Source organism: Bufo gargarizans, chromosome 2 (assembly GCF_014858855.1).
Source record: "Bufo gargarizans isolate SCDJY-AF-19 chromosome 2, ASM1485885v1, whole genome shotgun sequence".
NCBI classification, from domain to species: Eukaryota; Metazoa; Chordata; class Amphibia; order Anura; family Bufonidae; genus Bufo; species Bufo gargarizans.
Genome location: NC_058081.1, coordinates 78,608,857 through 78,720,151, shown reverse-complemented (window position 1 = coordinate 78,720,151; position 111,295 = coordinate 78,608,857). Strand labels below are relative to the sequence as shown.

General features: G+C 48.7%; 1 protein-coding gene across 1 annotated transcript; it reads left to right on the top strand.

Annotated features, from left to right (window-relative positions):
• The first annotated feature begins 35,831 nt into the window (after nt 1-35,831).
• Nucleotides 35,832-104,043, top strand: NCAPH (non-SMC condensin I complex subunit H). The gene is made up of 18 exons (XM_044279244.1): nt 35,832-35,950; nt 39,185-39,428; nt 49,091-49,181; nt 49,301-49,393; nt 49,474-49,612; nt 55,077-55,192; nt 55,748-55,937; nt 56,173-56,264; nt 56,684-56,871; nt 57,323-57,471; nt 58,551-58,654; nt 86,055-86,177; nt 86,279-86,386; nt 98,653-98,784; nt 98,862-98,972; nt 101,498-101,580; nt 101,674-101,749; nt 103,785-104,043. Exons 2-18 carry the CDS (start codon nt 39,193-39,195, stop codon nt 103,842-103,844), a joined length of 2,091 nt encoding a protein of 696 aa, XP_044135179.1. The 5' UTR covers nt 35,832-35,950; nt 39,185-39,192; the 3' UTR covers nt 103,845-104,043.
• Nucleotides 104,044-111,295: the final 7,252 nt, after the last annotated feature.

The following is a 111,295-nucleotide window of genomic DNA, read 5'->3' as shown; positions in this document are numbered from 1 at the left end:
TGCAGTGCGGGCAGCACTCGCTCACTGACGTCATGCTCCTGCTCCTCCCACTAGGCGGCGCAGGCGCGTGACGTCAGTGAGTGAGCGCCGCCCCGCACTGCCTGTTACTGGAGCTGAGTGTGTAAGATAGTAATGATATGAGCGCTGATTTAAAGTTCAGTTACTGCAGGATACGGATTACTGAGGGGATGATCTGTGGGGTAGCCCAGGCGGCTAGGCCCTTCACAGTAGTTATTAACCCCTTTCAGCAGTCCTCCCTTCACTGAAGGGAGGACTGCTGAAAGTGGTTAATAACTACTGTGAAGGCCCATGGGGGTGTGGCTTCATTGGGTGGGGGTGTGGCTTCACATGGGCGTGATACAATGGGCTTGTGCCCCGGATGTTTTCAGACCCTAGCAACGCCCCTGCCCCACACAGTAATTTCCCCCACACTGCCCCCACACAGTAATTTCCCCCACACTGCCCCCACACAGTAATTTCCCCCACACTGCTCCCACACAGTAATTTCCCCCACACTGCCCCCACACAGTAATTTCCCCCACACTGCTCCCACACAGTAATTTCCCCCACACTGCTCCCACACAGTAATTTCCCCCACACTGCTCCCACACAGTAATTTCCCCCACACTGCTCCCACACAGTAATTTCCCCCACACTGCTCCCACACAGTAATTTCCCCCACACTGCTCCCACACAGTAATTTCCCCCACACAGTAATTTCCCCCACACAGTAATTTCCCCCACACTGCTCCCACACAGTAATTTCCCCCACACAGTAATTTCCCCCACACAGTAATTTCCCCCACACAGTAATTTCCCCCACACTGCTCCCACACAGTAATTTCCCCCACACAGCCCCCACACAGTAATTTCCCCCACACTGCCCCCACACAGTAATTTCCCCCACACTGCCCCCACACAGTAATTTCCCCCACACTGCCCCCACACAGTAATTTCCCCCACACTGCCCCCACACAGTAATTTCCCCCACACTGCCCCCACACAGTAATTTCCCCCCCACTGCCCCCACACAGTAATTTCCCCCACACTGCCCCCACACAGTAATTTCCCCCACACTGCCCCCACACAGTAATTTCCCCCACACTGCCCCCACACAGTAATTTCCCCCCACACTGCCCCCACACAGTAATTTCCCCGCACACTGCCCCCACACAGTAATTTCCCCCCACACTGCCCCCACACAGTAATTTCCCCCCACACTGCCCCCACACAGTAATTTCCCCCCACACTGCCCCCACACAGTATTTTCCCCCACACTGCCCCATATAGTAATTTGCCCCCACATAGTAATCCCTCCCATAACAATTTTCCCCCACACAGTAATCCCACCATGTCCTCCTGTATGCCCCCCCCCATGTCTCCCATGTCTCCCAAAGTTGGCACATAAAAACAAAAAAACTTAAAAGCTAAATACTCACCTATGTCCAGGCGCGCAATAGCAGGCACGCACACATCACTGTGCTGCGTCCGGGCACAGGGGCGCACGATGACGTCATCACGCTCGCCTGCGCCTGGATTTCACTACCACATAGGTCTCAGGCCTACTAGGCCTACTATGTGGTCACATGCCTCGCCGCTGTATGTGGGCGTTCGAGTCAGCGTTGGGCCCCCCCAGCGATGCTGGGCCCGGGGCTGCCGAACCGAATGCTCCTATTCTAATCCGCCATTGGTCCCCTGTTATTAACACTTTCATCACTGTATAGGGATCTGGACTTCACTGCAGGGTCCACCAGGCTGCTACCTCTAGGTGTAGGCTCGCTTCAGAGACTGCTGACCCAGGCTATGTTTTCAACACTTAAGGCCTCATGCACACGACCGTTGTGTGCATCCGTGGCCGTTGTGCCGTTTTCCTTTTTTTTTCGCGGACCCATTGACTTTCAATGGGTCCGTGGAAAAATCGGAAAATGCACCGTTTTGCAGCCGAAGCCGTGATCCGTGTATCCTGTCCGTCAAAAAAATATGACCTGTCCTATTTTTTTGACGGACAACGGTTCACGGACCCATTCAAGTCAATGGGTCCGTGAAAGAACACGGATGCACACAAGATTGGCATCCGTGTCCGTGATCCGTGGCCGTAGGTTGCTTTCATACAGACGGATCCGAAGATCCGTCTGCATAAAAGCTTTTTCAGATCTAAGTCTTCACTTCGTGAAAACTCATATCCGACAGTATATTCTAACACAGAGGCGTTCCCATGGTGATGGGGACGCTTCTAGTTAGAATACACTACAAACTTTGTACAAGACTGCCCCCTGCTGCCTGGCAGCACCCGATCTCTTACAGGGGGATATGATAGCACAATTAACCCCTTCAGGTGCGGCACCTGAAGGGGTTAATTGTACTATCATATCCCCTGTAAGAGATCAGGGCTGCCAGGCAGCAGGGGGCAGACCCCCCCTCCCCCGTTTGAATATCGTTGGTGGCACAGTGTGCGCCCCCCATCGGGCCCCCCTTCCTCCCTCTAGTGTAATAAATCGTTGGTGGCACAGTGTGCGCCCCCCATCGGGCCCCCCCTTCCTCCCTCTATTGTTATAAATCGTTGGTGGCACAGTGTGCACCCCCCATCGGCCCCCCTCCCTCTATAGCAGTAACAACATTGGTGGCAGTGTGCGGCCTCCCATCTCCCCCCCCCCGATCATTGGTGGCAGCGGAGTTCCGATCGGAGTCCCAGTTTAATCGCTGGGGCTCTGATCGGTAACCATGGCAACCAGGAATCTACTGCAGCCCTGGTTGCCATGGTTACTTAGCAATAGTACAACAGTAGAAGATTCATACTTACCTGCTTGCTGCTGCGATGTCTGTGACCGGCCGGGAGCTCCTCCTACTGGTAAGTGACAGTTCTTTAGCAATGCGCCGCACAGACCTGTCACTTACCAGTAGGTGGAGCTCCCGGCCGGACACAGACATCGCAGCAGCAAGCAGGTAACTATGAATCTTCTACTATTGTACTATTGCTAAGTAACCATGGCAACCAGGACTGCAGTAGCGTCCTGGTTGCCATGGTTACCGATCGGAGCCCCAGCGATTAAACTGGGACTCCGATCGGAACTCCGCTGCCACCAATGATCGGGGGGGGGGGGGGGAGATGGGAGGCCGCACACTGGCCACCAATGTTGTTACTGCTATAGAGGGAGGGGGGCCGATGGGGGGCGCACACTGTGCCACCAACGATTTATTACACTAGAGGGAGGAAGGGGGTCCGATGGGGGGTGCACACTGTGCCACCAACGATTTATAACAATAGAGGGAGGAAGGGGGGGCCCGATGGGGGGCGCACACTGTGCCACCAACGATTTATTACACTAGAGGGAGGAAGGGGGGCCCGAGGGGGGGCGCACACTGTGCCACCAACGATATTCAAAATGGGGAGGGGGGGGGGTCTGCCCCCTGCTGCCTGGCAGCCCTGATCTCTTACAGGGGGATATGATAGTACAATTAACCCCTTCAGGTGCCGCACCTGAAGGGGTTAATTGTGCTATCATATCCCCCTGTAAGAGATCGGGTGCTGCCAGGCAGCAGGGGGCAGTCTTGTACAAAGTTTGTAGTGTATTCTAACTAGAAGCGTCCCCATCACCATGGGAACGCCTCTGTGTTAGAATATACTGTCGGATATGAGTTTCACGAAGTAGCTCATATCCGACAGTATATTCTAACATAGAGGCGTTCCCATGGTGATGGGGACGCTTCAAGTTAAAATATACAATCGGATTGGAGAAAACTCCAATCCGATGGTATAAAAGAACTCCAGACTTTACATTGAAAGTCAATGGGGACGGATCCGTTTGAAATGGCACCATATTGTGTCAACGTCAAACGGATCCGTCCCCATTGACTTGCATTGTAATTCAGGACGGATCCGTTTGGCTCCGCACGGCCAGGCGGACACCAAAACGACTTTTTTTTCATGTCCGTGGATCCTCCAAAAATCAAGGAAGGCCCACGGACGAAAAAACGGTCACGGAACACGGACCTACGGACCCCGTTTTTGCGGACCGTGAAAATAAACTGTCGTGTGCATGAGGCCTTAGAGTGACAAACGGGCTAAATGCTCAAAATAAACCATAAGGGGGAGGGGGGGGGGGCAGGCTAGCTAGTTTGTTGGTAAACAGGTATAGTGAATTTCTACTTAGTAAAGATAGCATTGGCCACATGGCTAGCGGTGCTGGATAGTCAAGTGGGGGTGATTGGGGGACAATAGGCGGCTGATTCGGCAGTAAGATAGGTGTTAGAAGTAGCTAGATGATAGTCTAGTAGAGGAGGTTAGAGAACAATTGCAGGCTAGTGAGTGGTATAAAGGTGACGGAAATAATTGGTGGGGGGATTACTAGAGGAGTAGACCGGGGGGAACGTGTCACCCCAATTTGTTTTCTGCCAGTTAAAACCAGATAGAGACACATATCCTTTTTTCTAATCTGTTTTAGGTTTCTGACTGGCCATCTTGCCTGATATGTTCTTAACAGCATTTAGAAGGCATTTTAATAATTGCTTTACAGCAGCCCCATGGGCCATAGACACAATGGTCTGGAGCTGACCTCATTGACTTCTATGGGAGAGTTTTTTAGGCATCCTCTGTGACTTGTGCAGAGGTCAGGAGGGAGTAGATAAGCTTTGACACTCACTTATTGTGAATGGTGGATCCTATGTTATCTATTCACAGAGGTGCTATCTGTCAATCTAAACCTGCCTGTAATGATAAGGAGATAACTGCAGTAAACTGGTGCCTATTATTAGGCCTAGTGGCCAGCGAAAACTGCAGGATTTTATGGTTTCTTTTCAAATATAAATGTTGACATGGAAAATTTAAAATATGTTTTAAATCTATAAAGAATTATTTGATGCAGTTGATATGGGTCTTTAATTTGTTGGGATACGGTGGGAGAGGGTTTAGCATTTTGGGTGTTATTTTGGAAATTAAAACCTGAGTGCAAGATATTGCTGTCATGGTCTTACCTTCTTGCCGTCCTCCTTCGTTTGAAATGTGCTGGCGGCCATCTTGGTTTCTGGGTTTCTTGTAGCCTCCCACCCTGCGGCTTCTCCTTCCCACTGGGAGGAGCTGGATGCCTAGCTCATATATATAGGAGGTCTGTGGCTTGCTTGGTCCTCCTGTGTTCACATGCTTCTAAGACTGCTGCTGCTTCTGGTTCCTGATCCTGGCCTCGTCTGACTACCCCGCTGGTTCCTGATCCTGGCTTCGTCTGACTACCCTTCTGGTTCCTGACCTCTGGCTACGCAAGACCCTGCTTCGGTTTAGCCATCCGTTTGGACTTTTGCTTACAGCTTGATTTTCAATAAAGCCTTCTTATTTCCACTTATCTCTTGTTGTACGTCTGGTTCATGGTTCCATGACATTAGGACCAAGCCATGAATTCTGACGGTACAGGGCCATCCTCGCTACCTACGCTGGTTGCCAGACTTGATCAGCAGGATCACCTGTTGGGTCGGTTCGCTGTGGCGTTGCAAACCCTGCTTGAACGCACGGCTCATTTCGCTTCCGTTGCCGATGGGTCGGTTGTCGCTCCTGGGCCCGCTCCTACTGCCGCTCCGGTTGTTGCGCCAGAGTCTACCCTGACACCTGTTGCTGCGCCTGCGGTGTCTCGGGGTATGACCGGTTCTGCCCCCCTTCCACAGCGCTTTGGGGGAGAGCCAACTCAGTGCCGAGGTTTCCTTAACCAGGTGGGCATTTATTTCGAGTTGCTGCCACATGCCTTTCCTACTGAGAGATCAAAGGTGGGCTTCTTGATCTCGCTGCTCTCGGACAAGGCCTTGGCCTGGGCCAGCCCTTTATGGGAGAACAACAATCCGGTGGTTGCCGAGTTTTCCGGTTTTGTTGCTTCTCTTCGGAAGGTATTCGATGTGCCGGCTCGTGCTGCCTCTGCTGCGAAGCTCCTTATGTCCATCAGACAGGGTTCACGATCCGTAGCTGAATACGCCATTGAGTTTCGTACCCTGGCAGCAGAGGTGGGCTGGAATAATGAGGCTCTGGTCGCTGCTTTCTCTCATGGTCTCTCGGATGCCTTGAAGGATGAGGTTGCAGCTAAGGACCTACCAGTGGAGCTCGAGTCTCTTATTTCTTTCCTGATTTTGATTGACACCAGACTCAGGGAGAGACCTTCCTTTAAGGAGAGCCTGCGGAGGTCTTCTAACAGATTGGCGCCTACGTTTGCTGTCCCACCCGTGCCTCCCTCTCCTCCCACGCCTCCTGGGGATGACTTGTCTGGGGGTGAACCCATGCAGCTGGGGTTTGCTCGCCTGTCCGAGGGGGAGAGGGTACTCCGGAGACGCGAGGGCCGATGCATGTACTGTGGTCTCGGTGGGCATTTTCGGTTGGCATGTCCGAACCGTCCGGGAAACGCTCGCACCTGAGATCCTGTCGGGGGCAGATCTTGGGTGGAGTCTCCTCGTCCCCGGTTTCCCGTGTTGACAAACCACTGATCACTGTTGTCCTCTCCTGGGTCGGGGGCTCGGTGACGACCCAGGCGTTGGTGGACTTTGGTGCTGGTGGTTTGTTCATTGATAGTGTGTTCGCTGCCGCCAATTCCATTCCTCTGCAGCCTCGAGGTTCCCCACTGGCTCTTGAGGCGATAGACGGCAGACCCCTTCTGCCGCCACACGTGACTCATGAGACCCTTCCAGTGGGGATAGCCATTGGTGCCGTTCACAGAGAGTCGGTCTGTCTCCAGGTTATTTCGTCTCCACACTACTCGGTGGTCTTGGGGTACCCCTGGCTCCAGAAGCATAATCCGACTTTCGATTGGAGATCGGCCGAGATCCTCTCGTGGTCACCGCAGTGTGGGGCTAGTTGCATCCATGGGCCTGTCAAGTTGCTGTGTACTTCCTCGGACTCTCTGTTGCCTCCTGAATACGAAGAGTACCGGGATGTATTCGATAAGGTGCGCGCGGTTGCCCTACCTCCGCACCGCCCATACGATTGTGCCATAGAGTTACAATCTGGTGCCGTTCCTCCTCGTGGCAAAGTCTATCCACTGTCGGTAGCGGAGAATGAGGCCATGGAGGAGTACGTGAGGGAGGCGCTTTCACGCGGACACATTCGCAAATCCTCGTCCCCGGCAGGGGCTGGATTTTTCTTTGTGAAAAAGAAGGGCGGTGAGTTGAGGCCTTGCATCGATTACAGGGGTCTCAATCGCATCACGATCAAGAACGCTTACCCGATACCCTTGATTTCCGAGCTGTTCGATCGCCTCAAAGGGGCCACGGTCTTTACCAAACTCGACCTGAGGGCGGCATATAACCTGGTAAGGATCAAGGCGGGCGATGAGTGGAAGACCGCGTTTAACACCAGGACCGGTCATTATGAATCCTTGGTTATGCCCTTTGGGTTGTGCAATGCGCCCGCAGTATTCCAGGAATTCATCAACTATGTTTTCCGTGACCTGTTGCAGCAGTGTGTGGTGGTCTATTTGGATGACATCTTGGTATATTCTGAATCCATGGAGGCCCACATTATGGATGTCAGACGAGTGTTGCAACGGTTACGAGAGAACAGGCTGTTCGGTAAGCTTGAGAAATGCGAATTTCACCGATCCCAGGTAACCTTCTTAGGTTACATCATTTCCGCTGAGGGGTTCTCCATGGATCCTGAGAAGGTTTCGGCTGTCTTACAGTGGCCCCAGCCCAGTGGTCTCCGTGCCCTGCAGCGCTTTTTGGGCTTCGCCAATTATTATCGGAAGTTCATCAGGGACTTTTCCATGCTAGCCAAGCCTCTCACGGATCTGACCAGGAAGGGCAGTAATTTCCAGGTCTGGCCGCTCGAGGCCATCCGAGCTTTTGAGGCTCTAAAATCCGCCTTTGTGTCGGCTCCGATTCTGTCGCATCCCAACCCTGGGTTGCCCTTTGTCCTCGAGGTGGACGCGTCTGAGACGGGAGTAGGCGCCCTTCTGTCTCAGCATAGAACACCAGAGGGTCCTCTGCTTCCTTGTGGGTTTTACTCCCGGAGACTGTCTTCCGCGGAGTGCAACTATCAGATTGGTGACAGGGAGTTATTGGCCATCGTGCAGGCCCTTAAAGAATGGAGGCACTTGCTCGAGGGTTCGGTGGTTCCGGTTCTCATCCTGACGGACCACAAGAATCTGACCTACCTTTCTGAGGCCAAGAGATTGACACCACGTCAGGCCAGATGGGCTCTGTTCTTGTCACGTTTTAATTACGTGGTCTCCTACCTACCCGGTTCCAAGAACATCAGAGCGGATGCCTTATCACGGCAGTACTCCGAGCTGTCCGGGGAGGAGTCGATTCCGACTTCGGTCATACCTCCGAATCAGATCCTGGCCGCCATTCGCACCAGCCTGACCTCTCCCCTGGGTGAGCAGATTTTGGCGGCTCAATCTGGTGCTCCCTCTGGGAGACCCAACGGCAGATGTTTTGTGCCTGAGGAGTTGCGCACTCGGTTGTTGCGAACCTACCATAACTCCAAGGCCGCGGGGCATCCTGGAAAGAATCAGCTGTCCTGGGCTGTTTCACGTCTGTTCTGGTGGCCTTCTCTACATTCCGACATCGCCGCATATGTAGCGGCATGCTCCGTTTGTGCCCAGAGTAAGTCCCCTCGGCACCTTCCGTTGGGTCTTTTGCAACCCATAGCCACCGGGGAGCGCCCATGGTCACACCTGGGGATGGATTTCATTGTGGACCTCCCTGCATCCCTAGGCCATACGGTCATTCTCATGATTGTGGATCGGTTTTCCAAAATGTGCCACTGTGTTCCTCTCAAGAAGTTACCCTCTGCACAAGAGTTGGCCACGATTTTCGCCAGGGAGGTCTTCCGGTTGCACGGTTTGCCCAAGGAGATTGTGTCGGATCGGGGGAGTCAGTTTGTGTCCAGGTTCTGGCGCGCCTTTTGTTCCCAGTTGGGGATTCATCTCTCTTTCTCCTCGGCCTACCACCCTCAGTCCAATGGGGCCGCAGAACGATCCAATCAGGCCTTGGAGCAATTCCTTCGTTGCTATGTCTCCGATCACCAAGACAATTGGGTTGACCTCCTGCCTTGGGCTGAGTTTGCCAGGAACACGGCGGTGAACTCTTCCTCTGGGACGTCTCCCTTCATGGCCAATTATGGGTTCCAACCTGCCGTGTTACCGGAGGTATTCTCTCCCCAGGATATTCCGGCTGTGGAGGATCACCTTTCCGTCCTACGTGCTTCTTGGGTACAGATCCAGAGGTCCCTTGAGGTCTCTGCGCAGCGCCAGAGACTCCAGGCTGATCGCAGACGAGCGCCCGCTCCTTCCTACCAGGTCGGAGACCGTGTATGGTTGTCCACCCGCAACCTCAACCTTCGAGTGCCCACTCCCAAGTTGGCGCCTCACTTTGTTGGTCCCTTCCGAGTGCTTCGCAGGGTAAACCCAGTAGCCTATGCCCTTGCGCTTCCTCCTGGCATGCGGATCTCCAACGTGTTTCATGTCTCCCTGTTGAAGCCATTGGTGTGTAATCGTTTCACTTCCTCGGTTCCTCGGCCTCGTCCGGTCCAAGTGGGCAATCGTGAGGAGTATGAGGTGAGCAATATCCTGGACTCACGCCTGGTCCGCGGTGGGTTGCAGTTTTTGGTCCATTGGCGTGGTTATGGTCCAGAGGAGCGTTCCTGGGTTCCCTCCGCAGATGTCCATGCTCCTGCTTTGCTCCGAGCCTTCCACGCACGCTTCCCTCAGAAACCGTTCCTTACTCCGCGGTGGAGGGGCCCTTGAGGGGGAGGTACTGTCATGGTCTTACCTTCTTGCCGTCCTCCTTCGTTTGACATGTGCTGGCGGCCATCTTGGTTTCTGGGTTTCTTGTAGCCTCCCACCCTGCGGCTTCTCCTTCCCACTGGGAGGAGCTGGATGCCTAGCTCATATATATAGGAGGTCTGTGGCTTCAGTTCCTTGCTTGGTCCTCCTGTGTTCACATGCTTCTAAGACTGCTGCTGCTTCTGGTTCCTGATCCTGGCCTCGTCTGACTACCCCGCTGGTTCCTGATCCTGGCTTCGTCTGACTACCCTGCTGGTTCCTGATCCAGGCTTCGTCTGACTACCCTTCTGGTTCCTGACCTCTGGCTACGCAAGACCCTGCTTCGGTTTAGCCATCCGTTTGGACTTTTGCTTACAGCTTGATTTCAATAAAGCCTTCTTATTTCCACTTATCTCTTGTTGTACGTCTGGTTCATGGTTCCATGACAATTGCCTCCTTTGCTGGCTGGATTCATTTTTTCATCACATTATACACTGCTAGTCTTTTTAACAGGGCTGGGGACCTTGTGGTACATCTGAGGTTCATCTGAGGTTCCACTTCAGTTGGGTTGTGCCAAAGTGACCATAATAAGTGTCGATTTTCTAAATGTGAAACCATGCTTCCAACCCCATCCACCCTCAAACTGGGCCAACTACGGCAGTGGTCATGATGATGGCTCCCTATACCACCATACACACTGTAGCTGGGCCACCTATGGCTTAGGTCATGATGATGCGCCTCTATACCACTATACACTCTGTAGATGGGCCACCTATGGCTTAGGTCATGATGATGGCTCTCTATACCACTATACACTCTGTAGATGGGCCACCTATGGCTTAGGTCATGATGATGGCTCCCTATACCACCATACACTCTGTAGCTGGGCCACCTTTGGCTTAGGTCATGATGATGTCTCTCTATACCACCATACACTCTGTAGCTGGGCCACCTATGGCTTAGGTCATGATGATGTCTCTCTATACCACTATACACTCTGTAGCTGGGCCACCTATGGCTTAGGTCACGATGATGTCTCTCTATACCACTATACACTCTGTAGCTGGGCCACCTATGGCTTAGGTCATGATGATGTCTCTCTATACCACTATACACTCTGTAGATGGGCCACCTATGGCTTAGGTCATGATGATGCGTCTCTATACCACTATACACTCTGTAGATGGGCCACCTATGGCTTAGGTCATGATGATGGCTCTCTATACCACTATACACTCTGTAGATGGGCCACCTATGGCTTAGGTCATGATGATGGCTCTCTATACCACTATAAACTCTGTAGATGGGCCACCTATGGCTTAGGTCATGATGATGGCTCCCTATACCACCATACACTCTGTAGCTGGGCCACCTATGGCTTAGGTCATGATGATGGCTCCCTATACCACCATACACTCTGTAGCTGGGTCACTGTCAGATATATTGAGTAGAAAAGAAATCAATATTATGAAAGCCTTTATACAGATTACATTTCCTGCAGAAGTGGTAGCTGCAAATACAGTTCCTGCAGAAGTGGTAGCTGCAGAATAGCTGCAGAAGTGGCAGCTGCAAATACAGTGGAGGAGTTTAAGCATGCATGGGATAGGCATAAGGCCATCCTTCATATAAGATAGGGCCAGGGGCTATTCATAGTATTTAGTATATTGGGCAGACTAGATGGGCCGAATGGTTCTTATCTGCTGACACATTCTATGTTTCTATGTTTCTATTTAAAGATGGGTATATGGACATTCTGGTAGCCATCTTGTCTGTTTTCTAAAAGGGCAGTGTGAGCTTTCTCAAGACAGAGAATTACTGACTAAAAAGTTAGAAATGCTTGCCTAAACAATTCCCAGGTCGTAAATTGAATGGGAGAGGTAGAGACGTACCATAAAACATGCCGGCCCCTGCAAAACAATGGTCTAATGTTTTTTTTTTGTTTGTTTCCCATCCCAATTAATAGAAGGAGATCATTGTTATATTCATTGTATGGAGTATATAGCTATAAAGTGATTGTATTGTGTGTTATCTATTTTATACTATATATTATGTTCTAAGAAACTGAAATCAATTAGAATTCATTATTGATAATCAAAATATATTCATGGTGTATAGAATTAGATGAGATTTCCAATCTAGTCTTGTTATGTGTGTGAACAAGAATGGTTGACGTTAATTACCACATGTCTGAAGAATGCACAGATAAGGAGATCAGTGTCCTGTGAAAAAGTTTTTCAAATCGTATATCGTTCTAGTAGACTTGATGTCTGACAGTAGTAAGTCTAAATGCCATTCTTATCTACAGGGTGGGCCATTTATATGGATACACCTTAATAAAATGGGAATGATTGGTGATATTAACTTCCTGTTTGTGGCACATTAGTATATGTGAGGGGGGAAACTTTTCAAGATGGGTGGTGACCAGTTAATACCACCAACCATTCCCATTTTATTAAGGTGTATCCATATAAATGGCCCACCCTGTATATTTATAACATGGTCCTAGTTTTAGTTCCGAGGTTATCTTTTACAAAATTGAAGATTTGATTTGTAATTACACCAACTCTTACATAGAACGCTAGCGCCCTCTTGTGGTGGTAATAAGTAAGAAACAGTATTGAAAAACAAAATACAGATGATGTCAGTGGTCACGTGAAAATTCAGGTCAAGCGCCTTTCGGGCTTGTACCTGCAGCATCAATGGTGTATTTTCAATCTAGGGAGATCAATCTATACAATTGTGTGATCTCCAGAGAAGAGAACTAGTTGTAGTTCTAGTCAGATGGTCTAATTGAATGGATATATATTATATAACATGGTGACAACCTTACTTTATTTTAAAACAGGAAAATCTGTTCGCTGTGAGAAATCAAGTGTCAATCTCAAGTTTTCTTTTGTGTCAGTTATTATCAAGATACAAGTTTGATTATTGATTATATCTATACCCTATAGGTTATTTTGTCTCCTTGATTGCATATCATTGATTATTTTTTAATTGCCACCAATTTTATATCGTCATATTTATTTAATTATTTATTTTTATTGGACTGAATATTATTAATAAATATATATATATATATTTTGTATACAACTGTCTTCCTTTTGTCATCAACTTAGCACAAATCACAAGCTTTTGTTGGCTTTTTATTTGTGGAAAACAAGTGGGAATCTCCTCCATTATGGATCCTAACTTTTTTTTACATAAATAAATTAAACAGTTTATCAGAGCAGTATAAATATTCTGACACCACCTATGGCTTAGGTCAGTGGTGGGCAAACTTTTTTGTCAACTGAGCCAAATATCGCCAAAACCACGGTTGATTTTTTTTTCGAGAGACACATTTTTAAAACCTAAAATATTGCGTCAACAGTACCAGTGAGGACTATTAGAGCTCATGCACACGACCGTGTGCCCGCCGTTGCCATATTGCAGGCCGCATACGGCGGGTCCGCAATACACGGGCACTGGCCGTGTGCAGCCCGCATCAAGGACCCATTCACTTCAATGGGTCCAGGATCCGGGATATGAGTGCTACAGTGTGCTTCCGTGGTGCTTCTGGCTGTGCCTCCGCACCGCAAAAAAGTAGTGCATGCACTACTTTTTTGTGTGCAGCCCGCATCATGGACCCATTCACTTCAGCATGCGCTACTTTTTTGCGGTGCGTGTAGTCGGATGCGGATCGCGAACCCCATTCAAGTGAATGGGTCCGCGATCCTCATGCAGCTGCCCCATGGTCTGTGTCCGTGCATTGCGGACCGCTATTTGCGGTCCGCAGCACAGGCACAGCGCCCTTACATTCGTGGGCATGAGCCCAGAGTGTGTTTTTACATACTGTACTGTACTTTATTTTATTTGGATTTTGATTATTATTTCATTTTATCTTTATCATTTTTTACTTTTATTAAACTTGTCTGCAGATGTGGATGTAATGTGGATGACGGACTTATGGGGGATATCTGTGGATGACGGACTTATGGGGGATATCTGTGGATGACGCACTTATGGGGGATATCTGTGGATGACGCACTTATAGGAGAAATCTGTGGCTGACGCACTTATGGGGGATATCTGTGGATGACGGACTTATGGGGGATATCTGTGGATGACGCACTTATGGGGGATATCTGTGGATGACGCACTTATGGGGGATATCTGTGGATGACGCACTTATGGGGGATATCTGTGGATGACGCACTTATGGGGGATATCTGTGGATGACGCACTTATGGGGGATATCTGTGGATGACGCACTTATGGGGGATATCTGTGGATGACGCACTTATGGGGGATATCTGTGGAGGGCACTTATGGGGGATATCTGTGGAGGGCACTTATGGGGGATATCTGTGGAGGGCACTTATGGGGGATATCTGTGGATGACACATATATAGCATAAGATGCTATATATGTGTCATCCACAGATATCCCCCATAAGTGCCCTCCACAGATATCCCCCATAAGTGCTCTCCACAGATATCCCCCATAAGTGCCTTCTAGTAAGTAAAGTAATGTATTAGTGGGGGGAAGGGAGGAGGCAGGGACACTTGCGGCGGGGCCGGTGCAGTGCCCGGCGCTGTGCACACACCTGGGTCAGTTCCTACCTTTCTGCTGCAGGACATTTCGCTCCTCCTGAGTGGCGGCCTCTTCACCATCCCTCCAGCGCCGCTGCCCGCCCTTCTGCTGCTGTGCGCAGCGTGACATCTCTGCCTCCGTCATGCGCCTCCTGCCCCGCCTGCCTGCTTCATTCATAAAGTGGAAGGAGCAGACAGACGGGGCAGGAGGCGCATGACAAACATTTTGCAAGCAGCTTGAGCGGCACGATATGGCTGCGCGACCGCCCACCCGCCAGCCCGCATCAAAGAGCCGCAGTGAAGGTTGTAAAGAGCCGCTTGTGGCTCGCAAGCCGCACTTTGCCGACCACTGGCTTAGGTCATGGTGATGGCTTCCTGTACCACCATACACTCTGTAGCTGGGCCATCTATGTCTTAGGTCATGGTGATGGCTTCCTGCACCACCATACACTCTCTAGCTGGACCTCCTATAGCAGTGGCCATGGTGACGGCTCCCTGCCGTACCATACACTCTCTAGCTGGACCTCCTATAGCAGTAGTCATGGTGACGCCTCCCTGCACCACCATACACTCTCTAGCTGGACCTCCTATAGCAGTGGCCATGGTGACGGCTCTGTGCACCACCATACACTCTCTAGCTGGACCTTCCATAGCAGTGGCCATGGTGACGGCTCCGTGCACCACCATACACTCTCTAGCTGGACTTCATATAGCAGTGGCCATGGTGACGCCTCCCTGCACCACCATACACTCTCTAGCTGGACCTCCTATAGCAGTGGTCATGGTGATGGCTCCCTGCACCACCATACACTATGTAGCTGGACCTCCTATAGCAGTGGCCATGGTGGCGGCTCCCTGCACCACCATACACTCTCTAGCTGGACCTCCCATAGCAGTGGCCATGGTGATGGCTCACTGCAACACCATAGAATTGAAAATGGACACACTGAGACATGTGGCAGGCCCCCCGATCCAGGACTGTCCTGCTAGCTCCAGGTTTGTTGGTAGATATACCTTCTTTTAATTCCTTTGCTGCAATCTCATGATCTCCAACGGTTGCAGCTCTACAAGTCCCAGCATGCTGATGGTTGTAGTCGCCACAGCTTGTGATCTCTGCAGTCACCTCCTCCCCCACTGTGCAGGAGTCAGAGTTGTTGGCTCTGCAGTACTGACCATCAGAATGGAAGTGAACTGGGGCAGACAAAACCGAGCAGGAGGATGGAGCGGGGGGGCTGCATGGTGCCCAGTATTGCTCCTGCTGTGCCCACGGCAACTAGTACACACAGCAACAAGCGCTGTGCCTATTGGTCACCTGACATAACTGTAACTACCTGTGCGCTGCAAGCTCCATAGAGGGACAGCCACTTAATGGTACTGCAGTGCAGGCTGGCACATCATCACGTCTGCCTGCGCTGAGCCTAGGACGGCAGGGATCATGGAGGAAATGATGGAGCAGGAAGTTGATGGCTCCCCTTATTCAACTTCATATGTGTTCTCAGGATTCATCTGTAAGTATATCTGAAAGGTTGCTACAGCGGAAATAATTGGTTTTACAGAATATACCCGAATCTTAAAAGAGACCTTTAAATCACAAAATCCAGCACTTGTGGAGTTATTTATCAAACTGGTGTAAAGTAGAACCGGCTTAGTTGCTAGTTTTCACAGCTCCTTTGAATAATGACAGGTGGAATCTGATTGGTTGCTATGGGCAACCAAGCCAGTTCTACTTTACACCAATTTGATAAATGGCCCCATTGATTTGTGCAAATCATAAAGCTGTGACAGCCAGAGCTTCTGTCATTGGCTGATAAATTACAGTGACTTACTTCAGCTTTTCTCCATGTCACTCAGCCCTCCCACCAATCCCATCAATTACAGCTAAAGGGGTTGGCCAATTTCTAATATTAAAGCTACGTACACCTTTGGGGGCAAATTTTGGACACAACGGACCTGCTGAAAAGACTAGATGGAATCAGCATGGAACCAAATAGCTGGTTTGCCTCAATCGATGTAGAGGCACTCTATACATCAATTCCCCATGACAAGGGTTTGAAAGCGGTTAAACACTTTCTTGACTCCCGGTCCAGGAACATGATTCATCATAATAACTTTGTTCTGGAACTACTGAAGTTTGTTCTTACACATAACTATTTTATTTTTGAGTAGCCCTTGTGCACCGACTTATGCTAATTTGCTCCTGGGCTGGTGGGAAGACATGATCGTCTTCTCAGAAACCATGATGGAATGGACCAAGCATATATCCCTTTGGTCCAGATTCATCGACGATGTTCTGCTTCTATGGTCTGGAACCGAGAAGGAGTTCCATCTATTCATGGATAAACTGAACTCCAACCATATTGGCCTCTACTTCACGTCAGAAATCCATTGCAATACAATAACGTTTCTAGACGTAGCTCTAGAACGAGATACAAATAATTACATCAAAATCACGCTATTTAGAAAAAAGACTTCTATGAACAGCCTGCTACGATGGGAGAGTTTTCATCCCAGGTCTCTCAAAAAAGGCATCCCCAAAGGCCAGTTCCTAAGGGTACGACGAAATTGTTCGGACCCTGAGACCTTTACAAGGGAGGCCTCTAAATTATTTTACCATTTCAAAGAAAGAGGATATCCCGATCAGTGTCTCCATGAGGCCTGGAACTGGGCGAAATCGAGGGACCGATCTTCCCTTTTGCAAACCAAAAGAGAAATGACAACAGCTCAAGGGCCAATTAGGATAATTGGCACTTTTGACTCTAAGTCCAAACAGATCCGAGACATTCTAAGTCGCTACTGGTCTTTAATTAAAACAGACCCAGATCTGACGCGAGTTTTGCCTGAAAACCCATCCATTACTTTTAGACGAGGCCGCAGTATAGGGGACACGCTGGTTCATAGCCATCTTGATCCACCGGAAACCAGCACCTGGCTGACTAACAGACAAGTAGGCACTTTCAAATGCGGCAAGTGCAAGGCTTGCAGTTTCATTTCCCCAGGTAGTACATTTAAAAACAGCTCTGACGATAAAACTTTCTACGTCCGCAGTTTTGCTAACTGCAATACTACCGGTTTGGTGTATTTGGCCACTTGCATTTGTGGCTTGAAATACGTAGGAAAGACAAAGAGGATGTTAAAAAAAAATAAAAAGAATTTTTGAACATATTGGGGACATCCGTAATAGACGTGACAAACCCATCTCCTGCCACATTTGGGCGAACCACACTAGGGCCGTGGAGTTAGTTCGATTCTCTACAATTGAGGTACTTAAACCTACGACTAGAAAAGGGGACATAGCTAAGCTTCTGAGATAAAAAGAGTCCAAATGGATATTTAGGCTTAACACCACAATACCGGCTGGACTAAATGAACATATTGACTTTGCGTGCTTTCTTTAAAGAGGTCATAAATATCTTAAAAAACTGGGGATGTATATACCAGTGGTATTATGCCAGTTAATTATATAGGGATAATTTTTCCCTATAACTATCGCTATAGTGTAAATTAATTGTTTGGACCCAATATAGGGATTGTTTAGACATGCTATTAGGGACTAGCCATTGTCAGCAACATCACTAAGAAATTGCGGTGAACACACTAGACTGCACCATGATATTTGATGTCCATAATTCATCCAATCATGCCCGTAAATTCAGTCCAATTTATGTAAATATAAAAAAAATATATAAATAAATATAATCATGTATTGATATAACCACCTTAATAAATATAAATAAACTATGAATAAATTTATAAATATCATCAAAATCAAATCATAATTGAATAAATATAAATAAAAATAGAAAATATAAATAACAAAAATATTTAACAAAAACAATAAATAAATAACCAAATTAAATAAAATAAAAATATATATATAATAGTCTTGAAGTATAATTATTACAATATGGAATAGCTAATAAGAAGCATACCATTCATTTATATAATATTGCTGTCTATAACTACATTAATGTTCCATTATATCCATTATCATTAGGAATAGAGCCAGGCAGTAATTTCACATCAGGAATAATTGTCCCCTATATTCAACTTTAAATTTGGTTATATTTGGTTCATCTAGTGAGTAGCTGGGCTTTGCTATGCTGGCTCCGATGTGCCTTTTTGGTTCTAAATATGCAGCGGTGCGGAAGGGGTGTATACCCTGAAACGCGTCTTGGCCAGTTGGGACAGTTAACCGTTCCCCAATAAATCAGGAGTCACCTAGAGGAAAACACTACGGTCGGGGTGATTTTCGCATTTGGATTATTACCTTAATCACTGAAAAAATTGCACCAAACAGATATGTCACTGACTATACTAGCTGGTCATACAAGCAGATATTAAAAGCTGAGACTTTTGCCAATATATTCCTGTCAGGAAGATATCGGAGCCCATCATGCACCACGTCACGGTCACTCAGCATGGCAAGGGGTCCTACCACTGCGCTAACTCTGGTGCACTAACTATGGTGTGAACACGGTCTGAAGGTGATGAAATCCAGCTCACAGCCAAGCTTCCACACAACCGCATAGCAGGACAACAAATGCAATGTGAACAAAGCAAGACTGTGAGCCACACCCATATCAGACCATGTGATGGAGGTCTCCAGGTCCAAAAGAATGCACACATTAAATACATATAAACAAAACTATAGTGGCCAATATGGGGGAACCGCCCCAGCCCCAAACACTGTAGCGTGTTTCTCATTGGGCGAGCAGTCCCACCACATATGGACCACAGAAATACAGTGGCAAGTATGGGGGAGCTGCTCAAACCCCAAACACTGTAGCGTGTTTATCATTGGGGGAGCAATCCCACCGCATGTGGACCGCAGCAAACGACCATCCCGAGCAAATAATGCATACAAAGGAGGACGCCAGCGCGGTCCACATGCACCACAAAAGCATCCTACACAGACCAGAGCATTGTGCGGATGAAAATACAATTATATAAATCACTGAAAAAATTGCACCAAACAGATATGTCACTGACTATACTAGCTAGTCATACAAGCAGATATTAAAAGCTGAGACTTTTGCCAATATATTCCTGTCAGGAAGATATCGGAGCCCATCATGCACCACGTCACGGTCACTCAGCATGGCAAGGGTCCTACCACTGCGCTAACTCTGGTGCACTAACTATGGTGTGAACACGGTCTGAAGGTAATGAAATGATGGGCTCCGATATCTTCCTGACAGTGACGGAACAGGGTAAGAGATCCCCTTCACGATCATTGATATATTGGATTACCCGAATGAACCGGAGGATTTAATTCGGACAGTACGCAGTACGATATTTCTGACATAGTTAGATCGTGCATGCAAATTATTTGGAGCCTGACACAGGCTGGAGTTAACAACGAACTCTCCAAGTGTATGAATATCCGCTGCGATTACTCATATTGTGGGGACTGCCGATTATTCACGAATACGAATTTTTTAATTTTTACGATTGTCTGGCGAATTTTCAGGGCCCTTTTTTCATTGAGTATTTATTTTATTGCATTTTATTGTATTACATTGTATGGATGTTTTTAATGTTGTTATTGTTTGATGCATTGGCTTTTTATGATACATCGGATTAAATAATATTTAGCCATTATCCATTTGCTGTCTCTATTCCCATATACGGAGTGCTCCTCACTTATCGACAATTCTCCTTGGTCGATTCGTGCGGTCTGGGTGGACCGAGAGGTAAGCACCCTTATCCATCCGGTCTATAGGTCGAGTCGCTGGTTTCCATTGTTTTTACTATGATGTGTGGCGGTGTCAGCATGGCGGTGAGAGAGACTACACGTTCTTTTCCTCACCCCGTCAATCTTACTCGAGGATTGACTTCTTTTTAGTCAACAAAATTTCACTCCTTCAAGCAGGTTCCACTAGTATTAAAACTATCACTTGGTCCGACCACGCTCCGATAACTCTCACTGTACTAGAGCAGTTCTCATCCCCCTTACCATCTCAATGGCACCTAAACGACTCGATACTGAACCACCCAGACTATAAGGACAAACTGAGGAATGACTTGTCCTCATACTTTGACCTGAATAACACCCCGGATATAGATCCACAAACTTTGTGGAATGCTCACAAGGCGGTTATGAGTGGCATTTTTATTCAATGCTGCGCTCACGCAAAAAAGAAACGCAATAAAGAGGTTACAGATTTAATCTTAGCTATCCAGAATCTAGAATCTCAAAATAAAAATACCGTCACACCCACACAATCCATAGCTCTGGGTGAACTCAGACGTCGGCTACAAACACTATTAGCAACCCAACACGAATCTTTTTCTTAAGAGATTCAAACTACAATGTTACACGCAAAATAATAAAGCGGGTGCCTTTTGAGCCAAAAGACTCAAGCAACTCACAGCTGCCTCGCGCATAGGGCATCTATTAGATAAGAATGTCAACAAAATAATTGACCCTAGACAGATTGCGAACCAATTCAAAATGTATTATGAATCCCTTTACAACTTGAAGGATGATAACCAAACTCCACACCCCACTAAAGAGTCCATAATTTATTTCCTTACCTCTATCCATTTGCCCAAATTATCACAAGAACAACTGAAGCTTTTATCATCACCTATCACGGATATAGAATTAGCAATGAAATCACTCCCATTGAATAAAGCACCAGGCCCGGATGGATACACTAACACATACTATAAACACTTTTCCCCTATCCTTGTACCGACACTAGCTAAGGTTTTTAATAAGGCAACAACTGATGGTAAATTTCCATCAGAAATGCTCTTGACTGTTGTCACCCTACCTAAACCTGGTAAAGAACCAACTTGCCCAGCGAATTTCCGCCCTATTTCACTTCTGAATACCGATGTAAAAATGTATGCAAAGTTACTATCGACACGTTTATTTAATTTTATCCCACTACTAATCCATCCTGATCAAGTGGGTTTCGTCGCAGGCAGACAGGCACCCGATGGCACGAGAAGGTTTATTAATTTGATTCAGATGGTCAAAAAATCCCGAACACCTTCTTTGTTCTTGGCCTTAGAAGCAGAGAAGGCGTTTGATCGAGTATACTGGAGCTACTTGGCAGCCACCCTAGATAAATTCGGCTTTCAAGGTTTTATCAAATCGGCCATTCTCGCCCTCTACTCATCTCCGTCAGCCCAAGTGTACACATCTGGCTTTTTATTGGATAGATGCTCCATATCCAATGGAACCAGACAAGGATGTCCCCTTTCCCCCATTATCTTTGCCCTGGTGATGGAGCCCTTTGCAGAAACCATACGCCGCTCATCTATTATCTCAGGCATCACAGTAGAAGGGACCTCCCATACTCTGGGACTCTATGCTGACGACGTCATACTGTCGATCTCCAGGCCAGAGATCTTTCTCCCAGGGGTACAAAAGGTGATTCATGTGTTCCAAAATGTTTCTTACTACAAACTTAACCTGTCGAAAACTCAGGCGTTTACAGTGGGCATGGATCCTGCGATAAGGGCTAAATTAATCTCCCAATACCCATTTAGCTGGCAAGAGAAAGGCTAAACTTATTTGGGGATAACCCTAACCAGCTCCAGTAAAGACCTTTACTCAGCAAATTATCAACCCTTACTGACAAAAATTTCCTCCATGATAGGACGGTTCTCTCAACCACTTATCTCTTGGGCATGTAGAGTAGCTATTATTAAAATCATGATGCTCCCGGTGTAATAGGGAAATGGGTACCCATGCACACATTTGGTGGTCCTGCGACCAAGTAGTGCCCTTTTGGAAAGCAGTGTGTGGAGTTTTATCAAAAGTGAGTGGGACGCATGTCCCTGTGACCCCAAAACTTTGCCTGTTTGGCTTGTATAATGACATAAAGGGTCCAAAGAACATTAGAATTTTGTGTGCGGCTCTGCTGGCGTCTGCTAGACTTCTTATCGCAACATGCTGGAAACAACAAGACATACCTCCGATCCAGAAATGGTTTGTCAAATGTGATCAAATATGTAGACTTGAGCAGATGGTACATTGGGACCAGGGATCCACACTTAAATTTGAAGCTATTTGGAACCCCTGGAGATCTTACAGACAATTTATACTAAATTGATAATCTGGATGGGTTGTTACTGAACATACTTGAATGTCGGCCCTTGCATGGAGGTGAGCAGTTCTGGTTCATGTGGATGAGACTTACTAAAGGCAGGATTATAACATCTGAGTGTTCTAGATTTGGCGAGGTTTCGAGGTTAATGACAATACCTTATGCACCAACAACTGGTTTTACCCCCCCCCCCCATCCCCACTACTTTTTCCTTTTACTTTCCTTAACCCAATTACCTGTGTCTACCCACTGTTAAATGTTGTATTTGTGGATGTTCACGTAATATTCTGATTATATTTGTTGAACTACCTCATGCACTTGGACATGTTGCTGACCTATAAGAGAATGTCATTGTTATTATTGATATGTCTTATGACAACATGTATCTGTGTCTCAGATTTCTATTTTTTATGCCCAAGTGTCAATGAGTATATATTTATTGCTGAGAAAACAATAAAAAGAGTTTTAAAACAAAATCATGATGCTCCCAATTATCTTATATGTTTTTCGTACAGTAGTAATCCCAGTTCCGGTATCATACTTCCAGTCACTACAGAGGTGGCTCGCTGACTTTGTATGGGCAGGGAAAAAACCCAGAATTCGTTTCTCCACAATGTCTAGACCCTGGGCTAAGGGAATGGGCATACCAGACATGAGGAAATACTATTGGGCGACTATACTCACACAAATGAAAGATTGGTGGTTAAACACCAAAGACAAAAGATGGGTGCACCTAGAACTAATTGCCTATGGACGCCCCCTCATTACGGGATGTGATATGGACCCTAAGAGTGTGACAAGAATCCCGTCACCTTTGCTGAGTGTGAAAGCCTCACTTATAGCGTGGAAAAACACGCTCCCATATGCGTCTAAGGGCATTTCTTTCTTTTATAGCATATTATCCTCCCCAGATATAACGGAGAAACCTCCATTTGTGCTCAATTGGGAATGGGGATTGGGAACATCACACTCTGTAGATGACTGGTACGCTGCTTTTCCTATAATGAAACAAGTGTCAAAGCGAGCTGCTCATTGGGAGACAGCCTTTAAGATTCTTCTACTCTGGTATCTAACACCAGCACATATGCACAAAATCAGCCCTTTATACTCACCTCAATGTTGGAGAAATTGCGGGCACGTTGGTACATACAACCATGTGTGGTGGGACTGCCCTGTGGTATCCACCTTCTGGAAAGCTGTTTTTCTCCTCCTCCGCTCTCTTACTGGGAGTGAAATCCTTATGGTACCGTCATTGGCTTTATGCTTTGTAGGACTAGCTGACCTGCCTCCGCATATGAGGTTAGTATGTGGTCAAGTTGTACTAGCAACCAGAGCAAGGATTGCAAAGTCTTGGAAATCCAGCCGGCCTCTGACGATACGTGAACTGATCTCTACTGTTAATGCAGCCTTTGACTTAGAGAAAATATTTGCAGTTAGAACATACTCGTGGGATAAATTAGCCCCAAAATGGGACATATGGGTTAAATTTTCAGACTCGCATGCATCCTCCAGATGAGATAACATACTCTATGCTCCGACCGTGTAGTCATGATAACATAAGTGCTGTGGATTATGCAATAAGCCTCACTTTGAATTGCCTGATTTAGTTTTTATGTTATTCTTACCTTGAACATGTTGTTATCTTGTAGTTACTGAAATAATACAACAGTAGACTCAAATACTCGTTTTTTTAATATTTTTTTTTCTAATTACTTTTAATTACATATAATTATATATATTTATCTTTGAAGATCCCTGCGTGGATCTTAGGCCCCTTTCACACTTGCGGCAGGACGGATCCGTCAGGCTGGTCTCCCTGTCGGATCGTTCCTGCCGCAAGTGTGAAAGGGGCCTTAAAAGTTCTTGCATATACTATGTAATCTTGTTTTACTGTTATATTAATGCGCCTATCAATAAAACTTATTTGCTAAAAAAATAAAAAAATAAAAAATAATGTATTATGAAGTCACACTGACTTCATAAGCAAGGTGCTATGATGTTATTATGTCATAATTTAATATAAAAATATCTGTTGATGTCATAATCATATACTTTAATGTATTTCAATGTCATAATTATTGTTTTATGTCACAATGTCTTATAATCATATTGCATGGTATCCTAACAATTTATTATCATGTCATAGTCCATATCCACTAATAGCGTCATGATACTTTATAATGTCATAATCATTATTCATAATGTTACATTTATGATGATGTCATAATGTATTACGATGTCATAGGACGTTACAGATAATGGAATACAATGTCATACTGATTTATCATGTCATATTAACATTGTAACATAGTATATAAGGCCGAAAAAAGACATCTGTCCATCCAGTTCGGCCTGTTATCCTGCAAGTTGATCCAGAGGAAGGCAAAAAAAAAACAACTGTGAGGTTGAAGCCAATTTTCCTCACTTTAGGGGAATAAAAAATTCCTTCCCGACTCCAATCAGGCAATTAGACTAACTCCCTGGATCAACGACCCCTCTCTAGTAGCTATAGCCTGTAATATTATTACACTCCAGAAATACATCCAGGCCCCTCTTGAATTCCTTTATTGTACTCACCATCACCACCTCCTCAGGCAGAGAGTTCCATAGTCTCACCTGCTCTTACCGTAAAGAATCCTCTTCTATGTTTGTATACAAACCTTCTTTCCTCCAGACGCAGAGGATGTCCCCTCGTCACAGTCACCGTCCTGGGGATAAATGCACTGAACAAAAATATAAACACAACACTTTCAGTTTTGCTCCCATTTTGCATGAGCTGAACTCAAAGATCTGAAACATTTTCTACATACACAAAAGACCTATTACTCTCAAATATTGTTCACAAATCTGTCTAAGGCTACATGCACACGACCGGGCCGTTTTTTGAAGTCCGCAAACCGCGGATCTGCAAAAAACGAAAGCCGTCCGTGTGCCTTCCGCAATTTGCAGAACGGGCAGCCATTGATATAACTGCCTATTCTTGTCCGTTTTGCGGACAAGAATAGGACATGTTATATTTTTTGGGCGGAGCCAAACAACGGCTGTGTGCATGAGGCCCAAATCTGTGTTAGGGAGCACTTCTCCTTTGCCGAGATAATCCATCCCACCTCACAGGTGTGGCATATCAAGGTGCTGATTAGACAGCATGAATATTGCCCAGGTGTGCCTTAGACTGTCCACAATAAAAGGCCACTCTGAAATGTGCACAGTTTTGCCTTACTGGGGGGGGTCAGAAAACCAGTCAGTATCTGGTATGGCCACCATTTGCCTCACGCAGTGCAACACATCTCCGTCACATAGAGTTGATCAGGTTGTTGATTGTGGCCTGTGGAATGTTGGTCCACTCCTCTTCAATAGCTGTGCGAAGTTGCAGAATATTGGAAGGAACTGGAACACGCTGTCGTATACGCCAATCCAGAGCATCCCAAACATGCTCAATGGGTGGCATGTCCAGTGAGTGTGCTGGCCATGCAAGAACTGGGATATTTTCAGCTTCCAGGAATTGTGTACAGATCCTTACAATATGGGGTCGTGCATTATCATGCTGAAACATGAGGTGATGGTCGTGGATGAATGGCACAACAATGGGCCTCGGGATTCAAAATGCCATCAATAAAATGCACCTGTGTTCGTTGTCCATAACATACGCCTGCCCATACCATAACCCCACCACCACCATGGGCCACTCGATCCACAACGTTGACATCAGCAAACCACTCACCCACACAACGCTACACATGCTGTCTGCCATCTGCCCTGAACAGTGAAAACCGGGACTCATCACGCTTCTCCAACGTGCCAGACGCCATCGAATGTAAGCATTTGCCCACTCAAGTCGGTTACTACGACGAACTGCAGTCAGGTCCAGACCCCGATGAGGACAACGAGCATGCAGATGAGCTTCCCTAAGACGGTTTCTGACAGTTTGTGCAGAAATTCTTTGGTTATGCTAACCGATTTCTGCTGCAGCTGTCCGGGTGGTTGGTCTCAGACGATCACGGTGGTGAACATGTTGGATGTGGAGGTCCTGGGCTGGTGTGGTTACACGTGGTCTGCGGTTGCGAGGCCAGTTGGATGTACTGCCAAATTCTCTGAAACACCTTTGGAGATGGCTTATGGTAGAGAAATGAACATTCATTGCACGGACAACAGCTCTGGTAGACATTCCTGTAGTCAGCATGCCAATTGCACGCTCCCTCAAACGTTGCGACATCTGTGGCATTGTGCTGTGTGATCAAACTGCACATATCAGAGTGGTCTTTTATTGTGGGCAGTCTAAGGCACACATGTGCAATATTCATGCTGTCTAATCAGCACCTTGATATGCCACAGCTGTGAGGTGGGATGGATTATCTCGGCAAAGGAGAAGTGCTCCCTAACACAGATTTAGACAGATTTGTGAATAATATTGGAGAGTAATGGGTCTTTTGTGTATGTAGAAAGTGTTTCAGATCTTTGAGTTCAGCTCATGCAAAATAGGAGCAAAACCGAAAGTGTTGTGTTTATATTTTTTCTCATTCAAAATGTTTATTGTTTTCAGAAAAAGTATTGACAAGATTACAGAGCGAATACAAAATCCTTATTAGTGAATGTAGAATACATAAGGCAACAATAGTTTTTCAATACAATAGGGAGCAAATCCCAATAACAGTAATAACCGCAAAAGAGGAGTAGTACCAAAAAGAAAAAAAATTCAACAATTACAAGGGACAAAAAAACAAGACACGGACAAGAGAGAGAGAAACGACAAGGGAGAAAGGAGGGGAGGAAAGGCGGGAACCCTATACGGAGACTTGCTACAGACACGCTTCCCGGAATTCGTCAGAAGTGCGAAACAGCTCCCAGGGGCTCCATACTTTAGTAAAACGAGCAACATCTGGAGGGGCAACACAGATCAGGTCCTCCATTCTTTGGTGAAGAGCAATTTCCTCAAACCACTCCTTGAGTAGAGGGGGGGGGGGGGGGAAGATGACTTCCAATGACGAGGGATGACCGTTCTAGCGGCTTGAAGCATATATTTCAGGAGGGAGGCTTTGTAGGCCGGGATAGTCAGGTCAAATATGGACAGTAAGAGGGATTCAGGCGTATTGGGAATAGGGATCCCTGTCACGCTCCGCATGATTTTATGCACTGAGTCCCAAAAGCGTTTATATTTTTGTTCAGTGTAGATGATGGGAGAGATCTCTGTACTGACCCCTGATATATTTATACATAGTTATTAGATCTCCCCTTGTCTTTTTTCTAAAGTGAATAACCCTAATGTTCATAATCTTTCAGGGTACTGTAGTATCCCCATTCCAGTTATTACTTTAGTTGCCCACCTCTGAACCCTCTTCAGCTCTGCTATGTCTGCCTCACAGGAGCCCAGAACTGTACACAGTCCTCCATGTGTGGTCTGAATAGTGATTTGTAAAGTGGTAGGACTATGTTCTCATCACGGGCATCTCTACCCCTTTTGATGCAACCTATTATCTTATTGGCCTTGGCAGCTGCTGCCTGACACTGGTTTCTACAGCTTAGTTTGCTGTTCGCAAAAATTCCTAGATCCTTTTCCATGTCAGGGTTACCCAGTGTTTTACCATTTAGTATGTACAGATGACTTGCATTATTCCTTCCCATGTGCATAACTTTACATTTGTCAGTGTTAAACCTCATCTGCCACTTCTCTGACCAAGCCTCCAATCTATCCAGATCCATCTGTAGCAGTGTACTGTCCTCTTCTGTGTTAATTACTTTACATAGTTTAGAGTCATCTGCAAAAATGTATATTTTACTGTGCAAGCCTTCTACAGGATCATTAATAAATATATTGAAGAGAATAGGGCCAAATACTGACCCCTGAGGTACTCCACTAGTGACAGTGACCCAATCTGAGTGTGTACCATTAATAACCACCCTCTGTTTTCTATCACTGAGCCAGTTACTTACCCACATACAGACATTTTCTCCCACTCGCATTCTCATTTTATATACTAACCTTTTATGTGGTACAGTGTCAAATGCTTTGGAGAAGTCCAGATATACGACATCCATTGATTCGTCGCTGTCAAGTCTAGAACTTAACTCCTCATAGAAACTGATTAAATTAGTTTGACATGATCGATCCCTCATGAAGCCATGCTGATATGGCGTTATTGGCTTATTTTCATTGAGGTACTCCAAGATAGCATCTCTTAGAAAACCTTCAAACAGTTTACCTACAACAGATGTTAAACTTACCGACCTATAGTTTCCGGGCTCTGTTTTTGGACCCTTTTTGAATTTTGGCACCACGTTTGCTATGCTCCAATCCTGTGGAACACTCCCTGTCAGTATAGAGTACTTAAATATCAGAAATAAGGGTCTGGCTATGACATTACTTAATTTTCTTAGGATACGGGGGTGTATGCCATCTGGTCCCGGTGATTTGTCTATTTTAATCTTTTTAAAGGGAACCTGTCACCGGGATTTTGGGTATAGAGCTGAGGACATGGGCTGCTAGATGGCCGCTAGCACATCTGCAATATCCAGTCCCCATAGTTCTGTGTGCTTTCATTGTGTAAAAAACAGACTTGATACATATGCAAATTAACCTGAGATGAGTCCTGTCCCTGGCTCATCTCACCTACAGGACTCATCTCAGGTAATTTGCATATGTATCAAATCTTTTTTTTTTACACAATAAAAGCACACAGAGCTATGGGGACTGGGTATTGCGGATGTGCTAGCAGCCATCTAGCAGCCCATGTCCTCAGCTCTATACACAAAATCCCGGTGACAGGTTCCCTTTAAGGTGCCGCTGTACTTCTTCCTGGGTCAGACAACGCACCTTTAATGGGGAATTTACAATCTGCATTTCATCTGACAGTTTATTTTCCTCAGTGAATACAGTGGAGAAAAAAATATTTAATAGCTTTGCTTTCTCCTAATCGCTCTCTACAACTCCCCCCTCATTACTCTGTAGAGGGCCGACACCTTCAGATTTATACTTTTTACCATTTATATAATTGAAGAACATTTTAGGGTTAGTTGTGCTCTCTTTGGCAATTAATCTCTCGTTCTCTAGTTCGGCTGCTTTTATTTGTTTTTTAAATATTCTATTTTTTTCCTTATAGTTTTTCAGTGCCTCGTCGCTACACTCCTGTTTTATGGATTTAAATGCTTTCTTTTTGTCATTTATTGCTTTCTTTACATTTCTATTTATCCACATTGGTTTCTTCTTGTTCCTTAACCTTTTATTCCCATAAGGTATGTACCTCTCACAATTAGATTTTAGGATGCTTTTAAAAATATCCCATTTTGCGGCTGTATTTTTATTTTTGAGTACTTTGTCCCAGTTCGTTAGGCCTATGGCCTCTCTTAGTTGGCTAAATTTAGCTTTTTTGAAGTTTAGTATTTTTGTTCCTCCCTGAAGAAACACTCTTTTGAATGACAACTGGAAGATTGTTACTTTAAAGTCACTATTTTCCAGGTGTCCCCAGACCTGCACGTCTGTTGTTCTGTCAGATCCATTGGTTAATACTAAGTCCAGTATGGCCGTCCCTCTAGTCGGGTCCTGAACCAGTTGGGAGAGGTAATTGTCTTTGGTTATTGCCAAGAAGCTGTTTCCTTTATGAGATATACAGGTTTCAGTTTCCCAGTCTATATCTGGGTAGTTGAAGTCCCCCATAATAACCACCTCATTATGATTTGCCGTCTCGTCTATCTCGTTTAGTAGTAGATTTTCTGTGGACTCTGGTATATTAGGTGGTTTATAGTAAACTCCTATTAGCAATTTATTGTTGTTTTTAGCGCCATGTATCTCTACCCACAGTGACTCCACATGTTAATGCCCCTCACATATATCTTCCTGGAGTGTGGGCTTTAGACAGGACTTTACATAAAGGCAGGGCCGGTGCAGGGATTTTTGCCGCCCTAGGCAAAGATCCATTTTGCCGCCCCCTCATGTCACTCACTCACTGACAGACACATACACACACTGACAGACAGACACGCACTTAGACACTCACTGAATGACATACACAGAAACTCACTGACAGACAGACATACACTCACTGACAGACACACACTCACTCACTGACAGACATACACCTACCCACTGAAACACACACACAGAAACTCACTGACAGACACTCACTCACTGACAAACATACACATACATATACTCACTGACATATACACACAGACACTCAATGACAGACACACATACATTTACTGACAGAAAGACATACATACATACACTCACTCACTGACATAAATACACAGGCAGACACTCACTCAGTCAAACATACACACACATATACTCACTGACAAACACACAGACACTTACTGACCGACAGACATCCACACTCACTGACATATACACACAGACACTCAATGACAGACACACATACATTTACTGACAGAAAGACAGACATACATACACTCACTGACATAAATACACAGGCAGACACTCACTCAGTCAAACACTTAAACACTCACCTCCCTGGGGTCCAGTGCCAGTGTGGTGCAGCTCCTCAGTCCTCCAGCGCTCCGTTTAGTATGCCGGGGCCTGAATGACGTCATATTCCGGCATCACAGAGGGCACATGAGGGAGGAGTGGGGAGCCGCTCGCTCGCGGGCTGCAGCCCCAGTCAGGTAGAGCCCACCAGGGCGCCCCCAGCAGGTCGGCGCCCTAGGCGAATGCCTAGTTCGCCTATATGGTTGCACCGGCCCTGCATAAAGGCAAACCCCTCCCCTCTCCGGTTTTGGCGATCCTTTGTAAAAAGACTGTAACCCTGTACATTAACTGCCCAGTCATAGCTATCATCCAGCCATGTCTCAGTTATTCCCACTATGTCATAGTCTTCCTCACACATCACTAATTCCAGTTCACCAGTTTTATTAGTCAGGCTTCTGGCATCAGTATACATACAATTAAGAGGTATTCATATCTTATTATGTCAAAAATAATGTTACAATATCGTAAAGATTTTATTTGATGTCAGTATCCCTTTTGCAGTCCGTAAATCAAGGATCCACAAAATACGGATGCAGTCCGTGCGCATCCCACACTTTTTGCGAGCCCCACTGTAAAAATGCCTGTTCTTGTCTGCAAAACGGACAAGAACAGGACATGTTCTATAGTTTGCGGAACGTCCACACGGATACAGACAACATCCGTGTTTAGTCTGCATTTTTTTGTGGCTCCATAGAAATGAATAGGTCCGTAAATACGATGGTATGAATTAGCATAAGGCTACCTGAAAATGGGTGCGGGCTGTCTATCAGACGGATTTGATGCAGTTCTGCCGCAGATCTCACCTTTGCATTAAAAAGGGTAAAATCCGCACAATTTTAAGTTCCGCACTCAGCAGGTCAGTTTCTGCACAGAATGAAAAAGCACACAAGAATCCGCAACGAGTGCAGGTAAGTAGCCTTAGGGGCCGTCACATGTGGCAAATATTGGTGTAGAAACTTTCTGCGACTGAAAATCAGCTCCATTTGTCTGAATGGGGCTGCAGAAATCTATGTGCTTCCCGCCAAAACAGCCCCACATTCAGGAGAATGGAACTGATTTTCAGTCGTAGAAATTTTCTGCAATAAAATCCCCTATCCACAGCACAGGAGCTAACTATTAGATAAGTCGGGGTCCTACCACATCACTGGGCCCCGATACTCCTTGAAATGAAAGGAGCGGCAGGTCTGACATGCAAAAACTGCCATAGAAAATGATACCTGAGACGGGCCAGCTGGCCGACCCTCTTTCCCGCCCCCCTTTATTAGAACTGACGTACGTGGCGTGGAGGGAGTCGCAGATTCAGCCACAAATCCCCTTTGCCACAGAACCTGAGGCAGATATACGCCAAAAAGTGGCATATATCTATTTATAAATGACCCCCTTTCGTTTCCAGATTTCCAGTACATTATGTGCAATGGTAAACAGTGCCATTAGAAAGTACAACTTATCAAGCAAAAAAACAAGCGCTCATACGGCTATGTGAACAGAAAAATAAAAAAGTTATGGCTCCGGGAAGCCAAGGAGAAAAAAATAAAAGCGCAGAAACAGAAAATCACCCTGGGCTAAAGGGGTTAATACTTGGCCATGTTGGGTAGTAGGAGCAGCACCTGCTCTTCTGATAGAGCGCCTCTCCAGTCTGGGACATCGAGGGAAGTCCAGATCCGGAGACCCCCCTCCAGTAATGCACACACAAGGGTATCAGCCCTTTATCAGGGTTCCCTCCAGATATATATCCCCACCAAATGCACTTTTGGGACGTCTGACAATTTCTGGGAGCCCCCTCTTCTTATATTCAGAGCACTTTTACAATATGAGGGTACAGTCATGGCCGTATGTCTTCCATGTCCTGTTCTTGGCTGCAACTGCAGATCACGGACCCATGGAAGTCAATGGGTCCACATTAAAACAGATGCAAAATGGACGTCATCCCTATTCTGCAGGTCTGCGTTTTGTGATCGTGTGACTGCCACCTTAGGGTCCATTCAGACGTCCGTAGTGCATTGCGGATCCGCAATACACCCGGCCGGCACCCCCATAGAAATGCCTATTCTTGTCCACAATTACGGGGGCGCGCTCCAGAAATGCGGATGAGGGGAGCACATAGTGTGCTCTCTGCATCCATTCCGTCCCCATGCAGAACGGATGTGGACTCATTATACGGACGTGTGAATGGAGCCTAAGGTCCGAATGCACACGGCCGTGAGCGGTCCGTGGCATCCCGGCCTGGCATCCTGCTGAGAGCAGGAGCGCACGGCGTGTATTACTGTACAGCAGCGGCGGCATGAAGCGAACGGCGTCACAGCAAGCAATGACGCCGTGCGCTCCTGCTCTCAGCAGGATGCCAGGCCGGGATACCACGGACCGCTCACAGCCGTGTGCATTCGGCCTTAGGCCTCATGCACACGACCGTTGTGTGCATCCGTAGCCGTTGTGCCGTTTTTTTGACTTTGACTTTCAATGGGTTCGTGAAAAAATCGGAAAATGCACCGTTTTGCAGCCGCATCCGTGATCCGTGTATCCTGTCCGTCCAAAAAATAGGACCTGTCCTATTTTTTTGACGGACAACGATTCACGGACCCATTTAAGTCAATGGGTCCGTGAAAAAACACGGATGCCAATCCATGATCCATGGCCGTAGGTTACTTTCATACAGACGGATCCGAAGATCCGTCTGCATAAAAGCTTTTTCTTCGTGAAAACTCAGATCCGACAGTATATTCTAACACAGAGGCGTTCCCATGGTAATGGGGACGCTTCTAGTTAGAATATACTACGAACTGTGTACATGACTGCCCCCTGCTGCCTGGCAGCACCTGATCTCTTACAGGGGGCTGTGATCCGTACAGTTTACCCCTCAGGTGCCGCACCTGAAGGGGTTAATTGTGTGTATCATAGCCCCCTGTAAGAGATCCTGGGCTGCCAGGCAGCAGGGGGCAGACCCCCCCTCCCTCCCCAGTTTCAATTTCATTGGTGGCCAGTGCGGCCCCCCCTCCCTCCCTCTATTGAATTTAACTCATTGGTGGCACAGTGTGCGGCCCCCCCCTCCCTCTATTGTATTTAACTCATTGGTGGCACAGTGTGCGGCCTCCCCCCCTCCGATCATTGGTGGCAGCGGAGAAGCATCATACTTACCTGCTGGCTGCTGCGATGTCTGTGACCGGCCGGGAGCTCCTCCTACTGGTAAGTGACAGATCATTAAGCAATGCGCCGCACAGACCTGTCATTTACCAGTAGGAGGAGCTCCCGGCCGGTCACAGACAGAGCAGCAGCCAGCAGGTAAGTATGATGCTTCTAATATTGCTAAATAACCATGGCAACCAGGACTGCTGTAGCATCCTGGTTGCCATGGTTACCGATCGGAGCCCCAGCGATTAAACTGGGACTCCGATCGGAACTCTCCGCTACCAATGAGTTAAATACAATAGAGGGAGGGAAGGGGGGCGCACACTGTGCCACCAATGAGTTAAATACAATAGAGGGAGGGAGGGGGGGTGCACACTGTGCCACCAATGAGTTAAATACAATAGAGGGAGGGAGGGGGGCGCACACTGTGCCACTAATGATAATACAATAGAGGGAGGGAGGGGGGGGGGCCGCACTGGCCACCAATGATATTCAAACTGGGGAGGGAGGGGGGTCTGCCCCCTGCTGCCTGGCAGCCCCTGATCTCTTACAGGGGGATATGATACGCACAATTAACCCCTTCAGGTGCGGCACCTGAGGGGTTAATTGTGCGTATCATAGCCCCCTGTAAGAAATCGGGTGCTGCCAGGCAGCAGGGGGCAGTCATGTACACAGTTTGTAGTATATTCTAACTAGAAGCGTCCCCATCACCATGGGAACGCCTCTGTGTTAGAATATACTGTCGGAAATGAGTTTTCACAATGTAACTCAAATCCGATGGTATATTCTAACATTCTAAAATATACCATCGGATTGGAGAAAACTCAGATCCGATGGTATTAAAGGGACTCCTGACTTTACATTGAAAGTCAATGGGGGACGGATCCGTTTGCAATTGCACCATATTGTGTCAACGTCAAAAGGATCCGTCCCCATTGACTTGCATTGTAATTCAGGACGGATCCGTTTGGCTCCGCACGGCCAGGCGGACACCAAAACGACTTTTTTTTCATGTCTGTGGATCCTCCAAAAATCAAGGAAGACCCACGGACGAAAAAACGGTCACAGATCACGGACCAACGGAACCCCGTTTTGCGGACTGTGAAAAAATACTGTCGTGTGCATGAGGCCTCAGGCTGAGTTCACACTTCAGTCATTTGGATCAGTTACGCCTCTTTCACACGAACGTAAGGGCTTCGTGCCCATGCCGTGGACCACATATAGCGGTTCCGCAATACACGGGTCACCAGCCGTGTGCATTCCGCATCATGGATTTGGACCCATTCACTTGATTGGGTCCGCAAATCTGGAGATGCGGAGTGCTTCTGTGGTGTTCCGTTCCACAAAAAGATAGAACCTGTTCTATCTTTTTGCGGAATGGACGGATCGCGGACCATTCAAGTAAATGAGTCTGCGATCCGCATGCGGCTTCCCCGCGGTCGGTGCCCGTGCATTTGAGGGCAAGAGGCCTTATTCTGAACCACAACCCAGTGCACCTCAAATACACAGAACAGGGGGGATCTTTCCATTATACCTGAGCTCTGTGGAGGCTCACAGTCACTGATGGAAATAACTGACGTGTGAACACGGTCTTATTTACAATCTATCTGACATTATAGACGATACAATGACAGGCAGCTGGTGGAGCACTGAGGATTCGCTCATCACAGTACCCGACGGTGCTGAGGTCACATGCTTTTGTCATGTGACTTCCCGCTTTTTTTTTTTTTTTTATCTCACTGGGTATCCTCTCGGGCCCCATTCAGGGGCCCCATGACTCCCTATCTCTGTGTCACAGCGCAGCTCAATGGCGCAAAGCAACTCAAACTCCGCCCACACGGCCGAAGTTTTTTTATATCACGTGCCCCGCCCACTCAGCCGCACATTCGGCCGCCCTCAGCCGTTACCCTATGACGTCACCACGTTAGACGAAGGCGCGGAATTTTTGAAAGCGCAGCAAGCCGGAAGCCGTGAGGCGGAGAGGTACGGGGTGTTCTCTGCTCCTGTGTGCGGGGGCTTGTTGTGTCTGCTGGCTGGGAGTAGTAGTCCGCCGCGGGGGTCTTGTATGTGTATAGAACAGCCTTCCTGTGGAGGTGTCATAGCCATTTGTTATGTCCATCCAGTCATGTAGTCTGGTGACGGGGAGTATAACCCCCAGTCAGTGCACCAAGCTGTAGTCCCTCCTGTCCTCAAAGGAGTGAGGGAATATATGCAAGAAGTACCTTCTGAATACTGGTGTCCCAGTGGAACTACAACTCCCATCATGCCTTTACAACCTGTAGTTGTAGGAACATGATGGGGGTTGTAGCTGTGCAGAGTCTGGAAAGCGCTGTATATTCTACATATGTGATTGCCATCATGCCTGCTTTGTGACTGGCACCAGTTATTGGGGTATTGTTCTGCGCTTGGTGATGTTTTAGGGTAGGTACCTGCTGGTGTCCTATGGGGGTGATTACTCCGGCAGATGTTAGAGGGTCTCTCACCTCCCCCTATGTGTCTGTTATAATTCCCGGTTCATCGTCTCTTTGAATTCAGCTGTTCCCCTGTTATTCCTCCTGGAATTTTCTGAATAAATTGACACAAGTGTTGTCAGTCGGGCTGCACTGCCTATACATTGTCAGTGTCCATTCACTGCTGGACGTCCCAGGCTCTCTGAGGAATGCAGTTGTAATGTTCCTTAAGGGCTCTTTCACACTTGCGTTGTCCGGATCCGGCATAGAGTTCCGTCGTCTGGGCTCTATGCCGGAAGAATCCTGATCAGGATTATCCTAATGCATTCTGAATGGAGTGAAATCCGTTCAGGATGCATCAGGATGTCTTCAGTTCCGTACCGGAATGTTTTTTGGCCGGAGAAAATACCGCAGCATGCTGCGCTTTTTGCTCCGGCCAAAAATCCTGAAGACTTGCCGCAAGGCCGGATCCGGAATTAATGCCCATTGAAAGGCATTGATCCGGCCTTAAGCTAAACGTCGTTTCGGCACATTGCCGGATACGACGTTTAGCTTTTTCTCAATGGTTACCATGGCTGCCGGGACGCTAAAGTTCTGGCAGCCATGGTAAAGTGTAGCGAGGAGCGGGGGAGCAGCATACTTACCGTCCGTGCGGCTCCCCGGGCGCTCAAGAGTGACGTCAGGGCGCCCCAAGCGCATGGATGACGTGATCACATGGAACACGTCATCCATGCGCATGGGCGCTCTGACGTCATTCTGGAGCGCCCCGGGAGCCGCGCGGACTGTAAGTATACCGCTCCCCCGCTCCTACTATGGCAACCAGGACATTAATAGCGTCCTGGGTGCCATAGTAACACTGAACGCATTTTGAAGACGTCTTCAAATGCTTTCAGTACACTTGCGTTTTTCCGGATCCGGCGTGTAATTCCGGCAAGTGGAGTACACGCCGGATCCGGACAACGCAAGTGTGAAAGAGGCCTTATTTATACGTTTCTAGGAGGAATAACATTGGGCAGACTAGATGGGCCAAATGGATCTTATCTGCCAACACATTCTATCTTTCTATAACAGTATGTCTACACTGGGCTGGAAATGCAGCCTTTTGGGGAACACTCGCATTGGATGGACTTTACTGCACTTTTCACTTCTACATTGCAAAAGGAGAAATCTGCTGGGGAGTTAAAGGGATCAGACAGTTTCTGATATAATGGCTATTAGATCGTCGGGGGTCTAACACCCAGCACCCCTGCCCATCAGCTGTATGAAGAGAAGGCGGGCACCTCCTGCTCGACATAGCAGCGGCGAGCAGGAAGAGAGGAGACGGCGCACGCCTTCTCTTCATACAGCCGATCAGTGGTAGGTCCTGGGAGTCAGACCCCCGCTGATCTAATATTGATGACCTGTTCTGAGGATGGGTCATCAATCGTAAAAGCCCGGAAAACCCCTTTAAGGCGCCATGTCACTTCAGCAAGTGGCATTTATCATGTAGAGAAAGTTAATACAAGGCACTTACTAATGTACTGTAATTGTCCATATTGTCTCCTTTGCTGGCTGGATTCATTTTTCCATCACATTATACACGGCTGGTTTCCATGGTTACGACCACCCTGCAATCCAGTAATGTTGGTTGTGTTTGCACACTATAGGAAAAAGTACTGACCTCTCTGGTGGCCGGGACTATGGGACCACACAGAGGCTTGTGCTTTTTCTTGTAGTGTGCAAGCACGACCACCACTGATGGATTGCAGGGTGGTCTGTAACCATGGATATGAGCAGTGTATAATGTGATGGGCAAATGAATCCAGCCGGCAAAGGAAGCAATATGGGTAATAATACATTAGTAAGTGCCTTGTATTAACTTTCTCTACATGATAAATGCCAATCCCTGAAGTGACACAACCTTTATAACCCCCTTCACACCGGGGCACCCCCTGGCCAGTCGTTGCTCTGGAACCCTGAATCCCGCAGTGGACATTACAGCCACCATGGATTCTACTGGAAGAGACTTGAGACAGATAAGAGATTGAAGATGGCGGCCATAACTCCCATCCTTGCCATATCTGGGAAGAATTGCACTGGGTACAGTTTGAACCATGTTGGATGTACTACAACTCCTATTTTGCACTTCAGTAAAGAGACATTTATTCTGCTACATTTGACCTGGTTTGACTTGGGCTTACTGCTGAGCCGGCTGCATTTTAATTATTTGTCTTTACATTTTCCTTCTACCTGCAGTAATTATAATGGAGAATCATAATACATTAAAGGGGTTGTACCAAGGTATCCCTGGTTGGTAGCGGGCTGACCACTGGGATCCCCACCTATGCCGAAAATGGGTGTCCCTTTCCAAATTCACTTGTGACCATGGCATCTGAGCGTCTAGTTACTGGGAGTGGGGTGCTCTTGGTGACCAAACAGTTCGGTTTGGTCTAATCACAATCTGCTGCCTGAATACAGTGATTCAGTATGGGGAAGAGCGATGACATGATGATTGTTCCTCCCTATACTGAGGAGGAGATCGCCACGTGTAATAGCAGCGGCGTCCTCCACCAGCGAGCATGCAGTTGCCAGGAAGGAACGCTTCCCTCCCAATCATCTACAGAATTGGGCTGTCAAATAAACCGTTTAGCATGAGAGGGGGTCTGACTACTGGGTCCCCATTAGTCACTAGACAAGCAGTCCATTGGTGTAGCCTCCAGCATCGTGCAATAAACTGAACAAATACATGTTATTTTCCAGCAATAATTATGTCAATGTTTTTCTTTAGCAGGCATCATGAACACATCAACTCCTCAGTCAGGGGGGCGGCAGAAGCCCCTGTCCCCGGCAGGTGTATACCTCTCTCCAGCCACTAGATCACAGCCCATCAGTGCCGCGGGGACACCCACTTTACAGAACTTCACCAGCAATGATGATGAACTGGAAAGGAGACAGAGGCGGAAGTCCAGGGTGATCGACTTACAGCTTAGCAATGCGGATTCCCCTGCATCTGTTATCTCCCCCGCACAGAGGTGAGTGCACCTAGAAAGAGTCTGTTCACATGCTGCAGAATTCTGCAATAACCAGACTGGTTGATTTAATTGATTTGTCATATAATTAGATGATTGTTGTTTAACCCCTTAAGGACCGAGGACGTACCGGTACGCCCTATTTCCCGAGTCCTTAAGGACCGAGGACGTACCGGTACGTCCTGACTTAAAATCTGCATTCCGGCGCCGCAGGGGTTAATCGGAACGGGACGCCGGCTGAAATCATTCAGCCGGCATCCCGTAACAACGCAGGGGGGGGTCATTGGACCCCCCCGTATCGGCGATCGCAGAAAACCGCAGGTCAATTCAGACCTGCGGTTTTCTGCGTTTCCGGTCCATTCGGGTGTCCTGTGACCCGATGAACCGGAAAAAGACTGCGATCGGTGGCGTAATTTTACACCACCAATCGCAGTCCGAGGATTTGCAGAGGCGGAGCTGGCCCTGGTGCTGAATGCCGCTGTCCAGGGTGCTGATTGGTGCAGGGGAGAGAGGCGCGAGATTCAAACTTCCTGCGCTCCTCTCTCCCCTCCTCTTCCTGTCCAGCACCCTGACCGTGCAGCATCGTCCAGCACCAGCTCCTGTGTCCCCCTAAATCGGCATCCATCACCCTCCTGCACCCATCGCCACCCAGGTAGGTTAGGGTCAGTGAGGGAGAGGCACCGTTAGGCAGGAAAAGAAGGGAAAAGTTAGAAAAAAAAAGCACATTTATTCCAAACTTTTTTTTTTCAACTTTCAGACCCCAGACCCCCCCCTGCCACTTGCCCCCCCCGCATCCCCCCCACCACCAGCCCCCCCCCCACCCACCAACCCCCTCCCCCCACCACCAGACCCTTCCCCCACCACCACATTTTTTTTTTTTCTGCGTGCGCTGACTGGCCGGCACTTTTTAGCGTCCGTCCACTGTTAGCGCATCGCCCGCCCGCCCCACCACCCCACCGACCGCTGATCAGCGTTGAACCGCAGATCAGCAAGTTTGAACTTTTTTTTTTTTCCTAACACTTGCCCATTTTTTTTGCCTGGACTTTTTAGTACGTGAACACCCGTGCCCCCACACACACGCACATAGAATAAAGGTTTACACGCACGCACATACACACGCACACACACACACCCATGGCCCGCCGGGTGTTCTCAGCCGAGGAGGCATATGCCCAGATTGCCTCCGACTCGGAGAGCCCCAGTGAGGATGAGGATGACCCCACGTTCCTTTTGTCATCCGCATCCTCCTCATTATCATCGGATGACGATGAGCCACCAAGGCAGCGGAGACGCCGCCAGGCGGAGCCAGGGGCCACACATGCTAGGGATCCTGTGGCCCACCCTAGTACGAGCCGCCCTGGGGTTCGTACTGGTTTCCCGGCCCACCAAATAAGTTCACCGGAGCCCCCTGCCGATGAACTTAGCTGGTGTCCCCCAGTGGACTTTGAGCCTGAGATTCCGGATTTCGCTGGCAATCCTGGAATCCAGATTCCCACAGTGGGGTTTACTGAAATAGACTTTTTTAGTTTTTTTTTCAGTAACCCACTGGTGAATTTGATGGTGGAGCAGACGAATCTGTACGCCCAACAGTTCGTCGCTCAAAACCCAGGCTCAGTTTTGGCTAGACCCGGTGGCTGGACGCCGGTCAGTGCAGCCGAGATGAGGACATTTTGGGGCCTCGTGCTGCATATGGGTCTAGTCCAAAAACCCAGTGTCAGGCAATACTGGAGTGGGGACGTCCTGTACCAGACCCCACTGTACAGTATGGTCATGACACGTCACCGGTTTGAGGCCATCCGGAAATGTCTGCATTATTCCGATAATGCAGCATGTCCCCCCCGAGGTGATCCTGCCTATGACCGGCTGTACAAGATACGGCCGGTCATCGATCACTTTGGGGCCACATTTCAGCAGGCCTACGTACCTGGAAGGGAGGTCGCGGTTGATGAGTCTCTCGTTGCGTTCAAGGGGAGACTCAGTTTCCGCCAATACATTCCCACAAAGCGGGCGAGGTATGGCGTGAAGCTATACAAAATTTGTGAGAGTACCTCAGGGTACACTTACAAATTTCGTGTGTACGAGGGGCGAGATTCCCGGATTCAACCACCAGAATGTCCCCCCACTCTGGGTGTTACCGGGAAACTCGTGTGGGACCTTATGTACCCACTGCTGGATAAGGGTTACCACTTGTACGTGGACAACTTTTATACCAGCATTCCCTTGTTCAGGTCCCTTGCCGCCAGATCCACGTTCGCTTGTGGGACCGTGCGGAAAAATCAACGCGGCCTCCCTGCCTACCCCCTCCAGGTACCTATCCCCAGGGGTGAGACCTGTGCACTTACCAGTGGAAACCTGTTGCTGGTCAGGTATAAGGACAAGAGGGATGTCCTTATGCTGTCCACAATCCACGGTAACAGCACCACCCCAGTCCCTGTGCGAGGTACCGCGGCAACGGTCCTCAAGCCCGATTGTATCGTCGACTACAATCGGTATATGGGAGGAGTTGATCTCTCTGATCAAGTCCTCACGCCATATAACGCCATGCGCAAAACCCGGGCATGGTACAAAAAAGTTGCGGTCTACATGGTGCAGGTTGCCATGTACAACTCTTTTGTACTATCCCGAAGCGCTGGCAGCACAGGGACATTCCTCCAATTCTATGAGGCAGTCCTCAAAGACCTGATCTTTTCGGACCGGGAAAGAGCAGGCCGGAGTACCTCGGGAACTGGAGGCGCCCGGATCGTCCCTGGCCAACACTTTCCAGGTGTGGTCCCCCATACTGGAAAGAAGGGACGAACCCAAAAAAAGTGCAGAGTGTGTCGCAGGAGGGGGATACGGAAGGACACCACCACTCAGTGCGACACGTGCCCCGATCATCCGGGCCTCTGCGTTATCGATTGCTTCAGGGAGTATCACACTTCCATGGAGTACTAAATTTTTATAATCCCCAACAGTTCACTAGAGAACATAAAACACTATGGCTCTCAGCCTTTGGAGACACGAAAACAATTTTTCTTTCCCCAAAAAATATTAGTTTTAGTGCAGGCATCCTCAAACTGCGGCCCTCCAGATGTTGTAAAACTATAACTCCCAGCATGCCCAGACAACCTACAGCCATCATCAGGGCATGGTGGGAATTGTAGTTTTACAACATCTGGAGGGCCGCAGTTTTAGGATGCCTGCTTAGTGTCTCCAAAGTCTGAGAGCCATACATATTGGGCATCGTCGCGTGTGTAAAAGTCGTCGCTATAAAAATAACTTTTTACCAAATGCCTCGGATGAACGGTGTTAAAAATATAAAATAAAAACGGTGCCAAAACACCTATTTTTGGGCAAAATTTAAATTTAAATCCATTTTGCCGGTAATAAAGCAAGGGTTAACAGCCAAACAAAACTAAACATTTATTGCCCCAATTCTGTAGTTTGCAGAAACACCCCATATGTGGTCGTAAATGGCTATATAGCCGCACGGCAGGGCATAGAACGAAGGGAACTCCATACGGTTTCTGGAAGGCAGATTTTGATGGACAGTTTTTTTTTTTTACACCATGTCCCATTAGAAGCCCCCCTGATGTAGCCTAGACTAGAAACTCCAAAAAAGTGACCCCATCTAAGAAACTACACCCCTCAAGGTATTCAAAAGTTACTTTACAAACTATGTTAACCCTTTAGGTGTTCCACAAACTAAATAGCGAATGTAGAAACAATTTTAGAATTAAATTTTTTTGTTACATTGCCTCAAAAAAGAGTAATATAGAGCAACCAAAAATCTAATTTACCCCAAAAATTGTCCCAAAACAACAACCACCTTATCCCGTAGTTTCCTAGATGGGGTCACTTTTCTGGTTTCTACTCTAGGGGGGCATCAGGGGGCTTGAAAGGGTACATGGTGTAAATAAACCAGTCCAGCAAAATCTGCCTTCCAAAAACCGTATGGCGTTCCCCTTCTTCTATGTCCTGCCGTTTAGCCAAACAGTAGTTTACGACCACATTTGGGGTGTTTTTGCAAACTACAGAATCAGGGCAACCCATTTTGAGTTTTGTTTGGCAGTTAACCCTTGTTTTACTCCTGGAAAAAACTGATTATATTGGAAAATTTTCCAAAAAATAGAAATTTCAAAATTGTTTCTCCATCTGCCATTAACTCTTGTGGAACACCTAAAGGGTTAACAAAGTTTGTAAACCCAGTTTTGAATACCTTGAGGGGTGTACTTTCTTAGATGGAGTCACTTTTTTGAAATTTCTATTCTAGGGGTGCAACAGGGGGCTTCAAATGGGACATGGTATAAACAAAACCAGTCCAGCAAAATCTGCCTTCCAAAACCCATATGGTGTTCCCCTCCTTCTATGTGCTCCCGTTCGGCCAAATAGTAGTTTACGACCACATATGGGGTGTTTCTGTAAACTACAGAATCAGGGCAACCCATTTTGAGTGTTGTTTGGCAGTTAACCCTTGTTTTACTCCTGGAAAAAATTGATTATATTGGAAAATTTTCCAAAAAATAGAAATTTCAAAATTGTTTCTCCATCTGCCATCAACTCTTGTGGAAGACCTAAAGGGTTAATAAAGTTTGAAAAAACAGTTTTGAATACCTTGAGGGGTGTAGTTTCTAGAATGGGGTCATTTTTGGGAGGTTTCTATTATCTAAGCCTCACAATATGACTTCAAACCTGAACTGGTCCATAAAAAGTGGGATTTTGAAGATTTCTCAAAAATTTCAAAATTTGCTTCTAAACTTCTAAGCATTGTAACATCCCCAAAAAATAAAATATCATTCCCAAAATGCTACAAACATGAAGTAGACATATGGGGAATGTAAAGTCATCACAATTTTTGGGGGTATTACTATGTATTACAGAAGTAGAGAAACTGAAACTTTGAAATTTGCTAATTTTTCAAAATTTTGGGTAAAAAAATTATTTTTTTATGCAAAAAAATTAACTTTTTTGACCCAATTTTAGCAGTGTCATGAAGTACAATATGTGACGAAAAAACAATCTCAGAACGGCCTGGGTAAGTCGAAGCGTTTTAAAGTTATGAGCACTTAAAGTGACACTGGTCAGATTTGCAAAAAATGGCCTGGTCCTTAAGGTGAAAATGAGCCTGGTCCTTAAGGGGTTAAGGGTACTTTCACACTTTTTTTTTTTTTTTTTTTTTTTTTTTTTTTCGGCATTGAGTTCCGTCACAAGAGCTTAATACCGGAAAAAAAATGATCTGAGTTTTATCCTAATGCATTCTAAATGGAGAGCAATCCGTTCAGGATGCATCAGTTTTTTCTCTGACGTTTTATGGACAGAGAAAATACCGCAGCATGCTGCAGTTTTCTCTCCGGCCAAAAATACTGATCACTTGCCGGATTCGGCATTAAGTGTTTAGGCAAAACGGATCCTGCTTTCCAGTCTGCGCATGCGCAGACCTTTTTTAAAAATGCAAAAAAAATGTTTTTATACCAGATTCGTTTTTCCTGATGACACCGGAGATAGGTATCCAGTAAATGCCTCGGATGAACGGTGTTAAAAATATAAAATAAAAACGGTGCCAAAACACCTATTTTTGGGCAAAATTTAAATTTAAATCCATTTTGCCGGTAATAAAGCAAGGGTTAACAGCCAAACAAAACTAAACATTTATTGCCCCAATTCTGTAGTTTGCAGAAACACCCCATATGTGGTCGTAAATGGCTATATAGCCGCACGGCAGGGCATAGAACGAAGGGAACTCCATACGGTTTCTGGAAGGCAGATTTTGATGGACAGTTTTTTTTTTTTTACACCATGTCCCATTAGAAGCCCCCCTGATGTAGCCTAGACTAGAAACTCCAAAAAAGTGACCCCATCTAAGAAACTACACCCCTCAAGGTATTCAAAAGTTACTTTACAAACTATGTTAACCCTTTAGGTGTTCCACAAACTAAATAGCGAATGTAGAAACAATTTTAGAATTAAATTTTTTTGTTACATTGCCTCAAAAAAGAGTAATATAGAGCAACCAAAAATCTAATTTACCCCAAAAATTGTCCCAAAACAACAACCACCTTATCCCGTAGTTTCCTAGATGGGGTCACTTTTCTGTTTCTACTCTAGGGGGGCATCAGGGGGCTTGAAAGGGTACATGGTGTAAATAAACCAGTCCAGCAAAATCTGCCTTCCAAAAACCGTATGGCGTTCCCCTTCTTCTATGTCCTGCCGTTTAGCCAAACAGTAGTTTACGACCACATTTGGGGTGTTTTTGCAAACTACAGAATCAGGGCAACCCATTTTGAGTTTTGTTTGGCAGTTAACCCTTGTTTTACTCCTGGAAAAAACTGATTATATTGGAAAATTTTCCAAAAAATAGAAATTTCAAAATTGTTTCTCCATCTGCCATTAACTCTTGTGGAACACCTAAAGGGTTAACAAAGTTTGTAAACCCAGTTTTGAATACCTTGAGGGGTGTACTTTCTTAGATGGAGTCACTTTTTTGAAATTTCTATTCTAGGGGTGCAACAGGGGGCTTCAAATGGGACATGGTATAAACAAAACCAGTCCAGCAAAATCTGCCTTCCAAAACCCATATGGTGTTCCCCTCCTTCTATGTGCTCCCGTTCGGCCAAATAGTAGTTTACGACCACATATGGGGTGTTTCTGTAAACTACAGAATCAGGGCAACCCATTTTGAGTGTTGTTTGGCAGTTAACCCTTGTTTTACTCCTGGAAAAAATTGATTATATTGGAAAATTTTCCAAAAAATAGAAATTTCAAAATTGTTTCTCCATCTGCCATCAACTCTTGTGGAAGACCTAAAGGGTTAATAAAGTTTGAAAAAACAGTTTTGAATACCTTGAGGGGTGTAGTTTCTAGAATGGGGTCATTTTTGGGAGGTTTCTATTATCTAAGCCTCACAATATGACTTCAAACCTGAACTGGTCCATAAAAAGTGGGATTTTGAAGATTTCTCAAAAATTTCAAAATTTGCTTCTAAACTTCTAAGCATTGTAACATCCCCAAAAAATAAAATATCATTCCCAAAATGCTACAAACATGAAGTAGACATATGGGGAATGTAAAGTCATCACAATTTTTGGGGGTATTACTATGTATTACAGAAGTAGAGAAACTGAAACTTTGAAATTTGCTAATTTTTCAAAATTTTGGGTAAAAAAATTATTTTTTTATGCAAAAAAATTAACTTTTTTGACCCAATTTTAGCAGTGTCATGAAGTACAATATGTGACGAAAAAACAATCTCAGAACGGCCTGGGTAAGTCGAAGCGTTTTAAAGTTATGAGCACTTAAAGTGACACTGGTCAGATTTGCAAAAAATGGCCTGGTCCTTAAGGTGAAAATGAGCCTGGTCCTTAAGGGGTTAAGGGTACTTTCACACTTTTTTTTTTTTTTTTTTTTTTTTTTTTTCGGCATTGAGTTCCGTCACAAGAGCTTAATACCGGAAAAAAAATGATCTGAGTTTTATCCTAATGCATTCTAAATGGAGAGCAATCCGTTCAGGATGCATCAGTTTTTTCTCTGACGTTTTATGGACAGAGAAAATACCGCAGCATGCTGCAGTTTTCTCTCCGGCCAAAAATACTGATCACTTGCCGGATTCGGCATTAAGTGTTTAGGCAAAACGGATCCTGCTTTCCAGTCTGCGCATGCGCAGACCTTTTTTAAAAATGCAAAAAAAATGTTTTTATACCAGATTCGTTTTTCCTGATGACACCGGAGATAGGTATCCAGTATTTTAATGCGTTTGTTAGATGGATCCGGATCCGTCTGACAATTGCCATCAGTTTGCGTCCGGTTTGCCAGAGTCCTCTGCCGCAAGTGTGAAAGTACCCTTAAAGGAGCGTTATAGATTTCCACTTGCTTTAAAGCTGGTTTATAAAGTTACGTAATGACGCATCCCAGATTGTGAACATAACCTGGTAAATACTTTATTGCATTAATGAGAATTCTATTTTATACTGCAGTTCATCCTTAGGACGCTTACATCCACCGTAACTGCAGAAATCTTTCGTTTCGCCACTTGCTGTTATAAAATATGCAGATTGGTTTAATATCCTCACAATAATGTTGGAACCATGTTTCAATTAATTTCCCTAATCTGCAGCCACTTAGCTTGGTGGTCCTACTGTGAATAGTCATACAGGCTGGAACAACATAACCCACTTAAAAGAAAATGAGCAATTTCAATCAGTATTGTGCTTAATGTGCGCATCATTATGGAGGTTTTCGATTAAAGTTGAAGTTACCTATCGGAAAAATAAACCATGAATGCATTTGCCCTGAAAATGAAACATGTACACTCTTTGATACAAAGGCAATATCAGCCAATGCTTTTTGAAGCCACAACTTGAATTTATTGCGAGTATTTCTAACTTCGGTACGCTTCCGGTAGTTAAAAACAGTCTTGTTAGGGCTGAAAAAACAGCTGTCACAGATACCATCCAAAAAACTACATTTATTCTGGTAAAATGACTGAAACCTGACAGACCCCATTACTGTCAATGGCGTCCATTGGGTGCTATTGGTGGGCACCATGTGACTGATCAGGCTTCGTTTTGTTGTTTGTACTTAATCCCATATGTTCTTTATTACAAGCCATGACTTACATTAAAGGGGTTGTCTTCCCTGGAATATGGCGATATGCCACCAGTGTCGGATAAGTGCGCAGCTGCCCTCCATTCATTTCTATAGGATCGGTAAAAATAGCCAAGCACAGACTCGGCTATTGCCAGCAGTTCCATAGAAGTGAATGGAGCGGTGGCCGGACTTTCTTTTCATTTCTATGAGACTTCTAAAAATAGTGGCGTGCACCAATCAGCTGTTTTCGGCGTTCCCATAGAAATAAATAGGTCAGCCACACATGCGTGGTGCACTCTTCCGAACTTTGGGTGCTGCGTTCTCGAGATACTCCACCTCTGGGACCCGCACCTATGTGGCATAGGTGGCATGTCCTAGCAGTATGCCACCAGTTCCAGGTGCAACAACCCCTTTAATTTCTAGAGACCACTTTAAGTCAATGAGACACAAGGAGAGTAGATATTTGTAACAAAGTGGAAGGAGGGTGGAGACAGGCTCGGACTGGCCCACAGGGGTACAGGGGAATCCCCCGGTGGGCCCCTGACCAAAATGGGCCCCTAGTCTCCCACCCACTGCACACGTGGCACATAACACAGTAGACTTACTACACTTCATACATATATTCAATGTACAGCACCTCAACCAGCCTATGTTCAGATAAATAACTTGTTAGATTATTTATTATATTTGAATGTATCCGTATGGTGTACCCTCAATATAAATTTTACTGGTGGGCCCTAGGCACCCCAGTCCGACACTGGGTGGAGAAGACATAGGCAGAATTGCCTCTTGTATGGGTAGTTGAACTGCTACATGCCAGGTTTCTGTGTTAACAGTGAGAATATATTTGCTAATTGGCAGTGTGAACATGGCCTAAAAGACTGGAGTTAAAATTTTCATGCAAATTGCACTAAAGCATTTTGCCCCATAAGATGTGAATAGCTTTGTTGGTGAGAACCCCAACCCAGTGCAGTGTCTTAAGACATGACATACTCTTACGGTGTCCGCTTCTTCCACTTATGGTATCTCTGTGATTTGATATATGTTCTGTTAGTGTTGGTTATTTATATGCAGTAATAGCCTATATTCTGTACCCACGACAGGTCTGAAGCAATATCACTTCTCATGCCCAAGCTGAGCAATTCCCAGATCTCAGACCATTACTCTACCTGCATCAAGCTGTCTCAGGAGAATGTATGTCCTTTGTTCAGCACTGGTAACAGTGAGCATGCACATAGTGTACATGAGCATATAGATGTGCATTGCAGTATTATATCGCTCAACTATGTCATTTACTCCAATGTCTTCTGCAGAGAATAACAACAAAGAATGCGTTTGGGCTGCACCTGATTGATTACATGGGAGACATTCTCAAGGAGAAAGGAAGCGAACTGATGAACTTCAAGGTCGATAAAAAGATCTCCTATCGTGTACTGAGACCTAATGATTTCACAGTTTTCACAACTGACCTTACCTTTCTTTACAGGTTGCTGCAGGAACTCTTGATGCAAGTGCGAAAATCTATGCAGTGAGAGTTGATGCGGTACATGCTGATGTGTACAGAGTATTGGGTGGTCTTGGCAAAGAGTCCCAAGGGCCAGAGGAATCAGAAAATCAGGGAACCGGTATGTAGAGGTCAATTAGTGATGTGGTCGTCGGTTTATCTATTAGACATAAAAGTGAATAACTGATTTATCCAATAGGAAAATAAAATTCAGCTTGGTGAGGTACGTCTCTGGTTTCATATATATGGCAGCCAGAGGATATTCCAATCTATTAGACTTTAGTAGAGGCAAGCATTGCCTTGAAAGACTTCACTACCTTTTGGAACTCATCAAGAACAACTACAGTAATACCTTACTTATGTAAGCAAGTGTAGCATCTCAGAGCCCTACTGGGCTGGGGGGGCCTAGTTGGGCTGAGCTGCAATACCAAGCACAACCACTACACTATGTACGGCGCGGTGAGCACAGCGGATCCCTGGAACACAATGATGAGGATGATCTATCCTAAAGATAGGTTATCATTTTCTAGATAACCCCTTTGAGTTCACAAAGGATATCATTTTACTATTAGAGTGGTAGTTTTTAGCCTCTATAAGTATTAAAGAACGTTTTTAACCTGTGGTAAGAAGCAGAGATTTTGAAAATGAAAGTGAGGGAGTAAAACACAAAATACATGAGAAAGTTGTGTAACTTTTTTTTTTTAATAAATGTTTTCTTTTCCAATAAAGAAATAGGTATCAACAATCTTCCATTTCAATATTACCCAACAACAGAATAGAAATACAATAATGAAATCATCTCATTTTATACTTAAATTACCCCCCCCCCCCATCCCTCCCTCCACCATCCGTTTCTTTCCGCGGAGTCACTGTATCTACACCGGCTGTCATTGTTTCCAGTTGCCCCCGATCCGCAGCCAAGCTGCCTTTTTTCCCGCGGTTTGAGCTAAAATATATTCATACTGCCTAACCCTATTCATCCGTTCCATCCACTCCTGAAAATTGGGGTGTTTTATGGTGCCCCAATATTTAACTATTATTATTTTGGCCAATGCGATGCCCCGAAGCCAAAGTGTCTGCTCAATTTTATTTTTATCTGTCTCTGGGAATGTGCCCAGGATGGCATAGTCAATGCAAGCTTGGTACTTCATAGGGGAGCTATCCTGCAATTTCCGAAATATTCGGATCCAATGTTCATTTATCCCTGGGCATTCCCACAGCAGATGTTTATAATCTCCTCTATCTTTATTACATTTGTAGGAGTTCTGTTTCCTGTCTTAATAAATGATATGCAGTAATGCTGGTGTATAATAGAGACGATGTATGATTTTCAGAAGAATCCATGCATGGGCGGGTGAAAGTCGATATTTTATTTTATTTTTTTAATATTTCTGTACACTATGTTCCACGGGATGGGTTCCCCCTTTTGTAGATCTTTCCCATTTAGCCTCACCCCTAAATGTGATCCTATTTGTGTGTTCATGTTTTAACTTAGCATAAATGTGTGATATAGAGGTATTAACAGTCATATCTTGACAAAAATCTAAAAAAGTGTTCTTTACAATATTCAAATAATTCTTATTCTCCGTGTAGTGTATAGCGTGACAAAGTTATTAATATCGAAATTTATCAATAAATCCTAATTCAATGTCTGGTAAAATTTCATTTAAGGGCTTAATCTGTCCTTCATGAAAAACTTGTGCAATTAAATATATCCCGTATTTTTCCCAGTATTCAACGTCACCCAGTTGCATAACTTGTGGTAAGTTTACATTCCCCCACAGTGGGGTGTAATGGACTGCTTCAGAAACGCCCACCATATCTCTAACTTGTTGCCAAATATATCCAAGCATTCTACTGAACGGGTTTATTATTGTTTTCTTCTTAAAAATACCAGTTTCGAGAATGTGAAATAGATCCTCCCGGGGTCTGCATTGCTCCCCATAAAGAGACCGAATGCATTTATTCCTTCGATTCCTCACACACCATCTCAATTGGGCAGCTAGATAGTACCCTTTTAGAAAAGGGATGGATATTCCACCCTCCTCTTTATACAAATATTGTATCTTAATTCTAACTTGTTTGCGGCCCCATATCAGTTCGTTAAAGAGGGTCTCTAATTTATTGAAGAATTTATCCTCTATCGTAATTGGGCTAGCATTGAATACATATAGTAACATTGGTAGCAGTGTCATTTTTATGAGTGCTATACGGTTAATTTGTGATAGGGGAAGTTTTAGCCATATTCTAATTTTTTCCTTAACTCTGTCTATTATTGGGAGTATATTCAATTTCGTATAGTGTTCCAGTTTGGTCCCCATCTGAATGCCCAGATAAAGTAGGGAGTCTTCTGGGGTCAATATGCTAACCCGAAAATTATGGCCCAGTGGGACCGGACATCTTAATGGAAGGAATTTTGATTTCTCCCAGTTTCTCGTATCCAGATAGATATCCAAACTCGTCCAGATTTTCCATGACCCTTGGCAAGTTCTTGTACCCCTTCCCCAGAAAAAGCAGCATATCGTCTGCGTATTGACTTATTTTGTCGGCTTCTCCCTCACACCCAAAGCCTGATATTTCCCCGTCTGCTCTAATTTCGCATGCAATTGGCTCCAGAAACAACGAGAAGAGCAAGGGGGAGAGGGGGCAACCCTGGCGTGTTCCACGGGTCAGGGGGAAGGGGACAGAGTATTCACCATTCATTCGGACCCTGGATACCGGGTTTTGATACAGAATGCGGACCCATCTGGAGAAATATTCCCCTATTTTCACCAGCGACATCACTCTCCAGAGGAAGGGCCACTCCACCCTGTCGAAAGCCTTAGCGGCGTCCAAAGACAGGATGGAGCAGTCCCCCCCATCCCCTATCTGGATATTCAAAAAAGCCCTCCTTACGTTATCCTGTATGTTTCTTTTGGGGATGAACCCAGTTTGAACGACTTTGTGGATAACTGTTTTTAATCTATTGGCTAAGTTTAAAAATTCTATTTAGATTTGGTTTATTAGGACTATCCAGTATTACCGTAACCGGGCTATGGTCAGAGACCCCGTGACACTCATAATTCATTTTTTTAAATCTTATTAATGAGCCCGGGGCTGGCGAGGGCCAGATCAACTCGAGACATGGACCTATATGTGTTGCTGAAACATGAAAAAACTTGCTTATCTCCATAGAGAGATCGCCATATGTCAACCAATGCCATCTCTTTACATATTCTGTATAGTACAGTACTTGGACCAGAATTGAATTCGTAATTAGTTATGGTGGAGATCCTATCTTTTTTTATGTCCATGAGTTGAAGTCGCCCATCACCAGCATCGGGCACTCCTCTCGTGCTGCAATGTATTCCATCAATTTACATAATACAGTTGTAAAAGGGGGTGGAATGTATATAAAAGCAATAATTCTCCTCTGCCCCTGCCAATTACAGTGCCAAAAAATATACCGGCCCTCTTGATCAATTAACTGTTCTATTGGATCATAGTCTACCTGTCTATGAATATAGACACTGATTCCCCTAGAGTATGTGGAGTAACAAGAATGATATTCGTGAGAGGCCCATCTCCTTCCACCCAGCGCTGCCACTTTTTCACTTGTAAGGTGGGTTTCTAGCAAAGCCACTACTGCTGGTAAATGTCTAGAGACCAGATCAAACACTACACATCTCTTAATTTTATCCGTGGATATTCCAAGTCAATATTCTAGACATTTTTTAGTAGTGGGACAACACTGGGTGGAAGAGCAGGAACCCCCCCAACTGTGTACACTCAAGACCCCGACAGTTCCCAGCGGAAAGAAACCCCCCCCACACCCCGGTCCCGTTCTGACCTGCGAGTCGCAAACTGCGGCTCATAGGTCTCTAACTGTAGGCTATCCCCCCCCACCGACGACCCCCCCCAGCTCCCCCCCCCACCGCAACCATGAGCGGATTATTTAATGCCCGAGCGTCCATCCAGTCAGCTACATCACTTGGGTTGGAGAAGAATTGAACGGTTTCTTTGTAGATAACCCGTAGTTTCGTGGGGTACATCATGGAGTATTTTAATTGAGCTTGTATCAGTCTCTTTTTAACATCTTTATATTCTCTTCTTTTATCTTGTGTAACTTTAGAAAAGTCCGGGTATATCTCTATATTAGCGTCGTTGTATTTCACCATTTGTATCTTTCTTTTCCACCTAAGAATATTATCCCGATCCCTTGAAGAGGTCATTTTAATTAACATAGGCCTTGGTGCCAGCCCTGGTGGAGGTTTTCTTGTTGGGATGCGGTGTGCTCTCTCCACTATAGGTGTTACGTCCACTCCTGTGCCTGTTACATTGTTTGACAGCCATTTTTGTATAAAACTTATGGGGTCATCTTTTTCTGCTCCTTCCGGGAGTCCCACTAATTTAAGATTGTCTCTCCGGGATCTGTCCTCTAAATCCGCCATTTTTTCCTTCAGTGCCTTATTGTCACTCTCCACTGCTGCCATCCTTTTTTTAATCTGCCTGGATTCTTTTTGCAATTCTGTAGTCAGAGTTTCGTACTCTTTAGTGCGTTGCCTCATTTTATTTAAATCGTCCCTGATTACCGAAATATCGGACTGCACTGCTGCCACCGTTATCGTCAATGTACTTAATGATTGATTAGTTGTTTTAACGGCTTCCAGTATACCCGCTAGTTTGTGATCTATATTACTCATCTGATTATCAGCTTCCGCTACCTGATTTCCTCCCGCCTTCTTTAGCGGGATTTCGCTCTCTTCATCGTCCCCATCTGTGATATTTGTTTCTGATTTCCTCTTTTCTTGGTTAATGGAGGTGGGGATTTGAGGTATTTATCAAGCTGCGTCCTTACAGCTCCCCCTTTTGGGTGAGGAGGTTCCGATAGACTTTCTGTTTTGTAGTTTGGGGGCCATTTTTTTATTTTATTATTCCCTTCCCCTTTCCCCCTTTTACACGGTTACTTCAGGATCAATATTGTATGAGACACGGTATTACTATACACACAGTCAAGAGCATCTTATGGCACCCAGGCAGAGTAAATAAATCCGGGGATCTTGCATATAAGGCCCCGATATCCTGAATCACTGAAAGCTCCAGAGATGTGAATGCCCTGATTCTAGGGCTCATAGATTCCGGGCTCTGGGGCTCAGAGGAGTAGTGGAGAGGTTTTCACCCCGGAGCAATACAGTGCAGTGTCCCGCGACGGGGTAAAGGCAGTGCTAATGTACACTGGTATACCTGGTGTAGTACCCAAAGACTGCCGTTTAATCACAACAATTATCACAGCGGTCCCACAGAGGGATCAGATAGAACCGCTAGCAAATGAGGCAGCGTATGGAAAACCGGCCAATACCACGTCAGCTGATGGGGAAGGGGGAAACAGCCTCTCCCAGCCGGACAGCGCCCCTCTCTTCAGGCCCCCCCCCCCCCCCCCCCCAGAAAACAAGGCAGCAGGGCAGATAGGGCATCAGAAACAGCGCTAATAAGGCACTCAAACGACTGTGTAACTTAAATCTATCCTAGTGACTGAAGGCTTCCTCTAAGACAGATGTTTGTTATACACATTTTGTATCTTGTCTTGTTTGTGCTGTATTTGACAGATGATGCTAGTAAAGAACCTGAAAATAAAAAGCAAAGGAAAAGGCAGCATTCTGTGGAAACCATTGAGCAGAACCTCAACAACATTACCCGTTCAGCAACAGACAGAGTTGATCAGGTAAGTGCCCACAGGTATATTCATGATTTCAGACATAACACGTGGGCTCATGGAAAGCTTTAGGCCAATATCCTTAATAACACATACAAATAGAGTATTACCATATGGTGCAGCCAGTAATGGAGATACAGCTGTAATAATCCCTCAGTCTTTTGTTAACTGACTGCAGAGAAGATTTGGGGTGAAATATATGTAGCTGCAGTATCATAAGAAAATGGAGGGAAAGAGCAGCAGTGTATGTATGGCCAATGTGGCGAAAACACATTGGGACATTTGTCTACCAGTCCCCTTGCCCTGGAGTAAGATGCCCCTAATTTATTAAGAAGCATATGCCACTTAATAAATTAGGCACATCCCTAAACCCTCTGCGCCAGAAACTCAAATCTGTGCCAGCCAGTGGCTGGCGTAGATGTGAGCTATAATTTCTGCTGTGATAGGCCCACCCCTCCTAATTAAGTGGTAAGGTGATGAAAAAGTTGCAAGGCATAAGGCAAATATGGCGAGAGCCACAGTTATGGTGTAAACCTTTTGATGTCCACCATCTCTTTTCTGCAGGTTGACCCTCTCTTTCAGAAAGCAGCTGCTTCATTTGATGAATGCAGTACTGTAGGAGTCTTCCTCACTGCACTCCGGTGCTGCAACTACCGCAGTGAGCTACATTTTGATGATTACTTGATCCCATTAACCACCATTGAAGAAGAAACCTTTCCTGCTCCCAACTCTGTGGACACTGCTGAGCTGAAACGTAAGTCACCCCATATAACCTTTTATGTGCTGCCTATTTACTAAATGGGTCACTGTAATATATTTTTGGGGGATGAACAGGGGCTATTGGCAGGAGAAGGAATCGTATAAATCTCATTGCAAATGTTTAAATAGTTCACAAACACTTGGCTTGCTTATTATTAGAATCTAAAAATAAAAGGTGTAGAGTCCAAAAATAAAAAGTGTTACTTTTTTTTTTTTTTTTCCTTCTGCAGCTCTGTTGGTTAATTGTGCAGAAAAGCATCCATTATGTCCATCGCTCTCCAAATTTCGGTTGATGCAGTTGGATGGGGATGTAAAAGATGAGGTATAACAAGACAATCCTTACGTCTTCAGCGGCCGCACACAGAACTGTACACTTCAATGTAGCTATTCCCACATGCTTCTTTTTACTAATATGCATGCCTTATCCAATAAACCAGGGATGGCCAACCTGCGGGTCTCCAGCTGTTGTAGAACTACAGTTTCCACCATACCCTGCCGTAGGCAGTCTAGGCATGCTGGGAGTTGTCGTTTTGCAGCAACTGGAGAGCTGCAGGTTGGCCATCCCTGCAACAAACTCACTGAACGTCCTATTAGGGTTTGTTCTGCGGACGAGAAGCCGGTTCAAGTATGTAGTGAGAAAAAAAACAGAATGCACGCAGACGCCATCTGTCTGTCCGTTGTTCACTGATCGTTTTTTTGAATAAGGCATGGGACGCAAAAACGCGTTTTCATTTATTGCAGACCACATCTACTTTAACTGATAAATACAAGGAAAGCGATCATGCCTTTGACATAAATGCTGAAGTAGCGGACGATGGTCCTGAACCGGAGATGGATGATTTTGATGCCGATATGTGTGATGGAAATGAAGTGGAAGACCTTGGACAGTTTGCAGAATACCGAGAAGCATGCAGATCAGAGAGAAAGGGGTATGTTCCTTCCTCTTGAGGATAGGTAATCAATTTTCTACTTCCAGAAAACCCCTTTAAATGGCCACATGTAATACTACAATTAGAGGGAGGCACTAAACTCCTTTATGCCAGCAAACTTGTCAAAGAGTCTCAAAGTTCGGCTCTCCTCTGCTTGCGCAAAATGTAACAAATTTATGGGAGTTTGTCTGAAATGTGGGCAGAGCAGTGTGGCACAGGCATAGCTGGTCAGACTTTTAGGTTATACCTAAAATCTATTCCAGCTTCTTTACTGGTGTGATTTCCGTTCTGGCACGAAAAACATAATGAGTGAAGAGGTATATGGGATTCCCAATACTGTAATAAATAACCTACTACATTTTCACTGGTCAGAACTGAGTATGTACTGTGTGCATTCCGGATATTTGATGTTAGGTATCGCTTAAATTCAATCATAGTTTTTTTTTTGCAGATCACAGATAACTAAAGTAGCAGAAGTGGACATCAGTACAATGTGTCTTCAGCTGTCTTCTTGTCCTGGAGAGTATTCATACTTCAGTCCTCGCACCATGTCCATGTGGGCAGGGCCTGATCACTGGCGCTTCCGTCCTAGACAGAAAAGTAAGTGGTTTCCTCTTCCTCCAAAAAACATGGTTTGTTAGGCTGAAAAAAGACATCTGTTCAGTTCAGTCTGTTATCTTGCAAAGTTGATCCAGAGGAAGGGAAAAAAACATGAGGTAGAAGCCAATTTTGCTAGTTTTAGAAGAAACATTCCTTCCTGAAATCCTTTGTCGATCCCTCGATCAACGACCCTTCTCCGGAAATCTAATGACTAAACCTGTAATATTACACTCCAGAAATACGGTACATCCAGGCCCCTCTTGAACTCTCCACCACCTCCTCAGGCAGGGAGTTCCATAGCCCTCTTCTATGTTTGTGTACAAACCTTCTTTCCTCCAGACGCAGAGCATGTTCCCTTGTCACAGTCAGTCCTGGGGATAAGTAGATGATAGGAGAGATCTCTGTACTGACCCTTGATATATAATTGCCTTTTTACTAAAGTGAATAACCCAAATTCTGAGCTAAACCCGGACATACCTATAATTTCACCCAGACAGCCCTCCTGATGACGGATCGCGCAGGGCAAGGGCTCTTTTATTTACAATAACACACTGCCGGGCGGAGGCTTCCGCCCAGCAGTGTGTTCAGTGACGTCACTGGCTCTGATGGGCAGGCTTTAGCACTGCTCTAGCCGTTTTACAGGCTAAAGTCCGCCATCGGTGCCGGTGAGTTCACCAGTATCACTGCTGGGCGGAAGCATCCGCCTGGCAGCCCTATAGAGATCCCGGTTCGTCACCGATACTCCAGAAAATGTCTTTGCCCTGCACGATTTAGGGAAGGGCAAAGGAGAGCATCGGAGCAGTTCATGCTCAAGTCGGGGGGACTGCCTGGGTGAAAATGGGGGTACCCAACTCTGAACCCGGACAACCCTTTTAAACCTCATCTGCCACTTCTCTGCCCAAGCCTCCAATCTATACAGATCCATCTGTAGCAGTATACTGTCCTCTGTAGTGTATGTGCCATTTGATGTCAGCATACATCGGTCAAATGGCCTAGTTGGAGCTCAGCCCCAGCAGCTTCATAAGGTGAATAGACAAGAACTTTGCCAGTAACTTCTGTCTCCATTTTCCCTTATCCAGTTGAGTCTGCTGGTGACAAGCAGAAAATTAAGAAGGCTAAGAAAGTCTTTGTGCTCGACTTTGAAGAGGATATTGATTTTGAGGTTCATTTTCGTAAGACTAGGGTAAGTTCTCTTTTTTTTTCTTTTTCTTTTTTTTTTTATATTTCTTTCGAAAATGCTATTGTCACAATGTTTTTCAGGAAGAAATCGCACCTCTTAAAAATCGGAGGATAGTTTTCTCGCCCATTTTCCTTGGGGGACACAGACCTTGGGTATAGCTCAGCTCCCTAGGAGGCGTGACACTAAGTAAAACTGTTAAGCCCCTCCTCCATCAGCTATACCCTCAGCCTGGAGATAGAGGCTACCAGTTTTAGCTTAGTGTCCAAGGAGGCAAGACACCCCCTGCTACTGCAGGGCTGTTTTCTCCTTGTTATTTTTACTTTTTCTTCTAATTTTGTTATTTTATTTTTTCCTAGGGATACCAGAGACGCATTAGACCTCTCTGCTCTCCCGGGGTTGAGTTGCGCCAGTGCCAACTTATCTGCACTGCTGCCTCCCCCACAGAAGCAATAGGAGGATCTGGGCAGCAATGGCTCCCCTACATCCCGCCAGCTAGGGGGTCGCCCGCACGCCAAGCCCCTCTTCCAGCTTCCTGCCACTGCGGTGCCAGTGGCTGAAGGGGCGACCCTGCTGGAAAGGACTGAGGGTGAAGACGTCGGACGGTGAGATGGCTATTCCAGCCCATACCCCGTCCCTATCTGCAGCATCTACCCCTCTGGGTAAGGGGGGCACCCGTGGTCGCTCATTCTGAGCGCTCATCTGCAGGACAATGCAGCACAGCAGCATCCTCAGCACCCCCACGCCGTTCCCCCCCATGCTGCTATCTTTCTCCCCCCCCCTCCCCCTCATTCGGGGCTGACTCCATTTTTCTCTTCTCTCTCTCCCCCTTCCCGCCGAGAATGGGGGGCGGGGTTTAGCGGTCCCGGCAGGGGGCGGGGCTTACGCGCGCGTCATTTTGGGGGCGGAGCTACGTTATCCTTCACAGGAGACATTTCAAGCGCTGGAGGGGGCGGAGCTTGTTCCCCGTGCTTTCTGCTGAGGTTTCCCGCGCTTCCTCACTCCTGACAGGAAGCTGGGACACGGTGGGGGACTCTAACCTCCTGTGTACATCGCTCGGCTTCTGTGGGCGCTCTCTGCTGCTCACTGCTGTTCACTGCTTCTCTGCTGCTGCTGATCTGGGCCATCTCCTGACGTTCTTCTGAGGCACTGGTAGGACAGTTAACCCTCTCCTAACCCTCCTGGTCATAGCTGCTATAACCCTTTGTGGTCTCTATATTAGAGTACAACCACACTTCAGCATGTCAGATCCCACAGGTGCCCCCAAACCCTGGTACCATGCCTGTACCGCCTGTAAGGAACTTTTTCCGCGTGGGCAATCTGAGCCGCATTGCCTTGCATGTCAGGCCCCGGTGCAGGGCCCGCTTCCCGCTGCGCCCCCCGGTGCCTCTGAACCCCCTGACTGGGCTAGGTCTCTGTCTCAGGCGGTGGAAAGCCTTACACACGTAGTGGGCCGTCTCGTGGATAGACCGCCTCTCCCGCAGGCTGCCACAATCCCTGTCGCACCCGCTGGGACTACCGTTTCTGCCGCCCCCACTGGTTCCCTGCCTCCCAGCGAATCTTCCAGGGCCCGGCATACTCAGAAACGTTCAAGGGTTGAGCGCACATCTTCTCCAGATGCTTCGCTCTCTCCGCCATGCGTGCGAGCTCAGTCAAGTCTATCCTCTCAAAGGGATACGCTTTCTGAGGGAGAACTGGCGGATTCGGACGTGGACATGGACTCAGAGCTTCTGTCCAAATTGGCGTCCGCGGTGGGGCATCTTGTCACTAGCATCCGTGATACCTTTCAGCTACACGATGACCCCCCCAGCTCTGAACAGGCCGGCGTGTCCTTTCTCCGCCCCAAACAGGCCTCCAAGGTTTTTCCCATACACGCTGATTTTTCTTCTGTGGTATCCAAGGCTTGGACTCGGCCTAACGTCCGCTTTATTACACCCAAAAAGCTGGACATTTGTTATCCCTTTCCAGCGGATTCTGTGACCACGTGGACATCCCCGCCTAAGGTTGATCCTCCCGTGGCTCGCCTGTCCAAAAGCACTACTATTCCTGTACAGGACGGATCTTCCCTCCAGTCTGTTGAGGACCGTCGTACGGAATCCCTCTCCAAGGCCATATTTACTGCCTCTGGTTCGGCCCTTAGACCGGTCTTTGCCTCCGCCTGGGTTGGCAAAGCGGTCTCTGAATGGGGTTTGCAACTGGAACGGGAGTTAGGGTCGGACGTCCCTGTTCAGGACCTCCGTTCCTTAGCCCAACTAATTGTTCAGGCCGGAAAATTCGTCTGTGAGGCCTCCCTTGATGCGGGTGCCCTCATTGCCCGTTCCTCTGCCCTGGCAGTTTCTGTCAGGAGGGAACTCTGGCTGAAGGTTTGGGCGGCGGACGCCGCTTCCAAACGCTCTTTGGCCGGCCTACCATTCACGGGTTCCCGCCTGTTCGGAACCCGTCTGGACGAACTTATATCAGAGGCCACGGGTGGGAAGAGTACTCACCTCCCCCAGTCCAGGCCAATGGGCGCCCCCCGTGGTCGCGCTGGTTCATCCCGTTTTCGGTCCTTTCGCAAGCCCACCGGGTCTAGACCCGCGGCCAGTTCTTCTTCCTCTGGCCCAGCCCAGGATAGACGCAAGAAGCCGCTTTTTTCGGACGCAACCTACCTGGCGCAAGTCCCAGCCTGCACGGGCTCCCACAGGCCAGCAGCCCTCTGCCTGAAGGTGCGCCCCCACCCACCCGGGTGGGGGGCCGCCTTCTCCTATTCAGGAACGTATGGCGGGCCCACATCTCAGACGCATGGGCGCTCGAGATTGTATCTTGCGGATACAAAATCGAATTTGCGTCCATTCCGCCAGACCGTTTCTTCCGATCCCGTCCTCCGCGAGATCCCGTACGAGTGGCCGCCTTCTTCGCGGCCATTCACTCTCTAATGGACAAGGGTGTCGTCGCCCCCGTGCCTCCGACGGAAAGGTTCAGGGGGTTCTACTCGAACCTCTTTGTGGTTCCCAAGAAGGAAGGCTCAGTGCGTCCGATCTTGGACCTAAAACGCCTGAACCGTTTTCTCCGACTGCAGAGATTCCGGATGGAGTCTCTCAGGTCCGCAGTGGCCTCCCTGGAAAGAGGGGATTTCATGGCCTCAATCGACATTCAGGATGCATACCTCCACGTTCCGGTTGCTCCATGTCATCACCGCTTCCTGCGCTTCGCGGTGGGGGACGATCACTTCCAATTCGTCGCCCTTCCCTTTGGTCTGGCGACGGCTCCTCGAGTGTTCACCAAGGTCCTGGCCCCTGTCTTGGCCCTTCTACGTTCAAGAAGTGTTTTTCTTCTCCCATACTTGGACGACATCCTGGTCAAGGCACCCTCCTTCTCTCAGACATCCCGCAGTGTGGAACTCACTCTGGAGACCCTGACGCGGTTCGGTTGGATTATCAACCACCCCAAATCTTCCCTTACCCCCTCCAGACGGCTGATCTTCCTGGGGATGCTCCTGGATACAGAGTTGGCGGAGGTCCGCCTTCCGTCGGACAAGCGTCTGGCCCTTCGCGGGTCGGTTCGCAGTCTCCTCCGTCATCACCGCCCTTCCCTCAGATCCAGCATGCGGTTGTTGGGAAAGATGGTTGCCTGTTTCGAAGCGGTGCCGTTCGCACAATTCCGATCCCGCACCTTTCAGAGGGCAATTCTGTCGGCCTGGGACAAATCACCGAGGAGTCTGGACAGGACCTTTCTTCTGCCTCCCCTGGCTCGGGCTTCCCTCGGCTGGTGGTTGCATATCCCTCTAAGGGGGAAGTCCTTCCTTCCACTGAACTGGCTGGTGATTACCACAGATGCCAGCTTACGGGGGTGGGGGGGGGTTTTCCCTCCCCGGTCCGTCCAGGGCGTTTGGTCTCTATCGGAGTCCAGACTTCCAATCAATATTCTGGAACTGAGGGCGATTCTTCTGTCCCTCAGACACTGGACCCATCTGCTGAGGGGCCACCCTGTTCGGATCCAATCGGACAATGCCACGGCTGTGGCATACATAAACCATCAGGGAGGCACTCGCAGCGCTGCAGCGATGCAAGAGGTGACCCTCATTCTCCTCTGGGCGGAGACGCACGTGCCGGCCTTATCTGCGATTTACATCCCGGGGGTGGACAACTGGGCGGCGGATTTCCTCAGCCGGTCCACCATCGACCCGGGAGAATGGTCCCTGCACCCAGAGGTGTTCGAAGCCCTTTGTCTTCGCTGGGGTCGCCCCGACGTGGACCTCATGGCCTCCAAATTCAACCACAAGGTCCCCCTATACCTGGCCAGGGCACGGGACCCGAAGGCATACGGCGCCGACGCGCTCGTCCTTCCGTGGCGCGAATTCTCCCTTCTGTACGTCTTTCCTCCTTTTCCCCTCCTGCCACGGGTTCTTCGGAGGATCGCGGCAGAGGGCGTCCCCGCGATTCTAATCGCCCCGGATTGGCCCCGCCGGTCTTGGTACGCCGACCTAATGTTGCTGTTGGCAGACGCACCGTGGCCACTGCCCTCCAGGGAAGACCTTCTCTCTCAGGGACCGATCTTCCACGAGCATTTAGGCTCGCTACGTTTGACGGCGTGGCTATTGAGACCGCCGTCTTAACGCGACGGGGTTTCTCCGCGGACGTAGTCCGCACCATGATCCGGGCTCGTAAGCCCGTATCCTCTAGGATCTACTATCGGGTTTGGAGGTCCTATCTGGGGTTCTGTGAGTCCCGGAGCATCCCACCTCTCCGGTTTTCTCTTCCCACAATCCTGTCCTTCCTCCAGTCGGGTCTGGACCTGGGGCTGTGCCTCAGTTCTCTGAAGGGTCAGATTTCGGCGCTGTCTATTCTTCTCCAGCGTCCCCTGGCCCCTCTAGGGCCAATTAAGACCTTTTTACAAGGGGTGGCTCACTCTGTTCCGCCGTACCGCCCTCCAGTTCCTTCCTGGGACCTGAATGTGGTGCTCTCGTCGCTCCAATCAGCCCCCTTCGAGCCTTTACGGGAGGTCTCCCTTCGCCTTCTGTCCTGCAAGGTCATCTTTCTTGTGGCCGTCACGTCTCTCCGACGGGTGTCGGAGTTAGCGGCTCTTTCTTGCTCCGAACCTTTCCTGATCTTCCACCAGGATAAGGTTGTGCTTCGGCCTGTCCCGACTTTCCTGCCAAAGGTGGTCTCCGCCTTTCACATCAATGAGGACATCGTCCTTCCGTCGCTCTGTCCCTCTCCTTCCCACCCCAGAGAACGGGAACTGCACCGTCTGGATGTGGTCAGGGCGTTGAGGATTTACTTGGAGGTCACCGGGTCCTTTCGGCGCACGGACTCCCTGTTTGTGGTTCCGGAGGGTTCGCGCAAAGGGTTGGCGGTCTCCAAGGTGGCTATTGCCCGTTTCATTAAACTGGCGGTGTCTGAGGCTTATCGAGCCAAGGGCAGACCTCCGCCTTTCGGCGTCACTGCTCATTCCACCAGAGCAGTCGGAGCTTCCTGGGCGCAGAGGCATCGGGCCTCGGCTGAACAGTTGTGCAAAGCAGCCACTTGGTCCTCTCTGCACACTTTCACAAAGTTCTATAGGGTGCATACGCATGCATCAGCGGATGCTGCTTTGGGCCGCCTGGTTTTGCAGGCAGCGGTTTCCTGATGCTCTGGTGGTGTTCCGCCTTGGGTTTGTGGTCCCTCCCTTCTTGGACTGCTCTTGAACGTCCCAAGGTCTGTGTCCCCCAAGGAAAATGGGCGAGAAAAGGAGATTTTTGTATAACTTACCAGTTAAATCTCTTTCTCGCTCTTCCTTGGGGGACACAGCACCCACCCTTCTGTGTTTGGTTACAGGGTTATGGTCTGGCGCCCCGTTGGGTTGCTGGCTGGTTGTTTCCGTTATTGGTTGTTATCCTTTCACTACTTGGACACGCAACTGGTAGCCTCTATCTCCAGGCTGAGGGTATAGCTGATGGAGGAGGGGCTTAACAGTTTTACTTAGTGTCACGCCTCCTAGGGAGCTGAGCTATACCCAAGGTCTGTGTCCCCCAAGGAAGAGCGAGAAAGAGATTTAACTGGTAAGTTATACAAAAATCTCCTTTTTACTTCTGCATAAAATAGTAGGAGATTTGTGGTACGTATATATAGGGCTGGGCAATATGGCTTAAAATCTATACTGTTGCCTGAATTTATGTCGATAATATCGTACAGCTGTAAAGGAAGGACCGGCACTCGCACTGGTTTCTTTATGCAGAATTTAATTTCAGTCGCGGCATTTTTTTCTTTTTTCGGTTATTTAAGACATTTCTTGAGGATAAGTTTGTATAGTCTGATGAAAGCACATGTTAGTGCTGAAACGCCGCGTCACTATGAATGAATAAGTGACTGAAATTAAATTCTGCATAAAGAAACCAGTGCGAGTGCCGGTCCTTCCTTTACAGCTGTAACATTGGGATGCCTGCCCGTTGACACGTGCACCGCCGAGCAACTTCACTGAGCAGTGCCGGCCATTTCACTTTAGATAATATCGTACAGTCCTGATCAAAAGTTTACGACCACTTCAAAAATGGCAAAAAATCATATTTAGCATGGCTGGATCTTAACAAGGTTCCAAGTAGAGCTTTAACATGCAACAAGAAGAAATGGGAGTGAGACAAAACATTTTTTGAGCATTCAATTTAATGAAAACAACAAATAAAAAAGGAAACAGGCTGTTTTTCAGCTGATCAAAAGTTTAGGACCACACCTCCAAAAAAAAAAACTTCTAAACATGAACTCAGTAATGAGTAGCTTCGCCGTTATTGTTTATTACTTAAAAAATTTGTTTTGGCATGCTTGATGCAAGCGTTTCCATGAGGTGAGTGGAAACATTTCTCCAAGTGGTGAAAACGGCCGCACGAAGGCCATCTACTGTCTGGAACTGTTGTCCATTTTTGTAAACTTCCCTTGCCATCCATCCCCAAAGGTTCTCAATTGGATTTAGATCAGGGGAACATGCAGGATGGGCCAAAAGAGTGGTGTTATTCTCCTGGAAGAAGTCCCTTGTCCTGCGGGCATTGTGTACTGTAGCGTTGTCCTGTTGGATAAACCCAGTCGTTGCCACACAGACGCGGACCCTCATTAATGAGGAATGCTCTCTGCAACATCTGGACATAGCCAGCGGCCGTTTGACGCCCCTGCACTTCCTGAAGCTCCATTGTTCCACTGAAGGAAAAAGCACCCCAGACCATTATGGCGCCGCCTCCACTGTGGCGCGTAGAAAACATCCCAGGTGGGATCTGCTTGTCATGCCAGTAACGTTGGAAACCATCAGGACCATCAAGGTAAAAAAATATTCTCATCAGAGAATAAAACTTTCTTCCACTTTTTGAATGTCCCATGTTTGGTGCTCTCTTGCAAAGTCCAAACAAGCAGTTCTGTGGCGTTAAAGGAGACGAGGTCTTTGAAGACGTTTTTTTGTTTTTGAAGCCCTTCAGTCTCAGATGCCGTCTGATCATGCAATTCAACAACCCGACCACGTTCAAAAAGGGAGAGTTTTTTTTGCCTTTGCCATCACAACGTGTGACTACCTGACAGAAAATGACAATAAATCCACATCTTTGCACAGATTTGGTCCTAAAATTTTTATCAGCTGAAAAACAGCCTATTTCAGTTTATTCGTTGTTTTCATTAAATTAAATGCTCAAAAAATGTTTTTTCTCACTCCCATTTCTTCTTGTTGCATGTTGAAGCTCTACTTGGAACCTTAAGATCCAGCCATGCTAAATATGATTTTTTTTTTTTGCCATTTTTCAAGTGGTCTTAAACTTTTGATCAGGACTATATCGTTTATATCGCCCACCCCTATGTATATATCTGTTCCTGCAACACAACCTTTAGAAGTGTGAGCAATTTGCTAAATAAAGAGGAGAGACCCCAGAACCCACAGCTGCACTCCCTACCACAACTGAAGCATTGATGTGGATGAGATTGTAAGAAACCTCATCTACATACATCTTGTCAATGCACAGCATGAAATCCAGTGCAAATCATGTCAATCACATGGGTTGTTAAGGTGCATACTGTGGACATACCCACACAACTTTGTTCCTATTCAGCTTTTAGTATTGGAAAGAAGAATTTTATACCAGATTAAAGCACATTCATGAGAGACAAGCAATATGATGGAAGACCTGGTCAGGTGGTAGTGGTTCCCCCCCCATTTTGTATGAAGGGGCCGTCTGACGGCGGTGAGGCAACTTCTGATTATTGGCAGTGGCTTAGAGATGCAGAGTTCGGGTCCATTCACACACCCGTGTGTGTTTCGCGTATCCGCAAAACACGGACAGCGGCAATGTGTGTTCCGCATTTTGCGGACTGCACTTTGCCGGCACTAAGAGAATATGCCTATTCTTGTCCACTATTGCGGAGAAGAATAGGAGATGTTCTATTTTTTTACGGGTCCGCAATTCTGATCCTGAAGTGCGGGTCCGCAATACCGGATCAGGGCCAAACGTTGTGCGGCCCCAAAGAAATGTATGGGTCCGCAATTCCGTTCCGCAAAATGCGGAATGGAATTGCAGATGTGTGAATGGAGCCTTCTTCTGTAAGTGTTAGTGTTTCTGCTGGTGGTGGTTGGTTATTTTTTCCTGTAACACAGGGATGAGGTCACAGAGGTGGTCTCTAGGTCTCTTCTGTGTACCTGTGTTGTCACAGTGACTTAAATTACTATTACTGGACCAATGTTTTGAGGCCATTGGGATGTCATTGAGGTTCTCCTCACTTAGGCTACTTTCACACTAGCGCTTGATCGGATCCGTTCTGAACGGATCCGATCATATTAATGCAGACGGAGGCTCCGTTCAGTACGGATCCGTCTGCATTAATAACTTGGAAAATTTTCTAAGTGCGCAAGATGCCTGAGCGGATCCGTTCAGACTTTCAATGTAAAGTCAATGGGGGACGGATCCGCTTGAAGATTGAGCCATATGGTGACCTCTTCAAGCGGATCCGTTCCCATTGACTTACATTGTAAGTCTGAACGGATCCGCTCGCCTCCGCACGGCCAGGCGGACAGCTGAACGCTGCAAGCAGCGTTCAGCTGTCCGCCTGTCTGAGCGGAGCGGAGGCTGAACGCCGCCAGACTGATGCAGTCTGAGCGGATCCGCTCCATTCAGACTGCATCAGGGCTGGACGGAGGCGCTCGGGTCCGCTCGTGAGCTCCTTCAAACGGAGCTCACGAGCGGACCGACGAATGCTAGTGTGAAACTAGCCTTACTTGGCTCCTAAAGGTCTTGTATTTTGGGACTTGCAGATTAATTTTCACTGATCCAGACATTTTTTACGGGAAAAAAATTCCAAGAAACTCAGTGTGATTGTAATCTTTATATAATCTCTTCCTGAGGTGGACCACTTCTTCAGATCCACCCACGTTTGTTCCAGGTCAGTTGTTGTCTGCTGTTTCAGGAGCAGCATCCAGTGGAACAACATAAGCCTTGCTCCTGTTCTTCCATTTCCAGAAATGTTTCCTTGTCCTCGCTGAGGCTGTAGTCTCCTTTCTTGAAGAGTCAGTAATGAATTCAAATGACCCAGCCAGGCATTGCTCGTTTTTGGCCTTAAAACATCCAAACAGGTTCCATTTCCTACTCTGCTTCCCTGAATCCTGGGAGTGAGCAGGTAGATGATTAAGGAACTATGTGAGCACAGGGGGTCCGGTTCCCCCGATATGAGCGTTATACTAAACTAAGTCCTATAAGGAATGAATGGAGCGGCAGGACGCATGCTTTGCCTGTTGCTCCATCAGAATGGTGGGAAAGGACAACCATTCTCTGCATCAGTGGGGGTCCCAAAGGTCGGTCCTCCTGCGATCAGCTAATTATCCCCTATTCTGGCAACTGTCCTTTCTCGCCCATTTTCCTTGGGGGACACAGACCTTGGGTATAGCTCAGCTCCCTAGGAGGCGTGACACTAAGTAAAACTGTTAAGCCCCTCCTCCATCAGCTATACCCTCAGCCTGGAGATAGAGGCTACCAGTTTTAGCTTAGTGTCCAAGGAGGCAAGACACTCCCTGCTACTGCAGGGCTGTTTTCTCCTTGTTATTTTTACTTTTTCTTCTAATTTTGTTATTTTATTTTTTCCTAGGGATACCAGAGACGCATTAGACCTCTCTGCTCTCCCGGGGTTGAGCTGCGCCAGTGCCAACTTATCTGCACTGCTGCCTCCCCCACAGAAGCAATAGGAGGATCTGGGCAGCAATGGCTCCCCTACATCCCGCCAGCTAGGGGGTCGCCCGCACGCCAAGCCCCTCTTCCAGCTTCCTGCCACTGCGGTGCCAGTGGCTGAAGGGGCGACCCTGCTGGAAAGGACTGAGGGTGAAGACGTCGGACGGTGAGATGGCTATTCCAGCCCATACCCCGTCCCTATCTGCAGCATCTACCCCTCTGGGTAAGGGGGGCACCCGTGGTCGCTCATTCTGAGCGCTCATCTGCAGGACAATGCAGCACAGCAGCATCCTCAGCACCCCCACGCCGTTCCCCCCCACGCTGCTATCTTTCTCCCCCCCCCCTCCCCCTCATTCGGGGCTGACTCCATTTTTCTCTTCTCTCTCTCCCCCTTCCCGCCGAGAACGGGGGGCGGGGCTTAGCGGTCCCGGCAGGGGGCGGGGCTTACGCGCGCGTCATTTTGGGGGCGGAGCTACGTTCTCCTTCACAGGAGACATTTCAAGCGCTGGAGGGGGCGGAGCTTGTTCCCCGTGCTTTCTGCTGAGGTTTCCCGCGCTTCCTCACTCCTGACAGGAAGCTGGGACACGGTGGGGGACTCTAACCTCCTGTGTACATCGCTCGGCTTCTGTGGGCGCTCTCTGCTGCTCTCTGCTGCTCACTGCTGTTCACTGCTTCTCTGCTGCTGCTGATCTGGGCCATCTCCTGACGTTCTTCTGAGGCACTGGTAGGACAGTTAACCCTCTCCTAACCCTCCTGGTCATAGCTGCTATAACCCTTTGTGGTCTCTATATTAGAGTACAACCACACTTCAGCATGTCAGATCCCACAGGTGCCCCCAAACCCTGGTACCATGCCTGTACCGCCTGTAAGGAACTTTTTCCGCGTGGGCAATCTGAGCCGCATTGCCTTGCATGTCAGGCCCCGGTGCAGGGCCCGCTTCCCGCTGCGCCCCCCGGTGCCTCTGAACCCCCTGACTGGGCTAGGTCTCTGTCTCAGGCGGTGGAAAGCCTTACACACGTAGTGGGCCGTCTCGTGGATAGACCGCCTCTCCCGCAGGCTGCCACAATCCCTGTCGCACCCGCTGGGACTACCGTTTCTGCCGCCCCCACTGGTTCCCTGCCTCCCAGCGAATCTTCCAGGGCCCGGCATACTCAGAAACGTTCAAGGGTTGAGCGCACATCTTCTCCAGATGCTTCGCTCTCTCCGCCATGCGTGCGAGCTCAGTCAAGTCTATCCTCTCAAAGGGATACGCTTTCTGAGGGAGAACTGGCGGATTCGGACGTGGACATGGACTCAGAGCTTCCGTCCAAATTGGCGTCCGCGGTGGGGCATCTTGTCACTAGCATCCGTGATACCTTTCAGCTACACGATGACCCCCCCAGCTCTGAACAGGCCGGCGTGTCCTTTCTCCGCCCCAAACAGGCCTCCAAGGTTTTTCCCATACACGCTGATTTTTCTTCTGTGGTATCCAAGGCTTGGACTCGGCCTAACGTCCGCTTTATTACACCCAAAAAGCTGGACATTTGTTATCCCTTTCCAGCGGATTCTGTGACCACGTGGACATCCCCGCCTAAGGTTGATCCTCCCGTGGCTCGCCTGTCCAAAAGCACTACTATTCCTGTACAGGACGGATCTTCCCTCCAGTCTGTTGAGGACCGTCGTACGGAATCCCTCTCCAAGGCCATATTTACTGCCTCTGGTTCGGCCCTTAGACCGGTCTTTGCCTCCGCCTGGGTTGGCAAAGCGGTCTCTGAATGGGGTTTGCAACTGGAACGGGAGTTAGGGTCGGACGTCCCTGTTCAGGACCTCCGTTCCTTAGCCCAACTAATTGTTCAGGCCGGAAAATTCGTCTGTGAGGCCTCCCTTGATGCGGGTGCCCTCATTGCCCGTTCCTCTGCCCTGGCAGTTTCTGTCAGGAGGGAACTCTGGCTGAAGGTTTGGGCGGCGGACGCCGCTTCCAAACGCTCTTTGGCCGGCCTACCATTCACGGGTTCCCGCCTGTTCGGAACCCGTCTGGACGAACTTATATCAGAGGCCACGGGTGGGAAGAGTACTCACCTCCCCCAGTCCAGGCCAATGGGCGCCCCCCGTGGTCGCGCTGGTTCGTCCCGTTTTCGGTCCTTTCGCAAGCCCACCGGGTCTAGACCCGCGGCCAGTTCTTCTTCCTCTGGCCCAGCCCAGGATAGACGCAAGAAGCCGTTTTTTCGGACGCAACCTACCTGGCGCAAGTCCCAGCCTGCACGGGCTCCCACAGGCCAGCAGCCCTCTGCCTGAAGGTGCGCCCCCACCCACCCGGGTGGGGGGCCGCCTTCTCCTATTCAGGAACGTATGGCGGGCCCACATCTCAGACGCATGGGCGCTCGAGATTGTATCTTGCGGATACAAAATCGAATTTGCGTCCATTCCGCCAGACCGTTTCTTCCGATCCCGTCCTCCGCGAGATCCCGTACGAGTGGCCGCCTTCTTCGCGGCCATTCACTCTCTAATGGACAAGGGTGTCGTCGCCCCCGTGCCTCCGACGGAAAGGTTCAGGGGGTTCTACTCGAACCTCTTTGTGGTTCCCAAGAAGGAAGGCTCAGTGCGTCCGATCTTGGACCTAAAACGCCTGAACCGTTTTCTCCGACTGCAGAGATTCCGGATGGAGTCTCTCAGGTCCGCAGTGGCCTCCCTGGAAAGAGGGGATTTCATGGCCTCAATCGACATTCAGGATGCATACCTCCACGTTCCGGTTGCTCCATGTCATCACCGCTTCCTGCGCTTCGCGGTGGGGGACGATCACTTCCAATTCGTCGCCCTTCCCTTTGGTCTGGCGACGGCTCCTCGAGTGTTCACCAAGGTCCTGGCCCCTGTCTTGGCCCTTCTACGTTCAAGAAGTGTTTTTCTTCTCCCATACTTGGACGACATCCTGGTCAAGGCACCCTCCTTCTCTCAGACATCCCGCAGTGTGGAACTCACTCTGGAGACCCTGACGCGGTTCGGTTGGATTATCAACCACCCCAAATCTTCCCTTACCCCCTCCAGACGGCTGATCTTCCTGGGGATGCTCCTGGATACAGAGTTGGCGGAGGTCCGCCTTCCGTCGGACAAGCGTCTGGCCCTTCGCGGGTCGGTTCGCAGTCTCCTCCGTCATCACCGCCCTTCCCTCAGATCCAGCATGCGGTTGTTGGGAAAGATGGTTGCCTGTTTCGAAGCGGTGCCGTTCGCACAATTCCGATCCCGCACCTTTCAGAGGGCAATTCTGTCGGCCTGGGACAAATCACCGAGGAGTCTGGACAGGACCTTTCTTCTGCCTCCCCTGGCTCGGGCTTCCCTCGGCTGGTGGTTGCATATCCCTCTAAGGGGGAAGTCCTTCCTTCCACTGAACTGGCTGGTGATTACCACAGATGCCAGCTTACGGGGGTGGGGGGGGGTTTTCCCTCCCCGGTCCGTCCAGGGCGTTTGGTCTCTATCGGAGTCCAGACTTCCAATCAATATTCTGGAACTGAGGGCGATTCTTCTGTCCCTCAGACACTGGACCCATCTGCTGAGGGGCCACCCTGTTCGGATCCAATCGGACAATGCCACGGCTGTGGCATACATAAACCATCAGGGAGGCACTCGCAGCGCTGCAGCGATGCAAGAGGTGACCCTCATTCTCCTCTGGGCGGAGACGCACGTGCCGGCCTTATCTGCGATTTACATCCCGGGGGTGGACAACTGGGCGGCGGATTTCCTCAGCCGGTCCACCATCGACCCGGGAGAATGGTCCCTGCACCCAGAGGTGTTCGAAGCCCTTTGTCTTCGCTGGGGTCGCCCCGACGTGGACCTCATGGCCTCCAAATTCAACCACAAGGTCCCCCTATACCTGGCCAGGGCACGGGACCCGAAGGCATACGGCGCCGACGCGCTCGTCCTTCCGTGGCGCGAATTCTCCCTTCTGTACGTCTTTCCTCCTTTTCCCCTCCTGCCACGGGTTCTTCGGAGGATCGCGGCAGAGGGCGTCCCCGCGATTCTAATCGCCCCGGATTGGCCCCGCCGGTCTTGGTACGCCGACCTAATGTTGCTGTTGGCAGACGCACCGTGGCCACTGCCCTCCAGGGAAGACCTTCTCTCTCAGGGACCGATCTTCCACGAGCATTTAGGCTCGCTACGTTTGACGGCGTGGCTATTGAGACCGCCGTCTTAACGCGACGGGGTTTCTCCGCGGACGTAGTCCGCACCATGATCCGGGCTCGTAAGCCCGTATCCTCTAGGATCTACTATCGGGTTTGGAGGTCCTATCTGGGGTTCTGTGAGTCCCGGAGCATCCCACCTCTCCGGTTTTCTCTTCCCACAATCCTGTCCTTCCTCCAGTCGGGTCTGGACCTGGGGCTGTGCCTCAGTTCTCTGAAGGGTCAGATTTCGGCGCTGTCTATTCTTCTCCAGCGTCCCCTGGCCCCTCTAGGGCCAATTAAGACCTTTTTACAAGGGGTGGCTCACTCTGTTCCGCCGTACCGCCCTCCAGTTCCTTCCTGGGACCTGAATGTGGTGCTCTCGTCGCTCCAATCAGCCCCCTTCGAGCCTTTACGGGAGGTCTCCCTTCGCCTTCTGTCCTGCAAGGTCATCTTTCTTGTGGCCGTCACGTCTCTCCGACGGGTGTCGGAGTTAGCGGCTCTTTCTTGCTCCGAACCTTTCCTGATCTTCCACCAGGATAAGGTTGTGCTTCGGCCTGTCCCGACTTTCCTGCCAAAGGTGGTCTCCGCCTTTCACATCAATGAGGACATCGTCCTTCCGTCGCTCTGTCCCTCTCCTTCCCACCCCAGAGAACGGGAACTGCACCGTCTGGATGTGGTCAGGGCGTTGAGGATTTACTTGGAGGTCACCGGGTCCTTTCGGCGCACGGACTCCCTGTTTGTGGTTCCGGAGGGTTCGCGCAAAGGGTTGGCGGTCTCCAAGGTGGCTATTGCCCGTTTCATTAAACTGGCGGTGTCTGAGGCTTATCGAGCCAAGGGCAGACCTCCGCCTTTCGGCGTCACTGCTCATTCCACCAGAGCAGTCGGAGCTTCCTGGGCGCAGAGGCATCGGGCCTCGGCTGAACAGTTGTGCAAAGCAGCCACTTGGTCCTCTCTGCACACTTTCACAAAGTTCTATAGGGTGCATACGCATGCATCAGCGGATGCTGCTTTGGGCCGCCTGGTTTTGCAGGCAGCGGTTTCCTGATGCTCTGGTGGTGTTCCGCCTTGGGTTTGTGGTCCCTCCCTTCTTGGACTGCTCTTGAACGTCCCAAGGTCTGTGTCCCCCAAGGAAAATGGGCGAGAAAAGGAGATTTTTGTATAACTTACCAGTTAAATCTCTTTCTCGCTCTTCCTTGGGGGACACAGCACCCACCCTTCTGTGTTTGGTTACAGGGTTATGGTCTGGCGCCCCGTTGGGTTGCTGGCTGGTTGTTTCCGTTATTGGTTGTTATCCTTTCACTACTTGGACACGCAACTGGTAGCCTCTATCTCCAGGCTGAGGGTATAGCTGATGGAGGAGGGGCTTAACAGTTTTACTTAGTGTCACGCCTCCTAGGGAGCTGAGCTATACCCAAGGTCTGTGTCCCCCAAGGAAGAGCGAGAAAGAGATTTAACTGGTAAGTTATACAAAAATCTCCTTTTTACTTCTGCATAAAATAGTAGGAGATTTGTGGTACGTATATATAGGGCTGGGCAATATGGCTTAAAATCTATACTGTTGCCTGAATTTATGTCGATAATATCGTACAGCTGTAAAGGAAGGACCGGCACTCGCACTGGTTTCTTTATGCAGAATTTAATTTCAGTCGCGGCATTTTTTTCTTTTTTCGGTTATTTAAGACATTTCTTGAGGATAAGTTTGTATAGTCTGATGAAAGCACATGTTAGTGCTGAAACGCCGCGTCACTATGAATGAATAAGTGACTGAAATTAAATTCTGCATAAAGAAACCAGTGCGAGTGCCGGTCCTTCCTTTACAGCTGTAACATTGGGATGCCTGCCCGTTGACACGTGCACCGCCGAGCAACTTCACTGAGCAGTGCCGGCCATTTCACTTTAGATAATATCGTACAGTCCTGATCAAAAGTTTACGACCACTTCAAAAATGGCAAAAAATCATATTTAGCATGGCTGGATCTTAACAAGGTTCCAAGTAGAGCTTTAACATGCAACAAGAAGAAATGGGAGTGAGACAAAACATTTTTTGAGCATTCAATTTAATGAAAACAACAAATAAAAAAGGAAACAGGCTGTTTTTCAGCTGATCAAAAGTTTAGGACCACACCTCCAAAAAAAAAAACTTCTAAACATGAACTCAGTAATGAGTAGCTTCGCCGTTATTGTTTATTACTTAAAAAATTTGTTTTGGCATGCTTGATGCAAGCGTTTCCATGAGGTGAGTGGAAACATTTCTCCAAGTGGTGAAAACGGCCGCACGAAGGCCATCTACTGTCTGGAACTGTTGTCCATTTTTGTAAACTTCCCTTGCCATCCATCCCCAAAGGTTCTCAATTGGATTTAGATCAGGGGAACATGCAGGATGGGCCAAAAGAGTGGTGTTATTCTCCTGGAAGAAGTCCCTTGTCCTGCGGGCATTGTGTACTGTAGCGTTGTCCTGTTGGATAAACCCAGTCGTTGCCACACAGACGCGGACCCTCATTAATGAGGAATGCTCTCTGCAACATCTGGACATAGCCAGCGGCCGTTTGACGCCCCTGCACTTCCTGAAGCTCCATTGTTCCACTGAAGGAAAAAGCACCCCAGACCATTATGGCGCCGCCTCCACTGTGGCGCGTAGAAAACATCCCAGGTGGGATCTGCTTGTCATGCCAGTAACGTTGGAAACCATCAGGACCATCAAGGTAAAAAAATATTCTCATCAGAGAATAAAACTTTCTTCCACTTTTTGAATGTCCCATGTTTGGTGCTCTCTTGCAAAGTCCAAACAAGCAGTTCTGTGGCGTTAAAGGAGACGAGGTCTTTGAAGACGTTTTTTTGTTTTTGAAGCCCTTCAGTCTCAGATGCCGTCTGATCATGCAATTCAACAACCCGACCACGTTCAAAAAGGGAGAGTTTTTTTTGCCTTTGCCATCACAACGTGTGACTACCTGACAGAAAATGACAATAAATCCACATCTTTGCACAGATTTGGTCCTAAAATTTTTATCAGCTGAAAAACAGCCTATTTCAGTTTATTCGTTGTTTTCATTAAATTAAATGCTCAAAAAATGTTTTTTCTCACTCCCATTTCTTCTTGTTGCATGTTGAAGCTCTACTTGGAACCTTAAGATCCAGCCATGCTAAATATGATTTTTTTTTTTTGCCATTTTTCAAGTGGTCTTAAACTTTTGATCAGGACTATATCGTTTATATCGCCCACCCCTATGTATATATCTGTTCCTGCAACACAACCTTTAGAAGTGTGAGCAATTTGCTAAATAAAGAGGAGAGACCCCAGAACCCACAGCTGCACTCCCTACCACAACTGAAGCATTGATGTGGATGAGATTGTAAGAAACCTCATCTACATACATCTTGTCAATGCACAGCATGAAATCCAGTGCAAATCATGTCAATCACATGGGTTGTTAAGGTGCATACTGTGGACATACCCACACAACTTTGTTCCTATTCAGCTTTTAGTATTGGAAAGAAGAATTTTATACCAGATTAAAGCACATTCATGAGAGACAAGCAATATGATGGAAGACCTGGTCAGGTGGTAGTGGTTCCCCCCCCATTTTGTATGAAGGGGCCGTCTGACGGCGGTGAGGCAACTTCTGATTATTGGCAGTGGCTTAGAGATGCAGAGTTCGGGTCCATTCACACACCCGTGTGTGTTTCGCGTATCCGCAAAACACGGACAGCGGCAATGTGTGTTCCGCATTTTGCGGACTGCACTTTGCCGGCACTAAGAGAATATGCCTATTCTTGTCCACTATTGCGGAGAAGAATAGGAGATGTTCTATTTTTTTACGGGTCCGCAATTCTGATCCTGAAGTGCGGGTCCGCAATACCGGATCAGGGCCAAACGTTGTGCGGCCCCAAAGAAATGTATGGGTCCGCAATTCCGTTCCGCAAAATGCGGAATGGAATTGCAGATGTGTGAATGGAGCCTTCTTCTGTAAGTGTTAGTGTTTCTGCTGGTGGTGGTTGGTTATTTTTTCCTGTAACACAGGGATGAGGTCACAGAGGTGGTCTCTAGGTCTCTTCTGTGTACCTGTGTTGTCACAGTGACTTAAATTACTATTACTGGACCAATGTTTTGAGGCCATTGGGATGTCATTGAGGTTCTCCTCACTTAGGCTACTTTCACACTAGCGCTTGATCGGATCCGTTCTGAACGGATCCGATCATATTAATGCAGACGGAGGCTCCGTTCAGTACGGATCCGTCTGCATTAATAACTTGGAAAATTTTCTAAGTGCGCAAGATGCCTGAGCGGATCCGTTCAGACTTTCAATGTAAAGTCAATGGGGGACGGATCCGCTTGAAGATTGAGCCATATGGTGACCTCTTCAAGCGGATCCGTTCCCATTGACTTACATTGTAAGTCTGAACGGATCCGCTCGCCTCCGCACGGCCAGGCGGACAGCTGAACGCTGCAAGCAGCGTTCAGCTGTCCGCCTGTCTGAGCGGAGCGGAGGCTGAACGCCGCCAGACTGATGCAGTCTGAGCGGATCCGCTCCATTCAGACTGCATCAGGGCTGGACGGAGGCGCTCGGGTCCGCTCGTGAGCTCCTTCAAACGGAGCTCACGAGCGGACCGACGAATGCTAGTGTGAAACTAGCCTTACTTGGCTCCTAAAGGTCTTGTATTTTGGGACTTGCAGATTAATTTTCACTGATCCAGACATTTTTTACGGGAAAAAAATTCCAAGAAACTCAGTGTGATTGTAATCTTTATATAATCTCTTCCTGAGGTGGACCACTTCTTCAGATCCACCCACGTTTGTTCCAGGTCAGTTGTTGTCTGCTGTTTCAGGAGCAGCATCCAGTGGAACAACATAAGCCTTGCTCCTGTTCTTCCATTTCCAGAAATGTTTCCTTGTCCTCGCTGAGGCTGTAGTCTCCTTTCTTGAAGAGTCAGTAATGAATTCAAATGACCCAGCCAGGCATTGCTCGTTTTTGGCCTTAAAACATCCAAACAGGTTCCATTTCCTACTCTGCTTCCCTGAATCCTGGGAGTGAGCAGGTAGATGATTAAGGAACTATGTGAGCACAGGGGGTCCGGTTCCCCCGATATGAGCGTTATACTAAACTAAGTCCTATAAGGAATGAATGGAGCGGCAGGACGCATGCTTTGCCTGTTGCTCCATCAGAATGGTGGGAAAGGACAACCATTCTCTGCATCAGTGGGGGTCCCAAAGGTCGGTCCTCCTGCGATCAGCTAATTATCCCCTATTCTGGCAACTGTCCTTTCTCGCCCATTTTCCTTGGGGGACACAGACCTTGGGTATAGCTCAGCTCCCTAGGAGGCGTGACACTAAGTAAAACTGTTAAGCCCCTCCTCCATCAGCTATACCCTCAGCCTGGAGATAGAGGCTACCAGTTTTTAGCTTAGTGTCCAAGGAGGCAAGACACTCCCTGCTACTGCAGGGCTGTTTTCTCCTTGTTATTTTTACTTTTTCTTCTAATTTTGTTATTTTATTTTTTCCTAGGGATACCAGAGACGCATTAGACCTCTCTGCTCTCCCGGGGTTGAGCTGCGCCAGTGCCAACTTATCTGCACTGCTGCCTCCCCCACAGAAGCAATAGGAGGATCTGGGCAGCAATGGCTCCCCTACATCCCGCCAGCTAGGGGGTCGCCCGCACGCCAAGCCCCTCTTCCAGCTTCCTGCCACTGCGGTGCCAGTGGCTGAAGGGGCGACCCTGCTGGAAAGGACTGAGGGTGAAGACGTCGGACGGTGAGATGGCTATTCCAGCCCATACCCCGTCCCTATCTGCAGCATCTACCCCTCTGGGTAAGGGGGGCACCCGTGGTCGCTCATTCTGAGCGCTCATCTGCAGGACAATGCAGCACAGCAGCATCCTCAGCACCCCCACGCCGTTCCCCCCCACGCTGCTATCTTTCTCCCCCCCCCCTCCCCCTCATTCGGGGCTGACTCCATTTTTCTCTTCTCTCTCTCCCCCTTCCCGCCGAGAACGGGGGCGGGGCTTAGCGGTCCCGGCAGGGGGCGGGGCTTACGCGCGCGTCATTTTGGGGGCGGAGCTACGTTCTCCTTCACAGGAGACATTTCAAGCGCTGGAGGGGGCGGAGCTTGTTCCCCGTGCTTTCTGCTGAGGTTTCCCGCGCTTCCTCACTCCTGACAGGAAGCTGGGACACGGTGGGGGACTCTAACCTCCTGTGTACATCGCTCGGCTTCTGTGGGCGCTCTCTGCTGCTCTCTGCTGCTCACTGCTGTTCACTGCTTCTCTGCTGCTGCTGATCTGGGCCATCTCCTGACGTTCTTCTGAGGCACTGGTAGGACAGTTAACCCTCTCCTAACCCTCCTGGTCATAGCTGCTATAACCCTTTGTGGTCTCTATATTAGAGTACAACCACACTTCAGCATGTCAGATCCCACAGGTGCCCCCAAACCCTGGTACCATGCCTGTACCGCCTGTAAGGAACTTTTTCCGCGGGGGCAATCTGAGCCGCATTGCCTTGCATGTCAGGCCCCGGTGCAGGGCCCGCTTCCCGCTGCGCCCCCCGGTGCCTCTGAACCCCCTGACTGGGCTAGGTCTCTGTCTCAGGCGGTGGAAAGCCTTACACACGTAGTGGGCCGTCTCGTGGATAGACCGCCTCTCCCGCAGGCTGCCACAATCCCTGTCGCACCCGCTGGGACTACCGTTTCTGCCGCCCCCACTGGTTCCCTGCCTCCCAGCGAATCTTCCAGGGCCCGGCATACTCAGAAACGTTCAAGGGTTGAGCGCACATCTTCTCCAGATGCTTCGCTCTCTCCGCCATGCGTGCGAGCTCAGTCAAGTCTATCCTCTCAAAGGGATACGCTTTCTGAGGGAGAACTGGCGGATTCGGACGTGGACATGGACTCAGAGCTTCCGTCCAAATTGGCGTCCGCGGTGGGGCATCTTGTCACTAGCATCCGTGATACCTTTCAGCTACACGATGACCCCCCCAGCTCTGAACAGGCCGGCGTGTCCTTTCTCCGCCCCAAACAGGCCTCCAAGGTTTTTCCCATACACGCTGATTTTTCTTCTGTGGTATCCAAGGCTTGGACTCGGCCTAACGTCCGCTTTATTACACCCAAAAAGCTGGACATTTGTTATCCCTTTCCAGCGGATTCTGTGACCACGTGGACATCCCCGCCTAGGGTTGATCCTCCCGTGGCTCGCCTGTCCAAAAGCACTACTATTCCTGTACAGGACGGATCTTCCCTCCAGTCTGTTGAGGACCGTCGTACGGAATCCCTCTCCAAGGCCATATTTACTGCCTCTGGTTCGGCCCTTAGACCGGTCTTTGCCTCCGCCTGGGTTGGCAAAGCGGTCTCTGAATGGGGTTTGCAACTGGAACGGGAGTTAGGGTCGGACGTCCCTGTTCAGGACCTCTGTTCCTTAGCCCAACTAATTGTTCAGGCCGGAAAATTCGTCTGTGAGGCCTCCCTTGATGCGGGTGCCCTCATTGCCCGTTCCTCTGCCCTGGCAGTTTCTGTCAGGAGGGAACTCTGGCTGAAGGTTTGGGCGGCGGACGCCGCTTCCAAACGCTCTTTGGCCGGCCTACCATTCACGGGTTCCCGCCTGTTCGGAACCCGTCTGGACGAACTTATATCAGAGGCCACGGGTGGGAAGAGTACTCACCTCCCCCAGTCCAGGCCAATGGGCGCCCCCCGTGGTCGCGCTGGTTCGTCCCATTTTCGGTCCTTTCGCAAGCCCACCGGGTCTAGACCCGCGGCCAGTTCTTCTTCCTCTGGCCCAGCCCAGGATAGACGCAAGAAGCCGTTTTTTCGGACGCAACCTACCTGGCGCAAGTCCCAGCCTGCACGGGCTCCCACAGGCCAGCAGCCCTCTGCCTGAAGGTGCGCCCCCACCCACCCGGGTGGGGGGCCGCCTTCTCCTATTCAGGAACGTATGGCGGGCCCACATCTCAGACGCATGGGCGCTCGAGATTGTATCTTGCGGATACAAAATCGAATTTGCGTCCATTCCGCCAGACCGTTTCTTCCGATCCCGTCCTCCGCGAGATCCCGTACGAGTGGCCGCCTTCTTCGCGGCCATTCACTCTCTAATGGACAAGGGTGTCGTCGCCCCCGTGCCTCCGACGGAAAGGTTCAGGGGGTTCTACTCGAACCTCTTTGTGGTTCCCAAGAAGGAAGGCTCAGTGCGTCCGATCTTGGACCTAAAACGCCTGAACCGTTTTCTCCGACTGCAGAGATTCCGGATGGAGTCTCTCAGGTCCGCAGTGGCCTCCCTGGAAAGAGGGGATTTCATGGCCTCAATCGACATTCAGGATGCATACCTCCACGTTCCGGTTGCTCCATGTCATCACCGCTTCCTGCGCTTCGCGGTGGGGGACGATCACTTCCAATTCGTCGCCCTTCCCTTTGGTCTGGCGACGGCTCCTCGAGTGTTCACCAAGGTCCTGGCCCCTGTCTTGGCCCTTCTACGTTCAAGAAGTGTTTTTCTTCTCCCATACTTGGACGACATCCTGGTCAAGGCACCCTCCTTCTCTCAGACATCCCGCAGTGTGGAACTCACTCTGGAGACCCTGACGCGGTTCGGTTGGATTATCAACCACCCCAAATCTTCCCTTACCCCCTCCAGACGGCTGATCTTCCTGGGGATGCTCCTGGATACAGAGTTGGCGGAGGTCCGCCTTCCGTCGGACAAGCGTCTGGCCCTTCGCGGGTCGGTTCGCAGTCTCCTCCGTCATCACCGCCCTTCCCTCAGATCCAGCATGCGGTTGTTGGGAAAGATGGTTGCCTGTTTCGAAGCGGTGCCGTTCGCACAATTCCGATCCCGCACCTTTCAGAGGGCAATTCTGTCGGCCTGGGACAAATCACCGAGGAGTCTGGACAGGACCTTTCTTCTGCCTCCCCTGGCTCGGGCTTCCCTCGGCTGGTGGTTGCATATCCCTCTAAGGGGGAAGTCCTTCCGTCCACTGAACTGGCTGGTGATTACCACAGATGCCAGCTTACGGGGGTGGGGGGGGGTTTTCCCTCCCCGGTCCGTCCAGGGCGTTTGGTTTCTATCGGAGTCCAGACTTCCAATCAATATTCTGGAACTGAGGGCGATTCTTCTGTCCCTCAGACACTGGACCCATCTGCTGAGGGGCCACCCTGTTCGGATCCAATCGGACAATGCCACGGCTGTGGCATACATAAACCATCAGGGAGGCACTCGCAGCGATGCAAGAGGTGACCCTCATTCTCCTCTGGGCGGAGACGCACGTGCCGGCCTTATCTGCGATTTACATCCCGGGGGTGGACAACTGGGCGGCGGATTTCCTCAGCCGGTCCACCATCGACCCGGGAGAATGGTCCCTGCACCCAGAGGTGTTCGAAGCCCTTTGTCTTCGCTGGGGTCGCCCCGACGTGGACCTCATGGCCTCCAAATTCAACCACAAGGTCCCCCTATACCTGGCCAGGGCACGGGACCCGAAGGCATACGGCGCCGACGCGCTCGTCCTTCCGTGGCGCGAATTCTCCCTTCTGTACGTCTTTCCTCCTTTTCCCCTCCTGCCACGGGTTCTTCGGAGGATCGCGGCAGAGGGCGTCCCCGCGATTCTAATCGCCCCGGATTGGCCCCGCCGGTCTTGGTACGCCGACCTAATGTTGCTGTTGGCAGACGCACCGTGGCCACTGCCCTCCAGGGAAGACCTTCTCTCTCAGGGACCGATCTTCCACGAGCATTTAGGCTCGCTACGTTTGACGGCGTGGCTATTGAGACCGCCGTCTTAACGCGACGGGGTTTCTCCGCGGACGTAGTCCGCACCATGATCCGGGCTCGTAAGCCTGTATACTCTAGGATCTTCTATCGGGTTTGGAGGTCCTATCTGGGGTTCTGTGAGTCCCGGAGCATCCCACCTCTCCGGTTTTCTCTTCCCACAATCCTGTCCTTCCTCCAGTCGGGTCTGGACCTGGGGCTGTGCCTCAGTTCTCTGAAGGGTCAGATTTCGGCGCTGTCTATTCTTCTCCAGCGTCCCCTGGCCCCTCTAGGGCCAATTAAGACCTTTTTACAAGGGGTGGCTCACTCTGTTCCGCCGTACCGCCCTCCAGTTCCTTCCTGGGACCTGAATGTGGTGCTCTCGGCGCTCCAATCAGCCCCCTTCGAGCCTTTACGGGAGGTCTCCCTTCGCCTTCTGTCCTGCAAGGTCATCTTTCTTGTGGCCGTCACGTCTCTCCGACGGGTGTCGGAGTTAGCGGCTCTTTCTTGCTCCGAACCTTTCCTGATCTTCCACCAGGATAAGGTTGTGCTTCGGCCTGTCCCGACTTTCCTGCCAAAGGTGGTCTCCGCCTTTCACATCAATGAGGACATCGTCCTTCCGTCGCTCTGTCCCTCTCCTTCCCACCCCAGAGAACGGGAACTGCACCGTCTGGATGTGGTCAGGGCGTTGAGGATTTACTTGGAGGTCACCGGGTCCTTTCGGCGCACGGACTCCCTGTTGTGGTTCCGGAGGGTTCACGCAAAGGGTTGGCGGTCTCCAAGGTGGCTATTGCCCGTTTCATTAAACTGGCGGTGTCTGAGGCTTATCGAGCCAAGGGCAGACCTCCGCCTTTTGGCGTCACTGCTCATTCCACCAGAGCAGTCGGAGCTTCCTGGGCGCAGAGGCATCGGGCCTCGGCTGAACAGTTGTGCAAAGCAGCCACTTGGTCCTCTCTGCACACTTTCACAAAGTTCTATAGGGTGCATACGCATGCATCAGCGGATGCTGCTTTGGGCCGCCTGGTTTTGCAGGCAGCGGTTTCCTGATGCTCTGGTGGTGTTCCGCCTTGGGTTTGTGGTCCCTCCCTTCTTGGACTGCTCTTGAACGTCCCAAGGTCTGTGTCCCCCAAGGAAAATGGGCGAGAAAAGGAGATTTTTGTATAACTTACCAGTTAAATCTCTTTCTCGCTCTTCCTTGGGGGACACAGCACCCACCCTTCTGTGTTTGGTTACAGGGTTATGGTCTGGCGCCCCGTTGGGTTGCTGGCTGGTTGTTTCCGTTATTGGTTGTTATCCTTTCACTACTTGGACACGCAACTGGTAGCCTCTATCTCCAGGCTGAGGGTATAGCTGATGGAGGAGGGGCTTAACAGTTTTACTTAGTGTCACGCCTCCTAGGGAGCTGAGCTATACCCAAGGTCTGTGTCCCCCAAGGAAGAGCGAGAAAGAGATTTAACTGGTAAGTTATACAAAAATCTCCTTTTTTCTAGTAACATATCGTGCTAGAGCTATTTTATGATGTAATCTGGGCCTGTAATTAGGAAAACATCTCAAAATATATAATGTTCCTCTATTTAGATTTTGAATTGAGTATATAAAAATTATTTCATAATAGAAACATATATGGGGTCATTTTATCAATGAAAATAAAGTAAATCTGGCTTAGTTACCCATAGCAACCAATCAGATTCCACTTTTCATTTCCCAAAGCAGCTGTCAAAAATGAAAGGTGGAATCTGATGAGTTGCTATGGGCAGCGAAACCAATTGTACTTTACACCAGTTTGATAAATGACCCCAGTAGTGTTAGGACAATTACCTCCCTTTGTGTTCTCCTACACTTTAGGCCGTCTATATGCAGAGAATTGAAAATTCCCTGTCAGGGTAGAAATCCGTTATACATACTAAAAGTACCATGTCCTCTTCCCATTATACTCCACACACACACTATTTCCAGCTCCTGCTAGTTTATTACTTTCACACAGAGAATCACTAAACCGTAAAAATTATTTTGCCACTTCTGCTCAGCATTCGTTTTATAGTTCAGCTACATCCGCATGTTGAAAACTGGGGTGGTTACTATTACTTAAAGGTGTTGTCCTGCCATATATATTGATTACCTATCCTCAGGATAGGTAATCAATATCCGATCGGCAGGGGTGCAACACCTGGCACCCCCACTGACCAGCTGTTTGAACAGGAGGAAACTCTCTATGGGAGCGCTGCTTCCTGTTCTTTACACGATACATCGTCTCCTGTGGAGCTGTAAGTGAGCTGTTTGGCGCTACGGTGAGTGCTGGTCACTTCCCTAAGGCATCTCCAGCTTTTCCTAGGCCATGTTCATCGGTCACATGACATACTGTAGGTGCAGCTCAGCCCTGTTAAAGTGAATGGGACTGGGCTACAACATCAAGCACAGCTGCCAAACAATGTACAGAGCTGTGCTGCCTTCTCAAACAGCTGATTGGTGGAGGCCCTGGGTGTTGGACCTCTACTGGTCAGATACTGATGACCTATCTAGAGGGGGAAAAAAAGTCAGCTGTGATCTCAAGGATCTTTTGTGTCTAGCTTCTTACAAAGTCTTATTTAGGGCTGCAGTAATCGATTATTTCAGTAATCGAGTATTCTAGCGATTATTTTTTATGATTAATCGAGTAATCTAACAAGAAAAAATGAATTAATAAACTGTTTTCCCTTTAAAAAAACTCATAGGGCCCCCTGCCATCAGTCCCCAACACCCTACGTGCCCCCCTGTGCGATCAGCCCAAGTGCATCAGTTCCCCCAGTGCCATCAGCTCTGTTCCCCCTGTGCCTTCAGCTCTCCCTCACCCCCAGTTCCTTCAGCTCTACTCCCCCAGTGCCATCAGCCCCTTCATGCCATCCATTGCTATGTCCCAAACTCCCCCACTGCCATCAGATCAGCCCCCTTACATGTCCCCCCCCAGTGCCATCAGATCAGCTCCTCCATGTCCCCCACTCCCATCTGCCCCTCCATGCCATCCATTGCCAGCTGTCCCCCTTCAGTGCCATGTCCCCAGCACCAGTGAAATAAAATACTTCCTTTCCTGTAGGGGCGCCGCTCCACAGCTCCTTCCTCTTCTTCTCCGCACGCTGCACTTGGATCCTGACTTCACCTAACGTTGGGTCATAGTACACGTAATCGCGCACTATGACCTGACGATGTGGCAGGATCCAGTGCAGAGCGGTACGGGCCGGCGGGTGATCACGGACTGGTAAGTAATTGCAAGCGCTTCACTCCCGCTCACATGGTCACATGACACAAATGAATACTCAATGCAAAAAATTAGCATCAAGGATTTTTTTGTGTCGAATTACTCGATTCAATCGTTGTAATCGGTTCAGCCCTAGTCTTATTTTGTGGTTACCTGAAGTAGAGGGTGCCCCTGTTAATAATTTTTGTTCTTTAAATAGGCAGCTACGACACTAGCAAAGTCAACGCTGGAGAACCAGAACAAAAAGTCCACCACGCTGCCAGCTGATTTCCACTACGATCCAGACAATATTGCAAAGTTGAACTTGAGACCTGCAGATAGGGTAAGACTTCAGTCTCTTATGCTGCATCTTTTCTAGGAAACGTTGTGCGCCAGTTAACAGATTTCTGGGTTTTTCTCCCCTCCCCTTCCCCCTCATCACAGATCAAAAAAGTGACTCCTAGGAATCCTGTTTCTGAGCAAGAAGATGATATCCGAGAATATGATTATAACAACCCCAATGATACCTCAAACTACTGCCCAGCCTTGCAGGTGAGCGTTTAATTGTGTAGATGTTTCTTTTATAGAGCTATGATGGATGACTCTGCAACCAAATTGCACCTTAACCCTTCGTTTTTTATTTTGGTTTTGAGTTTTCATCTTTTTTCACTCTCTGTGGAGCCATATCTTTAATTTCTCGCCCAGTTTCCTTGGGGGACACAGAAGACCTTGGGTATAGCTCATCTCCCTAGGAGGCGTGACACTAAGTTTAAACTGTTAAGCCCCTCCTCCACAGCTATACCCTCAGCCTGGAGAGAGAGACTGCCAGTTTTTGCTTAGTGTCCAAGGAGGCAAGACACTCCCTGCTCTGCAGGGCTGTTTTCTCCTTGTTTAAATTTAGATTTTTCTTTTTTTCTTTTCTTTTTGTTCCAGATCATCATGGAAAACAGAGACGCACTAGACCTCTCTGCTTTTCCCGGGGTCGAGCTGCGCCAGTGCCGGTCACCCGCACTGCTGCCTCCCCCACAGAAGGCAAGGTGGACCAGGGCAGCCCAGCTCCCCTGCATCCCGCCAGCGCAAGGGTCGCCCGCACGCCAAGTTCCTCTTCCAGCGCCCTGCCACTACGGTGCCAGTAGCTGAAGGGGCAACCCTGCTGGAACGGACCGAGGGTGAAGACGACTGTGGTGAGAGAGTGGCTTCTCCAGCCCTACGCCCCCTCCCTCCCCGGTCTCCTGTGTGACTGACCCCCATACTGGTAGCCTATCCGAGCAGAGTGGCTATTGGGTGGCCCTGCTGGACCTAGGTTGGTCCCTGGGGTGCCACAAGGTGGCAATCTGCTCCCTCTCCTCCCCTCCATAGATCATACCGCTGATTGCAGGACGCGCGCAAAGAGGGGGTGCTTACCGGTGCTCTGCTCAGGACCTGCTGCCGCTCCTGACAGCATGGGTAATCCTGGGCGCCGGAAAAATTTAGTCCAGGCTTCGCGGGCCGCACCATCCAGTGCTCCTTCCCGGGCCCTGACTCTTCCGGGCCGCGGGGTGGGCACCCGCGGCCTGCATTGCATGTGCGAGCTATGCTCCAACTAGGCCCGGCCGACCATCGGTCCGGTTGGCCGGACGCCGCAAATTTGGGCCCAGGCATCGCGGCCTGCTGGGCCGCACCTCCACGCTCCTCTCGGGTCCCTGATTCTTCCGGCCGCAGGGTGGGCTCCCGCAGCCGGCATTGGCTAGAGCTGTGCTCAAACAGGCCCCGGCCGGCCGTCGGTGCATTCCGGCCGGCCGGGCGCTGCATAGTTTGTTCAGGCTCGAGGCCTGCTGGCACAATTCCAGCGCTCGGGGTGGGCACCCGCGACCGGCACGGGGGCTCCCGCGGCCGGCTTAGACCCGGCCGGTACTTTAAATACTTGCGGCCCGGTCAGCCGGGCGACGCTATAATTTAGGCCCCGGCTTCACGGCCTACTAGGCCAGATGACTGTTAACCCTTTGGGTACTGGCCGGCTCTTGACGGGCCTGTACGGCCTGTGCCCCTGTATGGTGGCCGCCTTTTCTGCCTCAGGGAGGCTGTGATATTAATAAATAAAATAAAATAAAAATAAAAAATTATAATTTTGTTTAAATAACTGGACTTGTGGGCTGCGCAGGACGCGGCAGCCTCATCATTCAGTACTGCTGTCTGTTTGCATGCCCCCCTCTCTTAGGCGGTATGTCGTGCTCCCCGGCTGCGGCGCTGGCCAGGGCATGTTCCCCCTCCCAGGTGTTTTCTTACCTCTCCTGGGATACGGCGCTGGCCAAGTGCATGCAGGTTTTATTTTTCGTCGCCCACCTTAGTTCTGGTGGCTGCAGGTGCATGACCCTCCTTCCTAGGCGGAATACTGCACTCTCCCTGGCTGCGGCCTGGCCTCGTGCATGACCCCCCTTTTCTAGGCGGACTGCTGCACTCTCACCGGATGCGGTGTTGGCCATACGCACGACCCCCTTCCTCAGGCGGGACGTTGCACTCACTGGGTTCGCTGACGGCTATGTGCGAATACTGCACTCACCGGATACGGTGCTGGCCATGTGCATGAACCCCTTTAATAGGAGGTATACTGCGCTTTCCCCAGTTACGGTGCCGGCCATGTGCACGTTCCCCTTCCATAGGCGGAACACTGGATTCGCTGCCGGCCATGTGCATGAAACCTTCCATAGGCGGAATACTGCACTCTCACCGGATACGGTGCCGGCCGTGTGCGTGAACCCCTTTCATAGGAGGTACACTGCACTCTCACTGACTGGATCCGTTGCAGGCCATATGCATGACCAACCCCCCCCCCCCCCCTTCCGTGGGCGGTGTGCCGCACTCTCGCTGGATTCGCTGCCGGCCATGGACATGTCTCCTTTCCTCAGGCGACATACGTACACTCTCACTGACAGTGTTTGTTCTCTTGCCAGTACGTTGCTGGCCATGTACATGGCCCCATCCATGGTGGCACTCTCACTGGATGCGATGCTGGCCATGTGCATGACCCCCTTTTCTGGGCGGAATACTGCACTCACTGGATGAGTTGCCGTCCTGAGCATGCCCTCTAACTTGGGTGGAATGCTTGCACTTCCATTGGATACGGTACTGGTCTTGTGCATGGCCACCCCTTATTCCATGGGCGGCATTTTGCACGCTCACGCGATCCATGGCTGTCCTTGTTTATGTTGTGCTGGACTGGTACACGTCCCCCTTCATTGGCGGAGTGGTGCACTCTCACGAAATTCGGTGTTGGGTGGATTTTTGCACAATCACTTAATGATAGTAACCCTGTGCATGCCCCCTTTCACTAAGTGGACCTTCCTGCGTTCTGCTGGATATGTGCGGCCATGGGCATGGCCCCCTTCTGGGCGGAATATGGTATGTCCTGCTTTTCCGAAGTAGGTACTGGCCTTGGCATCCTCCCCTTTTTTTGGGCAGGCCTCTGCACTCTTGCCGACTGCAGTGTTTGCCAGGTTCATTTCCCCCCTTTTCTGGGCGGACTGTTTGCGTTCCATCGCATGCCGTACTAGTCTTGTGCATGACTACCTTTCAGGTTGCACTTTGCACTTCCGTTGTTACGGTTGGACTCTGGCTGATCCTTCGCTGAGTGACTATTTTTTGCAGTGAGCGGTCTTTCTTGTGCGCTCTGTCCATTGTTGGGCCGTGTATGCCTTCTCCTCCCATAGGTGAGTTGGCCTTCTCACTGCTTACGGGGCTACTCGTACGTATGCCTCCCTTTCTCCTGAGATATACTTTTTTCTCTTGAGATACGATGCTTGCAGCAAGCCTTGCACTATTCTCTAAAGAGCTCATTCGGTCCACCTGTGTGAGCCTAAGGTGGTGTTCAACAAACAGCCGATGAATGCCCAATGTATTCAAAGGTATATACCTTATATATAAGTAGACTGGCTCTACTTGTTCGCTACTGCACCGAGCTGGGTGGTACTCATTCCTCTCGTTGGCCTTTCCGCCCGGGGTGTGTTTGTGGTTCCTGGATACGTACCCATTCGTCCTCCCGCGGCATTGTTTCCCTGCGCTAGTGGTCACATGGTCGAGAGTGCTGTCTGCAGTGGCCCTCGAATTCTACGTTGGCTCTGGCGGGACTACGGTTCCCTCGCCTACTACCATTTCCTCCCCTTCGGATGCGGTGTGGTATGAGTTGGCACCTTCTGCTCTTCAGTCTGATCTGTTATCAGGTTAGGGACGCTCTTCTCGGGAAGGTCACCCAACTTCTCTTGGGTGCTCGCTTACCCAGGTCCGGTGGACCTCCACCTTGGTGCGAGACGGTGTACCGGGCGTCTCGGTGTACCGGGGTTTTGCTCTTGAGCTGTCCTGTGGCTTCCCTGTGGCCACCCCTCCTTTCGGTTGGAGGGTGTTCTGCCGGCCTCTGGCTCGACTGCCTTTTCTCGCCGGCTCTGTTTGGCTCCCGCTCAGTACAGATCACTCTGATGTGGCTTTTGTGTATCGGCCACGCTTCAGAGGCTGTTCTTTCACTGCCCTCCCCTCTGGGGAGAGCATGGTTATTCATGTGGATGGTTCCGGTGTTCCTTTTGGCCTCGTACTGTCTCCCTTGTTCACACTGGCTGTACTAGCTGTGTGCCTGTTTACCGGGTCTACCGCATTCTGTCCTCCCGTTGGGTGCAGATTGCGTTTTTTCCATTCTGGGCAATGGTTCTACTAGGGACTTACCTTCTCGGTAACTTAGGAGGACTACCATTCGGGCAAGATTGCCCTTAGATCTCCCACACCGGGTCTGTAGAACGTCTTCCTGTGGTGACTACATCGGCATGGACTTTAGCCTGTTTTGTCCTGGCATCTGGCGGTTGCTGGGCGGAGCCTTCGGTTCCTTCCGTCTGGCCTTCTGCTCCCCCACTCCGGGTGGATGCGGGGCAACGTTGCTCGGGGGCCGACGGGACCAGTTTTGCCGACCATTCTGCCCGTGTTACTGGTCTGTGCCTGATCTCATTGGGTTTTCACCCGCTTGCCTAGGCGACCCTAGCGGGCTCGCTGGTGTTCGCTCCTGGCCGTGCTTTCGTCCAGGATCTGTTGTAGGACTTAGGGTTTTTACCTGGGGTTCTGTGGGAAGCTGGGCGTTTCCCCCACTCTGCCTTTCTCTCTCCATGGTTCTGTCTTTCTCCAGTCCGACCTGGACCTGGGACTGGGACCCTGTTGCTTGGAGTGTCAAGTGTCGGCGCTGTCCTTCCTCTTTCGGTGTTCCCCGGCCCTCTGGGCCTGTCAAGACCTCCTTCCATGGAGCGACTCTTGGGTTCCTTTTGTACGGCCCTCCGGTACCGGCCTGGGATCTACATGCTGGGTTCTTGGCGCTCCTGTCTTTCCTTTGGAGCCGTTACAGTAGTTCTCTCTACTCCTTCTGTCCTGTGCGGTTGTGTTTCCGTAGCCATTGTGTCCCTGATGGGTGCCTGAGTGGCGGCCCTTCTTGTTCCGAGCCTTATTTCTTTCCCCAGGACAGGGCTGTTCTCCATCCCGTCTCTTCCTTCCTTCTGAAGGTGGTGTTTGTCGTTCAGTTCAGCGAGGCATTCGTCCTCCCCTTCTCACCCCGGGAACGGACGCTTCAGCGTTTGGACGTTGTTTGGGCCTTGCATTTTTCCTTGGAGATCTCCGAATCTTGTCGATGTTCGGTCTCTTGTGTTTCCGGAAGGTCCGCGCAAAGGGTTGCGGCCTCCAGGGTGGCTTTCCTCTGCTTTCTCAGAGTGGCTGTTGCTGTGGTTACCGCTCCAAGGGCAGGGTTCTGCTTTTGGTGTCACTGTTCGTTTCACCAGAGCGGTCGGTGCCTCATGGGCCGGAGGCATTGGGTTTCGGCCATGCATTTGTGCAAGGCTTTCACGGATCTTCCTTTCACATCTTACCGAGTTCTACAGGGTGCATACTCGGGCTTCAGCGGATGCTGTCTTGGGCCGCCTGGTCTGCAGGTGGCGGTTTTCTTGATGCCTTCGGGTGCCTCGCCTTGGTGCTGTGGTCCCTCCCCTCTTGGACTGCTATTGAACGTCCCAAGGTCTTCTGTGTCCCCCAAGGAAACTGGGCGAGAAAACGAGATTTTTGTATAACTTACCAGTAAAATCTCTTTCTCGCTCTTTCCTTGGGGGACACAGCACCCACCTATTCTTTGTTTTTCTCTACACGGTTTCCGAGTTTGTTTTACCCGTTGGGTAGTTGGCTTGTTGGTTCCACTTGTTGGGCTTTGCCTTTTCTCACTACTTGGACACGCAACTGGCAGTCTCTCTCTCCAGGCTGAGGGTATAGCTGTGGAGGAGGGGCTTAACAGTTTAAACTTAGTGTCACGCCTCCTAGGGAGATGAGCTATACCCAAGGTCTTCTGTGTCCCCCAAGGAAAGAGCGAGAAAGAGATTTTACTGGTAAGTTATACAAAAATCTCGTTTTTTCCGTTCACATATTCATATGAGGGGTTGTTTTTTGTGGGATAAGTTGTACTTTCTAATCCCACCTTTTAATGTGGTATACAATGTAGTGGGAAGCGGTAAACAAATTCAAAATGGGGTGGAATTGGGGGGGGGGGGGGGGGGGAAATGTACAGGTTGCCCGTATGTGACAAAACTGACCTGTGCCCTTCATTCTCTGGGTCAGTACGATTACAAGGAAACCACATATGTATAGGTTTTAGGCTCCATTCACACGTCCGCAAAACACGCACAGCGTCGATTTGCGGACCGCACATTGCCTGCACTATAGAATATGCCTATTCTTGTCCGCAAGAATAGGACATGTTCTATTTTTTTCGGGAACAGAATTGCGGACCCGGAAGTGCGGGTCCCTTAGGAATGAATGGGTCCGCAATTCTGTTCTGCAAAATTTTGCGGAACGAAATTGCAGACGTGTGAATGGACCCTTATATGTTTAAATACTGTTTTTACATCGCCATAATCTGATCCCCATAACTTTTTTTTATAGTTATGTCTACTGAGCTGTGCGGGGGCTCATTTTTTGCGGGATAATACATAGTTTTATTGGTACCATTTTTGAAGTGTGTGACTTTATCACAATTTTTTTTGTGGTAAAAGAAGCAATGAAAAAATAGGGTATCAGCTATTTTGATACTTTTTCTGTTAAGGCATTCGCTGTATTGGAAAAAAATGTTTTTTGTATTTTAATAGTACAGGATTTTTCGGACCCATGTTTATATTTTTTATTATTTATGTAATTTTTTTATTCTAACGAAATAGGGGGGTGATTTTAAATAACTGATCACCTCTTAACTGGGAAGAGCGCGCTTCTGAGTTCTTCACCTTTTACATGCCATGATCACATTTGAATATGGAATCTAAAGGCTTTAATGTCCATGATCAGCATTATTTCCGGTCATGGACTTCAGCTGCAGTTCTTTGCTGTTTGAAACAGCAGAGACCCGACGGCCATGGCGCCCGCTGCACTCGCAAGCGGGCACCATGTTTAAAGACCCCACCAGCTCTGCACATGTACGGCACTGGTGGTAAAGGGGTTAAAAAAAGGGGAAATTTAATTTGTCTGCTTAGGCCTCTTGCACATGACCGTATGCCCTTAGACATAGGGTCCGTGAGCGGGCCATATGTCCCGGGGTGGCATTGGTCGTGCGCACAGCATCGTAGATTACAATGATGCTGTGCACGTTGGGCCACCTGCGGGACTATTGTCCTGCTCTCATGAGTGCTGGACGGGGGGGGGGTGGCCTGCAAGCGCATGGAGTAAGACGCACCGTTCACTGCTCCTGCTAACATCCTGCTCTGTTATACTGGTAGCACGCTTAGATTGATTTGAAAACCTTACCTGGTGAGAGGAAAGTGTCCAGTGGCTGCTGTGTCACGATCGGTAACCTGGAAATGCCGAGAAAATCAAGCAAAGTTGCTAAACAAGATCGCCTGTAGATGGGCCAAGATGGCCCTGAAGGTGGAGAGGTGACGGCGCTGCAGGAGATGGTGAGCCAGAGCACGGCAGCTAAACTTAGTAAGTTTGCCAGACTAGATGGCGGAGTGGGTGACTGGGCTAGCAATAAAAGGACTGATATACATACCTCCTCTGATCAGGAGGACGGTTCCATAGACAGCGATGGCCCTGACACGGCTGGTCAGCCTCTGCCCAATCCTGCAGGCCCTGCAAATGTTTCAGTGGGCCCTCAGGCTGAATCTGCAAAGGAGCCCACTCTGAAGGACATAATGGCTGCTGTGGCAAGTTGCAATAGTACCCTGAAAGTGCTCACAGTACAAGTTGGCAGCTTGCGATCTGATGTCTATAATTAGACATGACTTGCACAAGATTTGAGCGCACCTCTGAATTGGAAAAGAGGGTGTCCTCATTGGAAGATGTAATTCAGCCTTTGCAAATGGCGTCTAAGACAAATGTGAAGGACATTGCTGCCCTATATGCCAAAGCGGATGACCTAGAGAACAGGTCACGAAGGAATAACCTACGAATTGTAGGGATGCCGGAGAAGACGGAGGGGGCCAATGCCACTGAATTTGTGGAGAAATGGTTGTACCAGTTATTTCATGAGAAGGGCCTATCCTCCCTCTACGCGGTTGAGCGGGCGCACCGAGTGCCTACGCGGCTGCTCCCGCCAGGCAGGCCTCCTCGTCCCATACTGGCGAAGATTTTACATTTTAAAGATCGGGACACTATCCTGCGTCAATCCAGGGACAATGATGAGATGGTCCTGAACGGGGTCAGAGTGTCCATCTTTTCAGATTATTCGAATGAGGTGCAGCGGCGGAGGAGCCGGTTTATTGATATCAAGAAAAGGCTTAGAGGGTTGCAGGTCCCATACGCCATGTAGGGGTTGGGTTAGGGGCGTGAACTCTGAGCGGTTGATGTTTGAGTGGGGTGTGAGATTCAGATATATCCAGATATATTGCATCGTTTTACCATGACACAGGTGATTAAAGTGTTGTGCTGGAACGTGAGAGGTATGGCAGATGCACGGAAACGGCAGTGTATATTTCAATATTTGGGGCGGTTTCAGCCAGCCATATGTTGCCTCCAGGAAACTCATTTGACAAATGATAATGTGCAGTGGCTGAACAAGAACTGGGTGGGCCATGCGGTACATGCAATTTATTCCTCACACTCCAGGGGTGTAAGTGTGATTGTGCATAGAAGTATTGGATATGAGCATATGCAGCAATGTGTGGATGTTGAGGGCAGGTATGTATGTATCGTGCATAGACCTGGCTTTGGTTAATGATGTTATGCTACCACTGATTAGGGGTGTTGTCTATCACCCTCGGTCGTTGTCTGACCATTCTTTGGTGCAAATTGACATGTGCCTGGGGGTGCTCAGACAGGGACCGAGGCTGTGGAAATGCAACCCACGTTGGCTAAATGCACTAGGTGACTTATCTGGGGTTTCTCTGGAGGTCAGGGAGTTCTTTGCTATCAATGGAGGGACGGCTTCAATACACGGAGTCTGGGATGCCATGAAAGCGTTCTTGAGGGGAGTACTGATTAAAGAAATTAGTAAGCATAAATCTAAGTCCAGAGAGGCGGAGGTCAAGGCCCATGTGCAAGTGGCGGAGGACGAATGGATGTTTGGTAGATCCCCTACCCTGGCTAATAGTGAGGCGCTGGCGGTAGCTCAGGAGCAGTTGAGGTGTCATTTATTGCAGGCCGCAGAGAGGAAACGTAGCTTTTACCGCCAAAGATTTTTTTGAGGAGGGGGAGAAAGTTGTGCATCTGCTGTCGGTGGTTTCTCAGGCACAGAGGGGCTCCTCCTGTATACAGGAACTGAGGGATGGAACTGAGAATAGTTGCCAGGACCCGAAAGCGATATTAGACATTCTAAAAAGGTTTTGTGTCTCTCTATACGCTTCCACTGTCTCTAGCTCTGAGGAGGCCCTGTCCGCCTTCTTGGCTGAGGCACAGTTATCAGTGTTGGCAGACGAAGATAGGGAGAGATTAGAAGAGCCGATTTCACTGGAGGAGTTAGAGGCAGCTCTTGGGGAGATGGCAGATGGCCTACCAGTGGAGGTATATAAAAAGCTACAGGGGGTACTCCTCCCAGAGTTGCTCAAGGTCCTTGAATACTCCCTGGAGGCAGGTTCGCTACCACATTCTATGCAGGAAGCTATCATCTGGCTTTATGCCTGGGAAATCGACTGCTATAAATATCTGCAGATTGTATGCAAGCTTGAATATTCCGGCTGATAACTGTGGGGATAGGGCTTTACTTGCGTTGGATGCCGCCAAGGCGTTCGACAGTGTTAAATGGAACTACTTGTGGGGGATCCTGAGGGTCATGGGCTTCGGTGCACGGTTTATTCGGTGGGTGAAGGTGCTGTACTCGAGCCCCAGGGCGAGCATTAGAGCTAATGCGGGTCTGTCGGATAGTTTTGCCTTGGCCAGAGGCACCAGACAGGGGTGCCCACTGTCGCCCTTGCTGTTTGCTCTCGCAATTGAGCCACTTGTGGCCCTTATTCGCCTGTCACCTCATATTGTGGGGTTTAGATATGGTGTGATGCAAAATAAAGTGGCTATGTATGCTGATGACACTGTTATTCTTGGGCGACACTGGGAATTCTTTGGATGCGGCCATGGCTCTAATTGATAGATTTGGGGGCTTCTCTGGGCTTTGGATAAATTGGCAGAAGTCTGCTTTGATGCCGGTTGATGGACAGGCCCTTTCAGGTGGGCGAGTCAATAGTTTGGTACCCTGGGTAGAAAAATTTAAATATTTAGAGTTGTCTATAACACCTAGACTGTTGGATTTTGAAGAACTTAATTTAACCCCGTTGCTAGCTACTTTTAGGCTGAAGGTAAGGACATGGTGTAGACTCTTTTTATCGGTAGTGGGTAGAGTAAACCTGTTAAATGGTGATGATGCCCCAGCTGCTTTATGTATTGAATAATGCCCCTGTGTGGATTCCTTTGGATAGATTTCGAAAAATACATTCGATGTTTAGAGATCTTATCTGGAAGTACGGCCAAGCTAGGATTAAGCTGGAGACGCTGCAATACCCCAAGGCTGAAAGAGGTTTGGCTGTTCCCAATGCCTGGATTTATTTCTTAGCCTCCCAGTGTCAGCACTTTAAGGGCTGGATTGACTTCCAGCTGCCGGATGTGACGGGAAGGATACTGCAGCACTGGTTGGGCAGTCGGGATCTTATGGGTATACTGGAGGGTTCAGGAATGCATGTGGGGAGAGAGAAGGCATTGCTCATTGAACTTATGAAAAAGGTTTGGGTGAAGGTGAAACTGATTAGGGGTGTGGGCGGTGTTGGTGAGTTTGGGGGTGATGAGGATAGGTCAACTGACTGAGGGTAATGTATTTAAATCTTCTCAGGGTTTGCAGCAGGAATGTAATATCCCCAAGGTTTGGTTTTATCAGTATTTGCAATTGAGGCACGCCTATGATGTCACGGTGAGGAAAGGGTGTACTATATCTAAAATAGATGTGGTTCACAAAGTGGTTCTCCCGGTTGGGGGGAAGAGAGGACTGATATCGCAGGTATATACTTTTACTAGATACATTTTTTTATAGGGTTCACACTTACGAGGATGAGGAAATGGGAGGATGATGTGGGGGACATCTCTAAAGATCAATGGGAGGATATACAGTACTGGAGGCGGTTCCCAGAGTGTCTAAGTGAGCAGGGCAAGCTGTCGCAATTATTCATCATTCGTAGAGTATATAAAACTCCGGTGTTTTTACGGAAAGTTGGTGTTAGAACTGATGACAAATGTCCAAAGTGTATGGAGGAAAGTGCTGATCTGCTGCATATGCTTTGGTCTTGTCTGGTGATAAGTGGTTTCTGGGACGAAGTGTTGGCTTTGATTAATCGCAATCTGGAGTTGAGGTTGCAAAAGGATCCCAAGGTATGCGTGCTGGGCTATGTGACGGATATTGGAGGAAGTGAGCTGGTTAAGGTGGCAGTGGGGAGGCTGATGTATGTGGCTAGGAAGTTGGTGGCGCAGAGGTGGATCCAGGGGAGTCCGCCAACGTCGGAGGAATTTGTGAGAAAGGTGCATGACATGTTGACGTTAGAAAGGGGGAGTTTGCTAGGAGAGGATGTCCTCAGAAGTTTGAGAAGTTGTGGAATGAATGGTTGTCTCATACTCATGTTGTAATATAGGATGCTTTAGAGATCTTCACGCTCTGTTCTATGGGGGGGGGGGGGGGGGGTTGGGGGCGAAAGTTATGTTGTGGACAGGTAATTGTGTAATAGCTTTTTCTTGTATGCCTATATTGTACACTGATTTGTGCTGATATATTCATGATATTGACATTTGCTCATGTTTTATTTTGATTTTGCATTGGTGGTTTGGAAAAATGACATGTATTGTCTTATAATAAGTCATTTTTATTTGACCATTAAAAACGATTTGATTGAAAAAATATGAGTGCTAGACAATAGCCCCGTGCGCACGATCAGTGCCGCTCCGGGACATATGGTCTGCTCACGGACCGTATATCTCGGAGGGCATACGGAAGACTTCCTCACCACAATGATTCCTGTTTATTTGCAGACAGTGCAGTGAGTGGTGAAGTCCTAGTTGGAAACATCAAGGGGTTGGCTTTTTAGTGTAAAAGAGGTTATGCGTTATAACAAGTCCCACAGTGTCCCCAAATCTTTTAATCCCTCAAGATTTGCTGAACTGCCGCTCAGGTCCTCGCTGCGAGGTGGAGATGTAACTGTAATATAGCCAGTAGTAAGGAACTGAGAGGCAGCACTGGAAACTGCGGAAAATTGAGGGATTTGGGGGCACTGGGGTAGTCTGTCCACCTTTTTAGGATTTACTTACAAGTTATCATTTAATTATTGTAGTCAGGAAAATATCTCTTCATTAAGTGTTCGTCCCACTTCTTCATTAAATAGGTTGATGATGATGACTATGATGATGATGGACCATTCATGGGAGCCAGAGATGAATTTACTGTGTGCAATGGGACAGAGGACAACAGGTTAAGTCTAGATGGTGAACATAACCTTATTGCAGAGCCGCAGAAGGTGAGAAGCTTAATTCAGTAATGAGAGCAGGAAGGAATGAGGTGGTTCTGTTCTACCATTTCCGCCTTTTCTTGCAGGTAAACAGGATAGAAATAAATTATGCCAAAACAGCCAAAAAGATGGATATGAAGCACCTGAAAACAAGTATGTGGGGGCTACTGACCAGTGACCCACAAAAAGATGATGAGGTAAGCAGGCCTTGAATGGGTATTCTTAGAGAACACCTTCAGTTTCACAAGGAAAAACGATTATTGTGCAGGACTTTGCAACACATTCACTTTTCTAAATCCATTGTATTAGAGAATTTAGCTTTTCACGGTTTATACTGCGGACTGCAGTGAACTTGACAACATTTCGTTCTACTTCCTAGGCTAGTCCACGCTGAGGGTTAAAGGGCTTCTGTCAGCCCACTAAACCCTTTTTTTCCCCCCCCGTTAATATTAATCCCTACACTGCAAGCTCCCTGTACATATGCTAAATATTCATTTTCGTTCAGTAGATATCGTTAAAAATCAAGTTTTATAATATGTAAATTACCTTGCTACCAGCAAGTAGGGCGGCTACTTGCTGGTAGCAGCCACATCCTCCTCTCATCATGACGCCCCCTCCGCCGTTTGATTGACAGGCCAGGGAACGGGTTCGTTCTCTGCTGGCCCTGTTCGAATTCAAAATATCGCGCCTGCGCCGTACCTTTCTTTAATCGGTGCAGACGCACTGAGAGGCGGCCTCTCTCCCGGCCGCTCCATCCTCAATGCGCCTGCGCCGGGTGTAGATGTGACGTCATCGGCGCAGGCGCATTGAGTATGGAGCGGCCGACAGAACGGCCGCCTCTCAGTGCGCCTGCGCCGATGACGTCACATCCACACCCGGCGCAGGCGCATTGAGGATGGAGCGGCCGGGAGAGAGGCCGCCTTTCAGTGCGCCTGCACCGATTAAAGAAAGGTACGGCGCAGGCGCGATATTTTGAATTAGAACAGGGCCAGCAGAGAACGAACCCGTTCCCTGGCCCTGTCAATCAAACGGCGGAGGGGGCGTCATGATGAGAGGAGAATGCGGCTGCTACCAGCAAGTAGCCGCCCTACTTGCTGGTAGCAAGGTAATTTACATATTAATTTCTACTGGAAGTTATGAATGATTTGCTATTAGCCTTTAGTAAGGGTACAGAGGGGGTGGTAAAAACTTGGGGGTGTGTACCTGCAAAGATCACTATCCAATCAGTGGTTCCATTTTGAGACTACAGGTACACACCCAGCTGGTTACCACCCCTCTGTCCCCTTACTGCAGACTGCTAGCAATTCATTCATAACTTCTAGCAGGAATAATAAAGGAACAGCAGGCACTAGAAGTAAACAGAATTTTCAAAGAACATTACTTTTTCCAATTACTGTATATGTTCTCTAGATTTACCTGATGTTCAGTTTGATAAACCTCTTCCTGCAGACACATGCCATTGTACACCTATTTAGCTGTATTCCGCTAGCATTGACTCCCAAAATAGTTGACTACACGTTTCACCACAGATGAGCCAAATGTATTAATTTACCAGCCATACGATTGCCTAATGATTGTCACATTAGTCACACGGAGTCCAAACATGATGTGAACCCAGACTCACACATTTTATGACTGTACCATTGTTTTGTAGACAGTAGGACTGCACGATATATCGCCAAAGCAATCGTATCGTGATAATAGATTGCGATTTGTCCGACCCAAAAATGCTGCGTTTACCTACAATGATACACCCGTCGCACAGCGCGGTCGGCGGGTGTATCAACAGAGGGAGATGGGGCTGGGGGCCGGCATCTGGTTTAGGGATGACAGTCTAATGCACCGGCCCCGCTCACTGTTGTATAATCTTATCTAACCTGCATTGTTTAATCATGTGTAATCCATCTGTATTACTTACAGCTAAGTTCCATAGCAGGGAGGAGGAGGAGGAGGAGGGCAGGCGGCACGGCACTCACTACATCATGCACCTGCGCCGCCCACTTTATGAATGACGCAGGCGGCGCGGTCACGTGACGTAGTGAGTGACGCACCGGCCTCCCTCTCTGCTACGGAACTTAGCTGTAAGTAATACAGCTGGGTTACACATGATTATTATATTTTAACAATAGCAGTGTCATCCACAGATTCCCCCCCCCCCCCCCCTTTTTCATAGCAGTGTCATCCACAGATTCCCCCCCCCCCCCTTTTCATAGCAGTGTCATCCACAGATTCCCCCCCCCCCCTTCATAGCAGTGTCATCCACAGATTTCCCCCCCCCCCCATAGAAGTGTCATCCAAACCCCCCCCCCCCCCCCATAGCAGTGTCATCCAGAGATCTCCTCCATAACTGTGCCATCCAGAGATCTCCTCCATAACTGTGCCATCCAGAGATCTCCTCCATAACTGTGCCATCCAGAGATCTCCTCCATAACTGTGCCATCCAGAGATCTCCTCCATAACTGTGCCATCCAGAGATCTCCTCCATAACTGTGCCATCCAGAGATCTCCTCCATAACTGTGCCATCCAGAGATCTCCTCCATAACTGTGCCATCCAGAGATCTCCTCCATAACTGTGCCATCCACAGCAAATAGACCTCTAGCACAATTCCCTTAAAATATTGCATATCGTCGTCGCAATTTTTAGGGCCCTAATCGCAATCGCACAAAATTCCAATATCGTGCAGCCCTAGTAGACAGCTAATTATTTGTGTCCAATTTTAGCTGCCATCTAAGAACGAAACAGAAGCTGCAGTTGTGAAGGATGAGAAAGCTTTCAGTAACATCACAAGTGATCTTCAGAAGAGGTATGGAGGAAAAGAACAAGGCAAATTTTTTATTTGCCAGTTATACCTGTATGTGTTATCCTTGACAATCATTTGTTTGCTTGTGACCCTTAGGTTACCTACCACAATGGCACAGAACCTCTCTGTTCCTTTGGCCTTTGCTTGCCTGTTGCATCTTGCTAATGAAAAGGTGAGTAAGCAGAAGACCACACTAAAGTTTAAAGAAGCAAACTAGGATTTCCTTTTCTTTGCTTATATAGTGTAGAATAGGACATCATTAAAGAATGAGATAGTCTTGTGTGTTGTGTATACCTGTTTTATTCGATGTCTTATTTGTGGCTTGTTAGTCATCTTGATTCCTTCTCCCCTTAGATATGGTTTCCCATCATGTCTGGCTTTGCAGAGACCCTCACTGCACTGCTCTGTGTAATGGCAGCCATGACAGATTAGTGACACATCTGCCACCCCTCACTGCAGGGTTTCCATGTGATACATTTTGAACCTGTCTACCCTCTCGGCCCTGTCCTATCTCTCCCCCCTGTCAGCGCTTACATGCAGGAGGCAGGGAGACCAGTGTGAACCTACATCCCAAAGAACTACATTGGTGAGTCAGCACACACAGATAGTACAGACAGGCAGTGTGAGTCAGGAGGTTTATGTAACCGCAGCCAATCACTGTATACACCTGTCTGCTATATCTCTCCACCCTTACTACTTTAGATAGGTAAGACATTATGTCTTCAACAGAATACAGGGATATATAGAGGGACATGGAGAGTAGAAGGGCCTGAGAGCTGCCAGGAGGGATTTGATTGGTGGTGATCATCCTGTAGTTCACAGGAAGTCGGCCACAGCGGAGAGACTGAGTTCCTGTTTACACATTAGAGCAAGGAGTCAGACTTAAGATCACATGACCAGGTTCCCATAATGAAAATTTTCAAAATGTATGGATGTAACTGTGGTGGGGTGTAACAAATGACACTGCTAGAATACTGGTGATGAGTTAGTAATGTATGTAAAATAGCATAAAAATGAGTGCATCTTTAATAACATACAGCACACTACAAGAGAATACTTAAAGAGGCAGTTTCATTATTAGATCTCAGACATTGGGGGCATATCGCTAGAACAGAGCCTGCAAAAAGATGCCGCCTTCCATTTATTTCTGTGAGACTGCTGACTCTTACATCAGCCTGATAGAAGTGAATGGAGTGTTGGCCGCACTTGCGCAGTGCGCTTACCATTCATTTAATTGGGACTACTAAAAATTGCCAACTGCAATGCTTTGCTATTTTTGGCATTCTTGAAGATGAATGGAGAGCAGCTGCACACGCCTTCACTTTGAGGTCTCTGTTCTAAAGATATTTGCGGGTCCCAGAGGTGGGACCTGCACTTATCAGACATTGGGGGCATATCCTAGCTATATGCCCCTAATGACTGAGATGATACAACCCCTTTAACATGCGGCCTTGTCTTACCTACGAAGGATAAGAGAATCCAGCACCTGCCCTTCTCTCCTGTGTGTGAAGACTCCACAATGTCCGCCCAGAAGTGGAGGTACCGCGGCTTCACTCACAGGCCAACGGCCTGGTTTAATAGGGTTGATCATTCTGACAGAGGCTTTTTATATTTTCAAGATATCTGCTTGCTGTTTTTCAGTAGAAAACTTATTGTGTCCCTCTATTGCAGGGATGAGCAACCTTTGGCACACCAGCTGCTGTGGAACTACAACTCTCAGCATGCATACTTACACAGCTGGTCTAGTATCTTCCATAGAAGTGAAAGGAGGCTTGTGGGAGTTGTAGTTTCAGAAGAGCTGGAGAACCGGAGGTTGCTGATCCCTGACCTATTGGGTGGTAATCTGTCATGGTCATGCGATGGAAGCAGGTGCACAACACAGCACAGCTGTCAGATCTGTCCTGTAATGAGCCATGTACACTTTTCCCTGGAAGAAGTTAATACTGAAAGTGTACTGGAAAACTGTATTTTAATTATGCAAAGAATAACCTTTATTTGCTTGAATTCATGTTCCCCTGTCGGCTTGACCAGTATTATTAGCAAATACTTCATGGGGATTACAATTGTATAGTAAAACGGACATGTCTGGAGAGGTGACGGGGCCTCTTTGTGAGGTCTGATTATTTGGTTGCAGCTTGTTGTGCTTGACCTGTTGGGATCCAGAATCTTCATTTTTTTTTTTCTTATTTTTTTTTTCTCTTTTCCAGAATTTAAAGCTGAAAGAAGTGGATGATTTGTCAGATGTGATAATAATGCAAGGAGATTGACCTCCCGTACTCATTGACATCGTACAAGAATCAGCCATACGACTATGAAAAGTAAATGTTTCAGGATCGTTCCATTCCCAGTGGACGGCAGAGACACCTCTGTAAATAATGTATTTATGTGACATTTTTACATTTTTTATTCTTTTCCTCTACATATAAAAAAAAAAGAAAGCAAAAATAAAACACTTGTCAACTAAAATCCAGTCTTTAATATATGACACTGACAAAACATTTACAAGAGGGAACTGAATGGGAGAGTGTTTTTCCTCATAGTTTGGGTTCGCTGCTGTCAAGAAGGGGAGAACCAGGAAGTGCACCTGTCCGAGCTTTTGTACTTCTGCTTTCCAGTCCCTGTGATCCGCTGCTGCCTGGAAGCAAATTCTGTGTCGAGGTTCTGAAGGGAACACAACAGCATGTGTCATCAGAAGGACCTATAGACATATTGGAACTGTTCACCAAAAGTTTTATATGACCCTGTACCTCTTTACTAAGACGTAGACGCTCCTGCCACTGCTCTGAATCCATCCTATGTTCGGCATCCAACCGTTGTAATTTTTTGATTACCTGGTCGTGAAGAGTTCTCATTTCCTGTATTTGCTTGTAGAAGGAACACATATTCATGAATTAAAACAGGCAAATTTAACTCCACCCTATTCAATCAATATTAGGAAACTGCATACATAGCAATTCCTTTTCTCGCCCAGTTTCCTTGGGGGACACAGAAGACCTTGGGTATAGCTCATCTCCATAGGAGGCGTGACACTAAGTGAAAACTGTTAAGCCCCTCCTCCACAGCTATACCCTCAGCCTGGAGAGAGAGGCTGCCAGTTTTTGCTTAGTGTCCAAGGAGGCAAGACACTCCCTGCTACTGCAGGGCTGTTTTCTCCTTTGTTATTTTTAAAATTTTTGATTTTTACTTTTTCTTTTCTTTTGTTCCAGAATACGGGATAACAGAGACGCACTAGACCTCTCTGTTTCTCCCGGGGTTGAGCTGCGCCAGTGACGGCATCCGCACTGCTGCCTCCCCCACAGAAGGCAAGGTGGACCAGGGCAGCCCAGCTCCCCTGCATCCCGCCAGCGTAAGGGTCGCCCGCACGCCAAGTCCCTCTTCCAGCGTCCTGCCACTACGGTGCCAGTAGCTGAAGGGGCGACCCTGCTGGAACGGACCGAGGGTGAAGACGGCTGTGGTGAGAGAGTGGCTTCTCCAGCCCTACGACCCCCTCCCCCTTGACTGACCCCCAGGAGAACATTATAAACTGCACCTCCTGTATTATCTGCAGGAAAACCTGGGGTCTCACATAGTAGTCACCAAAGCCTTGTGAGCACAGTGTTAACGGTGGTCAGCTTGGGCGTGGGAAGTGCAGCTCCCATGCTGGTCTGGCCATTCTAGTTTGTTTTATTAGCTCCCTATAATAGGTGCATCCACTGAGGGGTTATGCTGGCGTCCCTATCATGCCGCCCAGGGAGCTGCCTCTCTCCTTGCAGGGTCCCCCATCCCCTCCCCCTATCCCCTTACCGGTGTGCAGGCATCCCCTCCTTTGAGACGGCTCAGGGCCCTCTCCCGACTGCTGCGCCGTAGGGCCCTTGTTTCCGGCCCGCGGGGTGGGCACCCGCGGCCGGCATGACTGCGGTTTTTCCAGCAGACCCCGGCCGACCGCAGGTGCTCTCTGAGCGTCTGTCTTCCGGTCGGTCGGGCGCCGCAGAAAGATTCTATCCCGGGCTCCTTCCTGGGCCCCCTGACTCTCCGGCCCGCGGGGTGGGCTCCCGCGGCCGGTATTATGCATGCGCCGCTCCCTCCAGATCCCGGCCGGTACCTCTGGGCACCGCAAAATCTAGGCCCCGGCTTCGCGGCCTACTAGGCCGCAATATTCCGGCCTTGATTGGAGGGGGCGGGCATTCACAGGCGCGAGTTCTTCCCGCCGGAGGTCCCCCCGCCCCCAGGGGATCGCTGCACCGCCCTCAGGTCCGATGCGTATTAACCTTTTGGATGCCGACGGCTCCCATCTGGAGGAGACCCTAGGATGGCTAGCCTCTCAGTGAGGCTGTGCGCTTATATGGTGGCTCCTTTCTGCGTCAGAGGCTGTGTTTTACAATAATTAATAATAAAAAAAAAAAAAAAAATATGGTGTGTATGTATGTATGTATATATATATATATATATATATATATATATATATATATATATATATATATATATATATATATATATATATGAAATATCTGTATTTTATGTTGGCTGCGCAGGATACTGCAGCCTGACCTTAGAGCGCTGGCCGTATGCCTGCCCCTATTCCATAGGCGGCATGTTGCGCTCCGTGGCACTGGCCAGGTATACATGTTCCCCTTCTAGGCGGACCCTTGCCTTCTCCTGGGGTACGGCGCTGGCCAGGTGCAGGCCGCCTTTTCTATAGGCAGAAATTGTCGCCCTCTCCAGTCGCGATGCTGGCCATGTGCATGACCCCCCATTATAGGCGGCATACTGCACTCTCTGGCTGCGGGCTGGCCTTGTGCATGACCCCCTTCTGTAGGCGGAATGCTGCCCTTTTACCGCATACGATGCTGACCATGTGCACGACCCCCTTCCATAGGCGGAACGCTGCACTCTCGCTGGATTTGCTACGGCCATATGCATGACCTCCTTCCACAGGCGGAACGCTGCACTCTCGCTGGGTTCGCTACGGCCATATGCATGACCTCCTTCCATAGGCGGAATGCTGCACTCTCGCTGGGTTCGCTACGGCCTTATGCATGACCTCCTTCCATAGGTGGAATGTTGCATTCTATCTGGCTTCGCTGCTGGTCTTACGCATGACCTCCGTCCAGAGGAGGACTGCTGCGCTCTCTCTCTGGATTCGCTGCCGGCCATATGCATGACCTCCGTCCATAGGCAGAACGCTGCACTCTCGCTGGATTCGCTGCCGGCCATATACATGAGCCGGCCATGTGCATGACCTCCTTCCATAGGCGGAATGCTGCACTTTCTGGATTCGCGGCCGGCCATACGCATGACCTCCGTCCATAGGCGGAATGCTGCACTCTCTCTGGATTTGCTGCCGGCCATGTGCATGAACTCCTTCCATAGGTGGATTGCTGCACTATCACTGGATTCGCTGCCGGCCAGGTGCACGACCCCTTCCTTGGGTGGTGTGCTGCACTCACTGGAATCGCTGCAAGCAATGAACATGTATCCTTTCTTCAGGCGGCATACGCACAACGCCACTGACTGTGGTTGTTTTCTCGCCAGTGCGTTGCTGGCCATGTGCATGTCCCGCATCCTTGGCGGGGTGCTTGCATTTTTGCTGGATGCGATGACGGCCGTGTGCATTACCCCGCCCCCTTCTGGGTGGAATACTGCTCTTTCGCCGGATGTGTTGCGGGCCATACACGGCCCTCCTCATCCATGGGCGAAAATTTGCACCCTCACGTGACCCATGGCTGTCCTTGATATGCTGTGCGGGACTCTTGCATGTTCTCCTTCATTGTGGAGTAGTTGCACTCTCACAGTATTCGGTGTTAGGTGGGTTATTGCGCACTCGCTTAATGCTAGGATAACCCCGTGCATGTCCCCCTTTCTCTGGGCGGACCTCCTGCGTTCCCGCTGGGTACTGTGCGGCCATGTGCATGGTCCCCTTCTGGGCAAACTATGGTATGTTCTACTTCTCTCAAGTTGTTACTGGCCTTGGGCATCCCCCCTTTTGGGACGGGCCTTTGCATTCTTACCAGCTGCAGTGTAGCCAGGTACATTTCCCCCTTTTCTGGGGGGCCTGCCTGCGTTTCCATCGCATGCCATACTGATGTCTTGTGCATAACTCCCTTTCAGGTTGTACTTTGCACTTCCGTTGATACTGTTGGACTCTGTGGCTGATCCCCTTCACTGGGTGACTATTTTTTTTGCAGTGAGCGGAATTTTCTGGTGCGCTCTGTCCGTTGTTTGGGCCGTGTATGCCTTCTCCTCCCATAGGTGGGTTGGCCTTCTCACTGCTTGCGGGGCTGCTCGTACGTATGCCTCACTTCCTCCTGCGACATGCCCTTTTCTCTTGGGATGTGGTGCTTGTCACGGGCATTACACTCTTCTCTGAAGAGATCATTATGTCCACCTGTATAACCCTTGGGTGCTGTCATACAAACATTAAAAGAATGCCATTGTATTCAAAGGTGTATTCTTTAGATATGAGTAGATGGGCTCTACTTGCTCTCTACTTCGCCGAGCTGGGTGGTGCTCGTTCTCTGGTTTGGCCTGCATATTGTGGTCCCGTTGTGTCGGCATCCACCATGTCCGTTGGCCTTTCCACCTGGGGAGTGTTCGTGGTTCTTTGATACGTACCTTTTCGTTCTCCCGTGCACTCGCTTCCCGGCGCAAGTGGTCACTGGGTCGAGAGTGCCGTTTGCAGTGCCACTCGATTTCTGCGTTGGCTCTGGCGGGACTGCTGTTCCCTCGCCTACTACTGTTTCCTCCTCTTCGGGTGTCGTGCAGTATGAGTTTTTTCTTTTGGCGCCCGCTCTGCACTTCAGGCTGGTCCGCTACCGGGTTCGGGCCGCTTTTCTCGGGATGGTCACCCAACTTTTCTTGGGTGCCCGCTTACCCAGGTCCGTAGGACCTCCACCTTGGGTTCTTCAGGGTATTTGCCTTCTGCGTGGCTGTGAACCGGGCGTCTCAGTGAGCGGGGTTCTGCCTTTGAGCCGTCCTATGGCTCCCCTGTTGCCCACTCCTCCTTTCGGTTGGAGGGTGTTATGCCGGCCTCTGTCTCGACTGCCTTTTCTCGCCGGCTCTTCTTGGCTCCCGCTCGGTTCGGCTCGGCCCCCTCCGATGTGGCTTTTGCCCCGGCTGCGCTTCAGTGGCGGTTCCTTCGCTGCCCTCCCTTCTGGGGAGAGCTTGGTTGTTCATGTGGGTGGTTCTGATGTTCCTCTTGGCCTCGTACTGTCTCCCTTGTTCACTCTGGCTGTGACTTGGGAGGACTCCCATTCGGTCGAGATTGTCATTAGATCTCCCACACCGGGACTGTAGGACGTCTTCCTGTGGTGGCTACATCGACATGGACTTTGGCCTGTCTTGTCCTGGCGGTTGCTGGGCAGACCCTTCGGTTCCTTCCGTCTGTCCTTCTGCTCCCCCACTCCGGGTGGTTACAGGACAACGTTGCACGGGGGCCGACGGGTCCAGTTTTGCCGACCGTTCTGCCCGTGTTACTGGTCTGCGCCTGTTCGCATTGTTTTTTTTTTTTTTTTTTCCCGCTTGCCCGGGCGACTCTAGCGGGCTCGCTGGTGTTCGCTCCTGGCCGTGGTTTGTCCAGGATCTGTTGTAGGACTTAGGGGTTTTACCGGGGGTTCTGTGGGAAGCTGGGCGTTCCCCCACTCTGCCTTTCTCTCTCCATGGTTCTGTCCTTCTCCAGTCCGGCCTAGATCTGGGACTGGGACGCTGTTGCTTGAAGTGTCAAGTGTCAGCGCTGTCCTTCCCCTTTCAGCGTTCCCCGGCCCTCTGGGCCTGTCAGGACCCTCTTCCGTGGAGCGTCTTGGGGTTCCCTTGTACTGCCCCTGGGTACCGTCCTGGGCATTGCATACTGGGCTCTTGGCACTCCAATCTTTCCCTTGGAGCCGTTACAGAAGTTCTCTACTCCTTCTGTCCTGTACGGTTTTGTTTCCGTAGCCGTCGTGTCTCTGGCGGGTGCCTGGGTGGCGGCCCTTCTTGTTCCGAGCCTTCTCTTTCCTCAGGACAGGGCTGTTCTCCATCCCGTCTCTTCCTTCCTTCTGAAGGTGGTGTTTGTCTTTCATTTTAACGAGGCTTTCGTCCTCCCCTTCCCACCCCCGGGAACGGACACTTCACCGATTTGGGAGTTGTTTGGGCCTTGCGGTTTTTTTACTTGGAGATCTCCGACTCTTGTCGACGTCCGGTCTCTTGGTTTTCCAGGACGTCCGCGCAAAGGGTTGGTGGCCTCCAGGGTGGCTTTCCTCCGCTTTCTCACAGTGGTTATTGCTGTGGTTACCGCACCAAGGGCAGGGTTCTGCTTTTGGTGTCACCGTTCATTTCACCAGAGCGGTCGGTGCCTCCTGGGCCGGAGGCATTTGGCTTCGGCCATGCGTCTGGCGAGGCGGTCACTGGTCTTCCTTACAGCGTTCTACAGGGTGCATACTCTGGCTTCGGCAGATGCTGCCTTGGGCCGCCTGGTCTGCGGGCGGCTGTTTTCTTGATGACTTCGGGTGCTTCGCCTTGGTGCTGTGGTCCCTCCCCCTTTTGGACTGCTTTTGAACGTCCCAAGGTCTTCTGTGTCCCCCAAGGAAACTGGGCGAGAAAACGAGATTTTTGTATAACTTACCAGTAAAATCTCTTTCTCGCTCTTTCCTTGGGGGACACAGCACCCACCCATTCTTTGTTTTTCTCTGCACGGTTTCCGAGTTGTTTTACCCGTTGGGTAGTTGGCTTGTTGGTTCCGCTTTTGGACTTTGCCTTTTTTCACTACTTGGTCACGCAACTGGCAGCCTCTCTCTCCAGGCTGAGGGTATCGCTGTGGAGGAGGGGCTTAACAGTTTTCACTTAGTGTCACGCCTCCTATGGAGATGAGCTATACCCAAGGTCTTCTGTGTCCCCCAAGGAAAGAGCGAGAAAGAGATTTTACTGGTAAGTTATACAAAAATCTCGTTTTTTTTTTATAGAAAATCTGTGGAATTTATGTAAGTCAGTACAGAATTCAATGCATAGGGTGAAATCTGGGGCATTCTGGCCTTTGAAGTGAAGGAGGCTGTCAATCATTGATAGGACCACCTCCTTCACTTCAAAGCCCAGAACGAGCAGGAATATAAATAAATGAATTACAAGTTTTACAGAATATTTTCTTCTAAAACTATTTTACTGCTCAGCTCCTCCTGCTCCATAACATGCTGCCTGCAGATTAATTCACATTTTTATGATGACAGGTTGCCTTTAGGGCCCTGCAACACTGATCACATGACTTGTCTCGGCCAGGATAGCGGAGTAGGAGTAGTGTAGTAATGGATGCAGATTTTTAATTTTTTTTGCAACTCGCACATCAATACTATTCATGACTACGGGATCACTGCTGTACTGCTATCCTGGCTGTGACACATCGTGTGACCTGTGTAGACATTCCCTTAAGACTACATTCACTTGGCCACTGCTACCATACTTGTCCGCAATTGCAGACAAAAATAGGACATGCTCTATCTTTTTAGCGGAGCCGTGGAATGGAACTACGGATGTGGACAGATAAGTGAATATTAGACTGTTCACAAAAATAGCAGTGTTTGTATTCTTCTTTATAAACTGAAAAATGTGAACAGGTATTCCAGCCCGGGATGTGGATGGACTACATTCCACAGTTCTTCTCTATTTCTTGGTTTTGCCTCAAACTGCATTTTTGATGTCACCCCACAAGTTTTCTATTTGATTAAGATCCGGGGATTGGGCTGGCCGCTCCACAACGTCAATCTTGTTGGTCTGG

Bases quoted from the DNA above. Each gene is read 5' to 3' on its own strand.
- NCAPH (XM_044279244.1), top strand. From the start codon at position 39,193: ATGAACACATCAACTCCTCAGTCAGGGGGGCGGCAGAAGCCCCTGTCC. The intron at 98,785-98,861 runs GTGAGAAGCTTA...CTTTTCTTGCAG, and splicing joins TTATTGCAGAGCCGCAGAAG to GTAAACAGGATAGAAATAAA. The intron at 101,581-101,673 runs GTATGGAGGAAA...TGTGACCCTTAG, and splicing joins ACAAGTGATCTTCAGAAGAG to GTTACCTACCACAATGGCAC.